The sequence below is a fragment of the Manis javanica genome, chromosome 2 (genome assembly GCF_040802235.1).
Source record: "Manis javanica isolate MJ-LG chromosome 2, MJ_LKY, whole genome shotgun sequence".
Classification (NCBI taxonomy): Eukaryota; Metazoa; Chordata; class Mammalia; order Pholidota; family Manidae; genus Manis; species Manis javanica.
This window is the reverse complement of record NC_133157.1, coordinates 20,027,498-20,144,260: the sequence shown is the minus strand read 5'-3', so window position 1 is coordinate 20,144,260 and position 116,763 is coordinate 20,027,498. Positions and strand designations below refer to the sequence as shown.

The following is a 116,763-nucleotide window of genomic DNA, read 5'->3' as shown; positions in this document are numbered from 1 at the left end:
TTCTTGGGGTAAATTCCTAGAAGTGTAATTCCTGGGTCAAATGGTATGTCTATTTTGAGCTTTTTGAAGAACCTCCATACTGCTTTCCACAATGGTTGAACTAATTTCCATTCCCACCAGCAGTGTAGGAGGGTTCCCCTTTCTCCACAACCTTGCCAACATTTGTTGTTGTTTGTCTTTTCGATGATGGCCATCCTTAGTGGTGTGAGGTAATATCTCATTGTGGTTTTAATTTGCATTTCTCTGATGACTAGCGATGTGGAGCATCTTTTCATTTGTCTGTTGGCCATTTGAATTTCTTCTTTGGAGAACTGTCTGTTCATCTCCTCTGCCCATTTTATTTTTAAATTTTGGTATCATTAATCTACAGTTACATGAAGAACATTATGATTAGTAGGCTCCCCCCTTCACCAAGTCCCCCCCACATACCCCTTCACAATCACTGTCCATCAGTGTAGTAAGATGCTGTAAAATCACTACTTGTCTTCTCTGTGTTGCACAGCCCTCCCCATGCCCGCCCCCACACACTATACATGCTAATCATAGTGCCCCCTTTCTTTCCCACGCCCTTATCCCTCCCTTCCCACCCATCCTCCCCAGTCCCTCTCCCTTTGGTAACTATTAGTCCATTCTTGGGTTCTGTGATTCTGCTGCTGTTTTGTTCCTTCAGTTGTTCTTTGTTCTTATACTCCACATATGAGTGAAATCATTTGATACTTGTCTTTCTCCACCTGGCTTATTTCACTGAGCATAATACTCTCTAGCTCCATCCATGTTGTTGCAAATGGTAGGATCTGTTTTTTTCTTATGGCTGAATAATATTCCATTGTGTATATGTACCACATCTTCCTTATCCATTCATCTACTGATGGACATTTAGGTTGCTTCCAAATCTTGGCTATTGTAAATAGTGCAGCGATAAACATAGAGGTGCATCTGTCTTTTTCAAACTGGAGTGCTGCATTCTTAGGGTAAATTCCTAGGAGTGGAATTCCTGGGTCAAATGATATGTCTATTTTGAGTTTTTTGAGGAACCTCCATACTGCTTTCCACAATGGTTGAACAAATTTACATTCCCACCAGCAGTGTAGGAGGGTTCCCCTTTCTCCACAACCTTGCCAACATTTGTTGTTTGTCTTTTCGATGATAGCCATCCTTAGTGGTGTGAGGTGATATCTCATTGTGGTTTTAATTTGCATTTCTCTGATGACTAGCAATGTGGAGCATCTGTCATGTGTCTGTTGGCCATCTCAGTTTCTTCTTTAGAGACTGTCTATTCAGCTCCTCTGCCCATTTTTTAATTGGATTATTTGCTTTTTGTTTGTTGAGGTGTGTGAGCTCTTCATATATTTTGGATGTCAACCCTTTATCAGATCAGTCATTTATTAATATATTCTGTCATACTGTAGGGTACCTTTTTGTTCTGTTGATGATGTCCTTTGCTGTACAGAAGTTTTTTAGCTTCATACAGTCCCACTTGTTCATTTTTTGCTTTTGTTTCCCTTGCTTGGGGAAATATGTTCATGAAGAAGTCACTCATGTTTATGTCCAAAAGATTTCTGCCTATGTTTTTTTTTTTGGAGTTTTATGGTTTCACGACTTACATTCAGGTCTTTGATCCATTTCGAATTTACTTTTGTGTATGGGGTTAGACAGTGATCCAGTTTCATTCTCTTACATGTAGCTGTCCAGTTTGCCAGCTGTTGAAGAGACTGTCATTTCCCCATTGTATGTCCATGGCTCCTTTATTGTGTATTAATTGACCATATATGTTTGGGTTAATGTTTGGAGTCTCCATTCTGTTCCACTGTTCTGTGGCTCTGTTCGTGTGCCAGTACCAAATTGTCTTGATGACTGTGGCTTTGTAGTAGAGCTTGAAATTGGGGAGCGAGTTCCCTCCCACTTTATTCTTCCTTCTCAGGATTGCTTTGGCTATTCAGGGTCTTTGTTGTTCCCATATGAATTTTTGAACTATTTGTTCCAGTTTGTTGAATAATGTTATTGGTAATTTGATAGGGATTGCATCAAATCTGTATATTGCTTTGGGCAGAATGGCCATTTTGACAATATTAGTTCTTCCTAGCCAAGAGCATGGGATGAGTTTCTATTTGCTAGTGTCCTCTTTAATTTCTCTTAAGAGTGTCTTATGGTTTTCAGGGTATAGGTCTTTCACTTCCTTTGTTAGCTTTATTCCTAGGTATTTTATTCTTTTTGATGCTATTGTGAATGGAATTATTTTCCTGATTTCTCTTTCTATTAGTTCATTGTTAGTATATAGGAAAGCCACAGATTTCTGTGTGTTAATTTTGTATCCTGTAACTTTGCTGTATTCCAGTATTAGTTCTAGTAGTTTTGGAGTGGAGTCTTTAGGGTTTTTTATGTACAATATCATGTCATCTGCAAATAGTGACAGTTTAACTTCTTCTTTACCAATTTGGATTGGTTGTATTTCTTTGTTTTGTCTAATTGCCATGGCTAGGACCTCCAGTACTATGTTTAATAACAGTGGGGAGAGTGGGTATCCCTGTCTTTTTCCCGATCTGAGAGGAAAAGTTTTCAGCTTCTCGCTGTTTAGCATGATGTTGACTGTGGGCTTATCATGTATGGCCTTTATTATGTTGAGGTACTTGCCCTCTATACCCATTTTGCTGAGAGTTTTTATCATGAATGGATGGTGAATTTTGTCAAATGCTTTTTCAGCATCTGTGGAGATGATCGTGTGGTTTTTGTCTTTCTTTTTGTTGATGTGGTGAATGATGTTGATAGGTTTTCAAATGTTGTACCATCCTTGCATCCCTGGGATGAATTCCACTTGGTCATGGTGTATGATCTTTTTGATGTATTTTTTGAATTCAGTTTGCTAATATTTTGTTGAGTATTTTTGCATCTATGTTTAGCAGGGATATTGATGTCTGTAATTTTCTTTTTTGGTGGGGTCTTTGCCTGCCAGGTTTTGGTATTAGGGTAATGTTGGCTTCATAGAATGAATTTGGGAGTATTCCCTCCTCTTCTATTTTTTGGAAAACTTTAAGGAGAATGGGTATTATGTCTTCTCTGTATGTCTGATAAAATTCTGAGGTAAATCTATCTGGCCCGGGGATTTGTTCCTGAGTAGTTTTTTGATTACCGTTTCAATTTCTTTGCTGGTAATTGGTTTATTTAGATTTTATGTTTCTTCCTTGGTCAGTCTTGGAAGGTTGTATTTCTCTAGGAAGTTGTCCATTTCTTCTAGGTTTTCCAGCTTGTTAGCATATAGGTTTTCATAGTAGTCTTTAATAATTCTTTGTATTTCTATGGGGTCTGTCGTGATTTTTCCTTTCTCGTTTCTGATTCTGTTGATGTGTGTTGATTCTCTTTTTCTCTTAATAAGTCTGGCTAGAGGCTTATCTATTTTGTTTATTTTCTCAAAGAACCAGCTCTTGGTTTCATTGAATTTTTCTATTGTTTTATTCTTCTCAATTTTGTTTATTTCTTCTCTGATCTTTATTATATCCCTCCTTCTGCTGACCTTTGGCCTCATTTGATCTTCTTTTTCCAATTTCGATGATTGTGACATTAGACTATTCATTTGGGATTGTTTTTCCTTTTTTAAATATGCCTGAATTGCTATATACTTTCCTCTTAACTGCTTTCGCTGCGTCCCACAGAAGTTGAGGCTTTGTATTGTTGTTGTCATTTATTTCCATATATTGCTTGATCTCTATTTTAATTTGGTCATTGGTCCATTGATTATTTAGGAGCATGTTGGTAAGCCTCCATGTGTTTGTGGCCCTTTTTGCTTTCTTTATACAATTTAGTTCTAGTTTTATTCCTTTGTGGTCTGAAGAGTTGGTTGGTAGAATTTCAATATTTTTGAATTTACTGAGGCTCTTTTTGTGGCCTAGTATATGGTCTATTCTGGAGAATGTTCCATATGCACTTGAGAAGAATGTGTATCCTGTTGCTTTTGGATGTAGAATTCTATAGATGCCTATTAGGTCCATCTGTTCTAGTGTGTTGTTCAATGCCTCTGTGTCCTTATTTTCTGTCTGGTGGATCTGTCCTTTGGAGTGAGTGGTGTGTTGAAGTCTCCTAAAATGAATGCATTGCATTCTATTTCCTCGTTTAGTTCTGTTAGTATTTGTTTCACATATGCTGGTGCTCCTGTGTTGGCTGTATATATATTTATAATGGTTATATCCTCTTGTTGGACTGAGCCCTTTATCATTATGTAATGTCCTTCTTTATCTCTTGTTACTTTCTTTGTTTTGAAGTCTATTTTGTCTAATACTAGTACTGCAACACCTGCTTTTTTCTCCCCGTTGTTTGCATGGAGTATCTTTTTCCATCCCTTGACTTTTAGTCTGTGCATGTCTTTGGGTTTGAGGTTAGTCTCTTGTAAGCAGCATGTAGATGGGTCTTGCTTTTTTATCCATTCTATCACTCTGCATCTTTAGTTTGGTGCATTCAGTCCATTTATATTTAGGGTGATTGTTGAAATATATGTACTTAGTGCCATTGCAGGCTTTAGATTCGTGGTTACCAAAGGTTCAAGGTTAGCTTCTTTAGTATCTTACTGCCTAACTTAACTCGCTTATTGAGCTATTATAGACACTGTCTGGTGATTCTTTCTCTCTCTCCCTTCTTATTCCTCCTCATCCATTCTTTATATGTTGGGTGTTTTATTCTGTGCTCTTTTGTGTTTCCTTTAGCTGCTTTTGTGGGTAGTTGATTTTATTTTTTGCCTTTAGTTAGTATTTGGTTGGTCTCCTTTCTTTGCTGTGATTTTATTTTCTCTGGTGACATCTATTTAGTCTTAGGAGTGCTCCCATCTAGAGCAGTTCCTCTAAAATACCCTGTAGAGGTGGTTATTGGGAGGCAAATTCCCCTCAACTTTTGCTTGTCTGGGAATTGTTTAATCCTTCCTTCATATTTAAATGATAATCATGCTGGATACAGTATCCTTGGTACAAGGCCTTTCTGTTTCATTGCATTAAATATATCATGCCATTCTCTTCTAGCCTGTAAGGTTTCTGTTGAGAAGTCTGATGATAGCCTGATGGGTTTTCCTTTGCAGGTGACCTTTTTTTCCCTCTCTGGCTGCCTTTAATACTCTGTCCTTGTCCTTGATCTTTGTCATTTTAATTATTATGTGTCTTGGTGTTGTCCTCCTTGGGTCCCTCCTGTTGGGAGTTCTGTGTACTTCTGTGGTCTGAACGATTATTTCCTCCCCCAGTTTGGGGAAGTTTTCAGCAATTATTTCTTCAAAGACACTTTCTATCCCTTTTTCTCTCTTCTTCTTCTTCTGGTAACCCTATTATGCAGATATTGTTCCTTTTGGATTGGTCACACAATTCTCTTAATATGTTTCATTCCTGGAGATCCTTTTATTTCTCTCTGCATCAGCTTCTATGCGTTCCTGGTTTCTATTTCATCAATGGCCTCTTGCATCTTATCCATTCTGCTTATAAATCCTTCCAGAGATTGTTTCATTTCTGTAATCTCCTTCTGGATGTCATCCCTTAGCTCTTGCATATTTCTTTGCAGCTCCATCAGCATGGTTATGACCTTTATTTTGAATTCTTTTTCAGGGAGATTGTTTAGGTCTATCTCCCCAGATTCCTTCTCAGGGGAGCATGTCTGGGTTAGTCTGGTCTGTATCAAATTCTTCTTCCTTTTCATGGCAATAGAGGTATTATGGGGAGCTGGTGCATGTGTTGCCTGGGAGAACATCCCTTCTTGCTGGTTTGTGGCCTTTCCTGGGAGAATGGCAACCCCTAGCAGCTTGTGCTGGGCAGCTGCACACAGACGGGGTTTCCAATTCTTGCCCAGCCGCTGTGGAGGAATCTCTATCCAGTTGCTGTGGGCGTGACCAGCCTCAGGCTGCTTCTCCACTATGGTGGAACCATGTCGGAGGGGAAACAAGTGGGAGGCTGTTTATCTCCGTGAGGGGCCTCTGAGCTGCACTGCTGCCCAGGGAGGGGGTTAGGGTGCCTGGAGTTCCCCAGGATTCCCAGCTGCTAGGCTAAGTGTCCCAGGTTGTTTCTGTCCAGCTGTGGGGTACCTGTTCCTTTAAGTATTTCAAAAAGCACTCGCTTTTCTTTGTCCCAGGGGCACTGGCTGTGGGGACCCGCTCACAGGTTTTACTGTTCCATTTCCCTAGTATCCAGCACCCCACGCTCTGTGTGTCTGCGCTCCGGTGCATATGGCTAGGGCTGGGTGTTTAGTAGTCCTGGGCTCCCTCTCCCTCCCCGCTCTGACTCCTGTCCTCTCACCGGGAGCTAGGGTGAGAGGCGTTCGGGTCCTGCCTGGCCACAGCTTTTATCTTACCACCTTCATGAGGCGCTGGGTTCTTGCAGGTGTAGATGTAACCTGGTTGTTGTCCTGTATCTTATGGTCTGTCTTTTAGGGATAGTTGTATTGGTTGTATTTTCAAAAATATGTACGGTTTTGGGAGGCGATTTCCACTGCTCTACTCATGCCGTCATCTTGGCTCTGCCCCTCCCTCTTTTTGTCTTTATTTCCTCACTCCTTTACTCTTTAGCTTCACTTAAAAGTAGTATTCCCCAAACCCACCTGTGAATCACTATGCATCCAAATGGAAGGAAGAAGTAGCTGTAGCACTAGCTTGTTGGCCTTGATCAAGTTGCCTAATATCTCTGGGCCTCGGCTTCCTCACTTATGAAGTGAGGGTGGCAGACTAGATGCCTTTTAAACTTCACTGAAGTATAGCTTAAAGGCTCACAAATCATAAATGTATTGGTTGATGAATTTTTACAAAGGACCAGCCCCCAGATCACGAAGTAGAATATCAGTACCCCAGAAACTCCCACAAAAATAACTTCTTTCAGTCCTATACCTTCATTTTGCCAGTTTTTCAACTTCTTACAAATGGAATTATACAGTATATACTATTGTATCTGGCTTCTTTCAGTCAATTGTTTGTAAGCTGCATTTACCATGCTATTCCTTCATTCTCCTTACTGTCTAACTTCACTGTGTGACCGCACCACTGTTGGTAGTCTTGTGAGTTATTTCTACGTTGCCTTTTACAAATAGCACCATTGTGGAGATTCTTGAATCCAACTTTCGATGAATACACACATGCATTTCTGTTCTGCTCTGGAGTGGAACCTGCTGGGTTATATGATGTCTGAATGTCCATCTTCTAGATGCCTTTTGGGGATCAGTCCTAATGGTAGAACCAAACACTGGCATGGAACACACACCCAGTAAATAGGTTTCCATCCTATCCAAAGATTCACTGCAAATAAGATTCAATTCTGGGGCTTCCAGAACTTTTCAGCTCAGTATTTTCTCCAGCCCAACCTCTAACAGGTAGCCACCACAAAAGAATACATACACACCCATACTCTCCAAAGCCTGCTTGTAAAGAAAACCAGGTGGCAGGTAATGCTTGCAATGGACCCCTTTCTATGGCCAGATGAGGCCCAGGGCCAGCCAAGGAAGTCTTTGGGGCTCTGGATAATATCCACTACACTGTGAGGCACTTCACAGCCAGAGCTATGAAGTGCATCTGTTAACAGATTAGTTCCTCTGAGCTTTTCTCACAAACTTTAAGCACCTGGTGGATGCTCAGTAAAAATTTCCATGAAAGGTTAGGGTAAAAGGACTCTGTAATATAATTCTGTAAGAGAAATTTATCTTTTAAGCAACTTAGCAAACAGGAAATATCGCCAAAGTAAGCACTTACCAATGCTATTTACAAAAGGAGGTTTGGAATGTCAATTTATGGTTCCGAGAAGTGGGTGGAGCTCTGAGAACTGTTTCTCACAGTATACTCTACAGACCAGCAGTAGCGTGAACATCAACCTAGAAGGTTGTTTAAAAACTGCAGATTCCAGGCCCACCCCAGAATCTGAATCTCTTGGGTGGGGTTTAGAAATTTGCATTTTAACAAACTCACAGGCAGTTCTTAGGCACTGACCCCATGATCTGTGTTGTATTACCCATTCAGAGGATCTCCATGCTTTGGGGGCCAGGAGCTTTGAAATGGAAAGATACAGTGATCCACTGATTTACCCACGTGCTTCCCAGCTGTTTCTGGGGAAAGGTCCAATTTCTTGTTTGCAGAACTCTTCAGTTCCTGGCCTCAAGTGGACCTGCCGGCTTTTGCTTTTTCCTGGGACACCATTGGCTGAATTAAATTGTCCACACAATTTTGCCTCTGTTGATGATAGTGCCTTCTCAGTTGCCCCTCTTGTTTGAGTCAGCCCTCTGTGGCTTTCTACATCACTCTGAATGCTTTCTGAAAACCTCCTTTGTTCTCGTCAGCCATCCACTTCAGAAGCAATGGTGTTATTCTGAGGCAGGGTTTGGGATGCCATATAGAATAAAGCTATGATTGTATTAAAAAGCAGAAAAGGATAAGCAGCCAACACAAACATGAATAAGGCACATGCTGTACCAGGGGAGAGAAAGAATTCTTCACTGTGACTCTGCTCTGAGGTCTGGGTGCTTATGTAAAGTCCTGGTAGGCTTGTCAGTGAGGTTTATAGGATTCCAGCTCGACAGACTTAAAAATTCTGAGGCCCAAGGCCCTCTTCTGAAAGGTGGCCAGCCTAAGGGCCTAAGATTTTCTATGGATGGGAGAAGGTCCCACGCTGTGTTTTTGAGTGCTGGTGGCATCTCCCCATGATCCCATGCACCTATATTCAGTGTTTTCATCCTCAGAACTCAGCCCTGTAAATCCAAGCTTCCTTTCACAAATCCTAACAAACACTACAACCTTCTGCTGATATAAAAACTTCACATGTCCTTACCGCCATGTAGCTCTTAAAACTTAGTGATTCACATACACTAGGATGCTCAATGTTATTTCAGTGACCATTTCCCACAAGGAATCCTGAAATACAACAGGAAATGGTGAATGTAATGGATAGGCAGGACTGGGCTAAATTTGAATGGTGGAAACTTGATACTAAAATGTTTTCCATATAAATTCACTTTTAGTTTTGATGACTACCCACTGGATCATTGTGGCCAGATGCACTGACCAACAAGGAAACTGGAAAATACACTTTCATATGGACTCTTAGGAACTCTGGTGTTTTGTTTTTAGTGGGAGCACAGAAAAATAGTACTCTGATCCAAACTTAGTAAATAGAGGGGTTTAGAGCGGAGCATGTTTAGCTATGAAAACCATGATTATCATTTTGTAAGAAGAGCAGAGGAAACCCAACAGAGAGGGGAAGGAATTAACATTTGTGGAGCCTCTATTCCATGCCACTGTTTTGCTAGGAACATTACATAGAGAATGCTATTTAATTCTCCCTGCCACCATGTAAGGTAAGTATTATTGTATTATTACCTGCTTCCTGTCTTCCTCCTTTTTAGGTTAGGAAACACATTCATTAGGGTTAGGTAACTTGCTCATGGTAACCCACACTTGTAGTGACTAAACAGGAATTCAAATGTGGGTGTCTCTTCACCCTTCCCTGGTGTCCTGAGGAGAAAGCTGTGTGGAGTCTTTAATAAAGATCTTATGTTAAGGTGGCCTTGTTAAGATAAATAACACCATTCAATAAGAAATATACCTGTTAGACATCTACTGAACACGTATTTCTAGTTATATTAATGCGATTTATTTTAATGTTAATCAGAACAGTTAATGGGGTCTGTAGTAGTTATAAGAACCCTTGAACATAGAAATATTAATTTTACCCAACTGCAAGAGGACCAGACACTGGCATTCCTGCAAGGTAGATGCAGTATTTAAAATTGTTCCCAGGGCCCTCTGAATCCTGTTCTCCTCAAACAAGGCAGAGCCATGTGGAGATAAAAGACGATAGCTTAAGGATGAAGGCCCAAAGAATTACACCACAGCAAGTAAGGGAAGGTCTTTGAAGCTCAAGGAAGTCTGGTATTTGGGGTCAGCTTCAAATCTCTACATTCTCCTCCAGCTTAAGTATCACTTGTTTCTAGATAAAAGGGTGGAGACCACAGCATATCCACTTCAATGTTCTCAGGTGAAACTGGACAAATCTTAAGTTTTAATAATAGGTAAGTGCTCCCTCATAATGAGCCACCCTACCCTTTAACTTAGCGAGTATCAATCTGTTCCTGCATGAATCCATACCTGATATTGACCTGGCCCTAAGAAAAGAAGCTGTAGAAACAGGGAAGGTGGGAAAAGGTGAACCTCCACCCCAAAGCGACGAAGTCTAACGCCTTGACTATCTCTACTCTGCTAGCAAATAAGGCTGAGAATCCAGCTAAGCCAAAGGCCTGGAAAGACGCACAACTGCACAAAAAATGCGGTTCCTTCGGTCAGGGTGTGAGTTGAAAGGTCATGTGGCACCTGCAGCATTCCCTCACTTTATTTACTGACGCTCTACTTAAGTTTTCCCTCCGCAAGCGCAGCTGAACTGCAGACCCAATACGGCGGGGGTGGCGGTGTGCGAGTGAAGAGACCACACCGCTGCTTGGATTCCCTTTAGATTCCCCACCCGATGTTCTCCATCTCCTTTGGGCCTCATAGCCGTTTATGCTTTCCTCATGTTCTTCGTAATTCCTTCCGTTCGGGGTTAGAGGCCAGAAGATCCCGACTCACGTGCGTGGCCGCCCGCGGGCGCACCAGGGAAGGCGGGTAAAGAGGCACAGGATCCTCCAACACCCTTTTCCCCCTCTGGTGTCCGTTAACATTGGTTCGGCGGCAGCACGTAGCCCCCGCAGGGCGGCCCCTCGGGGGAGAGGGTGAGCGCCACGAGCCCAACGGCCCCAGGCTCCGGGCGCACTTCCGGCGGGCGGGCGGAGCTGCTCGCCGCTCCGCCCCTTCCCCTGCCTCCCGCCCCCTCCTGGGCGGCCGAGGCGCCGCGGGGGCGGGGCCGCGAGCGAGCTGGGCGGCGTGGCGGGGCGGGCTGGGCGCCGCGGCCCAGGTGCCAGCGGACCCGCGGCCGGCTCGGGCGCGGAGCAGCCCAGCCCAGTGCGGGCAGAGACCAGCCGGCCGGAGGCAGTGGCGGCGGTGGTTCCCAGTCCGGCCGGTGCCGGGCCTCCGACCGAGCCGCGGCCGAGCGGGGCCTCGGTCCGGGCGCTGGGGTGACCCGCAGAGGCGGACATCTGGAGGAAGCGGCGGCAGCGCGTGCCGAGCGGGGCGCGCCATGTCGGGAGGGCCCCCCAAGGCCCTGCCGTCCACGGGGCCCCACTCCCTGCTTGACATGCCGCACCCGCTGGCGGGCTCCAGCAGCGAGGAGGCCGTGGGCGGCGACAGCACTCCGAGCCCGGACCTGCTGATGGCCCGCAGCTTCGGCGACAAGGTGGGACGCGCGGGGCTGAGAGGCTTATTTAGCTCCCGCGGGGGATGATGGATCCGGAGCTCCCCCTGGGCACCGTGCTGCGCCCACCCAAGCGCCCCTTCCCGGGGACGTTCGTGTCCTCGTCAGCGAAGCCTTCGGAAAAGGCGTCTCCGCGCTTTCGCACCCGCAGGGTCCCAGCCCCAGGGGGAGAGCCACAGGGCACGGGCTTGCGGGCTGTGACTGGTCGCGAGCACCGGTGACAGCTGATGGGGAGGAGTTCCTGCCAGCGTGTTGGGGCCGGAGGTGGGGTGCTCTGCGCGGGTGCTGTGTCCTGGGATGGGGTCCCAAGTTCCTCCAGGTGCATCCCTGAAGGCCGAGCTGCCGAGTAACTTGTAGCTGCTCCAGCTTCCTGGGTCTGCAAAGCAGCAGGAGCTAATGGTTTTTCCGTGGTAGGACGGGGCAGCCTTGGTCTGATGCCAGAGTCATCGCCCCTCCTCCTGTCAGGCGGGGAGTGAGCTTTGTTTAGGTTCGCCTTAGCCCTGAGGAGTCACCTGACAGCAGACCCCCGCCGACGGCGGGAGCAGAGTCCCGTTGTGGTTTTCTTTTTGGGACTCCACTCACCTCTGACGGCCTCCCGCATTGTTCAGGTTTGGCCGATACTGATTTTGTGGTTGAGGAAAAGAAAGCTCGCCCTTTGACCTTCTTTGTGCAGAGCGAGGCATCTGATTATCATAGAGCAGCGTGATTCTCCTGCTTTGAGAGATGGCAGAGTCCAATAAAGGGGTAAGGGATGGCCTCTTCCCCTTAGCCTTTCTGCTGTGACCAGGATTTGAGCTGTGCTTGTATCAGCGCTACTGTAGCCATTTAGTCTCTAATTGCAAAAATTAGAATTGTTCTCAAAACCTGTGATCGGGATGCCCTACACCTAGTACAATACTCCACAAGTTAACTCCTTGTACCAATATTAAATGGAATCAGGGCTTTTCTTTCCCCCTTATATGGGAGGACATGCCACATGTCGGTAAAAATGAGTATGCTGAGCACTCACAATAGCCCGAGAGGAGTACCAGATGAACCTTGCAGAGAGGGTTTGTGAAAGCAAAGAGAGGGTAAAGGGGGTGAAAGCATTAGGGGCAGGAAGACCTAACAGGCTAATGAAACCCATGCATTGAGTAGCCCGAGGTGTGTTGGTGGGCTCTTTGTAATTACTTATCTTTATAAATTATAAATATCTGCTGCTTAGAAATACTTTGTCCATATTGGACATTTAATAAGTAATTGAATGACTGAATAAATAACTTGTTGCTTTCTTATGCACAGAGAAATTGCCCCTGCATGCATGTAGGATAGGAACCCAGTGTAAACCTTCTGATTTCCCTCTTGGGTCTGGGTACGATAGTGAATTAATTAGCTATTGCTGTGTAACAATTTACTCCAAAATTTAGCACCTGACAGTACTGTCTGTGGGTCCATGGTGTTGGTTTTGACAAAGGTCTTTCTTTCATGAGGTTGCAGTCAAGCTGTTGAATAGGGCTGCGGTCATCTGAAGGCTGGACTGGGGAATGATCCCTTTCCAAACTCACTTGCTTGGCTGTTGGTAGGCCTTAGTTCCTCTCTGTGTGGCTGCTTGACATGGCAAGTAATTTCCCCTAGAGCAGACGATCAAAGAGGCCAAGAGATCCCAAGACTCAAGCCATAGTCTTGTATGATCTAATCTTGGAAGTGACATTACCTCTGCCATATTCTGCTCATCACACAGACCAACTCTGGTACAACATGGAAAAAGGAAAAAGGATATGACTCTCAGGAGGTAGCAATCATTGGGGCCATCTTGGAGGCTGGCTACCACAGATGGCTATTTTAAATATTTGCTTAATGATCCATTCTTAGAGGGGACCTGACTTAGAAGTGTGGGCATTTTACCAATAAGTACTGAGAAGACATATGATCTGAATCTCCAAGATCTTGGTGGTGGACAGAAAGTCAGGCCCAAGTCTAATTGCTATTGGCTTCCTTTATAGGGGCAGTTCTGTGACAGAGATAGTCCAGAAGCATTATTATTATTAAATATTTAATAAGGCTCATTACAGCACAGAGCATCAAAATGACATCACTCCCAGGGGCCTGATTTATAGTAAGCCACTGTTCCTTAGAGGCTGAGCAATGTAATTCCTTTCTCTGACTGGGAGTAACATTTTCCTTGAACTTTGGCATGTGTATATTTTCTAGTAACTCTAGAGAAATTTCTGTAGAGAGAAGCTAGCAAGCAACAGAGGTGAGTCAGGAGCAGTGAAAGGAAGCCTTCCCTTTGCCCTGCTTTCTCTTGCCCAGGCATGGGGGTCACTGGAGGGTAGATAGGAAACTTGAGTGCTATGGTCTGTCTTTAAAAAGTAGCCTGTTTTCTTGCCTTTTTGGACAATGGGGTTGTGATCCCAGACGCCTGATTCAGAGTCATTTCTGGGCTTGGAGAATGAGGTTTTGACAGGCTGCTTCTAGTGCAGGGTTATCACAGCACACAGAGAGGGGTAGCTTTCTATGTGGGCCTAGGATGTTGCCATGAATAGGGAAGCCTTGCATCTCGACCCAACAGATGCTGCTGAGTAGCCTTTGGGATGCACGAGTAGGAGAAAGTGACCAAATGTGATAATCTTTTCAGCCACTAACTACTAAAATCCAGACCGTGGTGCACTGGGAGAATCCTTTCTATCTACCAAGGGTTGCTAGGACTGATTCTTTTGATGCCAGCTAAGCTCCTCAAGCCTCCTATCACTACATCCCTCATGTCCACCTAAAATGTAAGTAAACCACTTGGCCCATCTCTTACTTTAATCTGCGAGCCACTCTGGGATGCTTCTCCCCTGGCTCAGCCTCCTGATCCTGTGTGCCTCTCAAGCCCCAGCTGTGGTGAACACCCCTTCCCACATCCTCGACCTGAACTATTCCACTTGCTTTCTGGCCCTCAGATCACTGCTTCTCATGAAGTATTCAAAACGGAGGAATTTTCTCCTTTACTCCACTTACATGGGGATCGGGAGGTGGGGGGCAGTGCCTCTCTCTTGTGCCTTTTACAAAGGAGCTGTGCTCCTTTGAGGCTCATGTCATTTTATTCGTCCGCTCAGAAAATATCTGAGGGCCAACTATGAGCCAGGCACTGTTCTTGGAACTTGAGATGAATCAATTGGTTGAAGACCTCTGCCCTCATTGTGCACATTTTAGTGAGCATTTCTTTTGTTAAAAGGACATGAACTGAATGCAAACTGGCTGAAGAAAAAAGTATCTGGCTCATGTTGTTGAAAAGCTCCAGGTATTTTGGCTTCAGGAATGGCTGGAACTAGGTATTCAAACGATACTGGGAATCTGTCACTTTCCATCTCTTGGCTCTTTCTTCTGTGTTAGCTTTATTCTCAAGCTAGTGAAGGGATGTGTTCTACAAACAAGCCTCACAACTTCCCCAGAAAGAGAGCACCTCTTTCCTGATCCAGAAAAAGCTCCAGGCTGGTGTCTCAAGGGCCTTAATTGGGTCAGGTGCTGAAACCAATCTTTGTAACTCTGATTGCCCAGACCTGGGCCAGGTCCTTATCTTTGCAGGAGGGAGAAGGGAAGTTTTTGTATGTTTGTTTGAACTGTGCAAAATATATATATAAAGTATAAGATGTATATGCCATTTAAAGAATAATAAAATGAGTGCTCATGTTCGTACTGCCCCGATTAAGACATAGAATAGTAGCAGTGTTTTGGAAGCCCCCTTGGTGCCTGGAGAGGAAGGAGGGGGTTTCTGAAGCAAAATCCGGGAGCTGCTGCTCATGGGAAGGACTGTTGGGCAGGCAGAGCAACAGGTGTCATTACGGACCTTCCACTACTGTTTCCTTCCCTGCCATTTTCTAACTTCCCTGCTTCTCACTCTTACTCATTAAAATCTTTCAACCCCAACTTAGTGTCTTCGCAAATCTTAGTGTCTTGCCCTCATCTCAGGGGACTTTGTCCAAATCGCCAAGATTCTCAGTTTCTTGACCTTATCTCCAGTCACCTTCACCTTTTTCTCAATGGAGCTGCCCTCTCCCTTGGCAACACCCTCACATTTATAACATCTAGAGCTGAAATCATGCTACCAGATACTGTCTTCTCTTGCCTTACCCCTCAGTCAGTAATAACTGACCACACCTGTTCCCTGACCGCTTGCATCCACCTGCCTCCTTTAGAGGCTGTGGCTCATCTGGTCATTGCTCCTGCCACTGTCCTTTGGCCAGGCCTCCCCTCTACATCCAACCTGGGTCATTCCATTTGTTCCTGTGTTTTGCCTACCCCTCCGGAGGGACGGCACTTTGAGAATCGTCGCCCAAGTAAACTCGCAGGTTCCACCCTCAGCTGTGGCCTCCATGGCGCTGGGCACGCCTCTCCACGGAGGCTCCCGTTCTGCACCTGGCTGAGCTGAAGCTGCTCTCTGTTCCTCACACCCTCTGCCGCTCTACTCCATCTTCCCGTTCTGCTGACGGCCTTGCCTTCTACCTCGGAGCAGGTAGAGGCCACCTACCTTTCCCCAGACCACGAGATGGTCTGGATCCCCAGCCGTCCGTGCTTCCTTGACCCTGCAACAGTGGAGATCCTGCCCTGTCCGTCATCCTGACACATTCTTGTGTCTTCCGTCCCTCTCAGCTGGCTCATCCCCTCACTATTTGAACATGCTTGGGAGTAAAGGAAACTCTGCTGTCATGGTTTCTTCTCCATCTCATGTCCTATTCTGTGATGCCTCTTCACAGCCAAACTTTTTGAAAGAAAGGCCTGCTCCCCTTGCTTCTCCTTCTTAACCTCTGGCTTCCTCCTCAGCCCGCTGCTCTCTGCTTTCTGACCTCACTGTTCAGGGTCCCTTGTGACTTCCTTATTGCTCCATCTTGGAGTTGCTTCTCAGCCCTTATCGTACCTGACCTCTTGGTGGGTAGCACTTGATCCTGTTGAGTCCCCTCCTCTTCGAAACACTCTTCACTTTGTGTTGGGGGTGCACGCTGGAGCCAGCTTGCCTGCCTCTGAATCCCAGCTCCGGCAATTACAGTCTTTGTAACAGCAGATTATTTAACCTCTCTGAGCCTCAGTTTCCCTATCTGTAAAAAGGTAGAACAGACATACCTACATCACAGGGGTGATATGAAGATCTGGTGGGTTCATCCTCAGAGTAGTGCCCAGTCCATTAGAGGGAGCCTTTAGTCAGTGTGAGGTGGTTGTTACTCCTTATATTGTAGTCTCCATCTTATCTTTGTATGTTTTTCCTTTGTCCGTTTCTGTATCAGTAGTGGTCCAGTCAGAGAATAAAAACCACTGTAGCTATTTCAGGCTAAGAGGCTGTACTGCACAGAATTAGTTCCACAGGTGGTGGAAAACATGAGAAGCCAAGCAGAGGATGGTGAGGTCACGCAGGGAGCAGCGAGAGCAGGAAGCTGCCGTCACCCTCGGGGCTGGAGGCTCAATGGGAGGAGGGGATGTTAGCATCTAGGAGCTTCTGTGGGAGCTAGAACCGCAGCAGGGCTGCTCAACAAGGGCAGTGAGGCATCAGCTGCTGCCTGGGGTGCTCTCAGAATGGCTTCAGGAATGGCTGGAACTAGGTATTCAAACGATACTCCGCAGAGAAGGGACTGGGCTGGAGGAGAAACGCCCTGGCTTCTCGCCTCATCCTGCCTGCTGGTCCTTCCGCAGTGTCTTCCATTGGCCACAATATCTTCCTTGGTGGACGTGGGACCCTCGCAGAGCCAAACAGTCCTCCCTGAGATTTGCTCGGAACGTTGCTGGGGGAAAGACTGTTGGATCGTGCACCTTTGTTTCCTGCACTCTGGGGAGTGCCTGCTTGAGAATGAGGCCCGAGGGGAAGGGAGAGCCAGGAGAGGAAGGGGAGCCCTGGAGGCCCCTGGAGTCCTGGATGTGCCAGCCACGCCTGAAGCCAGCGCTGCTCCCCAGCTTTCCTGCTTACATGAGGTCATGGATTCTCTTTTCTTTACACAGTTTTCAATTTGGCTTGTCACTTGAAGCTAACACACACACACTGACCAATAGACTGACCTTAAGATGACTTGATAGTTTAGTTTTACTTTAGGGGCACTGAGAAGGGGGCACTGAGTTCCTGTTGCTCAGCCCCATTGAGGCAGTAGCAGGGTGTTAGCCTGGTCGAGGATGAAGTTGTTGCCTGGAAAAAGAAAGATTAGAGTATGTAAAGATGACTAGTTTTCTAGTCTAGGAGACTGATGCTGACCGATGCCCTCATTGAGGAAGGAACACAGATGGGGAAGCTGGGGAAGCAAGCGTGAGCGGGGCGTGTAAGGATGACTAGGGTGCAGTTCAGTCAGAAGTTCTGGGCAAAGGTTATCTGAACCCCTCTGTTGAAAGCCCACTCAAACTTCAAGGCCTAGCATAAGTGCTGCCTGCAGGAAGCTCTTCTTTGTTATACAGATGTGCAGCTCCAATGGACGCAGAGCGGGATGGGGATGGAAGATGCAGAGGATGAGGTCAGAATTTAGACATGTGGATATGGCGATCAGGTGGCGTTTGTTAACAGTTTGGTAGTACAGGTAGTAGCTTGGGGGAGAAGCAGGCATTCAGGATAGGAGGAAAATGAGTGTTCCTGGAGGTTACAGGAAGACAGATGTTCTGTATTAAAATAAGTACATAAATAACAGCTTGGCAAAGGTGCAGTAATTCATGTATGAGCAGTTGGGTTTGTTTATTGGATGTTAGAGGGGTTGTATGCTGCCCCACGGCATTCCCCATTTTGGCTGCCAGAGCAGAGATCAGGAATTATTGTCCTCTGTATGTGGCTTGGGGCAGGGGGTTGGGGGAGGTGTGGACAAGGGCAAGGAGCATATGAGAAAAGGTGTTTCAGGGCTCCTGTTTGAGAAGAGGCAGGAAAAGTACACAGTATGTTTGGGTGGCAGAGTGCCAGCACTTTTCAAAACCTGCATCTCTTGAGCATCTGTGACATGCCTGGCTCTGTGCTAGATGCTGGGGACATTGAGAAAGATTTTTAAAAAGGATTTTTAAAACCTTGAGAAGTTCATGGTCCAGTGAAGAAGAGAGACACGTACACAGATATCTGATCACAGTAGAACATGAAAAATGCTAAATGTATTTGCTAGCTCTGGGGCCTTGGGTAAGTGTTTTAAACTTGTAATGGCTCAGTGTACCCCTACCTAAATTTTGGAGTATCTTACAGGGCTGTTCTGAAGATTGAGTGTTTGGAATAGTGCCTGCCATACAGCATACTATGAAAATGCCAGGTGTTAATGCTTGGAAGCAGACACTAAGAAAGGATTAGCTGCCAGTAGTTTGAGAGACAAAGGGAAATGAGACAGAAGGGAAGGCAACCAGGAGGAGGAGGTACATGAACCACTCCAGGTTCCACTGAACCCAGCTGGGATAGCCTGGGAACCTGCATAGGACAGGCTCTGTGGTCACTGCCCCGCCCCTGCCCCCTGCTGCCCTGAGGTTGCTTCAATCAGCAACCCTTGGCAGCCAGCAGTTGAGCACTGCGTGGGTGGGGAGTTGGGGCCATCCTCCCCCAGCACTTTCCAGCCTGCCTCATGTGTGTGCAAAGCAGGTTCAACAGCCAGAGGAAGCAGTCAGGCCAGGCCAGTGGGCACTGAACTGGTCAGGGTGAGGGGATATTGGTGGGGCACCAGCAGTCTGTACTATAGTTCTTATAAAAATAGGTACAGGGCATGAAGTAGTGACCATGCTTAGGAAGATGGTGGCTTTTACAGAGGAGATGAAGAAATAGATTTTACATTTGACAAATGGACAGGGGAAAGAAGAGCAGAAAAACCAGTATGTGTTAAAGCTTGGCAGTGTCAAGTTTGCACGAATGGCCTGTGAGAGGGTTGGTGAGTGATAGGGCTGGAGAGGTAGGTAGTGGGCACGTTGTTGTAATGGCAAACAGTAAGGGCTTTTATCCCGGGTGATTGAGGGGCAGTCATACTTCAAGCAGGAGAGGTGCAGGGCCATATTTGTTAGGTCACTGAGACCAGGCCCCTAGCTGGGAGAGGGTGGGTGGAGCCAGGAGCCAGGGAGTCCCAAGAGAAGGCTGGTTGCAGAGAAGGTTGGAGGGGGCAGTGTCAGCAGGGTTTGCCTCACTGGATTCAGGGAGTGTACTGGTCAGAAGTTTTGGTTGCAAATGATAGAAATCCAGCTCACACTAACTTAAGCAAAAAGGTATACCTATTGACAGGCTCGCTTTAACCACAGGAGTGAGCTGGAACCCGGGTCCTGAATGCTACTGAGGGTCAGTTTCAGTCTCTCAGACCAGCTTTGTCCATGTGGGAGGGAAAGGTGGCAGCTGGCAGCCACCATCGCTCACGTTTCATGGCTCTGCCTCCAGAGAGGGAGTGAATCTCTTTCTGAGGAAAAATCTCAAGGAGACCTGGCTTGGGTCACATGCCCATCCTGAGAACAGTCACCTGGACTCGGGGACCGAGGTACTGTGATTGGCCCAACGTGGCCCAGAGGTTCAACCTGGGTGGATCAGCTATGGCTGAAGGAGGAGTCTGAGAGAGGAAGGCCGCCCTCCTTCCAGCTGAAGGGTTCCTGAAACCGCATAAGCTGTGCTGGGCAAACAGGAAAAGATTATTACAGGGAAGACTCTTGGGTCACTGGCTTTAGTGACTGGTTGAATGATGATGGCAAGAATAAAACAGGAATTTTGGGAGAAACAGGTCAAAAATTAAACTGTAGGTTTTCTAAGGCATATAGGCTTTTTAAAAGAAAAATTGAGATATAGTTCATATACCATAAAATCTACCTTTTTAAAGCATACAGTGTAGTTTTAATATATTCACAAGGTTATACAACTGTTACCATGATCTAATTCCAGAATGTCTTCATCACCCCAAAAAGACACCTCATACCCATTAGCAGACACTCTTTGTTTTCCCTACTTTGAACCCCTGGTGACCACTAATCTATTTTCTGTTTCTATGGATATACCTGTTTTGGACATTTCATAAAAAATCATATAATTTTTGTGTCTGGCTTCTTTTACTTAGCCAAATGTTTTCAAGGTTTATCCATGCTGTATGCATCAGGACTCCATTCCTTTTTATGGGTGGATGATAATATTCCATTCTGTGGAGAAGCAGCATTTTGTTTACTCATTAGCTGATGGACATTGGGTTGTTTCCTAAACAGATACACTTAAAAAATATATATATGCACTCCTGTGTTTATTGCAGCATTATTTACAGAGGCCAAGATAAAGCAACCTAAATGTCCATCGATAGGTGAGTGGATAAAAAAGATGTGGTATGTATATATAATGGAATATTACTCAGCCATAAGAAAGAATGAAATCTTGTCATTTACAACAATTTGGATGGACTTAGAGGGTGTTATGCTAAGTGAAATAAATCAGAGAAAAGCAAATACGTGATTTCACTTATATGTGGAGTCTAAAACAAACCAACCAGCCAAACAAACCAAAATAGATTCATAGACACACTCATAGAGGACAGACGAGTGGTTGCCTTAGGGGAGGAGATGGGTGGGAGTGGGTGAAACAGGTGAAGGGAGAAAAGTTAGTGAGAATGTTTGATATCTTGATCTGGGTGACAGTCACATGAGTATATATACATGTCGGAATGCATCAAGCTGTACACAAATATTGTGCATTTTGTATGTAAAAATTACTGGATCCATAAGAAATAAGACATTGGATGCAATTTAATTTTTTGCAATAATTTTGACATTTGAGCTTGATGGTAGTTTAAGACATGAAGGTACAATAAGATGGTTGTAAATACCCTGATTTTTTTTTAACCATCTCAGCCATTTTTAGGTATACAGTTCAGTAGTGTTATGTACGTTCATATTGTAAAACAGATCTCCAGAATTTTTCAACTTGCAAAACTAAAACTCTGTGCCCATCAAATAACAACTCCCCCTACCCCCCAACCTTCAGCCTCTGGTAACCACCACTCTACTTTCTATCGCTGTGAATTTGATGCCTCTACTTTAGATACCTTATATAAGCAGAATCATACAGTATTTGTTTCTTTTTGTGACTGGCTTATTTAACTTAGAATAATGTCCTCAAGATTCACCCATGTATCATGTGAGAGCATTTTCTTCTTTTTAAAGACTGAATAATATTCCATTGTACGTATCCATTCTTTATCCATTCGTCTATTGATGGGCATTTAGGTTGCTTCTACCTCTTGGCTTTTTTGAATAATGCTGCAGTGGACATGCGTGTCTCTTTGAGATCCTGTTTTCAATTTTTTTGGATATATAAACTCAGATGGAAGCTTGCTGGATCATATGATAGTTCTATTTTTAACTTTTTGAGGAACTTTCACACTGTTTTTCATAGTGGCCGTACCATTCTACAGTCCCATTAACAGTGCATATGATTCCACCTTCTCTACATCCTCATCAATGTGTGTTATTTTCTATTCTTCTGATAGTGGCCATCCTAATGAATGTGAGGTTATGTCTCATTGTGGTTTTTATTTGTATTTCTCTGGTGGCTAGTGATGTTAAATATCTTCATGTACTTTTTGGCCATTTGTATGTCATCTTTAGAGAAATGTCTCTTAAATCCTTTGCTGTATCAGATTGCTTGATTTTTTTGTTGTTGAATTGTAGGAATTCTTTTGATATTCTGGATATTAACCCCTTATCATAGATATGATTTGCAAATATTTTCTCCCATTCCATTGTATCCTTTGCACAAAAGCTTAGTTTGATGTAGTCCCATTTGTTGGTTTTTGCTTTTTGTTGCCTGTGTTTTTAGTGTCATATCTAAGAAATCCACTGCTAAGCCCAATGTCATGAAGCTTTTCCCCTATTTTCTTGGAATTTTATAGTTTTGGGTTTTAGGTTTAGGTCTTTAATTCATTTTGAGTTAAATTTTATATATGGTGTAAGATGAAGATCCAACTTCTTTCTTTTGCATGTGGCTGTCCAGTTTTCCAGTACCTCTTGCTGAAAAGACTCCTTTTCCCATTGAGGATGTAAATACTTTTAAAGTTGATTTCTTGCTAAAGTCAATAAACTATATTAATACCTGGAATGCTACAATGAATTTATTCTCAAAGTGTTTGAGTGACTTCTCTTGTACTTTGTACTTTGTAAGACGTAACTTCGAACATTAGCCTGGGATAAGTTGGGTCTCAGATATTGCAGGTAAACAATGTCTTAATGTAATTAGAATAAAAATAAATGTGGAATAGCTATTTTATTGCAAAAGTGGGAGCCTAGACCTTCTGTAGGGCTCTTTAATTAGGGCAGAGGTGTGTTCTGGGGAACTGGGCCTGTCCTGCTGGTATCAGCAGCCATGCTGCAGAGATGCAGGATAGCAGCTTTTCAACACACTGTCCAGTCAAGCAAATCTTGTTTATTTCATGACTTACATTAGCAATTGTGAAGGATGCTTGGACTCTTTGTTCATCCCTCGAGGCTTTATATGGACTTATTGTGTGCTATGCCTGGGGAATACATAGATGAACAAGATGACTTCTAGGCATGAGATAACCTGCTAGGCACTCAAGGTCCAGGAAGGGAGGCAGAGGAGGTACAAGTGAATAATTGCAATATAACGTGATAATAGGGATGTATACAGAATGCTATGAGGGTAATTAGGGTGATTTCTTCCAGTGAAAGAAATTGTAAAGTGAAGCATGCTTGAAGGAGGTGTTGGGTTACCCATTATAGGTAACAGCTACTTTTTCTTTTAAATGAATGGTCAGTGTTGGGGTTTCAGTAAGAAGTTGAATGACTGTTTTCTGGTCTGCTGATAATTGGAAATTCTTTACTTTTTAGCCCTCAGATTTTATTATGCATATGTTAATGCAGTATACATTCTTTACTCGTATATCCAAGATTGGCTACATAATTTGTGGGCCCCCAGTGCAAAACTAAAATGCTTGTCCCCCTGTTAAAAAATTAAGAATTTCAAGATGGTGACAGGAGAGCATTAGCCCAGTGTGAGATCCTTTGGACAGCAGAGTTCCTCGTGGTTGTGTAGGCCACACACTGTGAGCCTGGCACGGAGTGTATCCTTTAGAGGTACTGGTTTCCAGGTCCTGTTAAAATAACCTCTTACCCATCTCGGTGTTCTAGGTCAGGAGTGCTGTCGTTCTCTGGGTATGCTTGTAATGGGTCAGGGTCCCCAGGGCTTGCTTCTCCAGTCTGGGCTGACTGCGGCCCCTGCTTGGAATACTCCGTCTCCTGTCAACATTCTAGCATTCCCTGTTTCTAGAAGAACTCACTGTAGTCTCCTGTGCCCAGCCTTGCGTGTGTAACATATGCGTGGGACTGCTTTTTCATTTGCTTGGCTTGGGTCTGCTCTCTTTTCCCTTTGTTCCGGTTTCTCCCCATCGGGGTGTGGGCGGTGTCCTGCATATGCTCACTCAGTTACCCTCACCTTCACCCAGGGACGACAGCTGGGGAAACGTGGGCTTGGAGAGGTGAAGGAACTAGTTTGAGGTCACAGAGCCAGAAGGCAGTGGGGCTGGAACTGGGACTTGGGTCTGTCCGACTTGAGCGCCCTCTCTCTAAACTGCCACCACCGCTAGGGAGCCGGCATCCATTTGCAAAGCCCAACACCGTGTACCGAGTGCCCCGTGCATCAGGTAGTATGCGCTGCATTTCTTACACAAGACATAGTCATCAGGCCAAGGTGGAATGAAACCAACTCTACTGTCTCCTGGCCCGCGTCTCTTCCCTCATCTCAGATTCCAGGTTTTTCAGTCTCTTCCTCCTCACTGTACCAGTCTCTCTTGTTAGGGAAATTTCCTCAGGCTTGCTGGCTTCTGCCTGTGCACGCTCCCCGTCACTGCCAGGCTCCTCGGATGAGCGGCCTGCGTGCCCTGCTTCATCTGCCTCGCCACCTGCCTCCTCCGGCCTCAGCATCGAGCCCCGACCGCTCACTGCTGCAGAGGTCTGCAGTGGCTGCTTGTCTGCTGCAGAGACCTCGGAGACCATCCACCGCCAGACCCTCTGCTTTCACGTGAGGAAACTGTGGCTCAGGCCAGGGCCACCCAGCTAGCTGGTGGCACAGCTGAGGTTGGGACCCAGGTTTCCAGGCCTCTGGTTCAGTGCTATTTTCCTTGACTGATGACCTTAACCAAACTCCCCTCAATTTTTTTTTCCACTTTTTTAAAATCAGGGTCTTCTGCTCACTGCTATATTCCCCAGCCCAATACCTGGCACATAGAATATGCTCAATAAATATTCACTGGATGAATTGAATCCCTCCTTGTCCTCGTCCTCCCCTGGCCTGTCTCTGCTTCTGGACCCTCCTCTTTTTCCTCCTAAGCTCTAACTGTGAACCCACCTGGCCATGGTTCCTGCTCGTCCTTAATATACCATCTCTGGATGGACTTTACTGCTGCGTTAGGGCTCAGTGTTTCCCAATTCTTCATTTCTAGCTTCAAATTCATCTTTCTCAGTGTTTCTGTGATTCTTGTTTCTGGTGCCTTATGATCACTGTGTGAAAGTATTTTAAAACCATACCTTTCCTTGCTTCTCCTCTTAACTCTCCTATTCCTGCATATAACTTCACAGTTCTTTAATGCCTCTTTTCATTTCCATTGTCATTATCAATATCCTAATGAAGATGTAGGATTGTCTGTCTGGTTTTCCTGTATTCACCCAGTCAGTTGCCTGTTCCCCCATCTAATCTCTTCTGAACGCTGCCAGAATTCACCTTCCTAAAATAGTGCCTTGTATGTGTCATTCCCGTCTTTCGAGGCCTGTAGCAACTTAACATTGCCTCCACAGTAATGGTCCAAGTCCTGAGTCTGGCCTTCTGTGATCAGGTACTTATTTACCTCTTTGACCCTCTCCTAGGAAGTTATGTCCTTGCAAAATGATTTTATTCATGAGCTGCCTGGCATGTCATGTGAATTCTTGCTTGCCCACGTTTGCTAAGCTTGTCTCCTCTCTATGTGTCTCCAGCTGCCTCCTCCTGCTGGTGGTGGAATCTTGCTACTCAAAGTGTGGTCCGTGGACCAGTGGTATTGGTAACAAGTAGGAGTTTTTTGGAAATGCAGAATCTCAGGCCTAATTCCAGACCTACTGAATCAGAATCTGCATGTTGACATGATCTCTAAGTCATTTGTATGCACATTAAAAATGGAGAAGTACTGTCTTTAGAACAAGATTGTCAGGCTTGGCTAAGCATTCACATCATCTGAGGACCTCTTAGACAATCCTGATCCCTGGACCTCCCTTCAGAAAACTTGAATGTAAGGAATCTGGGATGGCCCAGGGACCAGTATTTTTTTTTTTTAAAGGTTTTCCCAGGTAATTCTAATGTGCAGCCAAGGTTGAGATCAAGTGCCTTAGAAGAGCTCTGATTTACTATCAGACATGTGTAGCTCCTACACTGTGCTGAAAGCAACTTGATGGCAGGGGCTCTATCTAATTTGCTTATTTTTGTAATTTCAGCGCATGAACAAAGCCTAGCATGGGATAGGTACACAAATATTTGTTGACAAAATGAATTGACATGTGCTAAATGATATGTGTACAAAGGTATTCATTGCAATATTATTTTTAGTAGCAAAAGATAAGAGCTCAGATATCCACTAGTTTTGTGAACTAAGGTCATTTTTAAAATTAAAATTTAAAATTTAAAAATTCTTAAATTAAAAACAAATTTTTAAAAGAATAAGGCAGCCCTGTATATACTGACATACAACAATGGCAAGATGTATTAAGTAAAAAAAAGAAAGCAGTACATACAAACTGTGTGTAGTCTGCTGTCATTTGTGGTCGTGTAAGAGAATAGGTGTAAATGTACACTAGCCTTGGAAGGATGCAGCATTGCTTCTCAGGAGGGACATTCTCAGACCCCTTGAGAATGTTTCTTCCTTCACGAGGCTTTTTGACCAAATAGGGAGAATCCTCCTCTTTTCCTAATTTGGTTCATGATAGTTGATAATTGATTAGAAAAGCAAAAACTTGACGAACCAACCCCCCACTAACCTGATCATATTTTGAACAGAAAAATGAGGCTGTCCCTCATGGTTCTGTTGGGTAGGTGGGTACGTTGTCCCTATTGGAAAACTGAATCACAACTGCTCAAAACCTAAAAGGCATGGGGTTAGCTGTGCAATGAAGGGATAAAAGACACAGTGTGGTTCTAGTAGTTTTTAATCTGTTCTGATCACAAACGGGTGAATACTGGCTCAGAGTGAGCTTCACCTTTTTCTCCTGCAGCCAAGACCATTCTTTGAACTTTTTTTTCCCTGGCTTAAGAAATTCTTTTCTTTGCTGGCCCAAGTGATGGAGGAAGGGCAAGACCTCCCATTGTTCCACTGGTTGCCGGGGTATTGTTGGACACCCACTTCATGCTCTCGCCTCTGCCCTTCCGGGCAAAAAGCTGCCCTGGATGTCACTGTCTCATGAGAGGAGGAGGAGTTTCCAGCCCAGTGGCATTGGCTCTGTTCCCTACCTGTGTCCCTCATAGCCACCCTTATTCTGGTGATGGGTTACCTGGGCTCATTGCAGCTTCTTACAGAGGCAGCCAACTTTCAAGCAAGTTAGGAAGCAGAAGACATGGTCCCGGAGGTGGTTCTGTCCACAACTGGACTGACATCCCTTTGTAAGATGATGCAAGTAAGTTGATTGTCTTGGTGTGACCTAATTCTCCTTCCCTGCGCACTGGAAGGCTTGGCACTTTATCTTAGGCATCTATGAAGCTTTTTTGAGTAACCTGGGAAGTATCTTATATAGGATAGATGGTAGGGTCTTAGACTGAATGAGATCCAAATTTGGAGCTAATGAGAACGTCACAGATTTCTAAGCATATCTCAAGTGCCATGCTTTGAGCAAAATGGTTGCATCTCCACTTTAAACCTGACTCTGAAGAATAAGGTAGCCACAGGTGTTTTTTTCTAAAATCATTCTTATTCTCTTGGACTATTCTCTTGGTCCACTGATGAGCCAGTAGAAAGGCTAACATTAAAGACACATTGCAGTGTTCCAAGATGAAGTTTTAGAAAGAATGTTTGCATTTTATATACTGGTTTTGATAGATAAGAATATTGTTGGCCTGGGCATGTTTGCTACTTAATTTAAAACAAAAACGCAATACCATTCATTTTAAACTTTCTTTGTGATTGAATTACAAGGCTGACAGAAAAGGCCTGCCGTTGATTTATTCATGAATCAAGGAAACTTCATCTATCTGTAGACTTATGATTTTACAGTAAATGGGTGAGGAGGATCATGAGAGACAGTGTAGCCAGCAGCTGAATGGAAGTTTATTTGCTGCCTCTAGTTCTAAAGCAAGGAAGTATACTATAAAAAGATATTTAGAACTGTTAATATTGGAGAGGTTAGAGTAATGTAGTTTTGAAGCAGGTGCAGCTGAGTAGAAAGAATCGTGCCTTTAGAGGCAGCCCAGGGAAGCCCTAATACAATCTCTTACTGACTAGCAAGTCACTGACCTGCCCTAAACCTCTGCTATCCTGTCAATAAAATGGGAACAATAATAGTACCTACCTCATAAGTTTGTTCTGATAACAATGAGATTGTGCATAGTAAGCCTCAAAAGCTGTTCTCCTGATATGAACCACATATTTTAGAGGACTGCAAAGAAGATTCCTTCCCAACTTTTGACAGTACTGATGGTAGAAATATGTGCATCTCGTGGTGTAAACAGTCAGAAAGTAAAAGAAAAAAAAAGGAAAAATGCTTTCTGAACATCAACGTTATATAGTGAAGGATTTTTGTAGAACTGATCCAGTTCTGCAGCAAGAATACATAAATCATGGGAAAGAAAAAATCTTGGAGTTCACTCTAGGATTTCAAGTATGACTTCAAAGCCAAATTGTAGATGGCTTTAATAAATAGGTAGCCCACAGCAAATATTCACAATTATATTTACATTAGCATTGATCTGATTATTACCATGATCTGCTGATGGTAGACATTTTCATCCTCTTTTTATTTGATTTTCATTGTTTTAAAAAAAGTGAATTACTCTTGGCTCATTCTACATGATGCTGAAAAGCAAGGGAGATACATTTCTGATATGAGAGAGGAATCTTCTGGATATGTGAGCCATCTGTCTTGAGAAGAAAGGTTTATTGCAAACTGGCAAGAAAATAGAATTCCTTCCCGAAGGAAATAGAGAGGAACCAGACTTACTCAGGAAGTTCGTATTCCATTCATTTATTTATCAAATATTTATCACGTGCCGGCACTGTTCTAGGAGCTTCTAGCCAAATCCCCTTGAAATAGCACATTACATTTCAGGGCTGTTCAGATTCCTGTTGCTCTTCTCATACCCAAGATTAAAAGATAAAGGTCTAAAATTACAATTACTGCTCTTCACAGTTTCTTATTTCTTATTGCCAGTATGTAGGAAAGCTATTAATTTTTGTAATCTTTATGTTGCATCTGGCCACCTTACTGAATCATTTTTGAGTTTGTAGTCTACTTAGAAAATCGAAGAGAATCATATTTTGCATCTCAGTGCTTCCTTTTAGAAATAGTTTTTTTTTTTTCATTTTATTACGCTGGCTAGGACCCATTGGTATTAGATAAATACTGAGGGCATTCTTATCTTGTTCCTTGTTGAAGGGAATGTATCCAGTACTTTCTCATTAGATATAATGTGTGCTGTTAGTTTCTTATCACGAAAGTTTTTTTTTTTTATAGTTCAGTAATTCTTTTTTTAAAAATTAGCAGTGGAATTTGGACTTAATAAAATGCCTTCTTATCATTTATGGAAATGAACATTTAATTTTTCTGCATTAATTAATATAATTAGTTTTTTCTTAATACTGAAACATAATTAAATATATACATCAGACAGCTCCTACTTGGTCTCAGCTTCAGTTTGCTAATGTTTTATATGGAATTTTAGATTTATTATTTCCTGCTATTCTTTTCTTTCCTCCCTTTTCTCCATTTCCTGACTTTGATCAAGTGTGCTTTGATCAATTTTATTTTCCTCCAAGTTCTGTTTCCTGTTTCTGTTTGACTAATGTTTTTAATTTTATTTTTCTACTATAGGCAACATTTAAATAGTAACTGTAACGTTCTCCAGAACAAGGAGAGACCTTGGCCTTGCTTCTACTTCCTCTGCTAAGGTTTTATTAAAGTTGTCCTGAATTTGAGTTCCTGGTTGTGATCGATTTTTAAAAAATTAATCCTTCTGTCTCATTAATTCCTAACAGTTGCTTCAAACTTAACAGTAGCATCATCTTTCCATTAAACTAATGTCATCTTTCTTGAACAAAGCTTTATTCTGATTTATTTTTCAGTGTGCTGCACATAATTTTCATTATGTCTGTGAATACCTTAAGGAAAAAAACCAAACAAACGACAACCTTGGGTGGTATACATACATTCTTCTTTTTTTTTTTTTTTTTGTCTGAATGGTAATTTAGCTGAGTTTTTCCCCTGGAGACCAAACTTACAAATGATCCATTGCCTTCTTTTTTACTTTCAAAACATTTAAGAAAGTTAAATTTATTTTTGAAAGTCAACTTTTTGGGGTATAATTTTTATAAAGTAACTAACTACCTTTTGAGTGTGAGATTTCAGTGAATTTTGACAGTCGACAGACCTGTGAGAGCACTGTCACGATCAACATACCGAACATGGGCTATGCAAGTTTTCTCATGCCCCTGCGCAGTCCATTCCTTTCTCCTCTACCCTTGGCCCGAGGCAACCACTGATCTGTTTTCTGTCAGTACATTAGTTTGCATTTTCTAGAATTTTGTAATTGGAATCATAAAATATACTCACTTGTCTCGGGTTTCTTTCACTCAGCATAGTGTTCTTTATCCATATTGTTGCTGCATCTGTAGCTTGTTCTTTTTTATTACTGATTACTGTTCCATTGAATGAATATACCACAATTTCTTTATCCGTTCACTCATTAATGGACATGTAGGTTGTTTCAGTTTTGGGCTGTTACAAATTAAACAGCTGCATTGGAAAAAGAAGAGCAGATTAAACCTAAAGCAGCCAAAGAAGAAAATAACAAACATTGGAGTGGAAATTAATAGACTAGAGAACAGAAAAACAATAGAGAAAACTAATGGGACACAAATTTGGTTCTTTGAAATAAAATCAACAAATTTGACAGAACTTTAGATGGGTTTACCAAAAAAAAAAAAGAAGATTGAGATCACTGAAAGGAGAAACGAGAGAGTAGACATTATTGCTGGCCTTAAAGAAATAAAAAAGGATTATAAAGAAATACTGTGAACAGTTCTCTGCCAACAAATTACATAGCTTAGATGGAGTGGACAAATTCTGAGACAAAGGTGCTCTGAGCATTCATGTACAAGTCTTTGGTTGGCCTGTTTTCATTTCTCTTGGGTAGCTCCCTGATGGTGGAGGTGCAGAGTATAAGAGCTCCAGTAGCCGCAGGTCTTTGCCAGGACTTTCTGTTTGATCAATTCTAGTGGATATGTGGTGGCATCTCATTCTGGTTTTAATTTGCATTTATCTGATAACTAGCGACCTTGAGCCTCTTTTCACATGCTCGTTGTCCATTTGTATATCTCTTGTGGAAGTAGCTTCAGATCGTTTGCCTATTCTTATCGGGTTGTTTTCCTTATGTTGATTTATATTGAATTCCTAATATATATACATGTTTTAAAAGTCACTGTATTGAGATATGATGGATATACAAAAAGCTGTATATATTTAACATATACAGCACAATGATTTTGGAGTTAAGTATACACCCATGAAACCATCATCATCACAAAACCATGCCATAAACCTATCCATCGCCTCTGCAAGTTTTCTCCCACCCTTTTTATATTACTATTGTCATTACTATTATTAATATATGACAAGAACATTTAATGTAAGACCACCCTCTTGCAAAATTTTTAAGTACGCAATACAGCATTGTTAATTATAGGCACTCTTCTTTACATTAGATCTCCAGAACTTTTTCATCTTGTGTAATTGCAACTTTGTCCTTTTGACTAATACCTCCCCATTGATCCCTTGTTCATCCCTAGTAATCTCCTCTTTGCTTATATGAGATGGACTATTTTAGATTCCTCATGTAAGTGGTATCCTGTAGTATTTGTCCTTCTGTATCTGGCTTATTTCATTTAGCATAATGTCTTTCAGGTTCATTTATGTTGCAAATGGCAGGGTTTCCTTTTTTAAGGCTAAATAATACTCCATTGTATGTATATAACACATATATACTCTTACTAAGAGTTCTTGATATATCTTGGATACAGGTCCTTGTCAGATATATGTATTGTATTTTCTCTTATTCTGTTGGCTTGTCTTTTTTCTTTAAGTGTGTGTGTATGTGTGTGTGTGTGAGAGAGAGAGAGAGAGAGAGAGAGCGCAAGAGAGCATGCACAAGAGAGTATGTGCAAGAAGGATACAGATTGAGAGGTTTTTTTGTGTGTTGTTTTTTGGTATAGGCATTGCATCCACATGGCACAACATTCAGGAGATAGAAAATTTTATCCGTTTCTGGAGAAACTTTCTAGAGATTTATGTTATGCATAAGTATGAAAATGCACACACGTAACTTAAAAAAAACCCTCAAATGATAGGCACCTTGCTTTACACTTAGCCATAGATCTTGGAGATTGTTCTGTATCAGTACAAAAGTTCTTTCTTCCCTTCCTTTTCCACCACCCCCTTCCTTCCCATTTAATGACTGCCTAGTAATCCAGTGTTGCTGTTAGTTCAGCACTTACACTTCCAGATGAGAGGTCTGTGTCAGTGATTCTTTTTCTTCTTTTACGTAATCGTCTGCATATCCCTAGACTTTTGTTTTCAAGTTAAAAAATTTTGCTAGTCTACTGGTATTTACATGTATGTTTTTCTCAGTTCCACTTGAATCCCTTTGGTTTTACTGCTTTGTCTACATCCTTTCATTCTTGTCTTTTTTAGGAGCAAATTAGGGATATTTGAATTTTAGTCCGTCCTTTTTTGGGCTTTACTTTTTCTTGGCTCATTCTATCCCATTTTATCTTCACTCTGTATTTTGGGAGAATTCCTTGACTTGGTCTTCTGAAAGATGGATTAATTATTTTTTTTATTTCATTGCATTCTGATAAATCTTCTTTTCTATGTAATTCAAATTTTAGCTCACCTGTATTTGTTTGGGCCATCTGTTTTTGGACCTGCTCTCAGAATGTGATGTCCAGGATGATGATCTGGGCTCAGGGCAGGGGCTGGCTGCCATTTGACCAGGGTGCAGAGTTTCTAGACTGTACACGTGGGGCCCTGCAGCTTCTGCCTCCTTGGAGACGCACGTGCTGTTGCCCCAAACAAGGAGACTTGTGCTTGTGCCACCATTTAGGAGCATGTTTGTGTGGCCATTCATGCATGTGTGTGCTTGTGTGTATAAACATGCACATCTGTGCACACAAGCTGTGCACAAAGACCCTGTGGCGGTCGGCCTTTGTCCTGCTTGCTGTGACTGGGGGTAGGGACGACATAAGGTAAGGAGGGGACGGAGAACAGATCCTTGCAATTACTCCTCAGCAGGCTTCCTGTCAGGGTGTGTGGCTGATAACAGGACAGTAGGCTGGTTGGACTCTTCTTAATTGAGGAAGTGGGAAAAGACTTGCGCTGCAGATGGGGCATTTCACAGCCTATCCCAAAATACACTTCCCCTTTTCCTTTTTTGAGTCGTACTTCATTATCCCCACTGACCATCTCAGTGCCTGCTTCTGCTCTCAGCCACACTGTCATTTCTGAATCTGGGTTTTTTCCCCAGGCTCTGTGTAGAACACCCCATCCCTTCCCTTATCCAGCATGTCTCTCTGTGGCCCATTTTGCTTTTGGTTTCTTAACTCTGGCTAAATTAACTTTTTCTGTAAGTTTGATCCTGTCTACTGTATCTCTTCCAGAAATTCCTCAGAATTTTTTGACTGGTGGCATCCATCCTTGTTTTCTGGCTTTTTAAATGGGTTTCTTCTTTTTATATTTCTCTTGTCATTTCCCTGGAGTTCGGAGTGATGTGATTCAACCACAGACTCATCTCATCGGCATGGACTTAGTGGTCCTCACCACTTCTTGCTAGCGGGGATGTAACGCCTCCTTCACCAGTTTCTCTTCTTCTTTGTTCCCCTTCCACATAATTGTGTTACTAGCCGCAGCTGTTAAATTGGTGTTTGCTCCATGCCATGCATCACATAGAGCTGATGGAATTGTTCTTTCATTGTGAACCCGCTGTGTGCCAGGCAGGCATTGTCTGCTTACGCACTGCCACTTAACAAACCACCCCAGAATAAAGTAGGTCAAAACACAGATTTATTCTTATCTCTTATGGTTCCATGAGTTGCCTGGCCTCGGCTATGTGGTTCCTGCTTAGAGTCTCCCATGTGGCCATCTGAGGACTCCGCTGGGCTGGATGGCTAAGTGACTCACTTGGCTGGCAGTTGACTAGAGTGACATCTTCATGTGTCTTGGGCCACTCAGAGCATGGTGAATGGGTTCCTGGAGGGTGTGTCCCAGGAGTGAGCATTCCAGAAGACAGGACATGGAGGCTGCTGAGCCGTGCGAAGGATGTGGCCATCACCCAGGGCACATTGCAGATAAGCAGACAGGATGGGAGATAGTGTTACGGCCGGTGCTTGAAAAGTTTGGCAGTTTGTCATGGGCACCATGCTGGAGACACAAGGGTAACCAACACCCGGTCTGTAGCTCCTCATGCCCTGTGATTCCGAAGCAGAGGCAGGTAGATAAACAGGCAGTGATAATACGAATGGTAAGTGTGGGGAAGGCCAGGCACAGGGGCCTGGTGAGAGCACGGTGGGGAGCGTTACCCATGCTGGGCAAGTGCTGGCAGGCTGGGGGTGGAGAAGCTGGTTGAGAAGGAAGGCATCGTAACGGGTATTTTGGGAGCTGAGTCTTGAAGCACAGTGGGCGTTAGCTGGGTGAACAAGGAGAAAGAAGGCATCCCAGGGAGAGGAAGCAACCCTGCAGAGACCTGGTGGGGCTGGTGAGAGCTCGTGGCTCTTTGGGGGAGTTGCTGGTAGACTGAGGATTGGCAAGTGATTGGGTGCTGCCGGCACATGCAATCGAAGGTGAAACTATAGCCAAGGTATGTTGGGCCTTCACCCTGTGTGAGTCCTTGGCTGGAATGTGAGGGCCCTCAGTTGGTTCTGTATCCGGGATGTATTAGTGGGCGGCTCAAGTGTGTCCTCAGGGGTGATGGGGGGGCTGCTTGATGGACGGTGGAGGATCAAGCCTCGTCAGCTCCCCTAGGCGCTCCCGTCCTGGGTCCTCTCCATTCCCCATCACTCATTTCCCCTTCTGTCATTGCTCTCTCCTTGATCTGCTGCTCCAGTGAGCATGTAGGAAGTGATTGTGTTCAGTGTGGAAGGATAAGGCAGACAAGGGAGAGGCAGGTGGAGCTAGTGGGAGAATCTACTCATTGTGAGGCATTTGACAGTGTTTTGTGGATTTTTTCTCCCCAGGCAGGCAGGTAGGTAATAAAATGTCACCCCTGTTTTACAGATGAAGAAACAGAAGCTCTGAGAGGGAACCTAGACTGTCTCAGCTGGTTAGGAGCAGACATGAGGCAGGATTATTTGTCACTGTGCCTCACTCCCAATGCCTCAAACCCGTGCTTATCTCCAGGATACATGTCCAAGGTAATGATAGTGGCGTAGGGCAGGGGCTGGCCACCTTTAGGCCAGCATGCACCGAGTTTTTAGTCTATACATGGGGCTCACTGCTGTCTCCTCAAGAGGCACGTGCTGCTGCCCTAGGCAAGGAGACTTGTTCCTGACTGGGGTGCATGTTTGTGTTTGTGTGTACAAACATGCACACATGTGTGCACAAGCCAGCAGAGCTGGGGCAGGGGATGGACTCAATCATAGCCCCAAACTCCTTTGGTTAAACAGAGAGGGTGAGAAAGGAGTTCTGGGGAATGGGTTGTGCGCCATGTGAACGTAGTTAGCACTACTGCACCATGTACTTAAACACGGGTAAGATGGCAAATTTAAAAAGAGAGAAGGTTGGAAACCCTGCTTGGCACAGCCTGAAGAAATCATCCTAGAGTCCTGAAAGAATTTGATGTGTGGGTTCAATGGCAGCAGCTGGAGGGAGGGCTCTGAGCTGTTCACTTGCACTTCTGGGCCCTTGTTACCTCACACCCAAACCCGAGAATGGGTTTCCTGCCTTCTCCATGCGGACTCCTCCCTTGGCGTAGTGACACCCTTGTTAGTATTAAAAATGTTTCCTATGCCGAGTTTCAGCACAGCTTTTGGCTGACTGCCGTTTGTGTTCTCTGCTTCCTTGGGTGATTCTGAGGACTGTCTGCTTTCCTGGGGCTTGAATTTCCCAGTGAGAGGAGATTCATTGGGGACACATACTACCATCTGCTGATAGTCATGGCTGACAGAGGAGAAGCACTTGGGTCATGAAGACAAATGGATTCATGTAGTGTCTCCTGCATTTTGACAGGCATTTGTGACATTTAGGCATGCCTGAATATTGAAGAAGGGGGCAGCATTTTCTCTTCAGCTCAGATAGTTCAGCCAGTCACAGAGTCCCCTAACTGTACGTAGTGTTGTCATCCAGCCCATATTTCCTCTTCTTGTTTACAAAGTCCTTCTGGTGCTCTTTTGGCTCTGAACAGTTTTGAAAAAGCCATTTATTTTGTTGTTGCCATAAAAATTTTTAGTGTGGTGTGGTAGAAACAGTGTGGCTTTAGAATCAGAGGTAATCTTTTTAATCTTTGCCAGTTTGATGGGAGAAATGATAGCTTATTTTTATTTTCATTTTGTTGTTTGCTATTGATCTTGAGCAATTATTGTATATTAGCCTTATTTACATCCATTTTTGTATCAGGCTCTTTTTTATTGATTTTCACAACCCTTAATATATTAAACAACCTATGGTCACTTATGTTCAAATCCTCCGAGTGTGCTTTTTTTTTTTTCATTTTTACTGTGTCTTTTTGACATAGAGAAAAAATTGTTAAATCTGTTAGGCTTTTTCTTTATGGATTCTGCTTTTGGTTTTGGGTTTACTAAGCCCTTCCCAACCACAAGATTGTGTATAGATAGATTCATGTAAATCAAGAGTCATCAAACTAACGCCAAGAAGACAAATCTGGCCAGCCACCTGCACAGCCCATGAGTTGAGAATTTTTTTTCTTACTTTGTAATTAGAACTAATTATAGATTCCCAGGAAATTTTAAAAAATGTATTTAAAAAATGCCCTTAAGTCAGTTTCCTCCAATGGTGATAATTTTGTTTGACAACGCTGGGAAACTGACATTGGTACAATCCACAGAACTCACTCAGATTTCATCAGTTTTATGTGCACTCATCTGACTTATGTGTGTAGCTCAGTGCATCTTTTTTTTTTTTTGCAAGTAATAATCTATTGAATGAATAGGAAAAATCAAGATGACAGCCCAACAGCCCCGTTAATAATGAGTTAACAACAAAGGATAGCTCTGCTGGACCCCAGGCCCAGGCAGTACCAACCTTCTCAGACACTCCGGTATCTACAAAGGCCACCTCTTCATGGGGAGCAGAGAAGAGGAACCTACACTAGGGCTTCTCAAACATAAATTTGGAGGTTTCATGTCTCAGAAAATTTTCTGTCATTGGAATAGAGAGGAGAACTTGCAGAGAAGGACTTGCAGGCAACCAGCAGACTCCAACAACTCACAGCTCCTGCCTCTCGACCACGTGTTTGCTTGCAGAGGATAATCAAGTCCATTTATCAGACATTTGAAAGAGACAGATAAGCAAAGCAAAAACAAATTAATTTGTGCTTCCTTTCTCAGTACTTGGATTTTTCTAACTGAATCAGTCAGCAAGCTCTTAGGGGCACTGGAAGAGATAACAATGATTGCAGCTATAGTGATTAGTATCCACCAGGACCACAGACCTACAGAGAGTGGAAATGAGGCCAGGCCAAAGGCATCTGGCACCAAGCAAACGGCTGGAGGGTCCACACACGTGGTCCATGTGACCTCTCAGTGGGTCATCTTCCCCAGAGTTGTACCCTTTCTCCTCCGTCTTTCCAATGCACAGCAATCATGGGGTGGGGCTGGTTGTGCACATTCTGGTTCCTGATTCCGTAGGCCTGCACAGGGACCTAAGATTCTGCATTTCTTTTTTTTTTTTTTTTTTGATTGAAGGGTAGTTGACAGACAGTATTACATTAGTTTCAGGTGTACAACACAGTGATTCAACATTTATATACATGATAATTCTAGCAACCAGCTATCACCATACAAAGTTCTTACAATATTTTGACTATATTCCTTATGCTATACATTACATCCCGGTTACTTATTTATTTTACAATCGGAAGTGAGAGTATCTCTCATATTTATTGATCAAATGGTTGTTAACAACAATAAAATTCTGTACAGGGGGTCAGTGCTCAATGCACAATCATTAATCCACCCCCAGCCTAATTCTTGTCAGTCTCCAATCTTCTGAAGCATAACGAACAAGTTCTTACATGGAGAACAAATTCTTACATAGTGAATAAGTTACATGGTGAACAGTACAAGGTCAGTCATCACAGAAACTTTCGGTTTTGATCATGCATTATGAACTATAAACAATCAGTTCAAATATGAATATTCATTTGATTTTTATACTTGATTTATATGTGGATACCCCATTTCTTTCTTTATTATTATTATTATTATTTTTTTTTTTTTTTGAGAGGGCATCTCTCATATTTATTGATCAAATGGTTGTTAACAACAATAAAATTCAGTATAGGGAGGTCAACGCTCAATGTACAATCATTAATCCATCTCAAGCCTAATTCTCGTCAGTCTCCAATCTTCTGAAGCATAACGAACAAGTTCTTACATGGTGAACGAATTCTTACATAGTGAATAAATTCTTACATGGTGAACAGTACAAGGGCATTCATCACAGAAACTTTCGGTTTTGATCATGCATTATGACCTATAAACAATCAGGTCAAATATGAATATTCGTTTGATTTTTGTACTTGATTTATATGTTGATCCCACATTTCTCCTATTATTATTATTATTATTATTATTATTTTTAATAAAATGCTGAAGTGGTAGGTAGATGCAAGATAAAGGTAGAAAACATAGTTCAGTGTTGTAAGAGAGCAAATGTAGATGATCAGGTGTGTGCCTGTAGACTATGTGCTAATCCAAGCTAGACAAGGGCAATAAAACATCCACGGATGCAGAAGATTTCTCTCAAAACAGGGGGGGTGAGGTTCTAAGCCTCACCTCTGTTGATCCCCAATTTCTCACCTGATGGCCCCCCTGCGACTGTGCCTGTCTTAGGTTGTTCCTCCCTTGAGGAATCTTACCCATCTCTGGCTAACCAGTCGTCTTCTAGGGCCATACAGGGAGATGTAAAGTTGGTAAGTGAGAGAGAAGCCTTATTGTTTGAAAAGGTTAGCTTTTTACTTCTTTGCAGATTTATGCCCTGTGGCTTCCATGCCCAGCATTTGTCTTGAGGTATCTTTACCACTTGGAAGAATTATGATACTCGGTAAATTCGATATGAGGCACGAATTCTATTTAAGGGTTGTAATTAGGAAGGAAGAAGAAAAGCTATAGAAGTAGCAGGCAGAAGAAAACATGGGAAGATTGATTATTTCTTTGACATATCTTCTTGTAGAGTAACTTAAGCATGTATAGGTTTTAAACTACTAATTAAATTGCGCACACACATTAACATAATAGGAATACAGTTATATAACCAAAGCAGATCTATAATTACCAGCCATCTCCAGTGAAGCCAAGAAAACCAGTTAGGCACCCTAGGCATTTGTGAAAACTTATCTATGATATGGTGGGTATTGTCCAACTGAACTTGAACAGTCTGAGAGAAATCAGACAAATTAAAACAACCCATTCCTGGGGACTGTTCACATCCCATATGTTCTTTTAACAGTAGATAGTCTGTGGTTGTAAGATTTTGGAGTGCTACAATTTGCACTTCTCCTAATTCTTGGTTGAGTTCCCACCGTATAGATCCAGTCAAATTTGTTGTTTTACTGTATGCACAGGCCAGCTTAGATATCCTCTTCTTCATTCCCATGGCAAGTCCAGGAACTGGTGGGATGAGTGCACCTACAGCTGTAGCAGCGCCTGGATCTTTGTTGGGGTTTTTTGATGATCATCTTCTGGTATGAGTCTTCCAGAGAGTGCTGATATTAGAAGTTCTTTTTCATATCATATCTTAGTTCATTTTCTGGGTAGCCAAATTAGGCTTTGATCCTCTGTATAAATACAAACAGACCCTTTGCCTACACTTTTATATGCCCTTTATACCATTGTGTAGAACTCATTAGAGGTCACCACACAGGAACTGCTTTTTTTTTTTTAAGAGAAAGGAATATTATCAGAAAAATGTTAGCTGATCTAGCTTAGTGCATCTTTACCACATGTATAGATGTCTGTAACCAGCAGCACCACAGTCACCATACAGACTGTTCCATCACTGCAAGGTCCCCTCCCCTCCACCTCGACAAACTCTTTTATAGTCATGCCCACCCCAGCCCCTGACTCCATCAGTCAGTCTCAAGAGTGGTTTTTACATTTTGAATGGCTAAGAAATAAAAGATTTGTATTTTGTGATTTGTAAAAATTGGTGGAATTCAGATTTCAGTGTCCATAAGTAAAACTATATTAGAACATAGCCAGGCTCATTTGTTTATCTACTCTCTAGGCTACTTTTGCACTGTAAGAGCACACGAGATGTTGCAACAAAGACTGTCTGGCCTGCAAAGCTGAAAACATTTACTATCTGGTCCTTTACAACTAAAGCTTGCCGACCCCTGATCTAAATCATCATCTAATTCTCCTTTATTAAAATTTTATATTTAATTCTTTACACAACCTGATATTCATTTTTGCCCTTGGTATTAGAGAAGGATATAACATAATTGTTCTCTGGATGGTTAACCAAATTCTCCATCAGCAATTATTGAATAATCTAATCTCACTATTTGAAGTTCCATAGTTATAATACATTGAAAACTCAGATCTGTTCCATCAACTTAGGGAATGACAGGGTGAATCATCAAGCTATCTGGGCAGGATATATGTTACCCAAGAGTTTTCCGGGATAGGAAGCTCTTACCTCCTGCATTAACACTGAATGTTCAAGCCAGATGAACCCATGACCAGTGGTGTCTGACCCCTCAGGTTTATTTCTGAGGTGCAGGTGCAATGGTGGGATCTTGTCTTATTTTTCTGGAGTCCATGGGGGATTGCTGATGGCTAAATGAAGCTGTGTGTTAATGGTGTCTGGTGTTTTATGTTGAATCTTCGGCACTGGCTAGTTCTTAAAATCCTGTGAGAAGAGAAGTAGCTCGATTTATTTCTCTGATGCTGGAGGCTCAGGAATTGTTTTAAGAAACACATAAGGTTTGCTCATGACCAGGTGCGGGCACAGATGCAAAGGTGGATGTGGTGGTGGTGGTGGTGGTGGTGATTGTGTTTCTTGTACAGCAGGTGTCTATTTAATGACATCTGTGACAAGTGGGCAGGTGGCGGATGGCTACTGTCCTCTGCTTGTTACCAGCTGAGCGACTTTGGGCCCATTTCAAATCTCCCTGAGCCTGTTCTTGTGCTTGTGGGAAAACAGGGATAATAAAGCCCACCCTCTTTCTTTCCCCCACCTCTGAGTTAAGGGTTAAATGAGCCATAATGTGTAAAGCTTGCACAGTGCCTGGCAGAGAGTATGAGCTTAAAACATTTAGTTTCTTCATCTTCCCTTCTTTTACCTGAGAGGTGTATGTGTGTGTTGCTGTAAAAAGTACGAATTTTGTCTTCAAGTCCTGCAATCTATCTGAGCTCCAAGAGTTTGCTTTTTATGTGGGGGTTTTGTAATGTTTTTGACTCAGCTCATAGCCAGGCTTCCCAGGGTGCTCAGCTGGACACCTTTTGCTCTCACAAGTGGGGGTTCTGATGACCCAAGGAGAACCCTCTGGCCAGTGCCAGAGCCAGGCCGTGATGACAGCCTGTGGGCTCTTTTCTGTCAGGCCTCCTGTGGCCTGTGGTGCAAGACTCCCCATGCGAGTTCCTGCAGTGGGGGCTGCTGGCTGTAGCAGGGAAAAAATGCCTGGAGTCAGGTATCCCTGGGGCAAATGACTGCAGGTGAGTGGGAATAATCCACTCTGGGGGCAGCTTGCACATGGGGAAGGACGTCAAGTACCCAGGGACCTCGGCTTAAGCCTTTGCTGAACACAATCCTTTGACAGGACTTTCCCTCTTTTCCTAAGGATGGGCCCTGTGGATTTAAGGATAGTACATAGGGCTGCTGAATTTGGGTTTACTCAGTTTTGCTAGAACTGCAACAATTTCTAATTCTCTGTAATTTACCTGTATATGAAACATCACCCCCCTGGTGTGGCCAGACATTTTTTTCTGACTAAAACAGTCATTCTGATGTCCCAGACCATCCGACCTTGGTGTTGGTGACACTTCTTATCTGTCCATTCCCCTCCATGGCATCTACCACCTGGTTCAGGTTCCATTTGGAGAGATGCGGTATGCCTGGAAAATTACACTAGCTCCCTAACTGATCCCTCTCTCATCTCCTATTTCTTTCCCTTTTTATTTGTTTTGTGTGCATATTCTGAAGTCTTTGTAGAAGTTATGTATCATTGCTACTTTCCTGCTTAACAGCTTAGCCATTGCCTATGGAGTGTACCTCAGATTCTTAAGCATGTGATTTAAGATCCCTCAGCATCTGGAGCTAATCTGCCTTCCAGGCCTTATTTGCTGCCATGTCCCCTGGTTGGCCCATGTTCTGTCCAAGGTGACGTTCCCCAGCTGTCTTCTGCACTTGAGCCGGTGGGAGTTTTGCTGGTGCAGCTCTCCACACCGGGAATGCCTTTCCCTGCCACTGAGCGGCTCTTCACTGTTCACAGCCGCTTTCCCTGGCATTCTCCATCTTCCATGCATCCCAGCCAGCTGGATGCGGTGCTCTTGCTATTTTCCAGCAGCGCTGGTGAGTTTAAATGGTTTTCTTATGGCTGTGCAGCTAGTAGGAGAAGCTGGAATTTAAAGGCAGGCCTTCTGCCCTCAGACTGTTTCCTGTGAGGCCTTCCTCAGAGGGTGGTTACTCTCGCTTTTCTAGACTCCAGCACGGCAGGTTTCCCCTTACTCAGTATTCATCACATTCTGTCACATTACTGTTTGTCCTGGCGTATGGCACACCCCACACCCACCCTAATATTTGACTCCTTAAGTAAATGCTTTGTCAGCTTGCTTTCCCCTCCTTCTAGACTAGTACCTGGCCCTCAGTGGGAACTCAGTAAATGTTTGTTTGGATGGATACGTGAATGAATACATTTTTCTGTCCATATCCTCTAATTTGTGGTTTGGGGGTGGATAGCACACTGGCAATTAGGCTTCTTAAACCTCCCATGTGTTGGAAAACATCTCTTTTTTGGTCTATAAGATAAATAGAAAGTGACAATTATTTTGTCCCTTTGCCTCTGCCATCTCATAGTGACAGTCAAGTTTTCATTACTTGAAGAAAGATGGCTGAAACATTTAATTATATGTATTGTGCGAATGTGATCTTTTAGCTAACTTTTATGAAGCAACAGCTACACCAAGGAGTGGCTCTGAGGAAAGTTAGTACTCCCTTAATCTGTTAGCACCCGCCATCGACAACCTGAATGGAAAAATAATAATAATCTTCCTGTTGTGCAGTAGACATTTTTTCTCTTATCATAAGTGAAGTAGAAATAAAAGCATCTTGAGAAATCCTTGCTGTTTATTAATCTCTTGTATATTGGCTCCAAAACAAGCCTTTGCATACATGGAAACAGTGCCTGTGTCCACAGATAACCCCATAGCCACTGCCGCACCATCCATCACCTGGGAGCCACTTTCTTTTATCCTCATGGTTTATAGGCAAATACGGTTATAAGCTTTGTCCCTCATTCATTCGTTGGCTTGCTAACATCATCTGCTTCTGCCCCTGCACCCCCCTCCTCATCTGTGCCTGATCTGAAATCCTTCCCCTTGCCTTCATTCACAGGACTCATTTCTGCCTCTGAGCTCAGAATGCCCATGTGAGACGGCCAGACTGACCAGTCTTACATTGAAGGCCCGTTTTCTTGCATGTACTTCCTTCCTGCCTTTTTTCTGTGTTCTTCGGTTTACTTAGTTGTGAAACTCTTTTGAGCTGCTTTAGTTTAGGACATCCTATTTCTACTTTTCTTTTACTCTTTAGACTATGATCCATTTCTTGGTTGTTTAGTGCCTCTTTAAACTATTCCAATGAATCTACTAACCATGGAAATAAATCCCCGCATCCAGTCTGAATCATGTCAGCAGGAATGTGGGATTAAGATTTGGAGCAACCAGGTAGCCAGGTGGGTTTTCTAGCCTTGAAATCCATTTGCATTTTTTGGGTCGGAGGTGGGAACACTTCAGGCCTCTAAAAAGGATGCTGTGGGGGAGACCATGTCTCAGGCTTCCAGGAATTCCACAGGAAAACATCTGTTTTAGCTCTTTGTGGTAAGATGCAAATTCCTGAATCAGCACCACTGTGTGCAATGCCACCAAATTAATATTGAGAGAATACTGACTGTGCATCCTATATAAGGAGAAAAAAAGGTTTTCAAGCATGTGTGACCTATTTGAAGGTAGTCACATATTTCATTCTAATTTACAAGTTCTCTCTCAGGTTAGTTTTAGGTTTGGGGTGAGGGTTTAATACATGTCACAAATCATTGAATGTGAGAGTGCCCTATTCTACCAGAGGGCAGTTTGGATTTGGGAGCTCATGGGAGTTGAAATGTGCTTTGTTTCCTCTTTTCACTTAGTTAAAAATCTACAGGGCTTAACTTCTCCACCCCCCCATGGGTATTTTGGGGACTCTAAAAATGATAAGATTCTCTCCAAACAAAGATTCAGATTTGAACATGCACATGCAAAATTTTGTACATAATTTTTGGCATCAGGAGCCTAGGGATTTTAGGAAAAGAGTCCCTGTTACAGAGAAATGGTGAGCTTAGGTGATTTTTGAGGCAAGGACACTTTTAGTCTTGCTAAATGTGTAAAGCTCTTTAAGCACAGTTGAGTGGTGTGGGCTGTACACGTGCACTTAACAGTAACCACTTGGCACTTGCTATTGGTAGGTGAGTCCAGTCCTGTTCTGTTCCTCACTTGAATGGTTTTTGCTCTTGAAAAGGTCTGGTCTGGGGTGATGATGATTCAAGCATTTGATCATTTAGTACATATTGTGGCTCCAGGAGGAAGGAGGTTCCCCGCTCTGGGCAAGTTTCCTATGAATCCACTGAGACCAAACGAAGACAAGGGAAAACATAGGTTGGGATTAAAAGTTTATTTCTCATGGCTCAGTCTCTGTCCCCTGGAGCTTCTCTCTGAATCCCGGCTGCTCTGTTCCTTCCCTCCAGCTGCACCACTTGGGGGCTCCCTCTCACTTGGCTTCACTACCAAGTTCTCTCCCTTCAGCTTCAGCATACTCTGCTTCCCCCAACCTTGCCTGGAAGAACTCCATGGGCAGGACCCTAGTGACTGGCAGGTGCCTGACCAATTACCTACCAGGAATGGAAGGGAAGAGAATGACTGCTGTTCTTCATCCATTACCTGGGACTGGCAATCCCGAGATGGACCAGAGGCTCTGCCATGGTAAATGCCACATTGATGTGCAAACAGGACTATCAAAGCCAGGCGGGGATCCTGGTTAGAAAACTCCATTTACGCTGCACATATGCAGCTTCTGTATAGTATATTGTTTGTCTAAATGAAAAATGCCTTTCCTTTAACTTTCTATAGGCATCTGACTTGTTTCATTACACTCTTGAGTGTGTTCCATATACATAGTGCTGGGTCAGATGGAGCGCCAAAACAGGTAAATCAGAACCAGGTTTTGTAAGATAAATGAATGGCCCAATTAAGATGTATTGGTGAAGGATTGGAAAGAACTAACATTTATCAAGGGATTATACTGGTCACATGATATGCTTTCTTTAATCCTTACACTTTCCATGTCATAGATGGAAACTTGGGGCCCAGGGACACTGAGTACCTTACTCCACGCATGGCAAGGAGCAGAGCCAGAATTCAAGCCCATTCTTTGGCCTCTAAGCTCAGGTCTTCCCTCATTGCTCTTCTGTTAAAGATTAGAGTGGATGGAGTGGGTTTGGGTAAGAAGAACATAGAAATGAGAACCTTAGACTGAGTGTCCACAGTAGGTTTAACTTCATAATCTATCCTCTGTTGATTACCAATCTTTATTTTTTTTCTCAATTGTGATTTAGTGCTCTTTGCTTGTCTACCTCACTCCCCTTCCTATGTAAGATATAAGGAGGCGTGTCTGGGTTGTGGTGTAGCACAGCTCCAGATGAGAGGCCAAAGACCTGCGTTCCTCACATTACCACTTGAGTGACCCCATGCATACTACTTCTAAGTCTTTCCTTTCTTTTTTTTTAAGGCCTGCAGATACTTATTTTTGTAATTTTACAAGAAAAAGATAGCTCTAAATAAGCTTAAGCAGTATTAGAAATATCAATATTACAAATTTCTATAAGCTGTTTATATTGAAAGTATCATTTTTTCCCCTAACTTTTTATTTGAAATAGTTTAAACTTACAAAAACTGAAAAATTAATTCAATGAACATCCATATACCATTCACGTAGACTCATTAACTTAATTTTTTTGCTACATTTGTCTAAGGCTTTTCTTTTATGTAACAAACAGCCTGCATGATCTCTGAGGGGTCCTATGCCCCAGACACTTGTGTGATTTGGATGCAGAAATGTCAGTGGAAGAATGCCTCAGTTCAGTTGGCAGAAGGCATCAAGGTGGACAGAAGAGACCAGGCCTTCAGGCAGTTACATCTCTTGGATATGTGCTTTTTGAGGAGGTTTAATCTGTGCCATTAGAAAGCCGTTGCTCGGGCTTTGTAGTACTCCAGTTGGCGTGTACTTTCTTGGCTGGCAAGAGAGGCAGAACCTTCATCTGTTGGTCTTAGTTACTCAGTTAGGGACAGGCTTTTAGAAATACCTCTCCTCTTCCAGTGGCAGTGATTTCTCAGCCTGAAATGCCCACACCAAGCTCTCTCATCTTAAACCCATATTGCATTGCATTGCCCATAGAGGGTTTTGTGTCCACATGACCAGCTAGAGTCAGTCATTTGAACACAGGTGTCAGATCCTATTTCATTTGGTAACTCTGCATCTGGCACTTTGGCTAATGTGTATTAGGGGTTCAATATGTGGTTGAAATAGTGTATCCTCCTTAGAGGGAATAGAAAGGGATCATGTCTGAATTCATTTGAAAATGGTAGAAATGTCTTTGGTCCCAGGAATCACAAGAATGTCTGGAGAAGTGATTGCTAGTCTGGAGATTTTTAGAAAACGCTAGTACCAGGCATTGGAAACTTAGCCAAGGAATGTGGACTTGCACTCTTTCATTTGTGATCTTGTTGGAGGTCTTTTGCATCAGGCCAGTAGGTGGATTTTATTTGAAGGTCAGGTTTTCTGAAAAGCTAGGGAATCATTTTCAATTTCTAAATGACCTTATTAACCTACAGATGTATCTCTGAAACAGTCTCTTAACTCATGTCTGAGGAAGAGTCTTTACCTGATGAGAAATGGTCCAGAATTCAAGGTAGGAAAATGTAAGACTGTTCAGGCAAGATGCTAACCTAGAAGCCACAGACTGGTTGACCTTGGGAATTTGGAGATACTTGTGCAAGCAACCTTGGAAGTTTTGAAGAATATTAGAGATAGGGGTTCCAGGTCAGGGGTGGGAAGGAAGGAGGACTGAACTTCCCACTAATAAGCAAGTAAAGTCTAGAGCTGAGGACATATAATTAAGATGTGTTTGAATAACTGCAGGCAGGGGAAAAAAAGATAAATTCCTGCATCTTAAAGTTCCATACTGTTTATATCACTATTTCCTATTAGAATTAAAAATTATGTAGACATTTTTATAATTATATATGTTAGCCTTGCTGTGTTAATAAACAGCTCCAAAAATTCAAAGGTTTGCAGCAAACATTAATTTCTAGGTCATCTTATGTGTCGGTGGCTGTGAGTCAGTTGCTGTGGCTCCTTTCTACAAGTTCTTCTGTTCTGACGGCGCAGCCCCTCTGCTAGTTTTAAGGCAGAAGAAAGCCGGTGGAAACTGGTAATGGCTCTAAAGTGTCTGCTTCCATCTGGTGTATGTCACATTTGCTCATGTCCCATTGGACAGAGCAGGTCACATTGCCAAGCTGAAAGGTGAGGATGTGTCCTCAAGTGGGCAGTCACTTAGCAATGGTAAGAATGTGTAATCTTCTTAAAGAGAGTTAATAATTGCAAATGATAATGCAATCTACCATATAGTTTATGTCCTCTCCTTTTGTTACTGAATATTATTTATTTATTTTTAAGAATATAATTTTAATTTATTTATATTAATTTTTATGTCTACAGTAATATATTCAGTTCACCAGTTTATTGAGTCTCCTTTGTGAAAAACCTACCAGAGAGTCAGGGCTAATGTCATGAGGTATCAACATAGATTTGGATGACTTTTTCTTAGGTAAAACTACTTCAGAAACCATTATATTTTTAATTGCTACATGAATTTTTTTACCTTAGGCTTGCCCAAGTAAAAGGTTAATGGTATACTCATTCACCTAAAGATCTTTCTCAGTTTATTCCCCATCTGTTTGGAATGTTACTCCATGTTTTCTTCTATATCATTTATGAAAATATTAGGACATGTCCCAAACATTATGTTGTGGGAGACAAACATCCATAGATATTCATTCACTTCTGTCCCTATTTCTTTGTTTTTTACTAGTTCTTCATATATGATATAAAATTGTTATAGATTCTCTATTTTTATAATTCTATAGAAAAGTTTATGTTAAAAGTTTATATAATTCTAAATAAGTTATATTTGTTTTTTTTATTAAAGGTTTCACTGCTACACACTCTTATGAAGGTTTCACATGAAAAACATTGTGGTTACTACATTCACCCATATTATAAAATCCCCCCATGCCCCATTGAAGTCACTGTCCATCAGTGTAGTAAGATGCCACAGAGGCATTGTCTTCTCTGTGCTGTACTGTCTTCCCTATGACCCTCACACACACCATGTGCCACTGAACATTGAATACATTTTCTCCCTATTATGTGTATGAAGATTTTAGGTTAATTTGGTGGGTAACTGATCTCTTGCTAGGGAGTGACGTGGTGGGTAGCTGCATGGTTTCAAATATTCTTCGTAAACACTGCAGTGCGTGGAACTCTGTTGCACATCATAGCATTCGCTACAGTTTCTAAAGTGATTTGAATAACGGGGTGATATTAGGTATCTTCTGAATTTGGTGGATATGCTTCCAGTGTTTCACATTGCTTGCTGCTTTAAAAAATTGATTATTGAGATCTAATTCCCATATCCTAAAATTCACCATTTAGAGTATGTAATTGAGTGGTTTTTGGTATATTTAAAGCTTTGTGCCACCATCAGTACTATCTAGTTCCAGAATATTTTTGTCACCCCAAAAAGAAGCCCTGTACTTAGTAAGCATTTTCTCCCATTCCCTCTTCCCTTCTAGTCCTGGCAACCAAAAATCTACTTTCTGTCTCTATGGATTTGCCTGTTCTGGAGCTTTCATGTAGATGGAGCCATACATGTGTCCTTTCATATCTGGCTTCTGTCACTTAGAATGTTTCAAGGTTCTTGTTGATGTTTTCTGATACACACTCTTAAAATATTTAGGAACTTGCCTTTTATTCCTTAATTTCACTTAGAGATTTTAATGCAATGGCCAATATCGATTCATTACCAGTGAATGAAACCAATAAGCATTTTGATAGTTGTGGACATGATTATATCTAACAATGATTATGGGATCAGTTAGTGTAATAATGCATTAATAAATTTCCTTATGTTAAATCATTCTTGATTTCTTGGAATATGTTTGACTCGATCCTGCTGTATTTTTCTTTATGAAAATTATTTTAATATACCATTTGCTGTTACTCTATTGAGGATGTTTACACTTAGATCTAATTTCTCTTTTTGTCCTAATATTTTGATAACAGATAGCGGTAACCCTCATGAAATGATTTGAAAAGTTTGTCCATTAAAATAAAGTGTCTTACATGCCTCATATAGAAAATTACCGAGTATCATAATTCTTCCAAGTGGTAAAGATACCTCAAGACAAATGCTGGGCATAGAAGCCACAGGGCATAAATCTGCAAAGAAGTCAAAAGCTAACCTTTTCAAAGAATATTGCTTTTCTCTCACTTACCAACTTTACTTTCCCTGTATGGCCCCGGAAGACGGCTGGTTAGCCAGAGACGGGTAAGATTCCTCAAGGGAGGAACAACCTAAGACAGGCACAGTCGCAGGGGGGCCATCAGGTGAGAAATTGGGGATCAACAGAGGTGAGGCTTAGAACCTCACCCCCCCTGTTTTGAGAGAAATCTTCTGCATCCGTGGATGTTTTATTGCCCTTGTCTAGCTTGGATTAATACTTAGTCTATAGGCACAGACCTGATCATCTATACTTGCCCTCTTACAGCACTAAATTATGCTTTCTATCTTTATCTTGCATCTACCTACCACTTCAGCATTTTATTTTAAAAAAAAATAAGGGAGAAATGTGGGATTCACATATAAATCAAGTATAAAAATCAAATGAATAATCATACCTGACTTGATTGTTTATAGTTCATGATGTGTGATCAAAACCGAAAGTTTCTGTGATATGACTGCCCTTGCACTGTTCACCATCTAAGAACTTATTCACTATGTAAGAACTTGTTCACCATGTAAGAACTTGTTCACCATGTAAGAACTTGTTCGTTATGCTTCAGAAGATTGGAGACTGTTGAGAATTAGGCTTGGGGTTGATTAATGATTGTGCATTGAGTCCCCTATGCAGAAGTTTACTGTTGTTAACAACCATTTGATCAATAAATATGAGAGATGCCCTCTCCAAAAAAAATAATAAATCTCATAAACAAGAGGATCCTAAGTATCCATGACAATTCAATGTAATTTAGTATTCTAGATAGCATCCTAGTACAGAAAAACAAATTTGGGAAAAAGTGAGGAAGTTTAAAGTATGGAATCTAACTGAAAAAAATAAAAATAAAAATAAATAAAGTATCTTAGGCTGTTTCAATAAAACAGGACCATTAGAGCTTGGTTGTAAACTGTTGAGGCTTAGCTCTCCTTTTAGTAAAAGTTCACTGACAGTGATTCTGTGGTTATTTATTTAGGTTTTCTACTTAAACTTAAGTTCACTTTGTCCATATATTTTCCTGCAAAGCCATCTAGCCCATATCGACTTCTAAGTCTATTGGCATCGTATTCATAGTACATCCTTATAATTCATAATCATACATATAGATGAGATTTTAAGAGTCATTGCCTGCTTTTTTTCACCCCTTTTTCTATATTGATCAGGCTTCCTAAGTTTTAGTTTACCTAATTCATCTTTTAGAAGAATTAAATTTTGGTTTTGTTCATAAGTTCTGCTCCTTCTGTTTGCAATTTATAACCTTAACTGTTCAATTCCCTCTTCTACTTTCTTTTGCTTTAAAAAAAAAATGAGAGCACAAAGTAGATCTGCCTAAAGTATTCTGTTTCTTGGGATAAATCTTTTTCAAATGTACATATTTATCTGATCTTGAGGACTCTGCTTCTTTCTTCCAATATTTGGTTTTCTTGGGTCGGTATGATAAGATACTGTAGGCTTGATGTATTTATTTTTCTGTTTGCTCGTGTCTGATGAGGTAATGCTGGCCTGCTATTTGCCTCCCATCAGAATAAGTGAATTATTGGATCCCTGCTGTTTGTCTTGATGTCAGAGCTGTCTTCTTGGGTCTTATGTTGAGTTGAGTAATTGGTTGACAGATCCGTTGAGTGATCTGTCTGTGGAGACAGGAACCAGAAGAAAGCAAGCCAGGGTCTTGGGCAGTAGGTCATTTATCTCTCATCGCGATGGATCCCGGCTTTGTGCTTGGCGGACCGCCCAGGGCAGCTGACCTTTGATCTTGCATCGGTGAGCTGAAGCCGTGTCGGCAGGGCGCCCTCTGCTGGTGGTCCTCGTGTGCTGTATCTGCCTGTGCCTGGCGCCCCCTCTTGCTCACAGCACAGACACGCTGGTGGTCCTCCTTTGCCCACGACCTGTTTCCTCCCCACACCCCAGACCACTGCACTTTTAAATTCAAGTCCATGTGAGGGGTTCAGGACATTTTTTTTACATAATCTTGGTAATGTTACCCTAACCTCAGTGACATGGGTTAAGTGCACCTTAGTTTTTTTTCTCAGCTGTGTCCCAGTTACATCCAGAAGAAAATCTTTGGAAATTTTGGCATTTCGAATGCCTTTCCTAGTTTCCAATCTGGTATGATTCCAGTCACTGCTGTTCTTTCTCTTTTTTTCCTCACTGCTCTTTCTCTCCTGTTCTTCTCTAGGTTGTTAAGTTAGTATCTGTAAGTCCAGGGAGAGGAAATCCTGGGGCAAAATACCTCTAAAAACCGAAATCAGTTACAGGGAGAAATAAAGTTTCAAATCCGTTTATTGCTTACAAACTTCAGTCTGGGCCGTTTCTCTCTTTCCTGCTCCAGCAGAAGCAAAACCAGCCCTCCCTCTCCCCTCTCAGGTACAGATAAGCCCTCCTTGCCCAGGTATGGAGATGAACATCTCTCCACCCCTGAGGAATGATGCAAATGCACTAAAGCCATACTTCTTTCCACCTCTGAACGCCTATTGATATGCAGATGTACTAAAGCCAGGCAAGATATTCTGGGAATGTCACAATTTTACGCACAGGATGGAAAGGGGGAGAAAGCAAAGATATGTGCTCAATTTACTGAGTTTATGTAGAAGTCTAGATTTATAATCTTTAAATGAGTATGTAACATTCTTATTAATGTAAACACAATCATTTCCTGGTTATTGAGCCTTTGGGGTTTTTCCAGGGTTCACTCTGTGTTCTTTGCTCTGTTAGGAACATCTTTGAATAGAACATTTTTGGAATTTTTTTCCCTTTGAATTTATTCTCCAAAGTGGACTTAAATTTAATTTTACAACAAAGTCAACAATGAAGAGTGTTCTGTTCAGTTTGTGTAATACTTACTGTTTAAACCTCTCCTGTGTGCCTGGCAGGAGGGAGGTGAATTAAGACATGTCAGGTGCAGTCTGTGAATCTGTGCATTCAGGGAGCCCGATTACCCCTTTGCTGTTAGTAAGGGTGCCTTGAAAGGCTTTGTCAAGCTCTTCTGAAACCAGGTCAGCGTGTTCCCCACACTCCTCTAATAGTATCAAGAAGAGAAATGAGAGTATCTCAGCATGATGTGTTTTTATTAAATCCGTATTGGCTCTGTACCACTTTCTTTTCATAAACCATAAGTTTAATGCAATACAGAATTTTGCTGGTGATTTATGTTAATTTAATCATCTGTCTGTGGCTGGCTGGCTGGCTGGCTGGCTGGTGGATCTTATAACTGAAATTCTTTGAACCCAGAGGGGTTTCTAAAGCAGCCTACGTATGTATTTCTTTTCCTAGGTAAAATTGGGGTAGAGGCAGAGAAGAAATTCTCATATATCTGAAACCTACATGGTGAGAATTGGTACTTTGGAGCAGTGAGGACTTTTCATTTATTATCAACTGTTTAGTTGTAACTTTCACAGCTACTGTAGATATCTATTGCTACAGTGAAATCATGAAGGAAAGTGTATCAGAAGCACTAATTATATCTTGACACAGTTTTTATTTTCAGCTGCATTTATTAAGTGTCAGCTGCGAATCCAGCCCCTTAGTCTGTAAGTAACTGCAAGAATACTTACAGATAAATTGACTTCTTTTTTTTTCTTTTGAGTGTGTTAATGGTGACATAGCATCTATGGTGTTCCAGGCACTATTCTAATTGCCTCCATACAGTAACTCAATCCCATTATAGCCACTTTATGAATGAGGAAATTGGGGCAGAGAGAGATTAAGAAACTTGCTTAAGTCACACTGCTAGGAAGTAGTGGAACTTGGGTTCAGAACTGGGCAGTCTGGCTCAGGTTAGACTCGGTTTCATTATCATTCAGCAGACATTTATTGAGTCCCTTCTCTTGGCAAAGGATTGAATTGGGTCATTTCTAAGAGTCATTCATTCACAAATACCTAGGGAGTACCTACTCTGTGCCAGAGGACGGGGGATGAGCAAGACTAAGTCTCTGCTCTTGGGGAATTTACCGGCTAGTGGGAGTCAGAGAGTAAATCAGTATAAACTTTCAGAACGTGGTAAGTCCGATGACTAAAATAAAGTGAGGGAAGGGGCTGGATAGCGATGAAGGGGGTGCAGGGATATTTTTAGATTTTGTGGGCTGAGAAGGCCTCTCTGTCACTGTCATTTGAGCAGAAACCTGTTTGAAGAGAGGAGCCAGCCCCACGGGAGTCTGAGGGACGAGGAGGGTTCCAGGTAGAGGGAGCAGCAAATACAAAGACCTGAAGGTCAAAGGGAGCCAAGACCAGGGATCGAGGGCAGGATGAGCAGGGCACAGATGTCCCAGATGAGGTCTTGTGACCCTTGTGGGTTGTGGTAGGGAGTTTGGATTTTATTCTGAGTGTGATTGTAGTTTCTGAGAGTTTTGATCAGGAGAGTGACATGCTCTTTCAAAGAGTATGGAGAACGGCCTACAGGGAAACAAAAATAAAATGAGCTTTGTGTTGAGCCAAGGGAGGCCCTCACTTCCGGCACTGTAGTTCTGTTGGCTGTCGAGGTGCTGCTCTCCCTCAATACCTGCTCTAGAACTTAGGTCTCTGTGTAGCAAACCTCTGCTGGAGGGCCCTGGGTGGGGTGGGTCCTGAACCTGGGTCATTCAGTTCCCCTGACCTCCCTGCCCTTTCCTCCTAAGACGTTCATGTCTTCCCTTCACATTCGTTTCCCATGGAGATCATGTCTTGAGGGGAGTGATTTGGAGAATAACTTGTATTACAAGACTAAGGGAAAACTTGTTGGCTTTATTTACGGCCAGAGAATGAAGATGAGGGACCGGCTTGGTTTGGAAAAGCCACCCAAAGGGGATTCAGATTGGTAAGAACCTTGAGCTAGACACCACAAACCAGGGTAGCATAGCAATGATTAGCTTTGATGCATTTAGACACATTACTCGGCTTCATTATCAGTAGAGACAGTATCTGTCCTGTTAACCTCATGAGGCTGACATGGGGTACAGTGAGATGAGAATGTGGACACCCTCTGCACAGATGTGCCATGGAAATCTGAGCTGGTGGTGGTCCTTTATAGGAAATTACAGGCATTTGTAGCTCATTGGCTATTTGTATATGCTCAATTAGTATTCTGGGAAACACCCTGTAGTAAGGGTGCTAGTGTTTTCTCTGGTCACATAGTCGGAAGAGGAAGGAATTTGCAGTGTGTGACAAGACTTGGTTGACTGACTCTCCCCTCTCCCACCCACTAACGAATTTAAGAACTGGTTAACTTCCCCGTCTGGCCAAGACGTCTCAGACCTTTGTGTGGGCTGTTCCTGGAAGGTTATTGGCTGCAGCCCCCAGAGCAAAGGTTAGGGGAGTTGGCTCAGAGTCACTGGGAGGCCAGCAAACAGGCGGCCAGATAATTACACACACTCAACACATACACACAGAGGTGAACAAGGCAGTTCCAATTGTTGGGGACTCACAATGTGTGTGTATGTTATATATGTAAATAAATGATTCAAATTGTGAAATTTGCTTTGGTGGAATTATCTTCAAAATATTGAGGAGGGAGTGACTAATTCTGCCAGGGAGTGGACCAGGGAAGTATCAGGAGGAGGGGCCGTTCGAGCAATTGCTGTGAGACACTTGGCGACCTCTATCTTCATGAAAGAGGAAGGGGCTTGCAAGCACACATGAGGGGTACAAAGGAGCACGGTGGGTTCTGGGAACTGACCGGTCTAGACCAGGCTATGGAAAACTGCTCTCTGAGCCGATTGTTGGTTTATCTGACTAAAAATTTTTAATTCTCTTTTTTGTGCAATATTTAGCTGTTGATAGGCCCTGTGTGAGGCCCAGTGTGCTAGCTAGTGTTGGTGAAATATGAGTGTGGGCCCCCTGCAATGCCTAGCATGGGCCTGCCTGAGGTTAGTTGTTTAAATATTTACAGAAATGCTGAAGATGTGATGGTTATCTCAGAGCTCAGAGAAGATGTCACCTCTCAGACCACAGATTCTGGGGCACGGACCCTGTACGCCCTGCAGTGTCAGGATGTTGGGAAAGCAGCCAGATCAGCTGGGCACTGCTGTAGCGAGATTCTGCAGTCCTGTCCAAACCAAGAGCAGCTGCTGAGGGGTTTGCCTTCCCTGCTGACAATCCCCAGGCTGAGGAGAAGTGGAGGTGGGGTCCATTCCCATGAGTAACTTCTGTGAGAATGATACCCTTTCAGAAATTACAAAAATATATTTGACACCAAGTTAGTCTGTGGTTACACCAGGCCGTGCTCCCTCTGCTGTTCCAGCCCTCTTCCCGATGGCTCGTGGTCAGCTAGAAGACGTGCATGTGACTGCTAGGTTGACCTCTCACTTTCTGTATGTTCCCTTATCTGGGGGCGAAGTCATATCTGACCTGCATGCAAGGAGAGAGAATTCAAGCACCTCTCCAACTCCAACCTGTGGTCTGATGACCCACAGACCGGGAATGTTGCCTGCATTCCTGACCAAGGCCCTTTCCATGGTGTCGTGCCACTTTCTTGCCATATTCTCTAGTCTTTGCCTTCTAATGATCCCAAGGTGACTGACATTCAGAGGCTTTGACATCTGCCCAGCAGTGCTTTGTTCTGTTATCAAACCTGAAAACCAAAAAAGGTAACTGTCAGACTCTACCTTTTTTGGATATTGTAGGGGCATAATTTATTCCAGTGGCTTCCTACTAAGGCCTATAGAGAAAGAGGTCCATAATTTAAAAAATCTTTTCTTTCCTTTCTTTTCTGCATTGCTCTCTCCACCTGCCCCACTGTGAAAACTTTCTTTATTGTGGACAATTTTAAACATGTACATGAGAGGAGAGAACTGTATAATGAACCTGCAAACATCAGCTCCAGCAGTTGTCGGCTTTGGGACATCTTGTACCATCTGTATCCCCACCTCCCCTTCCTTAATTATTTTGAAGCAAATATCAGTCATCCTATCATTTTATCCACAGATATTTTGGTATATATTTCTAAAAAATGAAGACTTTGTAAAGGCGCTGTATTTCCATTACTACACCTAGAAGTTCTTTAATATCATAAAATACCTGGTCAATATTCAAATTTACCTGAATATCTTAACACATTTCATTTTAATTAGGATCCATTGAAATTATTCATCTGTCTCTAGAGTTTCTTACGTTTCTAGGGGCTCCTTCTCTTTCTTCCTAGCAGTTTGTTTATTGAAGAAACCGGGTCTTTGGTTCTCTTTATCTTCACGTGGTTGGGAGTCTGCCGATCGCATGCTCAAAGTATCATCTAACATCTTTCTCATTCCTCTGTATTGCCTGTAAATCAGTGTTGTTTCTAGAGATTCGTTCTGGATTCATCTTCAGCTTTCTGGCTCACATATGTCACAGGTGCTGGTGTGAGCTGCTGACAGGAGGCGCATAATGTTCAGTTGTCTACATATTCCTACATATCTAGGTATGATTGATTGAGCTTTTTAATGTGCTAAGTATTTAAGAGGGTTCAGGCCCCTTGTTCTTTTCCTGGGCCCAGGTGGTTGTCTTGAGAAAGTGGGGGAAAGAGTATGTGGTGTAGTCAGACCTCTTTCTCTGTGGAGGTCTGACAGTGGTAGGGGCTCTGACGTTCTCTGTCCCTCCACTGTTTGCTTCTCTGGGTTCCTCCAGCGCTTGCTGGAAGATGCATCGGCACAAATACGGTGTAGAGCGCTGCCACAGCCTCTTCTCTTGGTCATAGAAGACACATTCACTTAAGAAATGCTAGATAAAAAGAAGCTCCAAGTCTTGGAAAGCTATTTCTGTACTTAGAGGTATGTCTTGGGGTAGCTACATGCCAGCCACTTCTGCTGTTCTCCAGGTGTGTGTTTTCATTTAGGTGTAAAGTGATTCCTTTCTTCTTTCAGGATCTCATTTTGCCCAATGGTGGTACTCCGGCAGGTACTTCGAGTCCAGCTTCTTCATCCTCCCTGCTCAACAGACTTCAGCTTGACGATGACATTGACGGTGAGACCAGAGATCTCTTTGTCACAGTCGATGACCCCAAGAAGCATGTGTGTGCGATGGAGACCTACATTACGTATAGGATCACCACCAAAGTAAGTCCCTTCACTATCTGCTGCCCGTGTTGAATGGTCTTGGGGAATTGGAGTCCTATAGAAACGTCATATTCTCTTGAAATTTTTTAATCATTGTATCAACCTGAATCTCTGTGATGACACCATGATTATAACTTGTTACAACTGGTATTGGTTCTAGGGAGAGGAGTGAGAAAAGGATGGGAACTAATATTTATTGACTTTCTGCCATGTGCCAGGCGAGTAGTGGGCAGGGGACTGAGGGTGGATTGATTTTCACAGCTTTCCTAAAAGGTAGATTGGTTATTTACGATTTCAGAGATGAGAGGCTAGAAGGAGAAACTTTAGGTGCCTTGTTTATGGTTACAAAGTTGGTGACCAGGATTCTAATTTGAATTTGTGACACTGTAAAACCCATATTTTTATTTTCAAACTCATACTCTTTACGTAATTCCACTTATAAAAGAGTAACTTTAATGTATCATTTTTTGCTTTTGAAAATTATGTTTTGAATATTTAAAATAGCACTAAAATTTTAGGTTTGGAGCAGGGTTTCTCATCCTTGGCAGTATTGACTTTCTGGACTGTGTAATTCCTGGTTGTGGGAGCTGTCCTGTGCATTGCAGGCTAACAGCATCCCTGGCCTCTCCCTGCTAGACGCTGATAAGACCCTTCCCTAACCTACAGCTGAGACAACCCCAAATGTCTCCAGGCTTTGCCAAGTATTTCCTGGGGGATGAAATTGCCTCGGTTGAGAACCAGTGATCTAGAGGAAGAGTAACAATATCTGTACTGTTGGAGACAAAATTTGCATTATCACTTTTTATTTTTTGTTAAAGTGTTTTAGTCAGGAAACAGCCCTGTTTACTGGTGTTCCCTCTCCACCATGGGCCACAGGACTAAGAGGTATTTAGATAGTTTTAGAGGTTTAAATAGAGTGAAGATGCCTTTGTGGATCGTATTAAGAGAAACATTTATAAACATGTTTCTCTTCTGTGACTTTTCTCTTTCTCATTGTAGAAAGTAATTATTATTGTAAAAGTTTAGTAGGTTCTGTACTTCTCTAGATTTTTGAGGGAAAAAAGAGAGAATAAAGCATGCTCAAATTTTGTTTCTTCATCTTTTATGGGATATTATGTTAAATTTGAAATAGATGAAGGGGCTTAAGAGGTACAGACTTCCAGTTATAAAATAAATAAGTCAGAGGGATGAAAAGTACAGCAAAGGAAATATGGTCAGTAATATTGTAACAACTTTGCATAATGGCAAATGGTAACAGACTTATTATGGTGAGCATTTAATGATGTAAATAAACATTAATCACTCTGCTGTATACCTGAAACTAATATATGTCAACCACACTTCAATAAAAAAATTGAAATTATACAAGAACTAGCAATACATTATTGAGAAAAATATTACAATACTAAAGACTAAACACAAAAAAATACGAGTCTTCCTTAGCCACTCTCACTTCTATTATTCTCATTAAAATTTGGTTTGTGTTCTTGCAGTTCTTTTTTCCTTGTATTTACATTTAGTGCTCATGGTCAGCTAATTAAAATACATATATAATTCAGATTTCACTGTAATATTATTTCCTAATGTTCCCCTCTGCAATGTTTTTGAAGATCTTTCCATGTTCATATATATATATGTGTATATATATATAGTGTGTATCCATATTTATATTTATATACATACATATATATATATATATATATATATATATAGAGAGAGAGAGAGAGAGAGAGAGAGAGAACACTTATTCTTTCAACCTCTGCCTAATTATTTATGCCATAATTATACAGAACATTTATGGACTCTTAAGCCTTTCCCAGTCTTTTGATATTACTGCCCTGTCCTTTCTGCACCTAGTTCACATTTGAAAATTTGTCTCTCTGTGTGTGCACATGCGTTCACGCAGTCTTCCCCCATCACAATTGCCAGGGGGTGCCTCCAACTTCCCAGGCATGGGGCTAGGTACTTAGATGCATATTATATCCTCAGAGGTCCTAGGTTGATATACAGGTACCCATGAATTATTTCCATTTATCTTTTCTTCCCTAGGGTAAACTCATTTTTTACTCTGTAGTCAGTGAAATTACAAAACCTGTTTTTCTTGAATTTGTGCTCCAAACAGTTGGATGACAAGGTTACACAGCAATGCTTGCCTGCCTTAATTTCCCCCACCCCTCCTCGATTCCTCTGTCCTGCATTTACCTCTCCTAATGCTAGTACTGCAGGGCCTCCGTTAATTGATTCACAAGCTAAGGCACATGCTGCAACTCACCACCACTTCCTGGGACCCTTCTCTTTCCCTCCTTCTTTCCTCTTCCCTGTGGCTGTCTGGCTTCCTGTAGGTCAGAAAATGTCTTAGGATAAACTTGTCCAAGTTCCAATTCTATGTTTTCATTTGGTTGTGATGCCAACGTCGCATGGTGAACTTGCAGAATTTAGTTTTATTTCTCATTGCCAGTTCTACTTATGATCTCAAGCCAGTGTCCTCCTTTTCCTGTTTCATGTAGTAATGCCAGGTTTAGTATCTTGGTGTTGCACTGGGAACCTTCTTTCTGAGTGTTGCATTAAAGGATGTCTACATATTCCTACATATCTACTTGCCCTTGGTGTGTGGGGATGAAAGAGACAGGCACACAGGGCCTCAAGCACCTGATCTTGTCCAGGGCCCCTACCTCTGCTGTGACTCTTAAGTGAAGTTAATGGTCAGACCACAAGTTGTACAACAACTCAGTTTATAACTTTGAGCTTTAGCTCTGCAGTCCTAATTCAGACTCCTGATGACCAAAACTGGGCAAAGTACAAAGCTGCTTTTGACTGAGCTAAAATGAGGCTAGGGCTGAGAGCCAGTGTAGGCACAATTGTGGGTGTCTTATCCCTTCAGTGGTAGCGAGCCAGCCTAGACCTTCTTAGGGCAGGCGGATCCTGGCTCTTTTCTCTGCAGGCTCCTAGAAAGTAACATTATAATAATAGCCAGTTATTGAGCACTTAGCATGTGCTGTCCTTTTTTGCAATAGAAACCCCTTAAATTTTATTTTATGCAAGTAATGTGCTCACTGTAGAGAAATTAGAAAACTCAGGCAAGCTAAGACTATAAAAGAGCACCTATAAGATCACCAACCAGAAATAATCATTTACAACATTCTGAACTATTTGTCTCTATCCATTTACAAAAATGAATTGCATGCTGCCAGTTCACTGAATATGCTGCGAACAACTTCCTATGCTAGTAGTTGCCAGTAAGCACACTTTTATGCTGTCCTTTCTAAGACTCCAATAGTGTGCCCCTGAATGGGTGAGCTGTCATCTATTTCGTGCTACAAGCTTAAATATATCATCAGTTAATCCACGCACTCAGTGAAGTGGGTACTGATATTTTTATCTTATCTTTTATTTATTTATTTATATTTATTTTGGAGATGAGGAAAGTGAGACACTGAGATATTTTTAAAAATTGCTCAAAGGCATGCAGTTAATATGTGATGGAGCTAGAGCTTGAATCAGGATTTGCCTGTGCTGTGCTTTCCACAGACATGATTTTCAAGAGGAATGGCTCCCCTCCACCCCTTTCACCCAACCCTGTGGCCAGGCTACCACCACGGCCTGGCTCTTGAAACTGATGAGCATGTGGAATAAACTGGAGGTTGGAGAACTGGAGAGGAGCCTTCAGTTCCCTTTAGAAGCCACCCTCCTCTCATCATTTACTCATCGCCAGTTGGTCATCACCAAGTCTTACGCCCCAACTAGTTACTCTTTTCAAATGCCTCTGCGATCAACAGAGGCTAATGCGGCCCAGAAGTCAAATTATATGTAAGGATTACAAAGTGAACGTTTGATTTAATGACAAGAAATTTATTGATGACTATGGTGAGACTTCCATTGGTGTGGTGGCGCAGACCCTGGTTTGCAGGGGGCGAGGGTGAACGAGAAGAAAGAAGACACCATGAGTGTTGGTTGGTTGGCAGTGAAAGTGAGTACAGAGAAGGAGCAGTGGAGGACGTGGATTTCAGGGGACAAGCTCTTTTTTTTTGGGACTTCAGAGCTAAGTGGCCATGTTGATAGAGAAGGAGACATCTGGCTGATGGTTGGAGAGGAAACAGATGGGAACCGTTGAGGAGGTGGAAGCAGGAGAGACTCCTGGACAGAGTGGAGGGAGGGCCTTCCGTGGGGGACGCGTTCTTTTCCATTGTTTCTGGAGGAGGAAGGGAAGTGTTTTGTTTTTGTGGCAGGAAGTTGAGGTGTTCTTTGCCTCTAACTGCAGTTTTCTCTATTCATAGATGATGAGGTCTTCTGAGAGTAAAAGGGAGGTTTGAAGTAGAGCTTAGAAGTTTTCAAAACTCCTACAGGCCTTACATCAACTGCTATGGAAAATGAGGGAGAGAGTTGGCTAAGGAAGTATTCAAAGACGGCTTGGCAGTGTTAAGGGTCCAGTTGTGGAATTTATTGCATCGCTTAGTATTTGCCTGACTGTTTTTCCTGCACAAATGTGCTCACACGTCTGGGTCTAGTAAAGCAAGGAGTGGGTAGTTGCATCTTTGTAGAGTTGTGTGAATAGGCCACGGGGAAGGGACATTTAGGATATTGACAAGTGAGAGGTTGAAGTGATGGGTCACGGAATTGATGCTGAATAAAGAAAGAAGTAAAGACAAGAGTGGACAGAGGTCAAGAAACTGTGGGTCCCAAGAGGCTGAAAAAGCAGGGGTATTGGGAAATGGAAGAGTCTGAAATACAGGAGGTGCTGGTTAGGCAGATGCCTGAATTTCTGCCTGATGAAAAAGTCTGGAGAGACACACTTTTGGCTGAGAGATGGGTGTTGCACATGGGAACCACCTGGATCTTGAGGGCACCGAGATTGTGGAAGGGCTTTGGAAAGGAAGGCTGAGAGCTGGGTGCTAGAAATCTTAGGGGAATGTGGAGACATGACAGCTGTGGCAAGGGCTAGCAATATGTCTGTCATGATGGCATGAGTCTCGAAAGGGTTTTCACAGGGCCACGGAGGAGGGGTGGTAGGGAGCAGTGTGGAATGAGGACACTCACAGCTACTCTTGGTCTTAGGAGGTGGGGTGAGGTTTGTAGATGTGAGCAAATGAGCAGCTTTCCCCATGATGGGGCAGCAGGGAGGCTGTATTCCCAGGGGAGAGCAGCCATCAGAACTCGAATAGGTTGAAGAACTACAGGAATTTATTGGTTTGGTTATAGAATGGGTGTTTCAGAGAGCTTGGTGGAAAGCTCTGAGAGTGGAAGCCCAGAGGAGCCTGAGCAGAGGCCAGAAGCTGTCTTCACATCATACTCAGGTGTTTTTTTTAGGGCAGGCGGGTTTGGAAGCCGAGTAGGACCCGCTGGCTAATATCTGACAGGGGAAGAGGTCCTTTTGTGGGAATGGAGTCACTCAGACTTCTTAGAATCCAGCTGTGGCCTCAACAGATGCCATTTCTGATGAAGACCCTGTCTCCCTAGAATGAGTGGGTTGTAAATTCTAGATTGAATGGAACTTCTCTGGAATAGCTCCAGGCCACAGTTGGGCACATCCACTCCTGGGGAATGAGAGGAGCCCTTTGGTGGCTGGTGAGCTCCAACCGACAGGGAGCTCTTCTGGGTGATAGATTACCCTGTGGTTCTGTGCTAGGTCTTCCAAAGTTTGAACTTACCAAAAAAAAAAAAAAAAAGACATGGATGCCTAGAGATGAGCAAGGAGATACTCATTTGGAACAATGATGAAAAAATGAATGTTCTTTATTATCACACTTGTGCTCCATTACCTATTTGTAGATCTGACTTGAGGTGTGTTCTTGACCTTGTTATCTTTTGCTGGTCACTCGAGCTTGTGGAACATGGTTTGGAAGGACACAGAACAAAACAGTCTATCGCTGTCTCTGATTATGGAATTGTGGATGTGCACTTTTCTTTTTTGTTTTATTTACCACAGATACTAGAAAATAGAAGTAAACACTTTTTACTTTTATTTTCCTTTCAAAGTTAGGTCCTGCATTTCACAGAGGAAAAATTTACTACAAACTCAAGGTTGAGTTTTATTGGCTTGCTTATTTTATGAGGACTGTGAGGCTTATAACTGACTGTCAGGTTTCTCTCCAGAAATTCACAGAATCGTCTGTGGCCCAGTTTTAGCCAGTGTGCAGAATTCCATGGTGAGTGTTTTGCTAACCTTCTGGCTCTACATTTTCTGTTCTTGTTTTTCCTTTATTTTTCACCTACTTCTAATTTTACATCATTTGATCATATCTTATGTATCAATGTATCTTTTCTAGACAAGTTGTGGCAAAAATAAGTAAAATGAATATTGGATCAGAGAGTATGAGTATCCTTCTGTTTCATGATGAACCTTGTTGCTTTCCAAAGCATCACATTTTTACTGCTTTATTAAATCCCTTATGTCCTTAAAGGAGCTTTTTAAAAATGTGCAATACTTTTATGTGACTGTAAGAAGTATTGTGTGAGGATGGTAGAAAATTTGGAAATAAGGATGAGTGGCAGGAGAACAGTTGTCATTATCACTTCTAGATCTTTCTTCCAACCTTTTATACCCAAATTTTTAATACTAATGAAGTCATAATGTATGTACAATTAATTTTGTACCCTGCTTTCTCTTAAAACCACACTGAAGCATTTTTGTCATTAAAAATATCTTACAGACCTGGTTACTGATAACTGTAGGATAAGTATACTATGATTTCCTTAATCATTTTTTATTGTTGGACATTTAGGTTGCTTTGATTTCTTTGCTATTTTAAATAATATTGCAGTGAACATCATCATACAGATGTCTCTGTTACAGTTTAAACTTTCTAATGGTAGATCCTAGATGTAGAATAACATTAAAGACATAAATATAAAACCATGAATAAGAGAAAGACTACATGAATGTTTTTAAAAAGCTTGCAATGGGAGCAGACTTCTTATCGATGACACCAAAAGTAGCAAAAAATGGATGGATTAATGGATTAAAAAATTCTGTGTCAGAAAACCCTTTGGAAATTACAATAGGCAAATGGCTATAAAGTACTTTTTACAAATGAAAAAGACTCAACTCATATTTTTAAAAACACCCCTCACAAAAGAAGAAAAATCTGCCAAAAAATATTTGAAAGGAAGTTCAAGTCTAATAGTCATTAAAGAAACACAATTTTAAAAAAAGGATTATATACATATCTTTTTTTTTCAGTTATAAGTCCATGAAAGATAAGCAGTGTTGATGAGAATGTGTGGTAAGAATATAAATTGGTATATTTCTGGAAGCAATTTGTCAATTAAAAATACCTATTATACACATTTACCAGTAGCTCTATCTTTAGGAATTTAAGAGAATTATGAAAGAGGTGCTCAGTCATATTTACTGTTGTACCGTTTATTCATTGAAAAATTAGAATCAACTTCAATAGGGTTTAAGTTTAAATATGGTATATTCATTTGGTGGAATACTATATATATGTTAAAAATGATTATGTAGATTTGAAATTACTGAGTTAGAAAGATGCCCAAGATGATGACACAGATACAGAAATAAAAAGATACAGAAAATGTAAGTAAATGAACATGCACAGAAAAAATATATAAACTATAATATTAATTTCCTTTTTCTCTGTTTAGAAGGATTATGGCTGATCTTTTATTTTTTTTTACCTTTTGTGAAGCTTTTTAAAAAGTAGAAGGGGAAAAAAAATCAGCCAGTTTCCCAAGAGTAAAGTTGGTTACAGCAGAAACAAAACTTGAGTTTTATCGTACTGTTTTTTGTAGTTACCCAATATTGATTTCAAACTCAGAGTAGAAATGTTACATAAACTATAATCATGAAGTAGATTTGCAAAAGATGATAAAGAGGAGTGGTCGGTTGATATCATCTAACATTTAGGAGGGCAAAAAATAGAGACCTCCATTGTTGCCATTTACAATGCAGATGAGTTGCGTTCATTTGTCACCTTTCAAAATCTACCTTTCATGGGCCGGTCATCAAGGGCAAGTCCTCAGATGGGGCCTGTTGGGGGTGCTTTGTGAGGTCTTGAAGAATGTCCCATCCAGATCTCTCCTTCCTGAGGAGCCTTGGGGGTGTCTCAGGAATCTGGTAGGCATGCTGGGGCTGCTCAGGAGTAGGGTTCTTCCTGCCCTGCCTGGGGAGGAGATTCCGGCCGCCTGCCCTCAGTATGTCCATCACCCCTGTGCCTGAAAATTCATAAGCAGCCAGTTGTTCTTTGGATTTAAGTATTCCTTTTTTTCTCTCCAATTCTAAAATACTAATCCTTTGTGGAGTCTTCTAATAAATCATAAATACCTAAGTTGAATAAATTTCCCTACATCTTCCCACCCCTATCCCCTATCAAAGGAAAGGTTACATTTCATGGGCATAAGCTGGTATGTGGGACTTTGAAAAGGGGATAAGATGCAGAGTGAGTTGGGGGCGGGCCAGGGTGGAGTCCTTTAACTTCACAGTTTTGCCCAGACTGCATGAATATGGCTTTTGGGGAGAATGAAATCATAATTTTCAAAGCTAAAGCTCAAACTTTTTCTTTGATGGATCACTCTTGTTTGTGTGTTCTTAAGGTTTTCTTGGTGTCTTGGTTTGAAACAGACTTTTGGCTTGAAAGAGTAAATTTAGAAAATGTAGCTTGAGCCATTTTTATTTCGTACGTTCATTTCTGAGAACTATGACTGGCATATAGTTGACACCCTCATAGGGAAAAATGGTGTATCTGAGATACAATTTTATTTTAGGCAAATTAATGTGTAAAAATCTTGTTTGGGTAGAAATTAATTTTTTTAAGGGATTTTTGTTTGTTATCATTAATCTACAATTACATGAAGAACATCATGTTTACTAGGGTCCCCCCTTCACCAAGTCTCCCCCACAAACCCCATTACAGTCACTGTCCATCAGCATAGTAAGATGTTGTAGAATCACTACTTGTCTTCAGAAATTAATTTTTTTAACATTGGTTTGTATTATCAGAGTGCTGTGATCACATTTCAGAAAACTTAAATTCAGGAAAGGGGATGAGGTTAATATTTTTCTGCAATACAATGACATTTTGGTATTTTTTTCCTTCCAGATTTGTTTATTATTTAAAATACAATATAATTTAAAGGTTATGGCTCTGCAGAATATGGCCGATTAGGTAAAACCTTTTCTATTTTCATCTAATCTGGCTCCTAAATGAGCAAGTGATCTGTTAGCGCCACATTTTGTTTGTTTCCCCTCTGCCTTTGGCAGAACTTGTCAGCACATTTAGCAGAAGGAGGAGACTTACTTTCATCAGATTCACCCATTCCTATTCAGTAGCAACATCCTCAGTGGAATTATTCTGCTAAAGGAAACTCAGGAAGTTAAGACTGGAGGAAATGAATCAAATATTTCTAAGTACAATTCTGAGAGGGAGTTGAGTTCCATTTCCTGAGGATAGGAAAAAAAAACACCTCAACATTCTCCTTCCAGATACTTTAACTGGGCCCTGTGTCAGGGAACCCTGCCATTTGGCTGGTGTGTCTGATGGAAAGAAAGGGTGCTCTTGCCCACCTTGGTTATTCAAAGAGCTTTTTTCCTTCCCTTCTGCCAAGATATGCTGCTATTCCTTATATTTACTTTGTTCCACTCTTCTTATTTGCAGAGTACTCGGGTGGAGTTTGACCTGCCAGAATATTCTGTCCGTCGAAGATACCAGGATTTTGACTGGTTGAGGAACAAACTGGAAGAATCCCAGCCCACTCATCTTATTCCCGTAGGTTCTAAGTCATTACAGCTTGGTCCCCACTTCCCCTGCACTCTCTTTCCGGAGGATGTTCACTTGTTTCTCATCCCTTAAATTACAGGCAAACTCTGTCTTATATTTTATACCAGATTCCTCAGAGGTTTGCCAAACACACTTACAGATGCTGTGTAATATACTTCACCTTTTGGGTTTTGGGTACAGATCTCCTGTACAGTCTGACGGTTTCCTGAGTAGGGTGGGGAAGATTTTTCCCTTAATTATGCAGTTAACTTTTTGAGGTATGGCGAGTCCTAATTCTCATTTGCTGCCTCCTTAAGGCCTGTCTGTTCCACCCTTTCTGGACACTATTCTTGGGTTCTGGGTAGCTGCCACCAGGCGAAGGATGATGCAGGGACAGCTGGCTGGGCTTTCTTCAGACACCAGTAATTCAGGGAGCAGGAATCTAGCACACAAGGCACTCAACCACAGGTTTTCATTTAAGAAACAAGCCGAAAAGCCACCTGCCTCTGTTTATTGAAGCAGCATCATATTTATCTATTACTTACATCTGCACTTCTTAAAAACAGAGCCAGAGCAAGTAAAATTTAAAAGACTACTTAAATCAACATAGATATTGAGTACTTTTATGACTACTCTTTTAAAAAAAATAGTAACTATTTAGACTTCAGATGTGGGGGCTTTAGGGCAATTTGGGTCATAAAACTCTCCTGAGGGGCTTTATCTTTCAGTAAAAACCCGGGGTGAATAACTTCTTAGCACTGCCAATTTTCGTGCTTTCATTGAATCTTCCAAAGCTGCAAAGCTGCTTCTCCCCGTGGCTGGAAGAGGCTAAATATGCTGTGAACACTGGTGATTTTCTTGGTTTTCAAGGCGAAAGCAGCTCTGTTGCTACTGCTCTGGCGGAAATGATGAGACTCGCCTGGAACGCCGTTCTTCTCCGGGAAAGAAACTATGGTTTTTAAACTGTTGGAACTATTTCTTAGAATAGAGTCTTAATTTGGCAAAATTGGCAGCTAGTGAATTTTTTAAAAAACGACTTTATTTTAGGACAGTGTTAGATTTCCAGAATTCTGTGAAGATAGCACAGAAAGTTCTCATGCCGTCCTCCCCGAGTTTTGCCTATTATAATTTTACATTAGTATGGCATGTTTGTCATGATTAATGAACCAGCAATGATACATTATTATTGACGAAAAGCCCTATATGCAGGTTTCCTCAGTTTCTGCCTAATTCCCTCTCTCGGCTCCAGGATCCCATCCAGGACACTACTACGTTTAACTGTCATTCTCCTTCAGCTTCTTGGTTGTGACAGTTTCTCAGGCTTTCCTTGTTTTTGGTGACCTTGAGGGTTTTGAAGAGTACTGGTCAAGCATTGAAGAATGTTCCTCAGTTGAGATTTGTCTGACAATTTTCCTCATGATTGCACTGGGGTAATGTGTTTTGGGGAGGAAAAGTGCCATTCTTGTCACATCAATGGTACATACCATCAAAAGTGTTTATCGCTGTTAATTTTAGCTTTGATCCCTGACTTGAGGTAGTGCTTGACAGGTTTCTTCACCGTACAGCTACTCTCTTTTCTCTCCTTTTCCATAGTGTACTCTCTGGAAGGAAGTTGCTCTTTACTGGTAGCGCGCACTGTGCATAAGGGGAATTAGTCTCCGCCTGCTGGCACCTAGTGTATTTGAAGTGTGGTACTTAAAGAGCAATGGTTACACAGCGACACCTGCTGGTGAAACGTAGTAGCACTCCTGTATAGACCATGAAGCCCCCAGCTGAAAGAAAACGGAAGTGTCTCCAGAATGCTCAGGAATGATCCTGAGTATATTTAAGTATGGTTTCCTATGAAGTGAGTAGAACGATACTTTAGGAGCAAGTAGAGACTAAAATTTATTCATTATTTCTCGGTGCATTTCTGAGGTGGACAGAGATTTAGTATAGGAGAGCATCTCTGACTTAAGTGTGAAAGTCAAACTGGAAACAGACTCTTTCCTCTATAGAAATTCATTTTACATAACTTTACTAGAAGGTGTCTCTTAAGCATCGTTTTGTGTTTTCTATTAGGCCTGGTGAGTACCCTTGGGGAGGTCAGGGGTTATAAGATAGACAAGTTTGTTGTCAGATGGAGACCCAGTAAACATGCAATGTAATTACTGTTTAAATCTTCATTTCAAAAACAACTTGAGATATAATTCATATACCAGTTTCTCCATATTAGCTGCCTTTTTTATTATAGCCATCCTAGAGGGTGTGAGTACCTAGTGGTATCTCATTGTGGTGTTGATTTGCATTTCCCTGGTAGCTAATGATGATGAACAATTTTTACGTGTTTGTTGGCCATTTGTCATCTTTCTTAGAGAAATAGCTATTCAGATCCTTCACCTATTTTTAAATTGGGTTGTCTTTTTATTATTGAGTTTTAAATGTTATTTATATAATCTACATACAAGTTCCTTATCAGAAACATGATTTGCAACAATTTTCTCCCATTAGGTGGGTTGTCTCTTTACTTGTTTGACAGTGTGTTTTGCAGTCCAAAGGTTTTTCATTTTGATGGAGTCCATTTTATCTTTTTGGCTGCTTTTGCTTTTGCTGTCATCTAGGAAACCATTGTCTAATCCTAGGTTGTGAAACTTATACCTATGTTTTCTTCTAAGATTTTCATAGCTTTAGGTCTTTCATCCATTTTGATTTCATTTTTGTACAGTAAGTTTTCATTTCATTAGTGAGGCTGAATATCTTGATGACTTTATTGGACACTGGCATTTCTTTTCTGAGTTACCTCTTCATTTTTCTAGTTTTCATTGGTTTTTAGAAGCTCCATATCTGCAATGGAAATTAACCCAGTTAGGAATATCTGTTTTTTCTCCAGTTGTCATTTGTCTTAGACTTGACTCCATAAAAAATAATACCCCTTCCCTCCCAGCCAAGTTAGTCATTCCTTTACAGTTTCTGGTTTGAAGTCTGTTTCTAACCTAAGATGTTAAAAATATATTTCTGCATTTTCTTCTATTGTTTTTATGTCTTCATTTTTTTATATTTAAATCTAGAATTTATTCTGATGTGCGATGGGAAGAACTTTTTTCAATGGTGAGTTGTCACAGAACCACTTATGAGTGATCAATCACCTTTATCATTGTTTGTGTATTAGACTGTATCATGCATTGTATACCCTTCGGCTGTTTCTCAACTTTTTGGTTCATTTCCATTTGTGTCTCTAGTCTGGTGCCCTCCTACATAATTTGAATTATTGTAACTTTATAGAATGTTTCAGCATCTGGTTAGACAGGTCCCTTTCCATCCCCACCTCCCAGTATACTTTGTTTTCAGAGCTTTTGTAAGTTGTTTGCACATGTTATTTTTCAAGGTTAATTTTAGAATTTTCTGAATCAGTTGGAAAATTTGGAGGAATGGTGCTAAGTTCCTGGTTTGGTTTTGTTTTTGTTCTTGTTTTTGTTTGCCAACTTAAGTCAGCTTGGTTAAAAATGTGTGAGAATTCCTGAGCTTTCAAATTCTACTGTTTGTGTCAGGAATATGGAGATGCAGTTCCCACCCTGCCCGGGCTTCACTGCAGCCGGGGAAAGCTGTAGGTGAACAGCTAGCCAGACTGTGGTTCTGGGGAGGTACCCAAGTTCTTTCTTTTGCCTTTCCCCATTGGCTGTCTAGAGGCCTGCCCTTGTTTCTAGTCCCTGTGGCTCTGAACCGGCAGCTTCTGGGGCTCTCCTGGAGAAACCCAACCCTTAACTTCTTAGTCTGACCTTTCCCTTACCTGAGTAGAATCACGAGATGGGCCATATGGAGTGACTTTCCTCTCATCCAGTCTTTCCTGTTTCGAGTCTTTAACAAATTCTGGCCTATTAACACTACCTTTGTATTTTCCAGGGCTGCAACAGATTCTTTTCTTTTTATATGCTTTGTTCCTCTGTAATTTTAAAAGCGAAAGAAATAAAAATGCCATCTTAAAACTAGAAGTGTGCTGGATGCATGTATTTGCTATCTCATGATGACAATTCACTTTATGGTCTAACAGTCACTAGAAAGTCTTCATTGTGACATGGTTTTATTTTTTAATTTATTTTTTGGCTCACACGTTGGTTTTAATACCGCTTCTTTTGCTGGGGCACAACTAGTTAGTTACACAGAAGGTTATATAATTCAGTGGGCACAGATAAATTTGAGAAGTGAAGCAAATATATTAAAGTCTTTAGTGTATGATTTCACTTGGAAATTTAATGTTTGCTTCAATTTTTATGAAGGAAGGTTTGCTAGAAGGATGCATTTGTATTTATTATGCACCCAGCTTTGTTATTTTCTAATGGTAAACTTAAAGGAATTAATAAGAAATTTGTAACGCAACAGTTGTTTCTCTTAACATGAAAAAATAAGTAAAAACTCTAATTTCACTTTCTAGTTGGTTCCACCTTTTTTTGTATTGTTAAGAAAGTATATACATGCTTTTAGTTTACCTACTAGTAGATCAGTTAATAGTAGTTGAACATTGCCTGAACTTTCAAATGCTTTGAATTAAACCAGGCTTGGTGGTGGTTCTTTATAGGGACAAGGCTTTTAATCTGGATATTTTTTCATTTATTTTGTTATTTTTGCTGAAGAGCAGTATTACCTGTTAATTTAATAAGGATAGGAAAAATAGTTTTCTGTCATGTAGTAGGTGTGTGCTAAACATTTGTTGAATTGCAAAGAACCAGTTTAAATCACTTTGTCCTTCCCCACTTGGAAATACAGCTTTCCAGTGACAACCTACAGGAAATATGTATGCTTTTGTTTCACAGACTATAAAATATATTCTTATAAACTAATATGAAATATAATATAACTAATATAATATATGGTGAAAGTGCTTTACCAAAGCATCAAGGGCTATAAAACTATGAATGTTTTAAGATTAAACCTTGAAATATTTAATGAGTTGTTATAATGCTTTGCAAATAGGATTTCTTGGTAAGTTCTAATATACATATGCATGTATAGTTTCTAAAAAACTTTTTCATTATGGAAAATGTCAAATATACTAAAGTAGAGGGTTTCAGTGCAATGAGCTCTCATGCTTTCATCACCTAGTTGTGATATTTATCAACTCTTTGCTCATCTTGTTTCATCTCCATCCCTACCCATTCCCTCACCTTATACCAGGTGTGTTTTGTTTTGTTTTGTTTTGTTTTTAAGTGACTTAAAACAACAGAAATGTATTACCTTAGAGTTCTGTAGGTCAAAATCTAAAATCAGTCTCAGTGGATTAATATCAAGTTGTAGGTAGAGCTGTGTTCCTTTGAAGGCTCTCAGGGAGAATTTGTTCCTGACCTTTTCCAGCTTCTAGAGGCTGCCTGCATTCCTTAGCTTCTGGCCCCTTTTATCATCTTCAAAGCCAGCAGCATAGCATTTTCTGACATCAGCTTCTATCACATCTTTTTATAAAAATTGAGGTTAAAAATTCACATGACATAAAATTCAGAAGTGTACGACTCAGTGGCTTTTAGTACATTCACAATGTTTTACCATCACCCCCACTGTCTAATTCTGGAGCATTTTCATCACCCCCAAAAGGAACCCCCCGCACTCATGAAGCAATCTCTTCTCATTCCGCCCTTCTCCCAACCTAGGTGTTGGAATAATGCTGCTTGAGCATTTGTTGTAGAAGTTTTAGTTGGAGCACCTGCTTTCAGTTATATTGGCTACACACCAAGGAATGGAATTGGCTGCGTCATATGGTAATTATGTTTAATTTTTAAGGCACTGCCAAACTCTTCCACGGTGGCTGTACCATTTTACATTCCTACCAGCAACGTATGAGGACTCCAATTTCTCCACATATTTGCCAAAGTTTATTTCCCTTTTTTTCTCTTTTATAGCTATCCTAGTGGTTGTGAAATGATATCCCAGATGATTTTTTAAAACATTTTGGCTGAAAATATATATGGAAGTTCCACCCTAGAGTCCACTCCCCTGTTGTTTTCTGTTCTTGCTGTTTACAAATTAATCAAAATAGCTGGCATTCATTCGACATCTGCCCTCTGTTTGGGACTGTGCTGAGCTCTTTATGTGCATTTTCTCACTTATAGTCGATAGGAGCACTTGATTTCACCAGCAGCCCAGATTCCTATGCATAAACAACCCAGAAGGTAATTGTAAAGGTGAGGCTGAGAATGGGTGTGTCACCTTAAGGAGGCTTGAAATAGGAAGAAACAAATTTCTGAAGCCATGTACATTTGGGAATAAAAATGCTTCTTACAGAAGGAAATCCTGTGTGCAAAAGGATTCGCTCCAGGGTTCCTTTAAATAGTGAGCTTCCCTGACTTGTTAACATCAAGTTCAATGTACCAAATCTGAAGAATGGATAACTATTTTGGGAGGTCATCTGTTATGTGAAATGAGGCACACCTAACCACTTACTTGCTTATTAGGCTTCCTCCCAAGTTCTGCTCAGTATAAGCAAATGAGAATATGCTCAACAGGACCCATGAGATAAGATCAGGGAAATAGCTGCTAGATTTGGTAATTAGAAGGTCGTTGATCATCTTTAAAAGAGCACTTCCTGTGTTGGGTTAGGGATAGGGCAGAGGAAGGCAGCACTGAAGGCAGTACCAAAGGTGGCTTTGCTTTGGGGTGGAGGAAGGTTGGGGGGCTGAGAAACCAATGGAACGAGTGGAAGTTAAGATAGGCGATACTTTTCAAAAAGGTTGAGACAGGAAGGAGAGTGGAGATGATGATGTAAGGTCGAGGGATAGTTGGATTTGTTTTTCAAGTAGAAAGAGAAAACCAGCCTTATTTTTGTAAACTCAGGGAACAGCCAGATGAGGAGATGTTGAAGATACAAGGAAGAAGGTATAACTAACTGATAGTCACAAGTGCGTGATAAAGAACTCATGGGTCAAGGCCCCAGATGGAATAGCTTTGTTGTCCACGGGGGCCTGAGGAGTGGAGGTGAGGGTGGTCTCCAGTAGATGGGTTTCTGTAGATGAAGCAAAACGGTAGGGAATTTGCATGCGATGCACTTCTGCCTGGTTCCTGCTTCGGAGAGGTGGTGATCTGCTTAGCTTGAGAGGTTGGGGTTGAGTGGAGGGTTTAAGAGAATGGCTGCCTAAGGGAAGGGGAGAACAGATCAGAATAAAGGAGTTATCCTAAGGACAGCTAGACCCTATCAAGGTAGCCTCTCCAGTGCTTGTGCCTGGGCCAGAGCACTGGTCTGACCCCGTCGCGTATTTCTTCTCCCCAAGCGTAGGTGCACTGGGCGTCTGACTTGGACATGTTATCCTCACATGGCTCTGTAATTTTATTTCTGACTCTATTCCCCTCTCTTCCTTCATTTCCGAACTTTTCCACTGTACCCTCCAGAACTCCTCACCCGGTAACAAGACAATCCCCAGTGCATAGCCTTTTCTCTGAACTCTGCCATCACCTCAAGATCCACAACACTAGCTGTCTCTGATGATTAGCAGCCCCCTGAAGTTGCTGCCAGTCCCACAACTAAAAAAACCCAAACTTGTGTTATTTACTCTGTGGCAGGAACTGTTTGCAGCACATTCAAAAACTGCTTAGCAGAGGTGAAAGATGGACCCAGGAGGTATGGCTTCAGAGTCTTTACTCTTCAGAACTGAAACACAGTGACCTTGCAAAGCTCTTTCAAGTCGAGTTTGTTGAATTCCCTCCTCCCCAGCTAATTCACTTCCAGGGGCACTGCTGTGGCTAGTTCCTAAATCTTTGAAAGGTTTTGTGGCATAAATCTGTATTGCTTCTTGCCTTTCCCATTTTAGGTGACTTAGGAGCCCACTTTCTGGGTTGGCCAGGTCCTTATTTCCGTGGTGTGTGTGCTTGAGGGTTTATAATTTAAAAGAAAAGCTCCTTCACTGCCATAATGTGGGGCTTAAGGAGGTTGCATACTTGAACGCTGTTTTTCCGCATTCTCCCCACCGCTTGCTCCTCCCTCCCTTCCTTCCTTCCTTATTACGGTCATCCTAGTGGCTGTGAAGTGGTAACTCACTGTGGGCTTGATTTGCGTTTCCCTAATGATGAGTGATGGGAAGCATCTTCATGTGCTCGTTGGCCCTTTGTGTATCTCCTTTGGAGCAGTGTCTACCAGGTCACTTGCCCATTTTTTAATGTTAATGTTCTTTTAATATTTCATAACCAAAACATTTTCAAATTGTGCACTAGCAGATACTCTCTCTCCCAGTGGTGAGGGTAATGAGGACAGCCTTTTAATCAAGCATTTGATAAAGTTACTATGGAAATAGGTAAAAGCTCAAAGATCCCTTGATAGCCAGGCAGTTTAAATTGCCTACAATACTGGCACAAAGTAAATATGTTAGAGAAATTTGTCTGACTTAGAAGGAGTAAAGGAAGTTACACTTTAAAGAAGTTTTCAGTGTAAATCTAAAAAAAAAAAGGCTTAGAAAAGGTGTTTGATGCCTGGGTTTGCCTAAGGCACTTATTTCTCCTTTCACCATGTTCTTTTCCCCCTTGAATTGGGGATAGAATCTAAATAAAATGAATTTTTGTGTGGTTGACGTTGCCTGCCTTCTTTCCTTAGCCTGTCTTTCTTGACCTCATTTTCCCATTATATCACCTATGCACCAAGCACCATAAAGATAACCATACAGTTGGATTTACTGGACAAATATTGACTGGTTTTTCTGTATCCTTGGGACTGTGCTCTAGTGTTTTATTTCTGGCATTATAAAATTAACAGGGTAGTTGTGATTTATTCCATGTATATTTTTCAGACATATTTATATTGGTGATTACATAGAGATCCCACTGATGAAGAAATAGTGTGCTTGGACCGATGGGTCGCAGGAATTATTTGCTAGGCTGGTGGTTTTTCTTTCCACCATCTTCTGATCACTCTGAACACTTTCCTTCCTGCCTTCATAGCCGCTTCCTGAGAAGTTCGTGGTGAAAGGTGTTGTGGATCGTTTTTCAGAAGAGTTTGTGGAGACCAGAAGAAAAGCTCTGGATAAATTCCTGAAAAGAATTACAGATCATCCTGTGCTCTCTTTCAATGAACACTTCAGTATTTTTCTCACTGCTAAGGTAAGGGCAGACGTTTTCATATTCTTCCCCTAAAATAACATTCTTCAGGGCTCTTTCTTAAAAGCTGTTTTGATCTCTCATAAGCCACTTTCATGCGTGGCCCACTAGTGGATGTCATAAAAGTGATTTTTTTTTGGTGTCTGTTTGCATTAACATGGTTTCTGTGTTAAAATTCAGGAGAAACACCCCTTTGCAGTAGCAGAGGAATTTAGAATATTTTTCACTTGCCAAAGGCAAGAAGGGTATCCTTAAATGCTTTTTGGCCTATTTACTGGGTGAGGTGGTTCTGACCAGCAGTGTGCATGTAAGGGAAAGAAGGTCTGTTGAGTATCTGTTAAGTTTGTTCTGCACAAGAGGTCTGTGAGTGGTTACTCATAGCCTCATTTCACAGATGAGGAATCTCAAATTCAGGGAGTTCATACTGGCTCAAGTGGCAGCACTAGGATCTGAAGGTGGGTCTCTGTGGCTCCTGAGGCTGCCCTTTTTCCTCTCTATCAGAAGGCCTGAGTGAGAGGAGGTCAGTATTACTTGCCTGCAGCCAAGTTCCTGTCAGGTGGGCATTTTCCAGGCATTGGCCAGAAATATTTGGGTCCTACACAGTTGCCAGATTCTGTGTATGCAAATGCAAGTTGGCCATTGAGTTGGCTCCCCAAAAATCATCCTCTCCACTTCACTGTTGGCAGAACTGGCCGGAAGACCTGAGGTGCTCCTCTCTGAATGTCTGCGGAAGTGGGATCTCACACGCAGATTTGCACGCCGGCTCCCTTCCAGCGCCGGCTGTTCAGTTCCATGTATCATATTCCCATACTCAGGTCATCGGTAATTCATTCCGTGTTGGCAAGGGTATCGAGGCCCTTTCCAGTGTTCTTTTTCAAAATGGCCAAATTGAGAAATATTTTCAGGTAACATCAGTTGAAGTTAAAGACTTTACACAGGATGCCATTGTCCAGACAATGGAAACCACATTGACAAAGTCCTTTAGTATTTGTTGTTGTTTTTTAAAAACTGTAATTGGTATATAAGCCTCATTGAAGACATTCCGATTTATCGTCTCTTTTTCCCAGAGACCTCTTCCCCCATGGGTCAAACTTGTGATTGTTTCTCAAATAAGTTTTCCCTCGTGAACTGACCTTTGGAGATAGTTCTTTCAGCTTATACACAAAGTAAAACCCATCTCACTCTCCAAAGCTCATGGTCCATCCAAGTTTCAAGTCAGTGTCCAGGCAGGCCTCACACTTGGTCACCTTTCTGGAAACAGAAACAAAGGCGGGAAAAGCCTGGGCCCCTGGTCGTTAGGAATCTGTGTGAACAATAAGTAGGAAAGATTTTTGTGGGTGTGTGGTATTCATCTGTGGGCCAGACATGATGGAGTTATTTTTTAAAAAGTCCTTCAGTGTCTGAATCAAAACCCAATTCTGTGAGTAAGTGCAGAGAAGGTGGTTCTCAGTAGAACAAATCCCACACTGATCTCAGTTTTACTTGCTGAACTTTAATGCGCTAAAGAGCTCCACCTTTTAGTCCCTTTCCTTTTTCTTTTTAATTGGTATAAAATGCACATAGCATAAGATTTACCACCTTAACCATTTAAAAGCATACAGTTCAATAGTGTTAGCTATATTCACATTGTTGTGTAATAAATCTCCAGAATGTCTTCCTCTTGGAAAACTGCAACTCTGCACCTATGAAAAACAGCTCCTATCTCCCCCTTCCCTCCCCTGGCCTCCCATCTTTTTTTTTTTAACACACCTTGAATAACTGGTCTTGGTCTTAGATGAGCCACTCAAATGTTTGCTACAGCAAAGGCAGATTCATCCCTTTTCCTTGTGATAACATGATCCTGTCACAAACTAGAAGTTTCCTTAAGAAGAAGCTGGTAATGCCAGGAGGTGGTGGGGACACCCCGTATCAGCTGTGTTCAAGTCAGTAATTTCATCTTTGGCAGGATGAGTACAGCAATCAGACAGGTACTGTTAACTACTGTTGAACATGCCAGTTAACTTGGCTGGGTTCTCTTTTCACACTCTTATTTGAAATAGAGCTCATGCAATCCACAGGCCAATTTTGATCTACTCCAAAAAGTATTGTCTGTGGAAGCAATGCCAAGAACTCCAAAGCTCCAGTTACTGTCTTGTGAAAGCCTGGTGCCTATGGGGATGCTTTTTTGACTGGAGTTTATGAAGTTAGAAATGGAGATGGAATCTTTAGAGTGTTTGTTCAGGTAGTGTGACTTTGAAAGGGAGGAAATTGCTGCTGCTTTTAAGTTGGGTGAGCTGTGGGTATGTTTTAAAAGTTGAAGAGAGAGACAGGAGAGAGGATAGTTGATGGACCAGAGCCTTGTTGTTGAGGGGAGGTGTGGATAGGAAAGTGTGGAATCAAGAGCAAAAATGAAGAAGGAGGCGAAGTTAAGAGTTGTCTCTACTACATACACTTACAGAGACCTGAGCCTGTGATGTGTGTCGAAAGCAGGGACTGTCAGACAGCTGTGTTAGCCATGATACCCTGTTTTCTGTTCTATCCCCAAATCAGGTGAGGTGACCAAAAAGCTATGGCCTCGTGTCATGTTCCCTTATCTCCCTGTAATCATGCCCTTCTGGGACTGGGAATTAATATTCTGTTCGTATGGAGGGTGGGTATAAGGAGCAGATACCTGATCTTCTGTAAAAACCATTTTGAAGGCACCATTAAGGTAAGTAACATAGACCAACCTGAGATATTTTGGACTCTTCTTAGAGTTTAGTGATAGGAAGAAGCTTGTTTTACCTGGCAGGTGAATGTGCTTTTAAAATTTAGATACAACAGATTATGAAACCCTATACATTTGCATCTGTACCCTTACTAAGAAATGCCAGGTAAAACATTTTGTTTGTACAGCATCTATCCTTGGCTTAGGTTTCTAGCACTGCTTTTTCTGTCATTGTTTCCTGCTCCCCACTGTCTACTCCCTACTTTCTCTACTTGCTTCATTATATGGCTTTGGTTGGGATATAAATGAATGATGGAATTATTTTACCTCTTGAATTTTGCTCCTAAAGATGACTTAGGTAATTTTGTATGGGAGAAAGGGACACTTCTTTCTGGCCACGATTTAAAAAAATTATGTTAGAATGGCATTTGTGTGTAAAGCAGAGCATGCCCAGGTGAGGAACCTGATAGAAAGGCAGGAGACCAGCTCTGGTGAAAGAGACATGGGTGTAAATGCCCAGGCATGTGAGCTTGGAGGTTGTGAGGGCAAGAAGAGGGTGCTCTTGTGTGTGTGGTTAGTCTTCTACCTCAGCTCCTTATTTTCTGAGTCTACCATTTCCAGAAAGAAACCATTGAAGGAGTTGGTTTACTGATCCTGACCACGTGAGTTGACTGAGCCTCAGAGGTGGTTTGTTCATGTGTCACTTGTAGGACCTGAACGCCTACAAGAAGCAAGGGATCACGTTGCTGACTAGGGTGGGCGAGTCGGTCAAGCATGTCACCGGAGGCTACAAGCTGAGGAGTCGACCTCTGGAGTTCGCAGCCATTGGTGACTACTTGGATACATTTGCTCTCAAACTTGGAACCATTGATCGAATAGCCCAGCGGATCATCAAAGAAGAAATAGGTGAGCTTTTGGTTGAGGTCTTGATCCTGCCCCAGGACCACATTTGCAGAAATGCCATGTATGTGTGCCAAGCAGACTCAAACTGCAGAGTGCTGGAATGACAGAACTAGGCCATATTTTAATTATGAGACTAATAAATAAGTACAAGGAAGGGACTAGGTGGTGGAGACCAGAGTATAGTTTTGTGCTGTGCCCTTTGCCCTGCACCTCAGCCTTGTGCCTGCTTCCCCAGGGCAGACGGCCACTTCTGGGCCTCTGGCTCTTCACTTCCCCTCTAACTTTAGCTTTAAAAGTGGAGATATTGACTCAACTTCCCTTTATTCATGGGAATGATCATTTAAAAAACAAACTGGTATCTTTTCTGATAGGAAGATGGCTCGAGAGGACAGCAGGGTGACCTGTATTTGCCAGAGTTACCCTCATGAGCCTTTGGACTTGAAATTGACTTGCCTGCCTCACCCTGCTTCATTTCAAACCCACTCGTCCTTTCTTGTGGAGTTACATGAGGCCTTTCTCTAACCTTCTGGGCTGTTGACACCATTCCTTCCCCACCCCATTTGTGGCCACCTGCCCTTCTGTATCCATACACACATGCAGGCCAAACAAAGCTGATTACTAATCATACTAGCATGTAATATGAAACATGTTGAGAAGGATTCTCCAGAGCCAGTTCATCTATTGGTTACCAAAAAATGGGAACAACATATTATAATAGCAAGAATCCTGGTAAAAAATGGGCCAAATTTTCTTTGTGGGAGGAAGTAAATCAACCTATTTCTTTGTTCCCTGTGCTTTACCCACTGATGGTCTCATGCGGGGCCTGCAGCCGTTAGTGATAGCTTTAGGTACCATCCACATCTAAGGATCATAGGGAGTAAGGATGCAGGGACCAAGGTGTTGGGGTCACCCCTGAGTGAGAGTGAATCTGCCTGTGTAAGATCACATCTGCATCAAAATGTTTTCTAAACCCCCATTACATTTCCACTGTGACTGATAATTTTTTCCTTTAAAAACATCTCCTTAAGCCTATATGAAACTCTGCCCCCATTGCCTGTCAAAATACTACTTCACTATATGAGTAGGTGAATGGTTATTTTCTAAGATATTTAATGATGTAGCTCCTGTGACTTTTCCTCAGAAGGCACTCCAATATCCAGAGGCATGGCATTCCCACTATGGGATAGAGTGAGATGATGTTACGGTGTTAGCTGTAGCATCAGCTTTTAGAAATCTACAAAAAAATTATAAGCAGTGTTGTGTTGAAAGGAGAGCACGCTCAGCTGAGTGAATGGCTGGGGAAACACATCTTACTGTAGAGAGTTCTTGGCTACAGTAGTAACTACCAGTGATTACTGTGCAGCTAGATCATAACTGGTTCCTATTCCCCCTTTAGAGTACCTTGTAGAGCTGAGAGAATATGGGCCAGTGTACTCCACATGGAGTGCCTTGGAGGGGGAGCTGGCTGAACCCCTGGAGGGTGTGTCAGCTTGCATTGGCAACTGCTCTACAGCCTTGGAAGAACTGACGGATGACATGACAGAAGACTTTCTACCTGTGCTCAGGGAATATATTTTATACTCTGACTCCATGAAGGTAAGCTGGCTTCTTGTGTACTTAGGTGCATGCTTTGTTGTAGTCATGAAATCAAAAAGTATCAAAAAGAAATTGATTATTGCCTATTTACATGTGGTATGGTTTCCTTCTTCCTTAGCGGGCAGGATCAGACATACGGACTGGACTGCCTCATAGACATAAAAATAGAACACATGGCAAACCAAGTTATGTGAATTAAATGAAGAAATGCAGTTTGGAAGAAAATCTTATTAGTGCTCTCTGAAGGTTAAAGGAGGTATAACATCTGCTTAATAAAAACAGACTGCTGTGGGAAAAGGACAATTGGATAATTTTAGAGCTCTTGAAAGTTAATGATTGATAAGATAAAATTGAAGAGTAAACACAGACTCCAAGAAGGAACTGGCGGTTATCAAAGGGGAAGGATGGGGGAGGGTGGGAAAGGGGATTGAGGGGTATTATGATTAGTACACATGGTGTGGGGGGATCATGGGAAAGACAATGTAGCACAGAGAAGACAAATAATGACTCTGTGACATTTTGCTACACTGATGGACAGTGACTTCAATGGGGTATGGGGAGGACTTTATGATACGACCGTAATAACCACATTGTTTTTCATGTGAAACCTTCATAGGAGTGTATATTGAGTAAAGTTGAAAGATGAGATTGAGGCAATCTTGGAAAGTAAAACAAGGAAACAAAGTAGTTTAAAAGTAGGACAAAACGCTCCCCCTGAGCATCCCTCCCCCTCCCCTTTTCCGATATCCCCAGCACGTCAGCTTCCTCTAACCCAACCCCGCCGTCCACTCCCTCTGAGCACCCCTCTCCCTCCCCTTTTCTGCTAAAAAAAAAAAAAGGGTAGGACAAAAATGTAAAGTACTGAAAATGTGAAAGAATGGTAAGAGATATAGAGGATTAATCTCAAAGGTTTGGCATCTGACTGCTAAGAGTTGCTAATTAAGAGAAAGGAGAAAACTGAGGAAAGGAAATTACGGAAGAAATAATACAAGAAAATCTTCCAAAGCCAAAGGACCTGAGTCTTCAGATTAAAAGGACATGCTAATTACCCAGCAAGAGGAATGAAGAGAGAACTAACCCACAGCATATCACTGCAAAATTTTAGAACAAGATTTTAAAAGTTTTTAAGAAAGGGAGAGGGAGGTGATGTATTGATGTACAAGAGGACTAAGAATCAGAATGACTTTGATCTACCAGCAATGGATGAGGAAAGACAGGAACTGAGGACGAATGATTTCCAACCTCAAACTTTATATGCAGAATAAGGATGGGGTGCAGGATCAGATGCTTTAATGCCCACACTAGAAACTGCTTCAGCCTGCACTTACACTGGTTTGGGAGCATGGGTGCGAGAGAATCTTATAGTGCTAGTAACCAGTTACAGCATGGGTCAGTCTTCCTGAAAAAAACAGAAAAATGCACGTGGCTTGGTGTTGAACACCCATGTCTCCAAGTAGCCCCCTTCCTACTTCGCAGAAGAGACTCTGACCTACTGATCTGTCTTTGGGGCAGATCTAGGGCCCTCCTTTAGGAAGGAGCTGGGTAGGGACGGACAGATCTCCAGAGAGAAACCTATCAACCTTGGGTTATAAAAATGGAAAACCAGAAGAATCATGGCACTATGAAAATATTCTACAGCTTCAGAAGGAGGGTAAAAAATAATGAATCAACTAATTATAAAAACTAAAAAAAAAAGAACTTTGGAAAATTCCAAGCATATATAAAAGCAAACAGAATAGTATGAAAAACTCCCATATACCGTTGCCCTTGCATCACCCTTGTTTCATCAGTTATGAATGTTTTAAGGCTCTTGGTATGTATTAAAATGTGGACAGTGGAAAATGGAGCCTGTTCCTGGTGGAATGAGTCACCGTCCCATATATACTCTATAAAGCTGCTAGTAAAATACTTTCAAAGAGTGGATTGGGTCTGGATCTCACAGTGATCAGGGAAATGATATAAATTTCCTTATTTATAAGGCAGAAATGATGGTGATGGTAAGGATAAAACTCACATGTAACATCATTAGCCTGAGACAGTTTTATTGGTAATTAAGAGAAGTGAGACTGAAAACCAAGGCTTTTTACTCTGAATTGGCCACTCCTTTTCCTTTGGTGTATTGTATTTTTTTTTAATTGAGGTCTGTGTGTTTTATATTTAATCCTGTGGCTGAAACCAGTATAGAAAGGCATCCTCAGGTTGGGAGTGGGTGAAATGAGTGAGGGGAGTCCAAAGGTGCAAACTTACAGTTATTAAATAAATAAGCCATGGGATGAGATGTGCAGTGGGGTGGCCACAATTAATAATACTGTATTGTATACTTGAAAGTTGCTAAGAGAGTAAATCTTATGACAAGAAAAAAATTGTAGCTAGATACAGTGATGGATGTTAACTAGTCTTATCATGTGGTCATTTCACAGTATATACAAATATCAAATCATGTTGTACAAACATTATGTTGAAACTAATATAATTATATATGTCAGTTATATCTCAATTTTTTAAAAAGCCATCCTTGCTCAAAATGAATATTTCACTTATAAAGTTATTATCTGTGAACAAAAATAATGTATACAGTTCCTGGGGTGTCCTTAAATTTGTCTCTTAAAGACACACCCATCATCAAAAATGCTCTTTTAACCTTGACAGACTGAAAATCTGATGCACACAGGTACTGGGATATTACAATACAAATTACTGTGTTCTTGTACGTGGCAAGTATGTTAGTAGCTAATATATGTTTGTACTTGGAACAGGATTATAAATTGTCATTTAGCAAATATTTATCTGGCATTTTTATTAAAATATTACACAGTGGGCTATAAGTCTATCTGGGTAATTGAGGCTGCGTATCAAAGCAACACTTGGTTGTTTTCTTGTTTTCACCCCATGTGATGAGGAACAAGAAACTCAATACACATGTGAGGCAGGTGTATTGAGTTTCTTGTTTACTGAGCCTGAAAAAATATTAATCAGATTAATCCAGCTGGGAGAAGGGGATTGTGTACAGAGTTTTCTGGGAAGGGCACGGTAAGGAGCAAGTGTTGACGGCAGTCTCTGAAACCCAGCTCCGTCCCATGGTGAGCAGAGCTGAGCCCAGTCAGAAAGTGAGGCCACCTCCTCTGCCTCTTTCCAATAGGAAAATATCTCTGCCGAGCAGTCTGGGCAAGATGGGAGTGACTTGATGGCAAAGCCAAGACTGCGTGGGTCAATAACTTCCAGCATTTTCTCCATGTAGGACTAGACTGACCCTCATCTATATCAGATTCCTAAGGATTGTCAGGACTAAAGACATTGGGAGAATGGTAATGTCTTAGGTGGCTCGCCTGCCTTTACCTTTTAACACTCATGGCCCCTTCAGAATGCTTAACTGTGTTTGTTAATTCCTCTGAGAGGGTCATATAATTCCATTTCCAAAACAACTTTCCGATTTTTTAAATTTAAGTAGAATGGGCTTTGTTAGCATGAAAACTAAACAGAATAGAGGGCTTGCTGAAGGCCTGGTTGTGCCGTGTTTTCTATCAACTCCTGAATGGTCTTGAGAAGTGAGAATGTCCTTCTGGTTTTGTTCTGGAGGGGAGGGATCAGTGTGGGGGTGTTCTGTCAGTCTACTCTTGGATGATGGCCTTGAGTAGAGCAAAGTGAGTATTGTGCTCACCGTTTGGAGACTGGGCCTGTACCTTAGGAATCTGAAGTAGCTGAGGGTCGGTTGAGCCCTGCCTAGAGAAAATGCTAGAAATCATTGAAGCCTCCTCCTACTGGGACTAAGGTTGGAGTTCCTCTGTGAGTTTGAAAAGGCTTTGGTATCATCTTGTCTAACTTCATTTTATAGAGGAAAAACCAGAGCCCCATGGGTAAAGTCGGCCCTCTGTCCTATGGCCACAGCTCTAATAACCAATCACCTTGTATTTGTGTCTTTACTGTTGGCCAAGAGTAAAACTGGAACAGTTCTGGCTTTTCATGGTTGAGTCTCAAATTGTCTCTCTTTAAGTGCAGTTGTGGCTGGGTACACTTGGTTTTCTTTGGAGATACAGAGAAATCAAAGACAAATTAAAGTGTTATCAGACCATGTGGAACAGACAGGCAATGTTCAGTGAACAATGAGGACAGTTTGTACAGGAAAGATGGCTGAAGTCATGCTTTCCATGGATGCTGTGGACAGAGTGAACACTGCATGGGCTGAGGGTACCAAAGCTATCCTCAGGCTCAGGACTCAAATTAAACAACCTGTAGACATCTTTAGGCAAGCCCCTATGTGAGAGTTCACATCCTACAGATGATGTGTGTGTAAAATGTAGTTAGGATAGGGATGGGCTGGGAGAGAACATCTTAGCATCCTTACCGAATTTCTGGCAGTGCCTTTTAAGTACTGGTATCATTATGATCAGGCCAAGAGTTGGAGAAGCTTCACTTAAGACAGTTAGGGCAGGACCATTTTATTTCCTGTACTGCCTTATTCATAGAAGGTGGTCAGCAAATACTTAATTGAATTTGACAATGTGGGGAATTTGGAACATTTACAGCTATATTGGAACAATACAGTATATACAGTATTACATGGCATGTAATTTGTTATTTTAAGAGATGGGTTAATCTCCAAGTCAAGGAGCATGCCTATCTCAGAGGTCTTGGTGAATGACTGGGCCGCTGCAGGCAGAGTCAGAAGAGTGGGCAGGAAGGAAAAGCTACACAGAGGAAGTGGGCTTTGGTTGGAGACTCGAGTGACATATAGCAGTTAGCTCTGCAAGGATCAGAGGAGTGAGCATTTTATTTTAGGCAGAAAGAATAACCAGTGCAAAGGTTCTAAAGCAGAAATGAGCTTGGTGTCTTTGCAGATCCGAAAGGACAGTGAGTGGAGCCTAATGAGCAGGTGGGGGGAAGTGAGGTCCAAGAGATAGGCAGCATCTTAAAGGCCATGCTTGATAAGAGTCCAGACTTCATTCTTCGGAATAAAAGTGAAGCCATTCAGATTTATTCAGGGGAATGACAGGATATAGTTTTTATTTAAAGATGACAACTAGTGCTGCAGGATGGAGGATGGGTTGTGGAGTTACGGAGACCACGCAGGAGATTGTCACAGGGAGCCAAGAGGCAGACAACACAGGTGGTGGAGCTTGGGCTGTGGTGGTGCACAAGTGGGTGGATTTGGGCACATTCTGATGAAGAGCCAACTAGACTTGCTGCTATATTGATGGGAAGTAAGAAAAGGAGGAACTGATGTCTCCTGGGTTTTAGCTTCAGTATCTGGGTGGACAATGGGACTGTTTATTGGGATGGGGAAGTTTGGGTGGAAAAGATAGAGCAGCTGGGAATCAAGTTGTTTTGGCCATGTTGAGTTAGTCTTGTCAAATTGTCTTGTCAAATTAGTCTTGTCAAAATGGCCATCCTACCCAAAGCAATTTACAGTCAGTGTAATCCCTACCAAAATTCCAATAGCATTTTTCAGTGAGCTAGAGTAAATAACCTAAAATTTATATGGAACCGTTAAAGACCCCTGAGTAGCCAAAGCAATTTTGACAGAGAAGAACAAAGCTGGGGTATCGTGCTCCCTGATGTACTCTAAAGCTCATGAATATCAGCATGAGAAATTTCTGGGTACATCTCCCCAGGCAAGGGAAGCAAAAGTGGGACTACATCAAACTAAAAAGCTTCTGCGCAGCAAAAGAAACCTTCAACAAAACAAAAAGGCAGCCTATCATATGGGAGAATATATATGCAAATGACATATCCAGTAAGAGGCTAATATCCAAAATATATAAAGAACTTGTACAACTCAACACCAAAAAAACCCAAATAATCTAATTAAAAAATGAGCAGAGGACCTGAATAGACATTTTTCCAGAGAAGACATACACAGATGGCCAGACACATGAAAAGACGCTCCACATCATTAATCATCAGGGAAATGCAAATCAGAACCACAATTCAGTATCACCTCATGCCAGTCAGAATGGCCACTATCCAAAAGACAAGAAATAACAAGTGTTGGCAAGGATGTGGAGAAAAGGGAACCCTCCTACAGTTAGTAGGGATGTAAATTGGTGCAGCCACTGCGGAAAGCAGTACGAAGGTTCCTCAAAAAACCAAAAATCGAATTACCATATGACCCAGCAATTCCACTTCTGGGAATTTACCAAAAGAAAACAAAATCACTAATTTGAAAATATATATTCACCCCTATATTCATTGCAGCATTATTTACAATTGCAAAGACATGGAAACAACTGCAAAGCCTATCAAAAAATGAATGGATAAAGAAGATGTTGTACATATATACAATGGAATATTACTCAGCCATAAGAAGAAGGAAATCTTGCTATTTGCGACAACATGGATAGACCTAGAGGGTATCATGCTAAGTGAAATAAGCCAGGCAGAGAAAGACAAATATGTATGATTTCACTTACATGTGAAATCTAAAAAACAAACCAACAAAAAAGAAATACACCCACAAATATAGACTACAGACTCTTGGATACCGTAGGGAGGGTGGTGAGGGGATGGGTGAAATAGGTCAAAAGGGGATAAAAAGGTACAAATTGCAAATTGTAAAATAAGGTAGACACAGGAATGGAAATAAAACATAGAGAATATAACCAATAATACTATAATATCTTGGTATGCTAATGGAGTAACCACTTATGATGGCAAGCATCTAGTAATGTATATAATTACTGAATCACTATGTTGTACATCTGAAACCAATATGATACTGTATATCAACTTTATTCCAATAAAAAACTGCCTGTTAGTTATTAGAGCTGTCATGGCCATTGGTGATGAGTTTAGAGTGGGAATAGCAATTCGGGACCGCATATATAGGTGGTGCTTAAGTCTGTGCGAGGGGGCAGACATCTAGTGACACGGGTCTGCACCCTGAGTCATAACAAAATGTAGTGGTCTAGCACCTAATTAGGAGGAGGAACAAGTAGAAAATGAGCCTAAGAAGGACTGATCAGTGTAGTAGGAGAAAAAATGTAGAGGATTGCCTCAATGAAGCAAGAGAAATGTTTTAAATGTTTGAGGAGGAGCATGATTAAGAGGAAGCACTGGATTTAATAATTAGGAAGGCATTGGTGATGGTGATTACAGGTGTGAGATGTGGATGTAGAAGTCTGGGTCTAAAGACAGTCTTTGAGTTGGAGATATTTTAAGCAACGTTCTGGGACAGCTCTTTTCAATATGTCCATTTTTTAATGTTTGGTTTTTTTTCCCGCCTGCCCACCTTTTCCATAAGGGGCCACAAGGTGGAGCTAATGAGTCAAGTGACTGCTTTGGGTTGACTGCTTCTAGTCCCTTTCAAAAAGAAAAAGGAGGTTTTCTGGGAGATTGAGTTGGGGGAAAGAGTCCTCCTTCCTAAATAAAAGGGGTTACAGATGGAGGGCTTAATTTCCTGAAAATGTGAAGAAGCAGGATGTGGAAATCTACATGATGATCTCAAATATTTTTAAAAATCAGAAAAATATAAAATTAAAAATCTGAGATTTCCAGTGATGGCAGACTGAATATATAAATGTCCTCTTCTTCATGAAACTGCACCAAAATGACACTAGAGTGATATACATATTTTTAAAGGTATCACCCTACAAAGATAAAAAGCAACAAGAGGGGAAACAATGGCAATAAAACTGGGACTGGAAGGCAAATTGAGAAGTGATGACGGATTTAGGTACCTCAAAAAAAGCTGCCTTTCAAGCTGACTGTGGGGGAAAAAACTTAGAAGCTGCTTGATTCACACCGTGGAATCCTTCATATTGGTCTAGAGTTGGCGACACTAAGTACCTCTGAGACTGGAGATGGAGCAAAGAGAAAGGTGAGTCAGGAACCTGTTTACGAAGCAGTTAGGTAGAGCCTGCAGTCCCTCCCTTCTCACACAGGGGCCACTGTCCCTTCTCCGCGCTGGCAGAACTGGAGGCATGTTCCCTGGAGGGGTGAACAGAGGACTTCTGGACTGAGGGGCCCCAGGCACAGTTGAGGGTAGGGACTAAAACCCTAAGGTCGGGATGTTAGGTAAAAGGTTACTGAATGTTAAGACTCAGAATTCTTCCTCTGCTTGGCTCTCAGCCGTAGATATTCCCTGCAGAAGAGTCTTTTCTAGACAATCTGAACAGAACGAGAAAAGAAACTTGAAGATACTGATACTGCAGGAGGATCCTCAGTGAAATACATGAATGAACAATGGGGGAAAGACAGTTTTTTTGTCTTTTGTAGAGATCTTTTCTGTCCCAGCAGGATCCCTATAGAGACTTGTCAACCAGCCTTCAATGTGCAGAGAGCGTTCAATCAGGTTTTTAGTTTTTCTTGGGTGAGTAGGCAGACATGAGTCACCGAATACTTAAGGGAAGTTTCTAATATGATATCAAGTAAAAACAATGAAGAAAAAGCATATTGAGTGAAAAATCATTGAGGGAGAAGAAAATTTCCAGGGGAAGAAATCACTAATATCTTCAGAAGAGATGTCACAGCCATAAAACAAAAAAATTTTAAATCCAGAGAACAAGCAAAGAGCACATGGAATGCAACCCATGATAGAAATGGGGGTTGAGGGGGGAGAAAATGTTAAGGAAATCATACATAAAATGGAATAAAAAGACAGAGTATTGGAAAGAAAAAAATATGAAAATGAGAGGACCAGACTGTTGTATCCAATATCTGAATAACAGGAGTACCAGGAAGAAAACAGAAAAAATGAGAAGCATCAAAGAAGTGTGATGCAAGAGAAAAAACTAGAGGACAAAAAGTTTGCAAGAAGAAAAAACTGTGAAGACATAATGTGTTATGCCTGGTTGTGCCTAAAAAATGCGATTTTCCCTTCCTCTACATTTTTCTTTGTTTTTCCACATTTTCTATAACAGGTAAGTTTTAAAATTAGGGGGAAATGTGTGGTTTCATTTTTACCCACATAGCCCTAGAAAATTTAACTCACAAGTGGTCTGTTTTCAATAGAATGAGTGTATAAAAGGAGCATGTCAAAAAAAGCATTGCCTGCAGGACAGTGCCCTCCTGGAGGGCCACCCAAAACACACCCCTAGGCTGTTTCGGGTGTTTAATTTGTTCTCTTTTTCATTTCTTCTATTATGGTAATGGTACCCTCCTTGTTCTACACAGATTGCTCTTGGGTCCTTTGGGTTGTTGGCCCTGGTGTGTCAGAATATGACCCATTCTGTTCTGAGATTCTCCCGTTGGGGCCGAGCTGCTCTTGGACTTTTCACATACCTTCTCAACCCTGCCTGCATCCTAATGTCCGTCTTACAAAAGGATTTGAAGCTTAAAAACCTTCAGGACTTGATGAGGCTTTTTGCATTACTCATCTTTTGCGTAGGGGGCTATTTTTGGACTTCCTTTTCCTCCTTTTCCCATAACCTGGGAGAGACGTGAGCCTGAGCTCTGCGAGTGGAGAGGGGATGAGCCCTCCAGTGATACTGCCCATTGCGGTGCTTTCTTGGAAGAAAGTCCAGTGCAGATACTGAGAGCCAAACCACAGAATGTGTCTGTGGTCTCACCTCCAGACACTCTTGTCATTGTAGTGTAATGGCTATTGTTTGCTTATTGTAAATATTTTGGGTGACAGTAATTATGTTTCTGTTAACTTTTTTATTATGGAAAAACCGAAACATCCAAGACCAGAGGGAAAGCCCAACCAATCCCCTGTCCTCATCAGCCAGCCCACTCATGGCCCATCTTGTTCTAGCTTTACTCCCACCTGCTCCCGACCCCCATCCCCTGGATTATTTTAAAGCAAATCCCAGATGACATATCATTTCATAGTAAGACTCTTAGTACATTTAACAAAATACAAGCATTCTTATAAAAAAAGAAGAGGGCCACATTGTCATCACACCTCAAAAATTTTTTCTTTGTATTTCTTAAAACAATCCAGTGAGTGTGAGTGTTCAGTTTCCCCTGTTCTTCCAGACACTGTTTATACAGTTTTGTTTTTTACAAATAGGGATTCAAATAAAATGCATACTTGGTTGATAGTTTTATTAAATATTTAAAAAATCTCTCCCCATCTATTTATTTTTCCTTGCAATTTATTGTTAAATGGAGTCATTTTTCCTCTCTACATTTAAAAAGAGGACCATATGAAGTATTCTACATTAAAAAATAGAAATGTATCCCGTGTCTCTCATTAAAAGCCACCTCCTCATCCAGGCCCTTCCTGAGCACACCGGGTACAATTCCACCATCCCACAAACCTTCAGCACTTCACATCCTCCTTTCCTGTTTTATTTTTCCTCAATGCTTTGCACTGCCTTACACATTATATATTAATATATTTTACCATGTACCTCCGCCTCCCCCCCTAGAATGTAAGCACTGCGAGGGCATGGCTTTGTGCATTTTGCCCTCTGCCGTATCCCCAGCACCTGGGTAGATGAATGAAGATACCTGAAGGCCGGGCAGAAGCAGGGGTGAGGATGGCTATATAGATGAGGGTACAGGGATGCACCATGTAATGATGGACGTATGTCCATACACACCATGTTTCGATTTACAGTATCTGCTAGAATCAGAGACCCCTGTGAAGTTCTGTGAGAAGCCCAGATGATAAATACCTTGCGCTTGTCACTCAGCGATGGAGCGACCTCTGTGAAGGTGCTGACGTGGCCTGTTGGCCCATTCACCCCATTGCAGGTTCAGGGGCATCAGCCATGGGTTGATTTATTGACAGACCCTGTGTTGTGCGGGGTGGGAGGCAGTTTTTTCCGACCATCACCAGGGGTGTGCAGAGGTGCTCTCAAGGAGGATGGTAGGCTTAAACAGTTCAGCTTGATTCAAACCCCGTTTCCCAGCCTTCAGCATGGTGGGATGGCGGGACCGCAGCTGGGAAAGCCTGACGGAGCCGCTCGGTGCTGGTGGCCAGCGGTGCGGCCTCAACCGGATTTCTCCGCTGGAGCCCCGCACTCTTGTCTGTAAAATGAGGACAGTACCTCCCGCGGCCGCAGGGTGGTCGCGCGGTTTTTTTGCTGTCCGGTGAAGTAGGGGTGTCAGCACAAGTCCTCCAGCTAGTCTACATGAGAAGGAACTCTGGTCACTGCAGGCGAGGCAGGGGGGTGGCGGTGGCCGACCTGGGGCCCCTGCCTGCGGTGCGGGAAGGGGAAGGGAAGCCCCGTGCTGAGCTGAATCCCAGGGCGGTTTTTTTGTTTTTAAGAGCATTTCTAGCTTCGGTTCAGAGGCGCTTGCCATGTTGACAGCGCGCCCCCGGAATGACGCAGCCCTGTCTCTCGAGCCCCACCCCTGCCAGTCTGGGTATGCGAGCTTTTTCCAATACGATGTGACGGTCCTGTGAAGGGTGTGCGTGGCCGTGATGACAACTGCTGCCAGCCGCTCTCCCTGCCGTCCCACCGCGGGACGTGTGTCCTCGGGAAACCACGTGTGTGTGTCCACGGATGGCATCCTCTGCTTATTTCTCTTAGGTGGGGAGTTGTGGTTTTTACTACTACTAACACCAGACCAGTAGATTCAGAATATTTTATGGGCTCTATGAAATCAAGAAAGGACCCCTTATCTATTTTTTCTGTTTTACTTTAGAGATTTGTGCAGTTCCGGTATGACAGCCACTAGTCCCAGGTGGCTAAGTTTAAATTCAAGCGAATGAAAATTAAAAACTGGAGTCCAGCTCCTCCAGTCACACAGTCACATTTCAAGGCTGGGTGGGCATGTGGAGCTAGTGGCCCCCGTGCTACACGGTGCAGGTAACGGAACATTCCCACCGCCACCCAGACGTCTACTGAAGAGCACTGTAAACGTTCTGACCCCAAGGTGTTCAGTGTGGGGAGGGAACTTCAGAGCACTCGGGAGAAAGACGGGTGGCACACAATGAAAAGCAAGCTACTGCCGGTTTTACCTCATGTTTTTCGCATGGTAAAACACTTCTCAAAGCAAATCCTCACTTCAGGGGAAGACTTGAGGTCCCCCGTGTCGACACACTCCATTAGGGGATTGTCCCAGAGTGCTCTCAACTATTGAGATCACCAGTTAGCACGCTGTCAGGGTCACAAGGTGCCCACTGTTTAGCTGAGGAATGGCTCCTTCCTACCCCGACTCCATGCTCTGATGGAACGTTCCTGTTGGAAAAGTGTGAGATGAGACACTTTTGTAGTAATTTGTGACATCTGAGTTAGTGGGAAAGAACATTCTTACCACCTTTAGTTGGCCATTTGTGATTCTACTAAAAGAAGAAAAAAACTTGTGAATGAAACATGTTTTTCTAGAAGGTCGAACGCAGGCTCTTCCGTTCTTCCTGGTGGGGTCTTAGCAGCAGAGCCGGCTAGGTGAGGTAAGGGAAGCACTCATGCCTAGGTGCTGACCTTGTTCTTGCACGGGCCCAGGTATGTCTCCTTAAATCTTGCATCCTGGGTGCCCGGTTTGCCTTGCCTGAGTCTGCCCAGACTGCTCTCTGAGCCCACATACCGCTGGCTGTGGCAGGCTCGCCACCTGGTTCCAGGGATGCCAGACTTGTACGTAGCTGTGGCCTTGTGCTGTGTCTGCACCTCTCTGCCAGCCGGCACCCCTCATGTAGGGGCTGTGTTGTTTGCTCCTTGGATCCCTGGCCCTGAGTGGAGGGCAGGTAAGTGGCTACTGTATCAATGAGCAAATCAGTCCACCAGGGGTCAACTTGATGAACTCCCCTGACTTAGACTTTTCCGTTAACAGCTTAGAGAATGTCCTGCGTTGTCACCTGCCAGGCTCCACATTTTGACAAAGCTGAGTTCTCTCTGCAACTGGGGAAGTCGAGTCCTCTCATCAGCATGGCTGTGGATGGACACCATTCCGCACACTTGCCTTTCTCAGGATTTCTGTCACTTTCAGTATCAGACAGAATTACTGCACGACAAAGCCCAGTCTCTGAGAATGGTTCTCCTGCCCTCCCTCCTCCACCCCTGCTTCCTCCGGAGTCCATGTCAAGTGTCAGGCTACAGCCGGACTGTCCTAGGAGCACAGGGCTGTGGCTGGGTGTGCCGTGATGTGGGGAGGAATGGGGTAACGCACCACCTGCCTGGGGTCTTGGAGGCCCCCTTGTGAACTCGGTGTTACATGCTTCCCCTTTCTGCCTCCCACAGAGCGTACTGAAGAAGAGGGACCAAGTGCAAGCCGAGTACGAAGCCAAGCTGGAAGCTGTGGCTCTGAGAAAGGAAGACCGCCCCAAGGTCAGGAAGCCCCGGGGGTGCCCTGGGCTGCAAGCTGCCATCGCCCTACTCGCGCTAAGGGAATTCTTGTCCTAGATATGCACGACTGGGGTGGTCGGTACTGGCTGGGCTGGGCTGATGCTGTTATTTTTGTCATTTTGCTCCCTTTTGTGTCTTATTTCTAGGAGTTCCTAATGTGCACTTGGGGTTCAGTTTTCTGGGATTTTTTTTTTTTATGACTTCTGGCTCTGCCATTCATGGGCGGTCCTCTCTGTTAAATGGGGTTGAGGAGAAAGGGGAAGAGAAGTGTGAGTCATCAGTTTCTCAGAAGTGTGGTTTGTAGACTGGTCCATGAACTGTTAACCAATCCATGATGAGAAAAGTGCAGAAGCTGAGAGTAAACACTTGTAGCAGTCTGACATTTGTGGAATGCTCTAGAGTGCTGTGAAATGAAACTAGCATGGAGAGTTGCATGTGGAGCAAGCCGCATACTAGTTATGCATAGTAGAACTGCAAGTTGGTTGTATTGGGGAAGAGGGACAACAAAAAGTGGCCCTTTCCCAAAAAATTTGAGACGCACTGGTCTGGCTTGCTTGTGGTGCCTTTGAGCTTTGGCGCCGTGCTCTAGAGGACCCTGCTGGAAGGGCACTTCTCCGTACTGGCCCGTCTTTGTTGCTTGTCCCTTCCCCCAGCCACGATGAAAAACCAGTTAAGAGTAGCTGTTTATTCTTACAGTGTGCTTACAGTGTACTAGGCTGTTCATATCATCTCATTTATTCCCCACAACTGTCCTGTGGGTCAGGCACCATTATTCCCATTTTAGAGATGGGCTGACTGAGGCCCAGGATCACACAGCCCGTGTGTGGTAGAGCCAGGATTTTAACCTGCAGTCTGGCCTCAGAACCTTGCCAGTTGCCCTTACATTACTCTGCTCTGTTTTTTTTGCAATTGGAAGATGTGTTTGTTTTCAAAGAAGAGGTGGAGTAGGAAGTGTTATTAAGGAGAAGAACAGCAGGGGTGCGCATTTCAAGGAAACACTCTGACTTCAGATGGCTTTCCTCTGCCTGGGCTCTCGCTGCTGGAAAGGAACCAGCTTTGGGAATCCAAAACCCGTGCCTCAGACAGAAACAGCACACCTCGACTCGATGGGGTACCTTACGTCAGTTGCTTCACATGATCCCAGCAGCCCTCATCTGAGACCTAGAGATGGCGTCATTCTTTCCCCACTTCATGGGTGAGGAAGTGAGGCACAAAGGAGCTCAATAAACTGCCTCGCTGTGTTGATGCCAGCATCTTATCCGACGTGCTGGACGGTGGGCAGACAGTACGTGTTGGTTACACCGCTTCGTGTGTGACCTTGTGATCTACACAAGAGCGGGAAGACCGCATAGATCTCACAGGAAGGCCGGTGATAAGGATCGGGACTCTTGCAGCTGGGACATGGCCAGAGAGCCGGGCACTGTCCCTTTTGCTCCTCTCGCCACTGGCTGGCGGCCTTCTGTCCCGTGTAGAGGCGGTGATGGAAATGCAGCTCGGTGCACAGCTGCCCTCCGTCTTCCAGCTGCCTGTCCCATTGATTGGTTCCTATTATTTTGGAAGGTGCTGTCTGCTGAGCCCATGTCTCAGTCTTATTTAAAGGAATGATATGGAATACTGTGTTCATATATTTTAAAATTACATTCTAACAACCTAGCTCCCCAGTATAAGTCCAGAAGTCACATTTCCTGGCTAGAGAGGATAGGAAAGACAGCAAGTTCTGCCACTGGCCTAGTCTGGAGGTTGAGGATCCTGCATTTAAACATGTTGCTTAAATAGTTCTATCAGCATTTGTACTTGCTCAGCACTGACTACAAGCTTTCTCAGAGGCTGTTTTTGACATTTAATATACGCAGAGTGCTATACGGGACAGAGAGAGGAGCTGAAGGTTATGAATAGTAGGACGAATGAAATGTTGGCTGTTTCTGGCTACCGTGTTCCACCCAGCCAGACTGCAGGAACTCTTGCCTTGTGCCCTGCCCTCCCTGCTGGCCTCTTCTCTTCCCAGTGGCGTTGAAATCTTTGAGCTGCTGCCATAAGCCTCTCCCTGGAGCATCACTTACCCATACAACTCATTCTCTTGGCCACAGGAGTTCAAGATGGGAAGGGTTTCTTTCCAGCCAGTGAGACTGACCAGCAGGTTTCGAACACACCTGCATTCTCTTAGCACACCGTGGGTAGGCAGGCCTCGGCTTCCCTCTTCCTGATGGGACGCTGAGCCGTGCCAGTGGTAGATGAGCCACTTACTCCGCCACTGTGATGATGAGCAGAGCGGGCTGTTGTGGTGTACCAGTGAGTGTGACCTAACAGGGCAGCAGAAAGTGCCACCAGTTTGGGATCTGGGGCAGCAGCTTGGTGGGCAGAGGAGGGCTCAGGTGGTACCTGTCCCAGTCTACCATGGTTTGGTAGCGAGAGCACAGGTTTTAGACTCAGACGTCCCTGGGTTCAAGTCCCAGCTCTGTCCCCAGCTTGGACTGTCTGCTCAGTAGCCTTTGAAGGATTCCACATGTGATTGTTGTGAAATTGGAGAGACCAGCGTAGTGTCTGATGTAGTGACAGCTGCTTCTCCCTCGGTGGAGCCTCCGCTTCCCAGAAGCTCCTGTTGTCTGTAGGAAGAATGCTGAATGAGAACTTGGTCTTCTGGATTTGTTGGCACCTAATAGTTTGTTTTTTTATTAATTTTGTTTTTTCTGGTTGCACTGTTTTCTCAACTTTTTCATCTCATGGCTCATAGAGAAAATGAAAGTATTTGTATGATACTGGGATAAAGAGGAGGTTACAGGAAACTGGTTGTGACCAGCCTGGGACTCTGGCTTGCCCGCGGGTCAGGGGTCAGTGTTGCTATCACTCGCACAGCACCGGTTAGGAAGCTCCGCCCCGTTTCACTCAGCAGCGTATGACTGAGAGGACCACCATCCTGTCAGTGGTCCTGGCTGCTGACCTGTAGCAGCCATGAGCCGCCCCGACCCCAGGTCTTGGGATCACGCCTGCCTTACAGAACCTTTGGGGACTGGATTACCGGTCATCATGGGAGTAGATTACCTGGTATGTCCAGCCAGCTCCATGGAGGAAACTTAGGTAGGGATTTATAGTGTAGGGCTCAGAAGGCCTGGTACACAGGAGGAGCTCAATAGTACGTTTTTAAATGAATGCTGAGTGAGTTTACCTGCCTACCCTCCTGCCCAGTGCACAGAATATACCTAATCTCACCCCACTACCCTTTCCCCATCACTCTAACAGCCCGCATACTGTCACGGGAGTTCTCACGAGGTGGGGGCCCAACATGAAAAATGCCGTCTTCTCCATTTAGAAGTTTCTGTCCTTCAGGTCTTATCTGGCGACTTCTTTTGTTCTTGGTGTGTCGTGATAAGCAGCACCCACCCCTTGGAGTTGGGTAGGCCATCTCCGCATCCTCAGAGACAGGGCAGCGTGGCTCCAGCACCTCAGCCGACAAACGTAGCTAGCCATCGGGATGAGAAGGGATGCTGGGTGTCAGCGGCCAGTGAACTGACCGGCACAGAGGCGAAAGCGAGGGCAGCGCAGCCCGCATGTCTGCTGCCAGCAGCCTCCTCTCCATGAAGCCGGGCAGCTTTGGCAGCTGGGCACTGCAGACGGCTCACCTGATCCCTCCTACTTTCTACTTTTTAAGCACCCTCCCCGACCCCCTGCATCCCTGCGCTCTGCTCTGCTCTCTGAGACTCACTTCCTGCTTGCCCACCGTCTTTCTTCGCTGATGCCCTTATCAACCCTATACATGTAGGCTTCTCCATGAATTCTACCCTTCCACCCTCTTATGTCCCTATATTTTAAAAGTTTCCCTTTATATTAAAAGTTATTTTAATCATGGCAAAATACACATAACAAGGAGTTTACCATCTTAACTGTTTTTAAGTGTGCTGCTCAGTAGTGTCATTCACTTTGTTGTGCAACCTCCAGAAGTCTTCTCAGCTTGTAGAACTGAAACTCTGTACCCTTCCCCCAGCCCCTGGCACCTACCGTTTTACTTTGTTTTTCTGTGAATTCGACTATTCTGGGTACTTTATATAAAATGGCGTCATATAGTACTTGTCTGTTTGTGACTGGCTTACTTCTCTTAGCATAATGTCCTCAAGGTTCTTCCATATTATAGCTTGCATCTGAATTTCTTCCTCTTTAAGGCTGAGTAATGTTGCATTATATGTATGTACCATATTTTGTTCATCCATTCATCTGTGGATGGACACTTGAGTTGCTTCCACCATTTGTTTATTTTGAATAATGCTGCAGTGACTAAGGGGGTACAAATATCTCTGAGACCCTGGCTTTCAAACTTTCAGATGTGCACCCAGAAGTGGAATTGCTGGATCATATGGTAATTCTGTTTTTAATTATTTGAGGCACTGCCATACTGTTTTCCACATCTCCAAGGGTTCCAGTTTTCCATGTCCTCATCAGTATTTGTTCTTTTCTGTTTTTTGGGAGGCTGGTAGCCATCCATCCTAATGGATGCAGGGTGTTATTGTTGGTTTTGATTTGCATTTCCCTAATGATTAGTGATGTGGAGCATCTTTTCATATGCTTCTTGGCCATTTGTGTATCTTCTTTAGAGAAATGTCTATTCAAGCCCTCTGCTCACTTTAAATTGGGTTGTTTTTTTTACTGAGTTGTCTCAGCTCTCTCTTATGGGGAGGGTCTCACCCTTCCTGTGGCTGCAGCTACCCACCCCCCCTTTATTTGATCTGTGGAACTGTCCTTTATCCTGAACCCTGTGGTATACTATTACCAGCCTAGTCACCCAGACTAGAAACTTCAGGCCCTTCTTCGACTTGCTATCTTATTTCTCACGTGCATTTGGTTGCCGCATTGTCACTTCTGTCTGCACCAGGTTGGTCTGCTCTGTCCTCTCCCTCTGGTGTTACAGCCACTGCCCCAGTTCCAGGGTGCTAAAGGGGATCTCATGCCAATATAGTTTGGTGCTGATTCATCTCTGATTTCTGGTGAAATCTTGGAGTGAGGTAGCATGGGTGAAGGGTGGCATGAAGTTTGAAAGAATATGTTTAATAATAATGTATTTTATATTTGGAAAATGAAAAAGAAACCTATTTTTATATGTAATGGAGTAAAGTTCAGAGAAGTATTTTTTATTTGAGGGGCTATGCAAATGAGAGATTATCTTTTGTGAACAGTGGTTTATAATTTTATACTGATTAGAACTAAGAAATATCTGTTGAGTGCTTAACATATGCCAGGTACCAAGTGTTTTATGCATACTGTCTCATTTAGCTTCATAACAACCTTATAAGGTGGGTTGTGTTATCCAAGAAACTGAGGCATGGCGAGGCCCAACATCACCCATTTAGTGAGTGGGTAGATGCAATATTCAAACATTGGAAGACTGGCTCTAGAACTGTCTATATAGTTAGAGAAACACAAGGCTTTTCTATTGCCCAAAAAGGGGTCACAAGTTAAATGGACCTCAGAAAACCTAGCCGCCAGGAAGCGTCCCGGGCTTCTCTTCCCTCACCCATCATGCCAACTGGAGTTCGCTTTCTCTGCCCTTGTGGGCACTGTGGCCAATAGCTATTCCAGAGATGGGTCCAGGTGTCATCTCACTGCTGTCACTTGCATGTACTGTCACTCTGGAGTTCCCTGTTGCCCATCGTCACATGTCCCACTTGTATCGTTTTAAGGAGTTGCCTCAGTGGTGTTTCCCCAAGGAGGCCTGACCCCTCATCCAAGTGGGGCTCACTCTCCAGCTGCAGCTTGTCCTCAGCACGCTCCTGCTGGGCTCAGGGCAAAGCGAAAGCCCTGTAACATCTCACTGTGACGTCTAGACTTGTTCATTTCTTCCCAGCTAGACTGTAGGCAAGTTGAGATAAGGTTGCCTGTGAGACCAAAGTGCATTTGTGTTCTTCACTTCCAGGCAGTGGGGTGAGTGTCTTGTGAAAATGATAAGCTAAAAATATTTCCCAAATGGAGGGTCAGGCAATTATAAAATCCAGAGCCATGGTTTTGACTCTTAATATCTGTGGGTCCATCAGAAATCCCACCCCCAGAACAGACCCAGGAACCTTCCCTAGAAGGTTTCATTATGGGACACAGGAGAATAGTAGGGTCGTGCCAAAGACTGCTGTGTATTTGTAAAATCTGCGCACATGTATACATATGGATAGGTTAAAAAAAACACAAAAAAACAAAGACTTGTGGCTCTGAATTGCAGTGTTTCTTCTTCCTGTTTGGAAATGGGGGGTGGAGGGAGTATTTCTCTCCTGAGTCTCTGTTGTGCTTAGATGGGCTTGAAGATTTGGGTCAGCATAGCCCTTTTCAGAATTCCTTCTTAGACCTGAAAACCCAAGGGCCTGCCTTCAACTAAATGCCTCCAGAGGAGAGGGTGTGTTGATGGCATTTCACATAGTCCTTTCACAAGTGTGTGAGCAGCGACACATGCAGAGCACCCAGTTATGCATCCCCCTTGCAGGTGCCAGCAGACGTTGAGAAGTGTCAGGATCGGATGGAGTGTTTCAATGCTGATCTGAAAGCTGACATGGAGAGGTGGCAGGACAACAAGAGGCAGGACTTCCGGCAGCTGCTCATGGGAATGGCTGACAAGAACATCCAGTATTATGAGAAGGTACTGAGTGTGCTGGTAAGACCACATTTCCTCTAGCCAGGGCTTTCAAAGGGCCTGCCAGAGATGCAGAAGCAGGGAGCCTGCCAGTCCCACTCCCTCCCTTATTTTATGCGTGTAGTCTGAGCAAGTCTGGTTGTGCTGGACGCTGCATGAGCTTGGAGGCAGAGGCCCCCAGGAGCCCACGGGGTCTCCTCGCACACTGCTCCGCATGCAGCAGCTCTGTCTCTGTGCCCTCTGAACCGGCCGCTGGCTGCTCCCCAGTCAGCCAGGCCACGGCGCAGGGACGCCCCTGGGAAATGGAGGCTGGGGGTGCTCAGGGTGCCTGTGGTTCCACAGACAGAGGGTCTCCCCCCTCACTGCTGCACGGAGCCCTTTGGTCATCTGGTGAAGCCTGTAAACAGATACCTTCTTAAACTACTGTTTGTTTTCAAAATACTCTTTTTAAATACCTAAAAGAAAGGTGTGTAGGAGTCCAAAGGAAGACCATTAAAAATAATGCTTTTCATGAGTGCCCTTCATCTGCAGGCTTCAGGTTAAGCTCCCCAGACACACACCACACACACACACACACACACACACACACACACACACACCAGAACACATACACACACACACCAGAACACATACACACACACACCAGAACACACACACACACACACACACACACCAGAACACATACACACACACACCAGAACACATACACACACACACACACCAGAACACACACACACACACACACACACACACACACACACACACACACACACACACCAGCACGCGCGCGCACACACACACACACACACACACACCACCACCACCACCACCACCACCACCACTACCACCCACCCCCAGAACATTTCTCCTAAGGAATCCTATGTTTCTTTTTTTTTGTAGATAATTATTTTTTATTGAAGGGTAGTTGACACACAGTATTACATTAGTTTCAGGTGTACAACACAGTGATTCACATTTATATACATGATAATTCTAGGTACCAGCAATCACCATACCAAGTTGTTACAATATTTTGACTGTATTTCTTATGCTATACATTACATCCCGGTTACTTATTTATTTTACAATTGGAAGTGTGTACTTTTTTTTTTTTTTATTTTTGTGAGGGCATCTCTCCTATTTATTGATCAAATGGTTGTTAACAACAATAAAATTCTGTACAGGGGAGTCAGTGCTCAATGCACAATCATTAATCCACCCCAAGCCTAATTCTCGTCAGTCTCCAATCTTCTGAAGCATAACGAACAAGTTCTTACATGGAGAACAAATTCTTACATAGTGAATAAGTTACATGGTGAACAGTACAAGGGCAGTCATCACAGAAACTTTCGGTTTTGATCACGCATTATGAACTATAAACAATCAGTCCAAATATGAATATTCGTTTGATTTTTATACTTGATTTATATGTGGATACCACATTTCTCTCTTTATTATTATTATTTTTAATAAAATGCTGAAGTGGTAGGTAGATGCAAGATAAAGGTAGAAAACATAGTTCAGTGTTGTAAGAGAGCAAATGTAGATGATCAGGTGTGTGCCTGTAGACTATGTGTTAATCCAAGCTAGACAAGGGCAATAAAACATCCATGGATGCAGAAGATTTCTCTCAAAACAGGGGGGGGTGAGGTTCTAAGCCTCTCCTCTGTTGATCCCCAATTTCTCACCTGATGGCCCCCCTGAGACTGTGCCTGTCTTAGGTTGTTCCTCCCTTGAGGAATCTTACCCGTCTCTGGCTAACCAGTCGTCTTCCGGGGCCATACAGGGAAATGTAAAGTTGGTAAGTGAGAGAGAAGCCTTATTGTTTGAAAAGGTTAGTTTTTTACTTCTTTGCATGTTTATGCCCTGTGGCTTCTATGCCCAGCATTTGTCTTGAGGTATCTTTACCACTTGGAAGAATTATGATACTCGGTAAATTCGATATGAGGCACGAATTCTATTTAAGGGTTGTAATTAGGAGGAAGAAGAAAAGCTATAGAAGTAGCAGGCGGAAGAAAACATGGGAAGATTGATTATTTCTTTGACATATCTTCTTGTAGAGTAAAAATCCTATGTTTCTTAAAAGCTTAAAGTCATAGATGAAGAATGGCCTGATCACAAATGAACAGGTAACCTGTGGACTTGAAATCAGACTGATCAAAGATGAACTCGGCTATTCCCACCACAATTCTAGAAACATGTCCTCATCCCAAAGTGGAAGAATCCATTTACTTTGAAGGTTTTGATAGTCCTGGCTGCCGTTCAGAGGGAGTGTGTCTGCGTCTTTATCTAGAGGAGGGTTCAGGAAAACAAAACCATGGAATAGAATGGCCCTTACATGCCAGGTCTGAGGAGGGAGACCCCTCCTTGAGAGGTAGAGAGCAAGGTGGCACACCCCTTTTCTCAGTGCCATCTCCACGGAGCCCCTGCTGTGTGTCTGGACTGCCACTAGGCTGGGTGTTCTGCATAAGTCCGCTCATTCTGTTTAGCCCTCACTAACACTGTGAAGTGGGCTTTGTGATTCTCAGTTTAAAGCTTAAGACACGGAGGCTCAGCCAAGTTTAAATTGCCCAAGGTCACACACCGTGTGAGTGACCCAAGAGGCTCGGGCTCGGCTCTGCTGGGCCCACAGGTCTGGAAATCCCCACTGCCACACACTGTCAGTGTGGGGGACAGGGGTCACGTGCTTTCATGACCGTCCTGAGCGCCCAGAGGTGGAAAGATCAGTCTGTGTGAAGTCAAGGCCTCATTCCTCTACTGACTGTGCCCCTCAGCAGGGCGCCTCTCTGTGCCCTGTTTCTTCATCTGTAAAATGGGAGCGATCCTTCTCCAGTGAATGACTGAAGATGCAATGAATAATCCATACCCGAGTACCGAGAACACGCATGGCCCATGGTAAACACTCAGTAAATGGCATTTCCTCTCCCCTGCTATTCAGCGGCCGTCTCACTATGCCCAGGCTGACTTGATTGGATGCGTCCCTCACTCCTCTTGGCCATTAATCCCAGCATTCCCAAGGCCCTGGTCCCAGGACTCAAGGCCAGGTCTTATATCTATATTGAGTAGTTTTCCCATGTACCACAAAGACTACACTGTCTTGGGGGTCTTGGCTTGGCTCCTCCATGCATTTAACAAATGCTTGCTGTATGCTTGCTGTGTGTAAGAGCTGGGTGTATGTCAGTAAATGAAACAGCAGGATTCCTGCCATCAAGGGGCCTTCAGTCTAGTGAGGTACATGTTTATCCAAGAATCCCACCACGTCAGAGTGAGATAAGTGCTCTACAGGAAAAGTCCAAGAAACTATACGAGGAAACACTAGGGGTGTAATTCAGATCAGGGATGAAGGGGCCAAGTGGAGTGGGCAGGAGAAGCCAGTCTGAGGAAATGACACTTACTGTGAATCTGCACATGTCATCTCATTCCGTTTCGCCCTAACTGTGACACTGGTGACAAAGACCTGAGGAACGGGTGTTCCAGGCACAGGAAGCTTCATGGGCAAGGGCACTGAAGCGGAGACAAGCTTGAGCATTTGAAGACTGGAGAGCTGGTGTGGCCTTGGCTGCCCATCTGAGGACCCTCCCAGATCTGAGATGATGGCCTTGGGAGAGGGCAGGACCCAGAGTGGCGCAGACCCTGGGCTCTGGCCTAAAACAAGTTCTGTGAGGATCCCCAGGCTTCCTTACTAGGGCAGGGTCTGAGTGTAGCTCCTCCCACTTGGTGTCACGGAGGAACCGGGGAGGGATCTCACCATCCTCTCCCTGGCATGACCTGCGATGCCTTCCTCCTCCCACCTGCTCAGAGCTCCTCCCCGGGGACTCAGCTCAGAGTCCTGCTCCCTCCCTGGGCTGCTTCCAGGAAAGGCCGTGTCTGGTTCTTCTGTCCTTCCCTTTATGCAAAAGCTTGCTCCAAGGGGGGGATCATTTTTGCTAAGCAGGTGCTGTCAGAGGAGAATGCCAGAGCCTTCTAAGTTCCTGGCCCTTCATGAGGATCTGGGATGAGGGATTGAGGTAGTGGAAAGAACATCCGTTTTGGAATGATGAGCTCTGCCTCCTACCAGCTGTGGATGCTGGGCAAGTTGTTTAACTTCTCTGGCTCTCATTTTTCCCTATGAAATGTGTTTGTAATAAGTAATAATTGTACTTCATAGAGTGGTGAGGGCTAGTGAAAGTGAATATAAAATACAGAATAGTAGACAGAAGACTTAATAAACATAGAGTTCCCTCCCCACATTTTCCTTTCAGGAGATCCAGGAGTGGATCTGAGGTTGATGAGGAAGAGCAGGGTTTCTGCTTTTCGAGTTGGGTGGCTGCTCGTTCCAATCTGATTCACGTCCTTATGCCCCCCTCCCGGCCTCGGGGCAGTGTCTGTCTCCTGGCTGAGAACCCAGAGTTTCATCGAGGGTTTGCAGCCTGGTCTCTTTGCTGCATTTTGAAGGGAAAGAATTTCTCAGGGAATACCTTTCCACTCACTTATGGCCAGTGCATTTAGGCCTTGTAGAGACACCACTGTCTTTCATAGAGATTGGGGTGGTGTATTCAGAACAAACACGTGTTATCTCCTGTTTCTAATAGTTATGGATAATACATGTAGGCATCACTAGACAAAGGCAGCCCCCTGGGATCAGCCGTGGAGGGGTAGATGGGAGCAGAACAAGAAGCCGACCCCGAAATCTGAAACCCAGTGCTGATACTGTGTGTGTGTGTTGTCATTGCAGTGCCTCATGGCGTGGGAGTCGATTATTCCGCTCCTGCAGGAGAAACAAGAAGCCAAGTGAGTTCCTTCCTGGGACAGAGACTTCTACCTGCACAGGGCCTGGCACCCGATTCCAGAATGTTCCTGCAGGGCCAGAGAAGCAGCACTGAGAAAACGACCACAGAAACGTCTCTCCTTCATGTATTTCTTTCCCTTCCCCTCCTTCCTTTGTCCGATAGTTGTTTTCGGTTAGTATTTATTCCTTGGTGGAGTCTGTAAAGCCGTAATCATCTCAGTGAAAGAAGCTGACCTCCATGTGGGGAGGGACTGGTTAAATGGAGCACCACGAAGCTTTGAAACTGAGGGACAAGACGCCTCTCAGCTGACGTTCCGACATCTCATTACAGTTTTGGGTTTGGAGACATGGAGTTGCCAGTTGTGGAAGAGAACCCAGGTCCCGCTTTTCAAAGACATGAGGGAGACATGAACAGAAGGCAGCGCTTGCCTTCCGTGGATGCGTTGGGGCTCTGCAGCTGGCCTCCATGGGCCCTGACCTGGCTCAGTCTAGAAGGAGGAGTTGGCACCTCCATGGAAAGTCTTTAATGTACAGAGGCCTGTAGCTGTGACTGGCCTGCTGCCTGCATGTGATGAGTGACATCTGTTTTATGGTTTTGGTTCATATAGGACCAATGAGGTCAGTGTCTGTATGTATCAGTGCTAGAGTGAGCTAGCCAGCATCCTGTCCTTATGCGATGCCTTGAGCAGCTGAGGGGGCATTGCTCTCCCAGCTGGTTTCTGACACTAGAATGCAGTAGATTGGAAACTGTTTTTGTGTAAAATGAAAACAGGTGAGTTTTTCTCTGTGCGGTTCTTCAGTGTTTTTCTTTTGCTTGTTAAATGTCGTCAGACTAGAGATTAAGCTTGTTTGGGAATATCTATTGTCTTGAAGTCAGAGTAGCTCCCTAGTTGGTGAGATCAGTGGGCATATGCCAGGCCCCACCAACCATGTCTGCTTTGTGCCGGTTGCCTTTACCTCACCAAAAATTCCTAGTTTAATATTTCCCACTATGTCCACTGAGTGTTTAGGCAATGTTTTGGTGAGAACCTGGTGTATTGTTATGACACAGTTGAGATTGTGTAAACTCACTGTGAATGTTCTACATGAAGTGCTTTAACCCTTAATATGGTCAGGAAGAAAAGTGAGTATCTGGACAGGCCTCAAAAATGACAAACGTAATACCAAACTCTACACTTCTTGTTCAGCTAAAATCTCAATTTGCAGCCAGATTTCTGGGGACTGCTGGGTGCATCGAAGTCTTCATTTCCAACAATTACCAGGTATACTTTTCAAACCAACAGACTAAAAGGATCTATCTTCCAACTCAAATTTTATTTTTTCTCCTGAAATGAAGCTACATAGGTCATGTTTGTGTTCTTTCGTCTGTGGCTCATTGAAACCTGAGCCTCAAATAAGTGGTATTATTATTATTATTATTTAATGAAACCTGTGCTGGGACATGGCTGCACATGGAAGTTAACCTGTACATACTGGGCAACATGCCACCTGTTGAAGTCACTTCATTCCTCTTCTGACTGCAGGGTTGACCTTGGCTCAGCCATGGCTTTGATGCTGGTGTTGGGGAGGCAGCAGTTGGACAGCACAGAACAGTTTGGTTGTGTGTCGTCATATTTGAAAAAGTTGAAGTTTAAATTATAATTTTTATATCAGTTGGTACTTACCTGCACTGTAAGACCCCTTTCATGCCATTCTAAAATCCTTTGATGTGAATTTTGTTTGGTACAATTAGAAATGATTGATTGCAGCAGAAGGATATGAACAGTCCATCCAGCCCAAGTGGTGATTCAGTGTTTCATTCTACCTCTAAACCATCATGTGGCGTGGGTATGGATGTCTGGGTCCAATTGACAGCTTGCTGGTAGAACAGGGTGTGTATCTAGTAACGGGTTGGTGGCCTTCTATTAATATTTGGAGGAAGACACCAGACCGACTGAGCAGTGAACGCTCATCTTTGGAAATGAACACGTTCCATCTTGCCTTGTGGGAATGTGTGCTTTAAAAATGTCCAGGGTGACGAATGCTTGGGAAGAATTATGGAAACAGTTACCAGAAGACTGGAATTAGTCTGCTTCTAGTAGCCAAAGCCCAGGGACATTTCTGTGTGTAAGGGTCAGTTGGGAAAGAAGGGGCCCTTCAAAAATACCAGCTTCCCATCTGGGACATATGGGGAAGGGGTGGGTGCCCAGTCATTCCCTTACATTACTGGAAGCAGAGAACTGGCTGTGAAGGGATTTGGGCATCCTGGGATATGTCTTTTTCTATTTGTTTGGCTCCCAGGTGATGTTCTAGAGAGAGCTGGAACAAGGCCACTGTCCTCCAGCATGCCATTGATAGCAGAGCTGGGCAAACCAGTGTGTGTTGCAGACTTCCTTGGAGAAATGGTCTTTCTGGAGAAGGGGCCTGTGACCCTTCAGGCTGGCCTCTGATGAGGAGGGGGCAAGGACAGTAGGCAGTGAAGGAGACACGTCCTTGTCCACCCCTGGCTCCACCAGGCCCCTGAGGGGCAGCACCCTCAAGCACTCACGTCATCTCCAGCGCGAAGGTGTCTCCCTGTGAGCAGTGCCAAAGACCACCTTGTCGAGGCTTTACCACCCCATCCTTCTTGGCTCCAGAAAGTTATGGTGCTGAGATCCCCAACTCCTATCTTGTATTTATTTTCCAGGAGGTTTGTACTTAAGAATGCACCTTACCTCGGGCAGACGGATGTGGACAGGTTTTGAGGCTTGATCACAGGGCAGTGGAATAGACCATTATTCTTGTCAACTGCCCCTGGGCCTGGCAAGTGAAAGGTCTCATCCCCCCAGGTTAGAAATCCAGGCTAAGGAATTCTAAGAGAATTCCTAGAGACTGAATAGATGTCAGAGATGCAGATGTTGAAGAAAGCGGCTGTGGTTTGCAGCTGCTGTGGATCTGCTCTTCCTTACCTGGGGGATCGCCAGCAAGGGTCTAGGCTCTTCTGCTCAGTAAGGAGGGAACATCCTACACGGCGAGGTTTGGAGTTGGCTTTTATCCCCTAGTAAGACTTGATGATTCCTGATGAACTCAGGTAAGTGCAATTGTGGAGTTAATTGGCTCGTATCTCCCTGTGCTGCTCCTGGACTCACCAGACCCCTTTTTTGACCTGAAGTAACAAAACCAGCATGACTCTGGGGACTGTAGTGAATGTAACGTAAGTTTGTCTTCATGCCAAATTCCAGCCACACCCGGAGCATGTCCTGCTTGTTGAATTGAATATATTTTTTCACTCGCCATCCGCACGAGGGCATTAAATGCACACCTGCTGCTCAGTGCTTATGAAGCTGCCTTTTGTGATGCAACAACAGGAGTTCTGCTTGAGAGGAGGGTGTGAAGGCCATGTGGAGTTTGTCTCCCGGGCTGGTATCGGCCCAGGAAACGCCCAGAGTGTGTGTGACTCGGCCCCGCCATTGATGGCATTGAAATCGCACGTACCTGGCTTTCAGGTAGTCATCTCTACTCTGTCTGTCCTGAGGGAGGAGGAGGAGCAGGGTGCAGAGCCACCTGCCAGGTCTGTGTTGGCTTTATCTGCTTGGGTCTTGGGATGGGTTAGAATTGGGCTCTCCCCTGGCTGCCCTAGCGGGCACTTCCGCCCAAGACAGGCTGCCTGTGGTCAACGCAGGGCACGCCCATTCCGGGCCCCACCTTCCCAGACGCCTCCTTTCAAGGCCTTTGGAAACTGGGGGATCTAATCATACGGCTGTAGTAACACCGCTTTGCTCTCATCCCCATGTCCAAAATATTTTAGGAATTTGGGTTTGTCTTCTCACTTCAAAAGTCCTCAAGACAGCAGCAGATTGGATACGCCCTCTCACTTCTTATGTTGTCTCTATTCAGATGGCAGGTGGCATTTATCAGTAAATTTGTAAATTTGAGGAAAAAAGCATCTGCAGGGCCAGGCTTGCAGATCAAGTTGGATGTGTCGGCGTTCTCTTCCTCATGATTTTTTAATTCAGTAAATAAACCAGGAAACTGATGTTGCATCAACTTACTCAACAGGTGGTTAGCTTTTTGTTTTAAGGATGTCTGGTCTCCCCATGGCTACACAGATGAGAGTGTGCACAGGGCTGTCTGCACTAGAAAAGCCGGAGGAGGGGGGAGCTTTGTCACGGGGGGTGGGGGGGCTGACTGTTCTTTCATACTCATAAGTATTTAAATGCATTCTGGGTATGGCTGTCTAACCCTTTCTTCGGGGCAGAAAAATCTATTACCCTGGCAGTTTTTTTACTACTACAGATAGCGTGTAAATAAGTGCTTTGAAAAAAAGAACCTTAAGAAACCAGTAAGATATTTGTCTTATATGTAAACATTCTGTGTATTTAGCACTTGAAAATCAACAAAAAGCACTTTTAAAATGCCACAAACTGTTGAAAGCCTAACTTTTTGAGAATTGTCAATACCTATTCATATGCCTTATTCTTCAACTAGTGTTTTTTTTTTTAGATTTTGGATAGAAGGAGGTTTTAGAAATGTAGTCAGTTGTTCAGCTTAAGTACTTGAGGTCTAACACAGCTAGTCCTCCATCCTCTTAGGACAACAAGCAAGGGCTGCCTTTTGCGAGGAGAAAGCTAAGTACTGCTATTGCCAAATGATATTTTTGATAATGTAAGGAAACACAGGGACCACAAAACCTTTTTTTTTGTTTTGCTTCACAGTATGAAAGATAAATTTAGTGCCTTTCGGCACACTTTTGATTGTTGAGGATATATGGTATCAGCGTCGACAAATCACACAGACACAAAGAATTCTAGAGATCATGGACAATACTAAAGGCTTGCCCTGATTCTGCAGAGCAGCTTTTTAAAAGACAACCTTGGTGGGGGCATAGGGGGAGGTAGGCTCAGAGTATCATGTTTCAGGTAGAAATTCTCCACAGATTGCAATGCCAAAAACATGAAACATACTGTGTTGGCTCACCTAATTTAGTCCATTTTTTTAAACAGAGCTTTTACTATGAAAACCAGTGATCGAATATTGCACATACACCTCTTCTGGCAGTGCCACCTTCTCACCAGGTGATTCTGGGCTACTTGTAGGCCAGGTCAGAGGTCATTAACACCTGTCAGCACTCCACATGGACAGGCCTGCTCACAGTCTCAGACCAACCCTCCGATCACTCATGATACTAGGACAAGGAAAGATGGAGGTGGGGAATCACTTTTCCCCTGGGGAGGAAATGGGGATGGGAAGGTAGATTGCAAACAGAATCATGAATCAGTATCATAAAGTGATGCCTGTGTCAGCTGGGCCTCCATCAAATAACAAACCAGCAGCTAACAGCACTGTCACCTGGGCAGCCCTGATGTTTGGGCCTGTCCAGTGGACACCCTGTCCATTGTACTTCTGTGTGCCTGTTCCCTTGATGTCTGTGCATTGGGAGTACATTGAGAGATGATGTACATCTGATATGTTCCCATGAAATGAACTGCCAGCAAACTTTCTAACTTGTATTTTAACTATTGAATAAGAGATAAAAACTTTTGCTTGGGTCATGTCCAAATTCTGGACTGTATCTCTTATTTTTAGAAATCATTCTTTACATTTAAGATTAAAAAAAAAAACACCTGAGATCATGATAAAGTCTTCAGTGTAAATGTGTTCTCTCCATGCTGCCATTAAGCCAAATCAGAAGCTGTGAAAAAAAAAATGCTTGAGAATGTGTAGATGAGAAAGAGATTTATTTACAGATCAAAGTCTTTGTTTTTTGAAGCCACTAATCTTTAAAAGGAATGTCACTTTTTTTCTTCCTTTGTTATAGAACCCAGAGATTGTACAAAGAAAAAAATTTTCTGTTGCATTTTTGATGCCGGCACGAGGTTTTTGTCCACCTTTTTTCATATATCTGTGTATAAAAAATTCTGACCATTGTTTACTATGGGATTAGTATTACATTTTGAGGTAAACAAATGAATTTGTATTGCTTGATAAACTATTAGCTTGTAAATTTAAGAAGGTTTCTTTACCTCAATTAAAGTAATGGACCAATAAACCTATGAAAGATGCTTTCTTTACCTGGAGTCATGTTCTCATTTGTACTGCTTTATTGGACAGGAAAACGTGCGCCTCTTATTTTTTTTATCTTCTCTAATGACATATCTGTTTGCTTGCAAGAATCAGGATATACCAAGCAGCAGGAAAAAATATAACTGGACTGTTTTTCTTCTTCACTTCTTTACAGATTTATCCTCAATATCCCCTCTCCTACTTTTTACAAGTTGGCACCAAGTTGGAGAGAAGCAACTACCTAGTATTTATACGTTACCATTGTGATTGGCGGGCAGGCTGGCAGCCAGCTGAGGTCATTACGTGGAGAATTTCTTCCTCCTCCATCCCACAGCAAACAAAGCACAGCATAGTATTCTGAATCAGGGCTAGTCATTTCCTCATTTATTTTTTGACTGCTGTGGTAGTTTAAAAAAAAAACCTAAGGAAGAAATGTCGGCAGTTCATTAAGAGTGTTAAGAATGTGTTGCAAATCAACAGAATGATGGGTTCAGGTTTCTTAATGACAGAAATGCAGCGGAAATGCACTTAAACTGGTGTTAAATTTGGCTTACTGATAGTAGACATTGTTAATGTTAGACTGTAGTCATACAGAACGAGGCAGCAAGGTGGGATAAAAGAGATTTGGGATCAAATCTCAGCTTTTCCACTTAAAAGCTACGTGGCTTAGGCAGGTCACATCTCTGAGTGTCAGTAGTTTGACCTTTGGAAGGAAGACATGCCTTCTCTGAAGAGTTGCTGATAAGGTATATAAAGCATCTGGGCCCTCGCATGACATGGAAAGACTCCATCTATTACTTTTTTAAATATGGTAAACTTAAGGACATTCCCATAACAATATTCCCTGTGTGTATGGGAAAATTAAAAAGGGAATATCTTTTCTTTTTTTTAACTCTTTTCTTTTTAAGAAGACAATGGAGAAAGTATGCTGGAGGATGGTGGTAAGACCAAAGGCCTGAGGGAATCGATGGGAACAAATAAGTGTTGTGGCAAGAAGTGAAAGAGAGAGAGATGGGTTTAGGAGATTTGGCAAGGAGACATATAAAAGATGGAGTCGGCTTAGGTGGTGGGGTGGGAGATTTGGTTTGGATTTATGTTTTATGAAATGCAGATGTTGACTAGACTGTTGCAGAGAGTTCTGGAGCACCTGGGAGTGGACTGGCATACCTGAGAGTCAGGGACAGGGCTTTTGGGGCCTCAAGAATTAAAGATGAACGGGGAAGAGGACAGGGACTCAGGGGAAGTTCTTGAGAAAAATGCTTATAGATTAGTGGTTCTTAAGTATGAGGGCTTGCAAAAACAGCAGTTGTTGGGCCCATGCCTAGACTTTGATTTGGGTGGGGCCCAAGAATGTGCATTTCTAACAGGTTTCCTGGTGACGCTGATGCTTCTGGTCCAGGAACCACACATTGTGAAACACTGGGTTAGACCTCCATTAGGAGAAATGCTGCCCTGCGGGGAGTAGAAAAGCTCTGAAACTACTACCCTGGTGATGGGTGGGGTTGAAATGGAACGAATACTGGCGCTTTGTGAGCCCAGCTCAGGTTAAAACCCACAAGCTTGTGGTAGGGTCATTGTGGACAACGACAGACATTTTTCTAACTTGTTGCAAGCTTTTCAGAAGCAGGATTGGAGAAGTCAGTGATTAGATTCCTTCAGGCTGGGGAGCTGGTCAGGGGCTGGGGTGGGAGACAGAGTCCAGAGGCATGAGCATATTGATGAGGGTCTGAGTGGTGGACCATGGCCTTGAACTCATCTTCCCCATCCCACCTTCTCTGCTTACATTTCTCATCTCAGTGAGGGGCTCTGCCTTCTTGCGCATTGCCTGAACCCCAAATCTGAGTTGCCATTGCCTCCCTCTCCCCCTCTGTAGTCCTTCCATCACCAAGTTCTGTGGACTTCTAGCTCCCAAATAATTCTCCAAGTCCATCTACTTCTCTCTATCCAGGGTCAGACCACCATCATCCATCACCTGGATGACTACACAGGTCTCTCTGCTTGTCTCCTTCCTGCAAGTTTTGCTCGAGCTTCTTCCGCCAATTCATTCTCAGTGCTGCCAGGGCGCTCTTCCTAAGATGCAAACGTATGCATCTGTGCTCTGCTTAAAACCTTCCAACAGCTATCTCCACTGCTCTACAGAGACACTTTTTTAAAGGCTCTATTTCTTTGTTCCTCCCTCTAAGCCAGTCCCATCTAACTCCATCCTCCTTGATGCCTCTCTCTCCCTTTTTGCTCCCCTCACACTGAATTCCTTTATCTTAGGATATTTTTACCTTCAGGCCTTCCTGCATGTTCCTTCTGCCTGGAATGTGCCTCAACTTCTGACCTTAGTAACTCCTTATCCTTCCAGTCTTATCATATGCCTTTTCTTCTGAGAAGCCCTCCTGGCTCTCTTAGATCTGGATCGTATGCTCCCTTAGGTGAGCACTTATTACAGGCTACGTCACTGCCTGCTGTTCTGTCCACTCCACCCACTAGACGAAACCCTGTTAGGACAGGAGCAGAGTCGTGTTCTCATTGTATCTCAGCATCTACCATGGTGCAGGGACCTTAGTAGATGTGCCATTAATTTTTGTTCAACTCCCTGCAAGAAATCAGAGATACACACTCTGAGGCCGCCTGTTCTGAGATTTACATGCATTCTCCATCTTTCAGGTTTGCCCCAGTATAAGAATGCCATGCCTGTAGAAAAAGAGGGAATCTGACCTGGGAAAGAATGATCCACACACATACTACGAATGTTGATTTTTATTAGGAGATGAGTCTGCTTTTATATATGTAAGTCAAATAGGCTATAAAAAGAAGTACCTCAAAATAAAATGGTTGCAGCATAGCTCCTCTCCCCTCCCTTCACACCACTCACTATGGGAAGTACTGTTGACTGAACCTATTCAAGTTAATATTCTGTTGAAAGTCTTGATATTTGCTTCTTGAAAACAACAGCAACAATGACAACAGAACTACCCCAAAGCCAAAGGCCTGAGCTCCAGATCTCTCCTGAGTGCTCACAGTGAATAAGGTTCAGGGAAGAAAGCTCGCTTTTTTTCAAGGTTTTATGTTAATTTAAAAAATATTGACTGACATTGGCAGTTCTTGCGAAACATCCCTTCGACGTCCCCCTCAGGCTGCTGAAAATGAGCTCTTTGCTTTGAGGTCTCAATGGGACTCCTAGCACAGTGCCCAGGGGACGAGTTAGCCATACCTTGGAGTCCTGAAGAGAAGTCCTGGCAGAAAAGGCCTGCTGTCTGATACTCAAGAGCATCTGCTATGACTGTGCATGCAGTCTGTACATAGAACCCTTGAAATTCGCAGTCTACTCTCCGCAGAACCTGACCTCTGCCTCCTTAGGGACACCGGAAAGCTGAGAAAGTTCTTCCATCACCAGTAAAGTGCTTTTCCCCACCCGCCAAAGAGTCCTGAGCCAGAGGAGGTCTTCTGGGGCCAACTCTAGCTGGAGCCTGGCTGGCTTGGGCAGTGGGTTATCCGGTCATCAGTTTCCGGTCCCTTCCTTTGTCTTCAAAGGGGCGCGAGCATTGCTGGTGTTTGCAGCTTGGCAGGGGAGCACCTTCATTTCTCTGTGCTGTCTCCATATTGCAACCATGAGGCTTGTTTATAGGCCACGATGCTGTAAGAATTTACAACAGGAAATTATAAGAGAACAGCTGGAAAGGGGCAAAGAGTGGTCCTTTTCCTCCCCACCCACAGTGGAGGTCTCCAGGTGGAGAAGCTCTATCCACTATGGCATCAGGATGCTGTACAGAACGGAGAGAGACGGCCGAGGGACCCTCCCCCACTCCAGGCTCTCTCCAGTCCCGTAACATCTCGAGCCCTTTGCATCTGCCTTTCCCTTTTTCTTGGAACCTCTATCTCACTTCTGCCTAATGAAGAACTCCCATGTTCATTGGGATTTGCTAATCCCAAGCACAGTCAGCTGTCTCCTGCCTTTCCACAGGCCCTTTATCTCACCCATAAATCATCATTATGCTGTCTTCAGATATTTGTAGATAAATGGACGCATAGGAATTAGGAGCCCTGAGCTGAAGTCTTGGATCTGTGTAACTATTAGCATGTCCGTCACCCTCTCAAGCCCACGTTTTTCTCAGGTTTGAGCTCTAGAAACCTCAGGTTCTAAGCAAGAGCACAGTTCTTACTACTGATGTGCGACACCTAGAGCTGCCTGATGGGCTGCGACCTTAAATCCAAGCCTTCTAAGATGACTTTGTGGAAACTCCCAAACACACTGATTTCCCACCTTCCATGAGCCCCAGGGCTGTGCAGCAGGAGCACTTACTGTATTTAAAACAAAACGTAGCACAAAGCTGTCAAGAGGAGAGCCGAGACCTGGAGGCAACCAGCCCAGGACCATGTGAACGCTGGCCTGCAGCCCTGACTCCATCGCTGACCCCTCCTGGGGGCCACATGGTGATGACCAGCCCCTGGCCTCAGGGTCAGCCGGCAGGCAGCTTAGGATGTGGCCACAGTGCTGGCTAATGGTACCACATCCTTCTGAGCGCTCATTAGACAAATACTTTTTGAGTACTTCTTATATCCTAGGCTCTCTGCTGGACACAGAAGATACCTGGTGAGCCAAAGAGCCATGATTCCTGCCCTGACAGAGCCTACAGTCTAGTGGACAAGCATACGGAGCACCTACTACATAGTCGCTGATCATCGTGCAATGAAAGAAAAGCATGGGAAGCTCCAGGAGCATGTGATACAAGGATCAAATTCAGATTGAAAGGGGATTTCCTTGAAACCTTTTTGAGAAAATGGTTTTAAGACCACAATTCTTTGGGTTAAGAAAGAAA

General features: G+C 43.1%; 2 protein-coding genes across 6 annotated transcripts in view; one reads left to right on the top strand and one right to left on the bottom strand.

Annotated features, from left to right (window-relative positions):
* Window positions 1-10,822: 10,822 nt before the first annotated feature.
* On the top strand, window positions 10,823-111,963 carry SNX30 (sorting nexin family member 30). 5 transcript variants are annotated; one of them, XM_073226056.1, is made up of 10 exons: window positions 11,118-11,255; window positions 34,686-34,822; window positions 57,262-57,453; window positions 67,065-67,175; window positions 76,053-76,211; window positions 79,605-79,800; window positions 81,194-81,393; window positions 94,461-94,547; window positions 101,020-101,187; window positions 105,881-111,963. In XM_073226056.1, the coding sequence occupies exons 2-10, from the start codon at window positions 34,745-34,747 to the stop codon at window positions 105,938-105,940; spliced, it is 1,251 nt and encodes a 416-aa protein (XP_073082157.1). In that variant the 5' UTR covers window positions 11,118-11,255; window positions 34,686-34,744; the 3' UTR covers window positions 105,941-111,963. The 5 variants fall into 5 exon arrangements, 3 of the variants coding, with proteins under 3 accessions (XP_073082150.1, XP_036883271.1, XP_073082157.1); XM_073226049.1 differs by lacking the exon at window positions 34,686-34,822 and having other exon boundaries at window positions 10,825-11,255; XM_037027376.2 differs by lacking the exon at window positions 34,686-34,822 and having other exon boundaries at window positions 10,826-11,255; window positions 101,020-101,172.
* Window positions 111,964-114,685: 2,722 nt separating this feature from the next.
* The window catches only part of SLC46A2 (solute carrier family 46 member 2), a 9,314-nt gene continuing 7,236 nt past the window's right edge, over window positions 114,686-116,763 (bottom strand). Inside the window, exon 4 of the mRNA XM_017662560.3 lies at window positions 114,686-115,580. Within this exon, the coding sequence (XP_017518049.1) occupies window positions 115,523-115,580 (58 nt within the window). The 3' untranslated portion in view covers window positions 114,686-115,522. The remainder of the gene's footprint in view (window positions 115,581-116,763) is intronic.

What these genes read in the sequence shown, in the direction of transcription:
- SNX30 (XM_073226049.1), top strand. Translation starts at nt 11,100, where the DNA reads ATGTCGGGAGGGCCCCCCAAGGCCCTGCCGTCCACGGGGCCCCACTCC. An exon ending in GATCATCAAAGAAGAAATAG is followed by an intron (nt 79,801 to 81,193) that starts GTGAGCTTTTGG and finishes TTCCCCCTTTAG; the next exon opens with AGTACCTTGTAGAGCTGAGA. An exon ending in TATACTCTGACTCCATGAAG is followed by an intron (nt 81,394 to 94,460) that starts GTAAGCTGGCTT and finishes TGCCTCCCACAG; the next exon opens with AGCGTACTGAAGAAGAGGGA.